Source organism: Labeo rohita, chromosome 2 (genome assembly GCF_022985175.1).
Source record: "Labeo rohita strain BAU-BD-2019 chromosome 2, IGBB_LRoh.1.0, whole genome shotgun sequence".
NCBI lineage: Eukaryota > Metazoa > Chordata > Actinopteri > Cypriniformes > Cyprinidae > Labeo > Labeo rohita.
Genome location: NC_066870.1, coordinates 33,113,409 through 33,257,587, shown reverse-complemented (window position 1 = coordinate 33,257,587; position 144,179 = coordinate 33,113,409). Strand labels below are relative to the sequence as shown.

The following is a 144,179-nucleotide window of genomic DNA, read 5'->3' as shown; positions in this document are numbered from 1 at the left end:
GGCGGGGCTTTGCTAACAGGCTCAAACACACGGAAGCACATTCTGCAGGTGTCCACCTTCCAGATGACCATCCTCATGCTCTTCAACAACAGAGAGAAGTTTACCTTTGAGGTAAAACCTCCTATCCACCTGTTCCTGATCTAAACGCCCTGCTTATTCAATCACTTTAACTTTCACCCATGTCGACCTTTGTTTAACCCTTTAGGAGATCCAGCAGGAGACAGACATCCCCGAACGCGAGCTGGTCCGGGCCCTGCAGTCTCTAGCCTGTGGGAAACCCACCCAGAGAGTTCTCACGAAAGAGCCCAAGAGTAAAGAGATCGAAAGCGGCCATGTGTTTACAGTGAACGACCAGTTTACCTCCAAACTGCACAGAGTCAAAATACAAACAGGTATTGTGTTGCCACAAGGGGGCGCTGTTGATTCAGAATGAATGAGTGAAAAAGCATGATTGTAAGAAATTGGAAGTTATTTGTTAGTTTGAGTTAAACTATATAATAGTTTAGTTCTAAAAGCAGAGAAAATAAAGTATATTTTAGCCCATACATGTGTTTAAATAGATCAAATACATAAATGACTCATCTTAGGGATGTGCCTTTTTCATATATCAGAATTCATTTTAGATAAATTCTGATATAAAAAAGATAGTTAAATCAAGCTTTAATATTGAGATATTGTTCCTGTACTTTTACATTTAAACTGGTCTAAATGTAGTTGTTTCTGATTTTGAAAAGTGCTTTACGAACTCTTTAAATCCGTCTTCTGCAGTTGCTGCTAAGCAAGGCGAGTCGGACCCGGAGCGCAAGGAGACGCGGCAGAAAGTAGACGATGACAGGAAACATGAAATCGAGGCTGCCATTGTACGCATTATGAAGTCCAGGAAGAAGATGCAGCACAACGTACTGGTAGCAGAGGTGAGCGTGTGTTCTTGTTTATGAGTTTCAAAAATTGTATCTGCAGATTTCTAAGGCTCTGTCTGCTTGTGTCCCGTCAGGTGACCCAGCAACTGAGGGCGCGGTTCCTGCCGAGCCCCGTGGTCATTAAAAAGCGCATTGAAGGACTTATAGAAAGAGAATATTTGGCCCGGACGCCGGAGGATCGTAAAGTCTACACGTACGTCGCGTAGTGGATCACATGTCTGCACAAGGAGACGAGCGAGCAACACAAAGACAGGAAAAATAAAAAGATTCTGGACTGCTTTTCGCATGGACTGGGAAGTTCCTTTTAAACGAAAGATGAACTCTGGGTAGCGGACTTCATTTAAAAGAAAAGCAAACCGAGAAATCATAAACCATACAATCGGGGAAAATAATCAGGAGGCAAACTAAGAAATCCATAATTGTGTTGTAGATTATTTTTAATTAGATCACTCCCACTCAGCTATGAATGGATCCAGCTTCAGTCTCTTCACCGTTTTACCCTCGTAGAGATCAAAATGAAAAGAATCCCTTGGGAAAAATGTGAATGCACTGCACATGTTGTTGTTTTTTTGTTTTTCAATACTGTATAAAAGGCAGAATTATTAAAAACCCTAACAAAACAGCCAAAAAATGTGGCTACGGAAATAAGACAAAAAAAATTCAATAAAAAATGTTGATATTGAACCGTTGACCACTTTCTTAAAGAAGCCATTCTGGTTTCTGTCAAGATGACGCGGATGCTGAACATGTCGATGTAATTTCATTCCTGGTTTATTAAACAAATACAAACGTTACCACGCTGTCCCAGGTGACCGTGTCTCCCGAGGCACGTAAAATAAAAAGCAGCCAAATGACTGGAAGAAGTAGACGCTACATCACTATCTCCAATTTCCTGCTATTAAAGCGCTAAAATGCCATTACTGCCAAGCTTGAATTATGTGTGGCCCTGGTCCAAACAGAATCAAATTGTTTTCAGAAATGGGCAGAGCTGATGAGTGCCGCACATGTGCACAGCGGGGAACAGCTCTGAAGAAAGAGTAACAACATCACCGAGACTCCCAGATGAAATAAAGGTTAGCTAAAAATCGAAAGCAGTGGGAAGCAAAATCCACAGCCTTGATTTCCTTTTATCTCAACAGTGATAGACCAGTATGTAGACAAACTGATGATACTGGGTCTTTTTGAGATGATCAGGTAATCGAGATCATTATTTGATTAATAGAAGTGCCAGTTTTATTATCTACCTACATATATATATATATATACATACATATAAGGTGTATAAAGGCCGTATAAGGTCTTTGGAGGAGGCAAGGGAGGCAGTGTTTCCTCAAAATATTGGATGAGAAAAACAAATTGGTAGTACAAAAATAAAAGAACGCCAATATTACAAAATATAAGATTAAAAAGTGTATAAATCACTCGTTTTTCTAAAGAAACATTATCCAATAGCGACACCAGCACGTAAAGTTACAGCGGAAGTCCACTACGTATCTCTGGCGGCCGCCTCCCCGGAGCCCATTGAGTTTTAACAGACCTCCGTCATGATATGATTGGCTATGGCTGGTTATGTCCGGCTGTGATTGGTTCATGCGATAAATCCCGCCTCTTGTGTTTTTGAATCAGTCTGAATGAACAACATAAATGGCATTTATGGGAAGACTAATTTAAAGTAAGTAAACAACTCACACATTTAGATATAACCACTTTGTTACGTCAAACTGAGACTTAAAACATGATCTGTGGGAGTTTTAGTGAGTAATCAGCTTGGTGAATTTTAAAGTAAATCTGTCTGTGAACAATATTTGCTGAGCTTTGATGAATGATGTTTCGAAAAAACGTAAAAAAAATTGGTAAAAGTTAACTATTAAAAAGAATAGCTAAACATATTGTTCACAAATAACACATTTTTTAAATTGCTACTGCCTTGAGTTATTTTAATAAATGAAAGGCTTAGAAACTAACTATATCTCTATATCCACATAGATATATATTTAATATAATATTAATTATATAATATAAATATGATATATTTAGTATATACAATATTGTTTATAATATTAATGTTTTTATTCATGAAGGAAAATTCAGCTTTGCCACACAGGAACAAATTATATTTTAAAATATATTAAAATCTAAAAATAATAATTATTATTATTAAATTGCAACAATAGAGCGTTTTCACGACGCGTCATCAATCAACTATTTTGGCAGCACTAAATGTAAACAATGCCACGAAACTCGCAGATTTTGCTTTTCATTGCTGCTGAAAATGGTCAATTATTGTCATGTTTTGGGCTGTACTAATCTGTTGGACCAGGAAAAGCATTTGGAGTACTATAGACTGCCAAAAGTTATAACAAATCAAGGAGAAGAGTGCAAAAGACTGCCTGAGGAACAAAAGGCGTTTGTGGTTGGCCAAACTGAACCAGGATTCCCAAGGCAAGAATCTTGACAACTGTTTGTTCTTATACTTTCCGGTGAAATATTAGGCTATTATCTCAGTTAATACTGCTCGTACGTATCTTTACCACCTATTAACTTTAGTTTGTCAAAATATTGAGCCCTTTCCTGCTTACTGAGTCCTTCTCTATATGATTTAACAGCTTCCACACGTTTTTAGCAGAACAACGTATTGAGTAGTAGGTTACCTGTGCAATCCATGCTGTTGTTTACATCCGAGTATCGCCAATATGGCCGCGCATCTGGGTAACTGACCAAACCGTGACGTAAGTGCAAACCCTCTATATGTCACAATAATTATATTTCGGTATTACTATTTTTACTGTATTTTGGGTAAAATAAATGCAGCCTTTAAAGTCATTGGTGTAGATATTAAGACAAAACCAAACAATTGCACAAGCACATTTTTCCAGGGTTTTTTTTTTTTTAGGTCTTAAATGCTAAAACAATTTATACACTGTTCAAAATGAAGATTTTGGTCTTTGTGGTTGTTGCACATTGTGTTTGTTCATAGTTAATGTGATAAACTGCACCTGTGTGAACCCGACAGGAACTCACTTCACACATCTGCTAAAAATCACCTTGAGAGCAGCTGATTACAAGTAACTGAAAAATGGTTCACCGCCCTTATTGTGACAGCTTATTCATATTCATTCATGTTTGAGTAGATGTATGAATTCTGAATCCTCTCACCCCAGGAGGAACCGTACATGAAGGTGGACTTTAATCACAGGCTTTGATCTACATGGGTGTGCTTGGGATTTACAGAGACAAACTCGCATGCTCATTAACACAGAGACCTTCTCAGCAAAACACAGCTGTTGTCTTCCTAAACACTCTTACTGTACCAGTCAGATCATCTGTGAAGACAATAGTGCACGTTGCTTTCGGTGCTCGTTTATTCAACTAAGATGATCACATATTATTTTGATGTTTGTGGATGTGGAAGCATCAGATGCGTCATACAGTGAGCGCAATGAATCATTTACCAGTACAGGAAATTAAGGATTTTCATCCGTTTCATCCTGGCACAGAGAAACATACTCGAGAAGAAATGATGACGCAGGTGGATGCTGTTTATTATCAATTTAAGAGGAAGCACCACCGTGTTTATGAGGAGTTTGTTAGTTGTGTTGTGTTAATTTCATTTTTACATAACGTATCTCTCACATATCACGTCACAGGAAGTTTTTTGCGTGACAATGACTGAGAGGGCCAAAAGCCTAATTGTTTTTGCTTTATTATTTATGTGCATTTTAAGAGAGAAGCAGAATGGAAAATGAGGCAGGTTGCAAACATTGTGAGCACCATTTATGTTCATGTTTTAACCCTATAATGTCTAATTTCAGCTTCTAAATGATCAAAACTTGCTAAAGAACCTGTTATACACAATCTGTGCCTTCTGTCATCTAATTAGCAAGTAAAAGGTCTTTTAGTTTAATTCTAAAAATGTTCACCTTCACGTTGTGGTTCACTTGTCATCTTTAATGAGTTAAGTTTTATTAAGTAAACATAAGAATAACTTTCATATTGCTAATAGTATTTCAAGATGAGCATTTATGTAACTGAATCAGCTTTGCTTTTATGAGTTTTTATCGTCCATACATACATTTCTAGAAAAACATGCTTAAAATGTACTAAATATGATCCGTCAGGCCTTTTAAGAGCATTATATGTTTTGTCCCCCCTAATAAAAGCTACAGAGCTTTGATCATAAAACTAAGCATTAAAATGACATCTTCCTAAGACTCATTATTGGGAGATACACTACCAGTCAAAAGTTTTTGAACAGTAAGATTTTTAATGTTTTTAGAGAAGTCTCTTCTGCTCACCAAGCCTGCATTTATTTGATCCAAAGTCCAGCAAAAACAGTACAATTTTGAAATATTTTTACTATTTAAAATAATTTCTATTTGAATATATTTTAAAATGTAATTTATTTTTGTGATTTCAAAGCTGAATTTTTTGCGTCATTACTCCAGTCACATGATCCTTCAGAAATCATTCTAATATTCTGATTTGCTGCTTAAAAACATTTATTATTAAGTTGAAAACAGCTGAGCAGAATTTTTTCAGATTTCTTTGATGAATGGAAAGTTCAGACGAACAGCAATTCTCTGAAATAGAAATCGTTTGTAACATTAGAAATGTCTTTATCATCACTTTTGAACAATTTAAAGCATCCCTGCTAAATAAAAGTATTAATTTCTATAATTTTTCAATGGTATAGTGTATAATGTTACAAAAGCTTTTTATTTCAGATAAATGCTGATCTTTGGATCTTTTTATTAATAAATCCTGAAAAAAACTGTTTATTAACAATAATAATAATAATAATAATAATAATTAAACATTCTTGAACAGCAAAACAGCGTATTAGAATGATTTCTAAAGGATCATGTGACACTGAAAACTGGAGTAACAATGCTGAAAATTTAGCTTTGATCACAGGAATAAATGTTAACAATTTTTAAAATATATTTAAATAGAAAGCAGTTATTTTAAATAGTAAACATATTTCACAATATTACTGCTTTTGCTGTATTTTGTCCAAATAAATGCAGGCTTGGAGAGACTTCTTAAAAACATTAAAAAACTTACGGTTTTGACTGGTAGTGTATAGAGTGACAACTAATATTTATACGCATTTTATGCATATATGCATTTATGTCTGCTATACTGTTATAAGAATCGTACTGCTTTTCATTAAGCGAACAGCACTTTTTGGGCAAATATATCAGAAACTGCACCAAATTGCATATTTTTGCTCAGATGGAGCCTCTGAAGTTTTTTTTTCCTTCTCAGATATAAGCTCCATATTCTTTTGTATCATATTAAAAGCCTTTTTTATATATATATATATATATATATATATATATATATATATATATATATATATATACATATATATATATATATTTGTCTAAAGGTTCAATAAATCGTTCCATTTAAAAAAATGAGGTTTTAGTTAGTTACTTAACATGAAAAGAAACAAAAATTGGCATAACATCAAAACAGAATTTGTTTATTTTTAAATGTTTATTGTTTTTTATTGTGCATAATTCATTAATGCATATTGTTATAAAGACAAAATGGTATGTTTTCAGCATCTTTGATCAAAATTTTTTAATTTCTTCAACCTCTGAAATGACTTTCCTTTTCGGCTGACATCACCTAAACCACTTTCATTCAGGGAAAAATAATAGTTTTCACAATTGACTACAAACTCAACTGTATGAAGACCTTTTTTTTACAGTCCAGTCCATAAAAATCCCGCCTCAGCCTAGTTTTGTATTGTTAAATATCCCATTTCACTCAGAAATACATCATGTTTCATGTTTTTAAGACTACTTTTAGTTTTTGTATGATTATTGTGCAGTTAATTGTTACAGAGAAAAAGCGTCATATTTCATGTCATGATTACTACAAAGTCTCAATGTCTCAGTTATCTGACATGTAAACTTAACATGTATTTTATTATCTCACTCAGAGGGTTTGACAGTCATCGCCAAAGTCTCCAAGCGGCGCATGAACACTTTGACTTCCCGACGAGAGCTGTGCGTCCATGCAAGAGGCAAGTGGGCCGAAACCGGCTTTCGATCTGAAACAAACAACCTGTAAGAGTGCTGTTGGAAAAATCTTAGAGACATGACATCAAATGTCAGCATTTTTAACCAACATGCACACCTTGGAAAAAAAGGCCACTGGGAAACGCAGTGGTGGCGCGGGACACGGCGAGCCAGACGAGCGTATCGGCTCCCTGCTCCGGCGTACGCAGACGATCACGCATCATTTGATAGAACTGAGGCATCGCCTTGGCAACCGCTGTGCACAACCAAACCCAGAGATTACATGTGATGAGATTGAAGGAGAAGCTTGGCAAAAAAAAGTGTTATCCGATTGATTTTCTAATGGATTTCTAAATTGTTATGCAGCATATGTTATTGAATTGGGGACTCTGCAATTTAAGTTTATGTACATTTTTTTTTTTAAGTTTTATTTTAGATAATATTAGATATTTTAGATGTGTGTATTTTCATTAGTTATTTTTAAATTCATTTAAATATATATACTAAATATATACTAAATATACTAAAATAATTTTTATGTATATTTTTATGTTTTACTATATAACCCAAGGGTTATATAGTAAAATATAAAAATATACATTAAAAATTATTTTTGTTGCCAAGGCAAAATGTAAGTTGCATTTAGTTAAAGCTGATGTACTACAATAACTAAAACTGAAATAAAAATTACTTTAAAAAACAATATAGACATTTTAAATAAAATAAAAATAAATAGATAAATAAATATGACAAAAAATATTAAAATATTAATTTATTTTAGGTGAAATAAAAAATTATAAATATAATAATGAAAAAAAATAATGAAATCTATGAGTATATAATAATCACATTTTTATTTTACATTTATATTAGATATTTTATATGTGTGTATTTTCATTTAAGTTATTTTGAAAGTTTATAACAAGTGTGTATGTGGACTTGTTTTTATATCCTTGTGGGGACCTAAACCTGAATACACACAGACTCATGGGGACTATTGTCACCGTGGGGACCTAAATTGAGGTCCCCATGGGTACAAAAGCTTATAAATCATACAGAATGAGTTTTTTTGAGAAAGTAAAAATGCAGAAAGTTTTCTGTAAGGGTTAGGTTTAGGGGTAGGGTTAGGGTAAGGGGATAGGAAATACAGTGTGGAGAGTATAAAAACCATTGCACCTATGGAGAGTCCCCACAAGGATAATAAACCAGACGTGTGTGTGTGTTTGTGTGTATAAACAGGGTTATAAATCACTAAAACTAAAATCATAAAAAAAAATTAAAATATAATATATATATATATATATATATATATATATACATAAAACATTTATTTCAAGTTGACAAATGACAAAAATGTGTCTTTTCATTTAGTTTAAGTTAATGTACTACAATAACTAAAACTGAAATAAAAATTACTTTCAAAAAGCAATATAAACATTTAAAATAAAATAATGAAATAAAACAATTTGACAAAAATTCTAATTTTAGGATAAAAAATATATAGAAATATAATAGAACTATCTAAGTATATAATAATAATTTTTTTATTTTAAATTTATATTAAGTATTTTATGTGTATATTTTCATATTTTCATTAGTATTTTCATTGAAGTTATTTTGAAAGTTATTTTTAATATGTTTTATTTAAATGTATTTAAATTTAAATATATATTTTATTTATGCGTGTATATAGATTTATATATATATATATATATACACACACACACATATATAGTTCACTAAAACTAAAATCTGAAAAAATGTAAAATATAAAATATAAAATATATACATAAAAATGATTTACTGTTGCCAAAGTGAAATTTGTCCTTTTTTATTTAGTTGAGCTGATGTGCTGCAATAACTAAAACTGAAATAAATGCTTCTTTTGAAATACTGTAAAGACATATTTAAAATAAAAAATGATGAAAAAAAAGACAAAATTAATTAAAACATTAACTAACTTTAGGTAAAAAACTATAATCTATATAATAATAAAAGCTATTAGTAAAACCTATGTGTGCAAGTATATAATAATCAAATGTACAGTATATTTTAAATTTATGTTAGATATTTTATATGTGTGTATTGTCATTAGTATATTTCATATATTTCAAGTTATTTTTAAAGTTATTTTTAATATTTAGAATTTAAATGTATTTAAATTTAAATATATATTTTATATCTGAGTGTATATATACTATATAACAAGGTTATATAGTTCACTAAAACTAAAATCATTAAAAAAAATCATAAAAAGTAAACCAAATATGACATAAAAATAATATTTTAGATAGCTGCCAAGGCCAAAATTGTTATTTTCGTTTAGTTTAAGTTGACGTACTGCAATAACTAAAACTGAAATAAAAAATTACTTAAAAAAAAACTACACAGACATATTTTAAATAGATAGATAGTATAATATAATAGTATCTAAATTAAACTCAAATAAAACTGCAAACATATCTAGAGTTGCTCTTTTACAGCTAAAAAGCTTAAAATCAATACTTATGAACAAAAAATTCTATTTAAAAGAGTATGTGAACAGAATCATTATGCCAAACTGGCATAACCATGCTGCCAGTGAACAATTAGCACATTATTTTTCTTGTTGACTTCTAAAAATGAGCAATACCTGGTGTGTCGGCCCACCCAGGGTGCATCACAGAGAAATGAATTTTGGGATTTGCTTTCGCCCAGACCTCTGTCATCACTACCTGCTGCCTCTGTGGACACACACACACACCCACACACACAGACAGACACATAACGAGTGTTTAGTAAAAGGTCATCATCATTACTGCATCAGATATTGTTTAATGGAGATGCCACTGCTGGCACTCTGTGTCACCTGTTGCTTGGCAACAGCTGAGAGAAAGGTAACCCTGCTCATCTCAATTTAATACAAACTGTTCATGACTTTTATTCTCTTTTCATGAATAAAATTAATTAATCCATAATCTTTTTCACATTATCCTTGTAAATTAATTTGATAAGAAAATGTCTGGCAACACTTGACTAAAAAAAGCGTGATGGTTCAGACTCAGATGGTGCTTTGATATATTTCATTGTACTGTTTGATTACCTTATTTATATACCACAATACTGTACAGTACTTCAAAAATATAGTATTAACACCATGGGGAAAAAAACAACCACATGGTAATAACATAGTTTTGAATATTTTGACTACCACAACAGTCAAAGAACCAAACCTAAATTTAAATTGTGCAAATTTAATTTAATTATTAATTATTATTTTAAATGTATACATTTCAATTTTACACCTTCACGTTAAAATTAAAATGAATTTTTACATTACATTAAAAGTTAGGAAAATTTTTACAGTTATGAAAAAGAAAATGTATGATAAAATTTCTAATTTTCCTTTAGTTAAAGATGATGTACTAAAATAAATAAAACTGAAACAAAATGTAGACATTTTAAAAAAAATAATAAAAAATTACATCAAAATTATTAAAACATTAATCTGAATAAATAAATAAATATAAATAAAATCTAATAATAAAAACTATATATAGTTGTATAATATAATAGTAGTTAAATTGTCTTACCAAGAGTATTGTATAAATATATATATATATATATATATATATATACAATATATATAATATATAGTTGCTAAGACAAAATTTAGTGATGTACTACAAAAACTAAAACTGAAATAAAAATCACTTTTAAAAACTATAAATATGTTAAAAAAAAATCAAATAAAGTAATAATAATAAAAAATAATAAATAAATAAAAATGACAAAAATAATTAAAACATTTACTTTAGGTAAAAAATATAATAAACATAACAATAAAAACTATTAATGAAATCTATCTAAACATCTACAGGTTTTTCTACAGCTTTTACAGCTGAAAGGCTTCAAAATCAATACTGGTTAATAGTAATCAAAAGTATTGTTAATAATAAAAATAAGAGTATTAATAACAGTAATTAAATTAAACTAAAATAACATGGCCTATAACATACTGCAAATGTGTGTGCAGTTCCTCTTTTACAGCTGAAAGGCTACAAATCAATACTTGGGGACCAGTTTTAATTTAATTTATATTTGTTTATTATTTATCACTTAAAAATTGCATTTTTAATTTAAAAGTTTTAATAATGATTTTACAGTTTAGAAAATGTAAGTGCTATTTTGTCTGTTGTTAAGGTGCTGCTAACCCTAAAGTCTAAATTAACAAACGTAAATGAAGCAATAAAAATAGCAATGATTCTCTAATAAAACAAAAATAGTACATTAAGAGGCAAAATGCTTTTAATTCTCTTAATATTGCCTCTAAATACCTTGTTTTGTGCATACACCCTGGTACCATCAAACAGAGCTCTCTCAGTCTGCAGGTCGTCTATGTTTAGTTTCTGTACCAGCATTCCTCCCATTGAAACCGTGATCTACCGAAGACATTATTATCATCACAACACATTAAACTACAAAATATGCCACAATATGAGAGAGAAACAGATACCTCTGTGCATGTGTACACATTGCTGTTATTAAAATATAAGCACATCTATCACAGGTTGTGTCAAAAACACAATAACTGTTATGTCTACACATATGCTTTGTGAAAGAATCTAGTCTCAGGCAGAATTGTATTTAATAAATCAAGACATTGAGATCAATATTGTTTTTCACTCACAACTCGGGGGTCCCTGCTCTTCTCCAGCAATGGGATCAGACATTTAGTCAGAACATAAACACCTGCAGAGGACAAGAGTCCATTAAATATTGTTTTTAAATTGATAATAATATCATAAATGTTTATTGAGCAGCAAATCAGCATATTAGAATAATTTCTGAAGGATCGTGTGGCACTGAAGACTGGAGTGATGATGCTGAAAATTCAGCTTTGCATCACAATTACATTTTAAAACATTAAAATAGAAAACAGTTATCCTAAATTGTAATAATATTTCACAATAACATTGTTTTATCACATTTTGATCAAATAGATGCAGACTTAGTAAGCATAAGAGACTTTTTAAAACACTAAATTTGCCTTGTCTTACCAAGAGTATTGGTTGCAAAATTTTTCTCTAGGCCGTCAGAGGTAATTTCCCTCTGGTTCACCATACATCCGGCATTATTGATCTGAGAGGGATTAGCGTGGGAGACGAGATTAGAGAAGAGGATATGTCTTCATCTGTCCTGCACCTGTAACCTTTAGCTGAATGCTGGTATTTTCTTTAATATAGTGAGGAATGATGGGAATCTCCTAAAGGAGCTCTTTGACACTCATACCAAAACATTGAGCGACAGGTGCTCCTTTTTAAAGGCCTCTGCGAACTCCCACACCTTCCTCGTCTCGGAGAGGTCCAACACGTGGACGTAAACCTCCTACGGTAGATGCACATCACATCATGAAAGCAATATGAGCAGTGGAAGAAAAACCTTCAGAAACATTTTATGTCATTAATTACTCACCCACATGTCGTTCCAAACCCGTAAGACCTTCGTTCGTCTTCGAAATACGAATTAAGATATTTTTGATAAAATCCGAGAGCACAGACAGCAACACAACTGACACGTTCAAGGCCCAGAAAGGTAGTAAGGACATTGTTAAAATAGTCCATGTGACGTCCGTAATTTTATAAAGCTACGAAAATACTTTTTGTGCATAAAGAAAACAAAAATAATTTACATAAAAAGATTTTCGAAGCTTCATAAAATTACAGTTTCAGAACCACTAATGCCACGTGGACTATTTTATGTCCTTACTACCTTTCTGGGCCTTGAACGTGGTAGTTGCATTGCTGTCTATGCGGGCTCAGAAAGCCCTAGGATTTCATCAGAAATATCTTAAGTTGTGTTCAGAAGATGAACGAAGGTCTTACGCGTTTGCAACAACATGAGGGTGAGTAATTAATGACAGAATTTTTATTTTTGGATGAACTATCCCTTTAAACATTGAGACACTCACAGTATTTCCACTCGCTGAGATGATTTCTTCTCTAGCTTTCTCAGCTCGCTCTTTGTTTCGGCAGATGATATGAACAGTGCCACCTTGGACAAGAGGAACAAAAAGTACAATGCATTCATATAGGTATCACATTCTAAAATCACATTCTAAATTCTAAAAATTCTATTAAAATTATTTACTCACCCCCTGGTCATCCAAGATGTTCATGTCTTTCTGTCTTCAGTCGTGAAGAAATTATGATTTTTAAGGAAAGCATATCAGGATTTTTCTCTATATAATGGGCATGCCCCCATTTTGAACTTCCAAAATGTAGTTTAAATGCAGCTTCAAAGGGCTCTAAACGATCCCAGCCGAGGAAGAAGGGTCTTATCTAGCGAACCGATCTGTCATTTTTTCCGCAAAAATAAAAATTTGTATATTTTTTAAGCACAAAAAACCTGAGTAGCACAGGCTTTGGGATGCGCGTCCACGCCGCTACGAATCACGTCTAAGCTCATTGTCTGTGTACTCTGGCTCAAACAGGTAGAGAATGGCAAAAAACTCCATCTTCTTTTCTCCTACAACTTCAGAATCGTCCAACATCGTTGTAGCTTTTTGTTTGTAAACAGTGTTTGACTTACTTGCATTTTCTTAGTCTTTGCGCGTTCGCTTTGTAAACACTGGGTCTGTAGTTCCACCTACATTCCGCGTGACCTTTCGGCGTGATTCAACAGTATGTAGCTTTGTGGACGAACATCCCAGAGCCTGTGCTACACAAGCTTTTGTGCTTAAAAAGTATACAAATTTTTATTTTCCGAAAAAAATACCAATCGTTTCGCTAGATAAGATCCCAGCTTCTTCCTCGGCTGGGATTGTTTAGAGCCCTTTGAAGCTGCATTTAAACTACATTTTGGACGTTCAAAATCAGGGCACCAATGAAGTTCATTATATGAAGAAAAATCCTGAAATGCTTTCCTCAGAAAACATAATTTCTTCACAACTGAAGACAGAAAGACATGAACATCTTGGATGACAAGGGGGTGAGTAAATAATTTGTAAATTGTTGTTCTGGAAGTGGAGTTCTCCTTTAAATCAGTATTCTTTACAGTGTTCTTCTACACAATTGGCGATATTTGCATTGCAACACACTAAGAACAAATGCAAATGAATACATTTAGAAAATTTTAGCAACCATACAACACCCTGCATGGATAGCACCATAATAATTGTCTTTATCAAGCATTACAGAAAAACAGAGGAATACAAATGGCTCGACTTGGCAGGGTTTTAAACTATGCAAAGATTACTTAGCAGTGAGCTCAGTGTACACAAGTATATTTACAACTGGACTAAAATGCTTAAACCATGATTAATTGTTAGTTTCATCTTACAAAGTCTTATAAATAAGTTTATTTCTATATATTTTATTATACACTCTTGGGTCAGTAAGATTTAAATGTAAGGAAGGCTTTCAGTAAGGTTTTTAAACACTCACTGATGCACCAAAAGGAAAAACGATGCATTAAGAGCCGGGGGTGTAAACTTTTGAACAGAACGAAGATGTGTACATTTTTCTTATTTTACCTAAATATCATATTTTTTTCATTTAGTACTGCTCTTTAGAAGCTACAGAAGATATTTACCATGAAGAAGATATATAAAGAAGATATGTTTCCTAGAAGACAAAATAAGTGAAATTTACACTGATTACTGAAGTTTTCACCACCGGCTCTTAATGTATCGTTATTTCTTCTGAATGATCAATGAGCGTTTGAACCTTCTGTAATAGTTGCATATGAGTTCCTCAGTTGTCCTCAGTGTGAAAAGATAGATCTTATAATCATTCATCATTGTTGGAAAGAGTTGAAATACACACAAAAAAAATGGAAAAACAAAGAATTTGTGGGACCTGGAGGATTTTTCTGCAGAACAGCGGGCAGTTTAACTGTTCAGGACAAACAAGGGACTCATGAACAACTATCACTAAACAACAAAAATCACAGCTGTGGATTATTCAGGTAACAACACAGTATTAAGAATCAAGTGTGTGTAAACTTTTGATCATTATTTTCTTTAGTGGACTATATTTAAATGTTTTTGATGTGAAATATTCAGGACAGTACTAAATCAAAAATAACATGCATTTTGGTAAAATAATTAACATTTTGCAGATGTAAACTTTTGACTAATCATTCAGCACATTATAATGTGTAAGTATAAGTATAAGTGTTTTTGTGACTTTAAATTAAACCTTTTTTGGCTATGGCCATAGCTGTCGCCTTCCCTATTCCGCTGTTGGCTCCGGTGATCATGAAGGAACGGCCCACCATTGACACATCCAGGTCCTTTGCTACAAACCTCTTAGAAGCATTCTCAAATCCAGCCCTGCTGACAACATCAAACACATGAATCAAATCAGAAACACAACCAGCACGAAACCTCAAGAGCTCCACTGTTATCCATAAGTGTGTTTTTAACACAATTCTTGAATTGTGACCTCTGGGCATCTGAGACAGAGCTCCTAAGACAAGAGCCCTGATCAGGGGCCAAAGAAGCTTCTGTGTGGGATGACAGGGCACTTGAGAGAGCAACAGGGGTCTCAATAGGGCCCATTGTGATGCAATGATGACTGACCTTAAACAGAGGGCTTGGATGAATGCATGTCAGAAGAGATGACTCGGGGAACTACAAAAACAACATTTGTGCAAAAAACCACTGCATCTAATAACATTTGGCTTGTGAGAACACAGTTTATGACTGTTTTTCTAGCAGTTCTGTGCTAAATATACAGTATGCTCAGGCCAAAATAACTTTGTGTAAAACGATTAAATGATCATAGCAATGAAAACCATTTCATTGCAATTAGAAACAATAAAACACTAATTCTATAAGACAGTGTAGCAGACTTTCTCAAAAGTTATCATCAACAAGCAATGACCTCAACAACACAATGAACTGAAGAATGCAGTGAAAATACAAATACAAAATGAAAATAGAAATACAAACAAGACCTTTACCTTGTGTACTCCCTCATTCCCTTGATAAACCACACTATGTTCCTGTAGAGACACATTTGTTGCCCTGTTGTTTCTTCTCAACTGGACTGTAGTGATGTGACAACTGACAGATGCATGTGACTACTGTAGCTCTAGAGGGCTCCCTCTAGTGTCAGATGATAGATAATCAATTACACACCAACATGGTCATGCAAACAAATGTAGTCAGGTGTTTCAAAACTTCAGGCCTATAGATTGTGTTTGCCATTATGTAGGCTTTTATGCACAAAAATTACCTTCCCAATAACCAAAATCCCTTCAAAACCCACTGTAGCTTGTATAAACGTGCAATATTTTGGAAAAAAGTATTTGACCTGTACGATTTTTTTAATATTCTCAACATATTATACATTTAGTAATTGCAAAGTGATTACTTCCCTCCCAAAAAATATCAAGTGTCAACCTACTTTTTAAGTCCCATTTTTTAAAAACACTTTCATGGAGGAATGAAGTGTAAAATAAAGCAATAAGCCCCAAGAAGCTGTGGTTTACATTGAATTTATAACAGTTAAAGGGCGTTGTTAGGCACGACGTGAAGCAGACCCCTTAGCTGTTATAAATTCACTGTAAACCACGGCTTCACGGGGCTTATTGCTTTTATAAAACGGTTATTCCATATACGTAGTAAGGTTTCACCAAATAAAACAGAGCAAATAAAGTGTAATGATATAAATAAAAACAGTATTCGTCCACCAAACAATGTACTTGCTCCCCAGATAGCACATGTATGTCTGCGAGATGTCTGTTAAAGATCTCTTGATCTGGAAAGCATCTGCTGTGTACAAACGTCTGTAAGATGTCAGTTTTGCATACATTCTAAATTATCTTGCAGATGTCTTGCATATGTAAATGCAGACATCAAATGGACGTCTCCGAGATGTACGTGTGCTATCAGGGTCAGAAACAGTTGTGTTTGCAACAAATTGGTTGCCGAACAACACACAAAAGTAAATAAAGGTGTATGCTTGTAGAATGCGGCTCAACCAATCAGAATCAAGGACCAAAACTATCCGTTTTATAATGAAGAATAAAAAATACAGTTATTTAGAGCTGAGAACTTGGACTCAAACTTGGTCTCGGATGGATTCGGTACAGACCCAGATAGCACACGTACGTCTGCAAGATGTCTGTTAAAGATCTCTTGATCTGGAAAGCATCTGCTGTGTACAGACATCTGGCAGACATCTGTAAGATGTCAGTTTTACATACATTGTAAATCATAAACATCTTAAAGACATCTAATAGACGTCTATTTGACATCTGATAGGAAACATCCAATAGACGTAGTGCAGATGAGCAAACTACGTCTTGCAGATGTAAATGCAGACGTCAAATAGACGTCTCTGAGATGTACGTGTGCTATCAGGGAACGAAATCCACGTCATGTGTAATAAAAGATTAAAATGAATATCATAAAAGATTAACAACATAAAATTAAGACAAAAAGACAATAATAAAGGAATTTCTCATCTGGAACCATGTTTTGAGGTTAAGATACTGATATCTTTTGAGCAGCTTAAATCAAAATACAATTTAGACCATAAGGAGTTTGGTACTTGCAATTGCAAGACTTTCTAAGAGTTAAAACCCAACGGAAACTACCTACTTTAACACAAATGGAGCTGTTTGTCTACTCGAGTCGACCGTTATACAAAATAATCTCTAGAATATATAACACTCTTATGATAAATAAACCATTGCCTGAATTAGACAATTCTAAACTGAGATGAGAACATGACTTGGACTTTTAGCATTGAAGGAGAAACATGGGGTGATCTGTTTCAGTTTAACTTCCTTCATCAACTGTATATCACACCATCAAAAATTCATAAAGTTTAATTATAAAAAATTCACCTCTTTGCTTCAGATGTCTTGTGGAGGAGGGAACTTTTTTTTACATTCCACTTTAGTTCAGGCAAAAAAGTATGTAACTTTATCTCTGATATCCATGGAGTCAGTTTTCCAGCAGACCCAGAAGTATGTTTATTGAGTAGTTACACCAACTCCAGTATTATGCGAGATTATGCCATAAGACTCACAGAAAGTTTACTAAATTGATAAGAAGTGCATTGGAATGAAGTTGAAACTTGATATTATTATTCCCATAAGTCTATGGTTATCTGAGGTTATTAACTGTGTACCCTTGGAAAAATGAACATACTTGTTAAGAAACTAAAGTATTTCATAAAATTTGGCAACCCTTTTTCCGTTATATGGAAGAAACATCAATAGACCTGATGGATTATCTTTTTAAATGAGGTTTTACACTGTAATAACTATGAACTGTGTGGTCAACGTCAGCCATAGAGAGCTGCAGCCCTGCAAAGTTTTGCTTTAACCCTAATCAAACACACCTGACAAGGTAATCAAGGTCTGAAGCACTAGTAGGAAGCTGTAGACATGTGAGTTTTTATTAGAGTTGGAGCTGAACTCTGCAGGACTGCGGCTGTCCAGGACTGGAGTTCGCCACCCCTGAACTATGATATCCTATATCATTCCTGTCCAAAAATGAAGACAACGGAGAAAAGTAAAACAAGGTTAATTAAATGATTCCAAAAAGAGCTAAATCACAAGACAGCTGTACATCACACAGACAATACCAGACCAACAAATGGTGAAACAGCAGCAAACTTAAATACAAGACAAATAAGGGCAGTAATGGTGAACACCTGTGATTATTAAATTAATTACCATGACAACTAAAGAGTGGTGGGAAAAGCAAACAAAGGAAGACAGGGAACTTCAGAGAACAAAATAAAAGTCCATTGTAATTAAATTAACTAAACTGAACAGTGACAATCCCATTTTTCTTGTCTTGTGCAACAAGCTGTGTAAGATTTGTGTTTTATATTTTTTATGTTACAGTTCAAAAAAAAAAAAAAAGACATTAATAATGGTCTCCCATTCAAATTCAGTGGATTAAGGACTAGGACTCAGTGGACTGTAATTATTTATCATTAAAGCTAGTTGTTTTTCTGAGGGATAAGATAATAATATTCATAATAGCAAACTGTACTTTAATTATTATTGCTGTATTATTATTATTATTTTTAAATTTATTCTTAATTGTGTTTTAAGTGGGTTACTTAACAACATAGTCATTCATGTAATATCTATATTCATAAATATCAAGGTTGCTTTTTGGGGTTTAAAGGTGAAGTGCAGGAAAATATGTGAAGAGGGTTTCGCCCCGCCTCTTTCGTAGCCAGGTGCAATGCTTCAGCCAATCAGAGCTCGGATAGAGGAATCGAAAACAAAGCCAAGCTTCTGCGCATGCGCAGCTTTTCTCTCCCCACAGTTTGGGAAGGGCAGCGATGACTCCGGCCTTGACCAGCTGGGAAGTGAATAGGAATTTTGTGCATTTCAACATTCCGTCCGTATTTCTTACTTCAAGATGGTAAGTTACACAGAAAATTCTTTTGACTCGCCTAAACGCATTCAGATCACATATGTGTTGAGCGACAGGTAATTTCCTCCACAGGTTGTGCTTGTGCACCTGTCAGGACGTATATAGCGAGTGCACCTGAGGGCTTTAAAACTTCCGTCCTTCGTGAGCTGTTTGTTTAACACGGACTAAAGAAAACAGTGTCGTTTAGAGCTGATGTAATTCACCTAAAGTTGTTTTATTCAAAGTCTGAGCAAATGAATCGGGTGTCATTTAAATGCTGAGGGAGTTAAAGGTATAGTTGTAGTGAAGTTATCTCATCTCATCTGTCTGGATAAACCGGTTGGTTCGCTTCTCTTGATATCGAGCTGTCAGTTTTTAACACTGTTAGTTCATTAGGAACCTTTTGTGTGGCGACAACTTGTATGCAAAGTCCTGGTTTAGCTTACTTGATTTGGCGGCCAGGTAATCTTGTTTATCTGCTGTTCAAACAGGAGTTGACCACTGTGACGTTTAACTGCTGTTGAGTGAGTTTACAAAAGAACTATCTTCCCTTCTGGTTAATGTGTGCAAGAATGAGTAAAGAGTACTTTACAAACCCATCACAGTATTACAAATTAAATAGTAACGTTTAATATTAAGTTATAATAATATTTTATTTGTGTGACCCTAGAGCACAAAACCAGTCATAAGGGTCCATTTTTTGAAACTGAGATTTATACATCAGCTGAAAGCTAATTAAAAAAGCTTTTCATTAATATATGGATAGGATAATATTTGGCTGAGATAATCAAAGTAATCAAAGGGTGCAAAAAAAAAAAAATATTGAGAAAATCACCTTTAAAGTTGTCTAAATGAAGTTCTTAGCAATGCATATTACTAATCAAAAATTAGGTTTTGATATATTTACGGTAGGAAGTTTACAAAATATTGATCTTTACTTAATATTCTAATGATTTTTTTGGCATAAAAGAAAAATTGAAAAGTTTGACCCATACAATGCATTGTTGGCTATCGCTATGAATGTACATTTAACAAATTAATTCATATTATTTAACACTTTATGTGTTTTTTACATATTAATACATTAAAAAATAATACTTTAATACTCAAATGAAAAATATGTTGTAAAAATATCTTATATTATTAAGTGTACTATTAAAATATCAGTCAGTAATCTAATAATAACAACAATAATGTCCTTACATATGCATTTATGATATAAAAAAACTTTCACACAATTTTTAACACAATAATACTGTATATTTTATGAATACAGTATAATTATTGTTATTATATTATTTATAAAAAATACTGAATATAGTTTTACAGGTTAAAATTCATAAAAACGTTTTTGTTTAGCTTTTAGGTTAAGTGTAAGTGTAAGTGTTTGCAAAATTTCTCCAGAGTACTAATACAATACATGCAGGTCCTCTGACAATGCTTGATCTGATATTGTCTGTATGCATCTGAGTAATTACAAGTGATGAAGAAGTGTCTCTTTTAATTTCAAAGAGATAACACTGCAGAATCTCATTTACACCACGGCGAGTGTGTTTGTAAGCATGTTCTCCTGTGTGCTGTAGCCGCTCACAGCTGTGTCGACTTCAACAATAGAAGGAAAATGAAATCAGAGCATCACAGAACTGAAATATAAGCAGGAACAGGCTCAAGAGGAAACGTGGAGCTTCATTTAAACCCTCCCCTGGTGAAACTATGTGTGGGAGAGCAAGGGAGAGGGGTGTGTGTATGTGTGTAAGGAGAGAAAGTGTGGAATGTAGAGAGAAAGATGTATGTAACTTAATAGCTGCAGAACACGGTTTTCTTTCTCTTTTCTTTTCCTGTTGTCGTATGATGGGTGTGCCACGCTGAAGAAATGCTTCAGAGAATCTTTTTCCTCTGGAATCACAATAGTAGAGCCGATGCAGTGCATTCTTCTGTTTCCTTGTTTTTTCCTTGTGTTTTCATCTTTCGTCCCTCATCAGGATTTACTGAGGAAGCAAATAAAATCATTGCCAGCATGTTTTGGTCATAACAATGAAGCAGCTGACGGTTCCATTTGCCCACCTGGTGTTCCTGCATCTGTGTGCATATGTGTTCGTGAGCAAAATGAGTTCTCTCATTAAGCATAACAATTAGCAAAGCTTATGAGTGGTTGAGGGGGTTATCATGTTTTTATACTTGATCCAAAAATGAAAATATGCTGAAAAATGTTCTCACCTTCACGCCATCCACAATATTGATGAGTTTGTCTCTTCATAGGATCAGATTTGGAGAAATTTAGCATTGCATTGCTCACCAGTGCATCCTCTGCAGTGAATCGGTGCCGCCAGAATAAGAGTCCAAACAGCTGATAAAAGCATCACAATAATCCACAAATAATCCACACCGCTCCAGTCCATTAACTAATGTCTTGTAAAGCAAAAAGCTGTTTGTAATAAACAAATTTATTAAATTGAACTTCAAACACAAGTAAAATACAAGTACTCTATCCATAATATTGCTTTCTTTGGTGAAAAGTCATTTCATATGATTTAGGAAAGAAAAACATGCATGTGAAAACAGTTTGAAACAAATATGTTGTTGGATTTTGATGTGAGACAACAGGTGCTGGACTTTTTCACTGAAGGAAGCACTATTATGGATTATAGACTATTATTTTGGCCTAAAGTGACAATGTTAGGGTAATCTAGGTTTCTTACAAGCAGCTTTTCACTTCACAAGATATTTTTTGATGGATTTAGTGTTGTGTCGATTACTTGTGGATTATTGTGATGTTTTTATCAGATGTTTGGACTCTCATTCTGACGGCACCCATTCCCTGCAGAGTGCGAATGTGATGCTAAATTCTCCAAATCTCTTATGATGAAGAGACAACCTCATCTACATCTTGATAGCCTGAGAGTGGGTAAATTAAAATTTATGGGTGTATTGTTCCTTTAACCTCAGGTGTCTCTGGGCGAACTGTACCTGTAATTAAAGTGAAATAGAATTTTTGCATATTGCATGTAATGCAGTTATACTGTGTACTAGCTGCTTTTCTGTAAAACAATAAGCAAAATGCAGTGCAACAATCAATAAGCATTTTGAACAGTATGCTTGTTTAATTCTACAGTTCACGTTCATTCTAACTAGTAGAAATAATTCTAACTTTCGACAACAAACACTACCACTTAAACGTTTTGGACAGGAAGACCAAGCCTGCATTTGTTTGATCCAAAGTACAGCAAAAACAGTACAATTTTGAAATATTTTTACTATTTAAAATAACTCTATAAATTTATAATAAATTATACATTTATAATAATCTATAATAAATTTTCTATTTGAATATATTTTAAAATGTAATTTATTCCTGAGATTTCAAAGCAGAATTTTTAATATCATTACTTCAGTCACATGATCCTTCAGAAATCATTCTAATATTCTGATTTGCTGCTTAAAAAATGTATAATAATAATTATTATTATTATAATGAAAGCCGCTAAGTGTAATTTTTTTCAGGTTTCTTTGATGAATAGAAAGTTCAGAAGAACAGCATTTATCTGAAATAGTAATGTTTTGTAACATTATAAATGTCTTTATCATCACTTTTGATTAATTTAAAGCATTAATTTAAAGCAGTATTAATTTCTATCATTTCTTTCCCAAAGAAAAAAAAATTCTACTTACTCCAAGCTTTTGAATGGTATGATGTCTAATGTAAACAAAAGATTTTTATTTTAGATAAATGCTGATCTTTGGATTTTTCTATTCATCAGAAAATCCTGAATAAATCTATTCAGCTGTTTTAAATATTGATAATAATAAAAAATGTTTCTTGAACAGCAAATCAGCATATTAGAATGATTTCTGAAGGATCATGTGATACTGAAGACTGGAATAATGATGCTGAAAATGTATCTTTGATCACAGGAATAAATTACATTTTAAAATATATTCAAATAGAAAGCAGTTATTTTAATTAGTACAAATATTTCACAACATCACTGCTTTTGCTGTATTTTGGATCAAATAAATGCAGGCTTGGTGAGCAGAAGAGATAAAAAACATTAAAACTTTTACTGTTCAAAAACTGGTAGTGTAATAAATGATTTGGCTATATTTTTAAGTTTTTTTCTGTTTATTAGAATTAACTGCATTGTGGGGTACTATATTCTGCACAGTGATTTATATTGCACATTTTTATATTTCTTTACAACTGTCATTTGAAAAATGTCTCTGTATTGAATACTGTTTTACTGTTGTATTTTAATCTTGTTTCAAAGGTGTGACTCAGGTTTCTGTGTAATAGTTTCTGTTAATAGTCGTCGGTGTGGCCTGTGACCTGATAAGTCCTTGAAAAAAAGCGGCTTATTGGAAGTTTATGTGACTCACAAAATGAGCGTCAAATATTCTCTGCCCATCCGTGACGTACGTCTATGAGAACACAAAGCTTTTTCAAGCATTGCCAGATTTCTGTGCAAATGAGAGGGGGGGGAGGAAAAATTAGGATGAGTTCTGAGAAATTTTGTTCTCAGTTTTGTTGCATTGAGCTGATTAGTTCTCGTGTGGAAAGGATTCATGCAGAGGTCCATCCTGCCTTTGACAGCGGATCTTTGTCTCACGGATATTGAATCTCATATTGATTGGGTTTGTGTGACAGTGAAAAGGTTAGCTTGTCTGTAGTGCAGTTTGTGTCTTTCTTTGTGTTTCCTGTTTCCTAAAATTGTATCTGTGGGCTTTTTCCAACTGTTGTTACAGACACAGTAAGACAAGAGACAGGAAATTGTGTAGGAAACAGAGGACATGGGATCAGAACACAATGCAGGCTAGATTTGAACCTGCGTTTCTCGCAAGAGCACCACAGCTCAACATATCTAAAGCTCTAGATTTGGTTATGATTTAATTGAATATTATTATTTCACTTTTGAGAAATAAATATTTGGAAATAACAAATGCATTTCATCCACAAGTGTTCCTCAGCTCGACTCAGTGTTGTAACATTGCCAAAAAGGTTTTGCATTGATGCTGTGTCTGATTCACTGATTGAACATTTAAAAGTTTAGTAAGCTCTGTTGTCAAAGACTTTAAACCAAACCACAAAGAATCTGATGCAGTCGCTCCATCTTGTTTATTTGTAAACCTGAGATGTGACTACGCTGTTGAAAGGGAGTGTTGTTAAATTGGACAGATGCTGAAATTAAAGACCTTCTCTTAGTTGAAGACTGATGAAATTAGTTGACAGATTGCTGGAAAAAATATAGATTCTTTTAATGTACTGCCATATTTACAGCACAGCTGTTTAAATGCAATTTCCATCTTGGTGCATGTGTGATCTGGTAAATTTAAAGTAAAAATTAATTCAGTTTTATGTTTGAAGATGGTTGATGGGAGGTAAAATGCTAAGAAAATGGGTACACTTTGTAATATTCGCTATATGAAATTACAGAGTAGGCACAAAATAAATCCACCCACTTGAATAATTTTGGCCTTGACTCTAGTGTGAAACCCTTTAGTCCACCTGCAGTGTTGCAGAATTTCTGTCTACCATCTGCCTCCAAGCAGCATCTGCAGAAAAACCTTGCATTAGGAGTATTTATACATAGATTCATGATGTTTTCCTTTTGAATGCATTGCAGCAGTTATATGTTTCTATGAAGCATTGTTTTTTTATTTAATACACATAGAAAACAAATTTTAAAATGAAAAGCAAAAGATTATTCACTCTTAAAGGGATAGTTCACCCAAAAATTAAAATTCTGTCATTAATTACTCTCCTTCATGTCATTCCAAACCCGTAAGGCTTTCTGAGCCTGCATTGACAACAAAGCAACTACAAAAAGTATTCTCGCAGCTTCGTAAAATTAAGGTTGTACCACTGATGTCACATGGACTATTTTAACAATGTCCTTACTACCTTTCTAGGTCTTGAACTTGATTTTTTGCAGCCTATTTGCAGCTCTCGGATTTCATCAGAAATATCTTAATTTGTGTTGTGAACAAAGGACTGGTTTGGAACGACATGAGAGTGGATAATTATTAACAGAATTTTCATTTTTGTGTGAACTATCCCTTTAAATTGGCAGTGGCAGTTATTCAGACTGACTTTGTGTTTTCACTGTCAGCACATTTCTCATGGGTGTGCTCAAAGGCACAGTCTTGGTAACTCATTACCTTTGGGGTCTGAACCTACAACCTTTGGATAGCCAACCTGGATCATTAACCACTAGTACAAACCCACTCCAAAAGATGAAAGAATAAAACCGTCATTAACCGTCCAATTAAAATACATGTTCTCTTTTCAGATGCATTTTCTGCTGCTCTTCAGTCGTCAGGGGAAGTTACGGCTGCAGAAATGGTTCCTGCCCCTCCCGGAAAGAGAGAGGAAGAAGATTGTGAAGGACATGACCACTATGGTTCTGGCACGGAAACCACGTACGTGCAACTTCCTGCACTGGAAGGACCTGAAAATTGTCTATAAGAGGTGAGCGTTCAACCCAGGCCAAAGGAGAATGTCCTGCTCCTTACATATGTATTGTAAAAGCGCATGCTGGTTGTTGGATTCAGCATTAATTAAAAGCCCAGCTGCCAGGCTCTCGTGTTTGTTCATTAGTCATCACAAGGTGTGAGCAGAAACTCTAAAACCGTACAAAGCGGACACCTAGTCAGCAGTCAGATCTTATGTGGCCTAATTAAAATACCACTTGCGTTCTGCGTCCGTTGTTGCCCCGTCCTGTGCTGTTTCTTTTAAACCAGTTCAGTCCAGTTCTCCTGCCATTACTGATGTCATTAGCTTACGACATGCAACTATCTGAGTCCTCCTTGTTTTCCGGCGAAACCTAGTGGCAGCTTCCTACACAATGGCCCCCTATTACCATCAACGGTGCCTGAAAATTGACCCCACACATTTACACTGGGAAATATCAGTGCTTTAATTTAATTCCAGTAAAGAAGCTTGGAAACAGTTTAATGTCACTTCTGAACATGTAGTCTTCAAGTCAATAGAAAATTTAATTTACAATCCATTTTACTAATATGATATTTCAAGTAAAACAGGACAGGGCTTGATTTATATACATATTTAGTATTTTAATTGATTTGATCATAAAAAGTGAGTGTTACATTCCTGAATAGAAACTATACTGTATGACCCTGGACCACAAAACCAGTCATAAAATTGAGATTTATACATCATCTGAAAGCTGAATAAATAAGCTTTGTTAGGATAGGACAATATTTGGCCAAAATACAACTATTTGAAAATCTGGAATCTGAGGGTGCAAAAAAATCTAAATATTGTCCAAATGAAGTTCTTAGCAATGCATATTACTAATCAAAAATTAAGTTTTGATATATTTACGGTAGGAAATTTACAAAATATCTTCATGGAACATGAGCTTTACTTAATATCCTAATGATTTTTTTGCATAAAAGAAAAATCAATGTATTGTCGTATATATAATATATACAACATATGATCAAGAATATTTTTAATCCATAAAGAACCATAAAGTCAACCCTATATAGTAGAAAATGTCATAAAAGGGTATTTTCTGAATATAATATAAATAAACCTTTGTTTTTGAGGTTGTGAATGGAAATGTTTAATTGTGCTTCTAAACTTTAATGCGTCAGAGCAAAGGCTATATTCTTGGTCACAGTTCAGATTTTTATGCTGCATCAGATCCTTCTGTCAGGCTCTGAAACCATGGTGTTTCTGAGAGTGAGTTTTCACACTTGTGTTCCTGAGAGCCTGTTACTTACACTCTTCTGGTTCAGATCTGTATTTCACACCTCTCTTAACCTGTCTCTCTGTTCTTTCCTGTTGTTTTCCCAGTGTGACCTTTATAAATACAGAGATTCGCCATGCCAGCAGTTGCCTTACAGAGACTGCAGGTGGCAATTGTGAGGATTGTGTGTTCTATTTTGAAACTCATTTTTTGTATGAATAAAAATAAATGTTATGTTTTTCCACTTGTTTGTAGGTACGCCAGTCTATATTTCTGCTGTGGTTTGGAGAGCCAGGATAATGAGCTTCTGGCTTTAGAGATTCTGCACCGTTATGTGGAGCTGCTTGACAAATACTTTGGCAATGTAAATACATTCAGTTTCTTAATTTCTCACTTCTGGAGCAAATATGTGACCTTGGACCACAAAACCAGTCATAAGGGTCCGTTTTTTTTTTTAAATTGAGATTTACACATCATCTGAAAGCTGAACAAGCTTTCCATTGATGTATGGTTTGTTAGGATAGGACAATATTTTGGGCCGAGATACAACTATTTGAAAATCTGAAATCTGAGGATGTAAAAAAATTAAAATATTTAGAAAATGCCTTTAAAGTTGTCCAAATTAAGTTCTTAGCTATGCATATTACTAATCAAAAATTAAGTTTTGATATATTTATGGTAGGAAATTTACAAAATATTTTCATGGAACATCATCTTTACTTAATATCCTAATGATTTTTGGCATAATAGAAAAATCGATCATTTTGACCCATACAATGTATTTTTGGCTATTGCTACAAATATACCTGTGCTACTTAAGACAGACTGGTTTTGTTGTCCAGGATCACATATTTGATATATTTGATAAATATATCATACAATATTGGGTACCACTTTATATTAGGTGGCCTTAACTACTGTGTGCTTACATTGTAATGTACAAGTAATAATTTGATACAGTGCACTTATTGTGTATATACATGTTTTTACATTTTACTTATATTTTAAAAATACCTGCATGTAATTACATCTGTAATTGATTTCTGTAATTACAGTTATAATTACACTGTTGTCACATCCCTTACACCTTAACCCACCCTTAAACCTACCCATACCACCTAACCTTACCCATATCCCACCTCAATAGCAGCAAAAGTGTTTTGCAATACGTTATGAATACAAGTACATTGTACTTATTTTTTGATGTAAGTATAGTAGTAGTTAATATTGTTTATATTTCCTGTTTACATAAGTATCTTTTATTAAATGCATCATTTTTTTTTTTTTTTTTGCTATACATTTTTATTTATTTATTTATTTGTTGCATAGACTGAACACAGGTTATTCTTTACTATCTTTTTTTTTTTTTTTTTAAACCAATTTCTGTCTGTGTAATATCTTACAGGTATGTGAGCTGGACATCATCTTTAACTTTGAGAAGGCTTATTTTATCCTGGATGAGTTTCTGATGGGCGGAGAGATTCAGGAAACATCCAAACTGTCTATTGCAAAGTCTGTAGAGGCCTCAGATATGCTGCAAGAGGTGAGACACTAACTTTAAATTGCATTTTTTTTGTTTGAAAAATGAAACTGAAAAATAATCTTTTTTTTTTTAACAGTATTGAAATAGGATTTTAAAAAAGAAAAAAAAGTTTTTTTTTCCTCTTCCATTCCAAATGCTGTTGTTTTGACATTTTTAAAACACAGTGTTATTAATAGTAATTAATAATAATGGGGCACATAGCAACACAATCTCAGTCAGTGTTTCTGAGCCAGACATTTTAGATTAAAAGAACCTGCAGCTGTTTTAATGGTGCTACCCAGTTATAGAGCTCTACTTTGGCCGTCACCTTCATAAAACATTATTGATTCGACAGAGAGAGAGAAATAAACGGATGGCCAGTATGAGAGTGTGGTTTTACAGAACAGCTCTCAGTACCACTAAATGCCAGCTTTCCCAGCACGCCTCAAAAAAATAAGACCACATTAAAAGAATAGTTCACCCAAAAATGAAAATGATGTCATTTACTCACCTTCAAAGCAGCTCTCATAGGAATATAGCATAAGGGGTATAACTGATGGGTTGAATAAATAATGATAGAAATTTCATTTTTGAGTCAACTGTTTTCTTAAAACCCATATAGCATCTAATCATTTGTTGTCCATACATTATTTTAATAAGCAGGGTCCATACATATGAAGGATAGTTCTCCTCTGCACAGCAAGGGAGGCTGAAAATGTCACTTAAAATGATTTCAAAGGGTAATCAGTTATGTTTTCTTCTCTTTAGACGATGGAAGAATACATGAGCAAACCAGCCTTCTGACAGCAGCTGACAAGATTCAATATGACAAAAGGGAACGAAACCTGCCTCCGCAGTGGAGGTTGTGTCCTTCACGCAGGACACAATTTTTCATTGCAAGAAGTTACAGACTTTATTAATGAGGGCTGCAGATTTTTTTCTTATTTATTGTTTTTGTCCTTGTATGAACTTTATCAATTCCACTCAAATTTTAATATAACTGAATCAGGTTCATGTCGTGTTTTTGAATAGATTATGTCTTGTCAATTTAGAAAAATAAATGAGATGGCTCCCATATGCAACCATAGATTTAACTGGTAATTTTGATTTTTATACCAAAACCATTTTATATAGTAATCATATATTTGCAAGAACCTTAAACCTTGGCTTATTTGAAGTGCCTTCTCATGTTTTAAAACATGTCACATGTCTCAGGAGACATTTAGCTCAAGAAAGGAAAAAAAACACTTTTGAATGAATGCTAATGCTGCTTTGAGCACACTTTGTTGATATTGTCATATTAAAGTTGTCTTTTTGATATGATTTACTCTGTGAAGTGTTTGCAGTTTTCTCTAATGAATTTGTATTTTTGTGCAAAGTAATGGATTTGTTTTTTATTAATATCTCTTATTATGAGACTATCCTTGCCACTGTTTCAGGTCCTGTATCATCAAGTGGACATCCTTGGCTTTTTCTAGGTCATCAAATGTAAATATGAATATTTGCTTGATATTTTTCTCTTCTTTTTCAAGATCCAGCCCTGCACAGACTAAATGTCATGCATTATGTTTCTTGTTTTAAGTCATAATATGATTGTTTTTATGTAGAATCATGCATAACTCAGTGTAATAAGGCAGCACAATACAGCGAGAGGAAAAATAATACGTTAATGCTTTATTCATGTTTCTCTTCTCACACTTTAGAACACGTACAAAATGATTTATAAATGAGAATCACATCCATCTTTATTGGTTTGATAATGAAATAGCTTGTAAAGATTGCAGCAAGCGGAGTCCTACGACTACGGGAACATTCTCTTGATACCAACAAAAGGAACAAGAAAACATTTCGAGGACCACCAATTCATAAACGACAGATAAAATACACTTGAACTCCCGCACATTGATATACCATAGATATTTACATCATATAGAATTCCATGAAAACTAAAGCACTTTAAACTGTTTACTTTTTTAAAATAACTTTTGAGGAGATATAGGCATGTCCCACAAGTTAGCAATATTTTTTTTTCTCCCCCGTGCATACTCCGACAAGTCCCTTCTGTGGCAGGATTGGCTAGTAGGAGCTTCTTACAACCGGTTTACAATTTGGGCAGTTCAGAAGTCGTTCGTGTAGCCGTAGCAAACATATCAAAGAGTTAAAAGGACAAGGGGTGGGACTTGTCAGAATAAGAGCAGGGGGAAAAAATACACGCTCAGGCTCTTTACATTCCTGCAACCATTTTCCCATGATACTCTTTACCCTCTTCTGTTCCAGGCACAGGTGGGGTTTGATCTACGGTTTCCTGTGCTGAATCTTGAGCGGGCGGCTTTTGGGGCGCCTCGGGCTCCTCTTTCCCTTGGGTGTCTCTCTTGGTGGTCGTGCTCTTTCCATTGTCAACCTGATCAAAGAAATCCTTCATGGCCTCCTCATACAACTCATAAGGCAACTGTCCGTTCGTGGTGGAATCGATGGCTCTCTTGCGATCGCTCGCGCTGGTGTCGGGGTACTCAGTCAGGAGCTTGGCTGCGAGGAAGGTCGACTCTTCATCCTCATCTACTGCGTCGTCATCATAATCATCTTTTCTTTTGCTTGGAGCTTTGTTTAACTCAGACAAGAACAAGCTTCCTCGTCTTCCGTTTGGGTTGAAGTACTTCGCCATGGCTGTTTTATAGGGCCTTTGCTTTAGCAAAGAAAATTTTGCGTTCTTGTTGGCCAGATTCCCTAACCCGAGGACTTTCAGGATATCCTCAGTTTTGACATCAGGAGGGATATCGCTCACTGTGACCTCTGGCTGTCGTCCATTGTAATACTTAATGACCCGGCTCTTGTACCGAGGTTGGCTAGGCTTCCTAACCAGCTGGGTCTCAGGAAGGCGTTGTTGTTGTTTTCTGGTCTCCTCCATGAAGAGCATTCCAACCAGGTCCTCTGGAGGCACCTGGAGCTTCACAGAAATGGCCGACAGCAGTTGTTTGATTGCCCTGGGGTCCATTAGAGAGGGTTGAGACAGTAGCCTCCTCCTTCCTTCCATTAGGTCTCGTTTTTGTGCCTGGTTTGTCATCTCCAAGACCTTCAACAGGTAGTAGTCCACAAGTTTTGTATCATCGTCTGGGTTCTCGTCGTCCTCTTCAGTAGCTCGTCTTTCAATGGCTTCGCCCTGCTCACCGTTATCTCCCAGCCCTCGTTCGTATTCTTCACGGCTTCCTTTGACGACTTCCTCCGTTTCGAGTTGCTCCTCCAGCGGCACCCATTCTTCCCCTCCGGTCACGTCCTCGTACGCCAGGTTCCTAACCTTGTAGAGGTCATCGTCGTCTTCAGCATCTTCATCCTCTTCTCGCTTCTGGTTCTGTGCGGCAGACAGTTTACCAAGCTCTTCGAATATAGAGCGCATGTTGGCGAGACTCTGAGGGGTGTACTGCTCATCCAAATCCTCAGTCGCCCGCTTGTTGTCTCTGCCGTTCTCCTCGTCTTCGAACATCAGCGGGTACTTCTTGTGCGGCTTCACGAAGCCCCCGTAGTCTCCGACGGGGCTCTCTGCGTCTGCCATCGGGCGTCTGCTCTTGTGAGGACGCCGCTCGTTTCCAGGCGCAGCCTGGCTTTCTGGAGCCTCTCCAGCTTGTTCGAGCATTCGCAGTAGAGATCGAACCCACTGTGGCACCTTGTTATCAGGCCAACGGGTGGCATCCTCACGCGTGGGTGCGTTCTCATCCTGTAGGGAGGCGAGTTGCACTAGAAAGCGGAATTTGTCCACCTCGTCGTAGTCCCCTGTTGGACTCTCTGGTCCGTCGGCTCTCTGCTTCAAGCTTTCGATGTACTCCAGAGCTTTGATCATATCGGAGCTGGGAGCAAGGAAGCCACCCTGGTCTCCGCCTCGCAGGCGATGGTGGCGCACGGAAGCGCCCTGCACGGTTAGTGTTTGGAGGAGGGTAACAAGCAGGACCGCCACCCCTCCGGCGTACAGTTTCGGTAGTGACAGCATCATACCGCCTAGAGATAAAGAACAAAAATAGTTAACCCATGCAGTCTTTTTTTATTTATGGTATTTAAAAACAAAGTAGCTAAAATTCAGTGTAAGTTTAAACTACCTATGCAATTAGTTTTGAGAGCTTTGCGACCCAAATTTGTTCCCCAGACCGAGCAGAAGAGACGCTCCGAGCGCCAGAGCAGCAATGAGATCAGTCAGAACACAACATGTTTTTAAACGACAACAGCACCGGATGAGTCACCGCCTGTTGTCAAGGTAACCTTTCACTTGTGGCTACGGATCTCTAAGAACAGATCTATTGATATTTTCACCTATGCTTATAAGAATAAATCTCGATTTAAAAATCAGGAATCTTGAAATCGAGTAGATAAACAAGAGATGAGATATGCTGCGGAGGAGGTATAGTATCTAATCAAGCAAAGCCAGAAAGAAAACGAACAAAAGCTCTACTCCTCTCCAACCCTCACAAAGCAAACTAGCGCATACCTTAGCTTTTTTCACAGCGTGAATACAACAAAACGAAAATGAGCCGTCGTACCTTTTGTGTAGAGCTCAGAGAATGTGAATGAGCGTGAACAGCATGTCCTCCGTGTTGCCTCAATGCGCTTCGTTTGTGTTTCAGCACCGGACAGCTCCCCGCGCTATATGAGGCGGCACCTGATCAATGCGTCACCGATGCTCACGCAATACCGAGGCTGTGCATGCATCCGTACCGATGGTAACCATTCACAACGTTTACCTCTGAGAAACTGAGCCTCTTACATTAAGCTATGGTCTGTTATAGGTGTATTTTAATCATACAGAAGAGGATAGAGCGTTTTGTGAACGACAGAAAGGTATACCTACTGTACGTGTTCAGGATTTTACCATAGTTTCTGCCTGAATACTGAAACGTTTTTGTAATACAGCTAATGTAATGTCTAATGTAAAATGCAATAAAACCCCTGAATGTTACATATTAGTACATATTAGTAAAAGGTACTGGGCCAGTTACATTTTTTTTTAGAGTGAAAACTATGGTGAATTAAATTGCAAAACATTTCTGTTACAGATAAAATCTTATTTTATTTGTATTAAGTAAGAATCAGGATATCATAGGTGTGCAAAATATGTAAAACTGGTTTGTTCGTTGTGTTTCTATACACAGAGGCGTCACAGGCGAGTTAAATCGTCAGGCGATGAGTCACACACACGCACAAACGCTCTGTGGGACTCACTGGGGAGAGGAAGGCCTCTGATAAATATACATCTGCCGGTTGTGGATCTCTTCCACTGTCCCTAGACGCCTGCAGTCCCAAGCATTTATTAGATCCTGCGGTGGGGCCTGTCAGCAGCTGAATTAGGTGCCCTAGTGACATTAGTGCCAAGATGACACTCATCTGTACTTGATCACTTTTCCTGGAACACAGACAAAAAGTCTCTGCGGAGGAAGCTTTGTCCTTTTGAGGTTTTTTTTTTTTTTTTTTTTTTTTTTCTCAGGCACATCGTGTGAAGTATTTTTAGCTGTAGTTTCCAAAAACGACAAGGAAAGAAAAAAAATTCTATTTTCTTTTTTGCAAAATCACTTTGCTTGGGTCTATTTAAGCTATTTTTGACATTATTTAGCAGTCTTGAAAATGTTTTTTAACTTTTGTGCTATGCTAAAAATTCTCAAAATGACTTGCCTTTTAGAAGGCCTGCTTGTAAATCTCTCATTATGCTATATTATCATCAAATCTTGGATTTAGTTTTTTTGTCAGCTTGTTTCTTTTGATTAGCACAGACTTTGTATTTCTTCTCGGAACTGATTGTTCATAAGCCTTATTGATCTGAGCACCTCAGTTTTTAATGAAAAACATTATTTGTGGATCATTTTGCCAATGTTCGCTCAAAAACTGAGGTGCATTAGCACCTAAGTGAAAGCACATAAGCAGATCAATAAGGCCTAGGATCAATCGGTTCCAAAAATAAACACAGAACCTGTGCTAATTGAAAGAAAACAAGTTGATAAAGAGACCGAATCCAATATTCGGTAATTAAAAAGCATGAAAAGAAACCTTTTTGTAGGCTGGTCATTTTTGACTGGAATGAGTGTAGCAAGTTGGGGGGAAAAATAAAAATAATAATAATTTTTTTGGGGGGGATTTGTTATAACATGTGAAACTCAAAAGTGACTCAAAGCTTTACTCTAATGTGACAATACTAAACTAGGAAGAAGAAAAGAAGAAAATCTCAAAAGGACCAGAGCACATCTTTTAGAAAACCATCCATATTCTGGTGCTTTCAACAACCCAGAAACCAATTTGCTGTAATTTAACATCAAGAACTTTATTAATCTCCGGAGAGCCATATACAGCAAAAAAGGCATGTTAGTCCCTACATCACAGAATCAGAATATATTTCTTCATTAAAAGCACTCTGCGGTTAGTTGGCATGTTGTTTTTTGCACATACTGATTCTGTACTCGTAACCCACAGTCAGCTGACTGCACTCTGGGGAGAGGGGTGAGACGGGCCCTCCTGACGTTAGCAGAGCAGTCACATGGTCAGATGAGTCATACGCCTGAGAGTGTGCGTGCGTGTGTGTGTGTGTGTGTGTGTGTGTGTGTGCATTATGGGATGTTTCCATGGCTGTGAAACCAAACAATCTTTTCTATTTTTGCATCTTGATTCATAAAAAATACATAACTTCTGACTTCCATTAGCAGTCTGGAGGAGTTCTGGGTTTCAGCACAGCTGTTCTCCTGAAAGGTTTTCTAGAACTCCTTCCTGCTTTCTCAATAAGATTAAAAGGAAATCAATCCACAAGCCATTGAATTTCTCAATTTTCTCCCTTTAATGATATTAGAGCATCCCCTCCGTTGCTGCGACGATTGTTCTAGCAGGATAGCGAAAACAACACTGAAGAGATGACTCTGAAACACGTCTTGCTGGCTATAAATAGGCGTTGTGGAGGTGTCAGCAGGAGGTTACAGTCATGTGTGCGTGGACTGTGACGGATGATCTGATAGGCCGAGAGACGTGTAGGAGGCTTGACGAGGGATTCTCTTGGTATAAGCAAGATTCTGCACATTAATTATGTCTAATGAGCAAGTCAAGAATGAATGATTTTATGTTTTCACATGAAGGGGAGCTTTTTTTAGTCTCGCTCTTTACCTGTTACCGGCAGAGTGGCTGAAAAAAGGTCTGTTAAACATCATGCATTTTAAGGCATCAGAGTAAAACAATTTGGCTGATGTTCTAAACATGTTAAAACAAGATAAATTTAGCTGAATTGCGTGCAATTTTAAAGTTTGAGCGTGCAATATTATTTATCTTGTTTTTTATCTGGTTCCATTTTTTAAAGAATAAACCTTAAATTTATTATAATGCCCTGAGTAATATTTGCTGAATGAAATACAGCACTTGTTTTGTAGTACTTTTGCGGTGAAGATACATAATGCTTGTTATGCTTGTCATGTTTTCTCGCAAAATATGATGTGTGTGAAAGCTGATATATATTAAGAAAAATCTTCATATTTTGTTGGGGAAAAAGCTGTACATGATTTTATTGCTAATTTTCAACTCAGCATTATCAAATTATATAATATTAGTTTTTTTTGCAAATCTTTTTTTTTTCCCCCCCAAAATGCAGGGCTTTGTCAGTATTAGGAGTTCAAGCGCATAGCACTTAAACCCTTGAAATTGTTATAATGGCCAAGGATTAGCAATCTCCAAAAACAGATCATGTGGACCAAACCGTAAGTCGTAGAGATTTGAAACTTGGAGGGATGGTAGTACTCATACTGGCAACAACGTCACCAAGGCTCACCCCAATTGGCCTGATGGGGGCGCTACAATGATCAAAAGTACGAAATCGCTCATAACTCCTAAACTGTCAGTCGCAGGCTCAAGTGTCTTATTCGTTGAAATCCTTGGCTCGCACCGGACAAAATGCATGCCAATTATCAAAAAAAGTTGAACTTTCGACTCACTGTCGCAAAGGGACACCAAAATGTTCAAACGAGGCATGGCCACTTTTAGTAAAATCCCTATAACTTATGAACGGAATGAGATATCTTTGCCAAACTCAGAACATCTAAGTAAGAATTCAATCTGAGGTCACAGGACAAAAATAAGAGGGGAAAAAACAAAAACAAAAATGTCTATACCTTTGCAACAATTTGTCCTATCAACATGAGATTGGCTGTGCACAGTCTTGGTCCAAAGTGCCACAAGTATTTATAAGGACATTTTGTGAAAAAACATGGCTGCCATTGGCTGACAAAGTTTGAGCACCTGTTAGACAAGGTTAACTGAGGCCAATTGGAAGGCCACAAAGTTCTGTGAGAAATTTAAAGGAAATCAGTCACTGGGAGTGATATTGCATTTTCAAGGGTGTAAACGATTGTACATTGCACGGTTTTTCACACATGCACGCGATATTTGTATTATATGATAGAACTCCTCATTCTGGACAACTTTGCCTCTATATTTACTGCTGTCAATCAAATTGTTTGTTAAATGATCAAGAAGATATAAAAAACCTACTTTTGCAAACTAGCCATAGGTTTTTCCCTCAATCAGGAAAAGAACACTGCGGTACAATTCTCTGGACTCTTTATGTCAATAATGTTGAAATGTACCCTTTGGGAAGCTATAATGGGCTCGTTTAGAAAAGAAGCCTGTCCAGATTTACCCAAAATCCTATAAAGCCTAAAGGAAAACTCAAAACCTCACGAAATCTGCTGAGCACATTTGACAGGTGATTCTAAACAAGCATGCAAAGTAGACTGGACTACAGCTGGCACTATAACCATCATAAATGTTAAAAACATAGTATTTCTATGGTAAATTACTTGGATTTGCAGAAAAAAATCTTTTTATATTATTGATTTAGGTGGTTACAGGCTTGCTAAGTAATGTCTTTTTTTATGTGCTTAAATGCCTCGAAGTGCTTGAACCCTGATAATCGCTGCATGTTTGCAGCTATATTTATTATTTTATTTGTTTTGTTTTGACTAATCACTTGCTTGTCCAAATTGAAAGAGTTTCTCTCTAGATAAAGCTTGGGTCCCTTCTTTAAGAAGTCGTACTTTTGGTCATTTTATCATTCCAGATATGATATAGGTTAGCCTCTCTTTAACAAGTGTCATATTTTGAGGTATCATGCGCAAAGTTGTTGCTTAGTGTTTGTTCAATTCACTAACCCAAATTTTTATCAGTGCTGTCTTTTATGTACACTAAAACCATTAATTCCATTACTGTAGCTGAACTGAAGCAGTGTGGAGCTTTAAAAATACAGCAGATTTTTGTTGGTTCTGTTTACTGACAGTTTGAGTTGAGATTATACGCTTGGCTTGTTCTGAAGGCTGTTGATTTGATTCGGCTCAATGAAAGCATCAGCTACCCAGAGCTGTGTTGAGTATGCTGGGTTGGGCTGACGGCACGGTGAACGGAAGGAGGGAGGGAGGAGGAGAGGATGAATGTCAATGAGAATAGAAAAGGAGGGCTGCATCATCTCTCGGCTGTCATTCTCATAAATACAATCAAGCAATGAAATCTATCAGTCAATTAATTCCTTTTTACTTTCTGCAACCCTTATGCTGCTCCTCGTCTTCATATCTTTGTCTCTCTCTATTTCTCTCTGTCGTTTTCCATCTCCTCTTTCCTCTGGTTGCTGGGGAGATTGACAGCGGTGTTGTGCGGTTCCTGGAATCTCAATCAAGGGTTGTAATTCCAGAGTCAACAGAAACCAACGGGCACCGCAATGGCCCTCGATACCCAGCAGTCTGTGTGTGTGTGTCATGGAGAGAATATAACAGGTACTAAAGTGTGTGGGAATGACTCATAGATCATAAATGTTTGTTTTTATGCATAAGTGTACCCACACTTGCAGCAGAACAGCCAATTTATATTGCTCAGAGTTTGCTCTTGTATAATTCAGAAGATGTAATGTTTTTTTTTTTTTTTTGTTAAGTCTCATTAAGGCCAGTTCACACCAAAGATGATAACTATAGTGACTATAACTATAAAGTTTTAATCATTTTAATTCTATGAAAACAGGGAAGTCCATTACAACTATCCACGTTTTTCTTCCCGTAAGAGTGGGCATGGCCATTTGTAAATTTTATGTGTCTGGCTTCCCATCTCACCTGTGTCCAGCTATTTTTAGCTGTACAAAACAGCTTGTTTTGCTGCTTGATAATGCTAATTGGAGTCTTGCCATATTATATATTATTATGTAATGTATACACAGAGTTCACGCAGAGCTAGACAAGATGAGCATTTGAGGTTAAAAAGTATATAAATTGTCAATTTTTTTTTTTTTTTTAGAAAATAACCAATCGTTTCGTTAGATAAGACCCTTCTTCCTCGGCTGGGATGTTTAGAGCCTTGTCAAGCTGAATTTAAACTGCATTTTGGTAGTTCAAACTCGCCAGGCACCATAGAAGTCCACTATATGGAGAGAAATCTGCATGTGTCTAGCTGAAGAACATTGTAGCCGGAGCTACTTCTCTCTGTTTGTGTCTATGACCAGTCACGCAGGTACTGGGCTACTCCGCAGCGGTTCCTACCACTCCTAAAATAGTCCCAATATAAAAACTTATTACAGGTGTACTGTAGTGATTCAGGATAATCCAAAAACACGGTTTGGAAAATGAATTCCTGATGTACTCACCTGCGGTATAAATTTTGTAAATTATAAACAGAAAAGTAGCTTTAAATTAGCTTTAAGTGAGTGATGGGCGCTTCGAAACTTTTGTGAATCAGTTGTTTCGAAACAGTGGTTCGAAGCGCGTATCAAACTGCCAATGTCACGTGATATTAAACGAAGCTTCATTACGTCATAACTTCGAATTTTCAACGGTTCGCCGTTGGGGGCGATCTCTCAACCGATGAATCGTCGTGAGTTCATTGAGATCGCCCCCCAGCTGCAAAAATGTAACCAGTGTCTATGGTTTTTACCTGAGCGCTCAGTTTCATCTATTTGTAGACATTTCTAATGAGATATTTGTGTAATTAAAAGGATGAGAAGTAGTTAGTAATCTCTTACTGGTCTCTATATAGAAGCTGTCCATAAATCAATCATATTTTAGCCAGAGTTTTTGTTGCATTTACACACTTTTGACCAGTGTTGGGCACGTACCTTTAAAAAAGTAATTAGTTAAAGTTACTAGTTACTTCTCACAAATAGTAACTGAGTTACATCATTATAAAAGTAACTAATTACCAGGCAAAGTAACTATTGCGTTACTTAAAAAAAACTAGTTTAATATAACTATAAAATAAATATAAAACATTGTACACTAATCTACACTATTTTAATGTTGTTGTGGCCAGTGTTGGGAATGTTACTTTGAAAAATAATTAGTTATAGTTACTAGTTCTCACAAATAGTAACTGAGTTAGTAACAGAGTAACATCATTATAAAAGTAACTAATTACCAGGGAAAGTAACTATTGTGTTGCTTTTTTTTTTTTTTTTTTTAAATGTAAATATATTAAATAACTTGGATGACCCCAATATTAAATATGTTAAATGAATGAAATTTTAATGAAATTAATTACATTTTTAGTTTACTCACCAGACTAATATTAAATATCTGATATAATATTATAATTATAATTAGCATTCAACTTTAGCCATTAGAACTTTAGTAATTAGAATAACCATGTATGAATGCATGTTTGTCATGTTGACTGAACTTAGGACTGGTGGTGATATTGTTTGTAATTTAGTGTTTTTATGAAAGTCTTGTTACTACCACGAATTCTACTATTAATAATATTAAAGTGCCCCTATTATGCGTTTTCAAATATGATCTTTCATGCAGTGTGTCATGTAGCTGTATGTGAACATAAACTATCTGCAAAGTTGTGAAGCCGACAGTGCACCATACATAAAGTTATTGTCTATCAAAAAAAAAGAGTCGACTCACATTTGCCTAAAGGAGTCGTCAGGACTTCAAATCTTTTTCTGTTACGGCCACACGTCACGGAGTAACAGATTTGCATAATGTCCGCCCACGTTCTACGTCGCGAACACCTTGCCCGCCCATAAATTACTGTTGGTTTACGTCACATGGAAATGTACATGTACATTATACGGAAGACGCTGTATCCTACGCTGTGAGTAAAACTGTTTTATATTCACTTCCAAAAGATGATGAATCTACAAAGATTGTGTTTTCTAGCGATCGTTCAAAATACGTAGTTGTTGTATGTTGTGTTGTGTAACAACCCTGCACATGTCTTGCTAACCGGCTAAATCACGCTTCTGTAGTTCTGTTGTTCAGCTGTGGGTCCATTGTAGTGTGACAATTTGTGACTGATGCAGCTTGACTGTCTGTCTGTCTCATTAGTTTAAGTACTGATAAAAGATGGCGCATGAAGCGGCTTTCACACCGAATGCGGAAAGCGCTGTGCTATGAAACCCATTCGTTTTAATTGCTTCCGCCCTGCGAGGACGGCTTGTTTCGGTCTCGACCAAAGCGGACGCCACGGACAAAGTTCAAATCAGTTGTTCAAATGAACTTTTGCCGCTGCTCTGAAGGGCTGAACTGAACCCAGCGGCCAGCGCAGCGCTTTCCGCGTTCGGTGTGAAAGACGTTTAATGCATTATACAATGTTGAAGTTTACAACATAGTGTGCCCGGTTCGGTTATAAAAGCAAACGGTAGCCCGTGCTAACTTGTCGATCAGCCACTTCAGCCGTTTTATCGTCAGACTCTGGCTGGAATTGTTATGGTAAAATCGATGCCATCTTTTCTATGTATTGACAAGTATCCAGGGCTGTCAGTCAGTTATGGCAATGGGCGTTTCGTTCTCCGACACGCTGTACGCGGTAGACCAATCATAAAGGACTGCGCCATCTGACCAATCACAGCAGTGAGGGCTCACGGAAAGGAGGGGTTTAGAGAGATTGATTCTTCCAACTGCTTCGCACGAGTCGTTTAGGAATCATTTAGAAATAGGGTACAATTAAATCTATTTTTGGAGAAAACTAAAATGTTTTTTGACCTTGCATACATGTAAACCTGTTTTGGGAGTCTATTAAAACAATATTAGCAACCTTTAAAATGGCATAATAGGGGCACTTTAAACACACTAAGGTTTAATGGGCTGCTGGGTTCATGAATATTAATCACGTTGTCTGCGTTCGCTCTAACTGATTTGCTGTAATCAAAACAGGGACGACAATAGGTGAGCGCCAGCCAATGAGATTGCTGTTTGCACATTAGTTCCGCCTACTACCGGAGAAACCAGCAGTTCTTAAAAGCTGAAGTATTCCAAAGGAGCTCCGTTGTTTTGAGAGGAAAATACAACAAAGAATATCGTTTATACGTAGCGCGTCAATTCTGCATGGTATAAGACTCTGTCGCTCTGTATCTTTCTTTGGATGTGTGAGACAAAGTGACGGCTAGTCGTGTGCCTTCACACTAGAGTTTACAGCTCGTCAAATACAGGTACGCTGCGCATCCATTCAGATGAACTGAAAAATAAAATTATAATAATATTATAATAAATGATAGTAACGCCGTATTTTATTGGCAGTAATGGTAAAGGCGTTGTAACGTAGGAAACAGTAATTCGTTTGATTACTCGTTACTGAAAAAATAACGCCGTTAGTAACGCCGTTTATTTATAACGCCGTTATTCCCATCACTGCTTTTGACCAACAGGCGTCACTAGCGTGTGGTGTTTCGAGCGCTTCAAAACAGTGAATCATTTTGCGAAGCAATTGGTTCAATTGATTCGAAGCTTCGAAAAGGTTAGTTTCTCCCGTCACTGCTTTTAAACACTTTAAGTACTCGAGCTTTCAAAAAAAAATAGTCTACCTGACGTTTTTTGTATTCGGTCGTGCCCTAAATATCATCGGTAACTATGTGGTGGTTATAGTAAATAGCAAGTAAAGCAAAGTCTATAACACAGGAAGTAGAATTACAGTTATGACGACGATGCTCGGCTTATGTCAAAATGTTTATTAACCGACAGCCGATTTAGGAGTTGCCCGCAGCAGGCCACAAAACTGAAGTGAGCAACGCCGGAGCAAGACGCTGACAGGACATAAAACCTAAAATCTGAAAATGACAGCTGATATTGTGTCTTCATTTCGGTGAGTAACGAAATCACACACGAAAACGCTCAACAGACACTGTTCTCACAGCGAAGTTCGACGAATATTCGGTTGGGAGTTCGGTTACAAAATACGGTTGTTCTCCCCCTTTTAGTTCAGATTATTTTGAATTTGGAAGAGTCCATTGAGAAATGTTTAAAGAGAAATGTATGAGGTTTTTTAAAGTCTTGGCAAATCTGTACACAGTTTGAGACATTGTTGTGAGACACGTGATATTGTTGGGGTCTTTTTCTCTGTGTTTCTATGTTATTTATAATTTTATAGTTTAATCATTTGCTTGCATTATTGTTGTTATTATTAAACATTATTTTATGTATTATTTGGTATTCTATAGATATTATTAGAAATTAAATTAAATTATAAATTAAATTACAATTTAAAATAATAATTTTATATTTTGTATAGTACTTTTATAATTTAAATTCTTATGACATAATAATTTTATAATTTTTAATGAAGTATGGAGTTTATTTATTCTATTTGAAGTCTTATTATTTGCATGTATACATATATATATGTATAATTTGTAGTTGCCATGTTTTTTGGGGGGTTTATTTGTAGTAAAACTGTTAATTTTCGTAAGCGCCGTAATAGCAGTAAATAACAGTGTAATGTACTCAAATACAAGAACATGGCCTTTTAGTTCAGATTATTTTTGAATTTGGAAGAGTCCATTAAGAAATATTTAAAGAGAAATGTTTGAGGTTTTTTAAAGTCTTGGCAAATCTGTACACAGTTTGAGACATTGTTGTGAGACACGTGATATTGTTGGGGTATTTTTCTCTGGAGAAAATACGAATAACCAAAATAACCAAAACTTTCCCTTTGGCTTCTGTTTAATCTCCTTGTCATGTGTTGAAGCAACAGTTGATAGTCCACTCAATTTAATTTTCATAACATGACGTAATTCCAAGTGAAACAAGATAAGACAGATCAGTGCATCAGCACAAATGGAAAATCGTTTCGGAGGTGGAGCACAGTATTACATAAGACCAGGAGGCTATAGGCTATATTAAAAGTAAATAGGGCCAATTTTCATGTTGACTTTAAGGAGATCTCATTTGTGAATTGTTTTTGGGAGCCACTATAATGTCTCTATGCTTATCTAAAGCCCAGTCCCTTAATGTCTCTCCCCCTCCCTCTTTTTTTTTCTATCTTGCTTGACTTCTTGTCTCCATGGTGATCTTCTGCTTTACGTCTTTCACTCATCTCTCTTGTTCACTTGTTCAGTAAGTGCTGAAGTGAGAGGCTGTGTGTGGCAGGTGGGTTGTAATAAGGATGAGAAGACTATCGTTTAGCTGTCAGCTCTTTCTCTTCCTCTCTGTCTCCCGCTTTCTCTTGCTCGCTTAATAAGGCAGATTTAGTGCGTTAAAACTTAGGTTTGGTTTTTAACAACTGTTTTAAAAACAAGCTCCTGCAGAGGAGAAAAGAAAGGGTGACTGATTCAGATGTCTTCTCATTTAAGATAGCAGCTGAATTGAAGGAATAGTTTTTCCTTTAAATTTGCATTAGATTCAATTTGTTGTAAGCTCTTTCATTCCCTAGGAATCAAACCTATGACATAACCCTTGGCATTGTTAGAGCCATATTCATATTAAATGAAGATATTTCGTTAGATGTTTTTGACACAAAATATAGTGACTAGGTGGTGTCAGGTTTTTATCTACAATTCTAGTATTATAAAAATATCATTATATATATTTTTTTTTTATTATTATTTTCTATGTTATTTATAATTTTATAGTTTTATCATATGCATGCATTATTGTTTTATTATTGTTATTATTATTAAACATTATTTTATGTATTATTTGGTATTCTATAAATATTATTAGAAATTAAATTAAATTATAAATTAAATTACAATTTAAAATAATATTTTTTTATTTTGTATAGTACTTTTATAATTTAAATTCTTATGACATAATAATTGTATAATTTTTAATGAAGTATTGAGTTTATTTATTCTATTTATAGTATTATTATTTGCATGTATACAAAATTATAAAAACATTAAACATATTTTTTAAATTATTTTATTTTATCATTTTTGTATTTTATTTATACTTTTTTGCCCTTATTTAATAACAATGTTTATATTTCCATACATTTTATTATTAATAATAAAATTATTAATAATGTTTTAAATAATTTTTATGTATATACAGATTTTTAAATTGATTTATAATTTTATCATATACAGTTGTTGTCCTATTATTCACAACAATAAAAGGAGACCTGGAACCCATTTCTGGGTTGTTACCCACCATTTCAGTTCCACTGTTTTAATATACATGAGGCTCAAGATCCAAAACCATCTCATTTACATTATCTTGTTTATTTTTCTCCAGTTCATCTTTCGTCTTATTATTAGTCCTCTGTCCTTCATTCATTCATTCTCTCCCTCCTCCTTCACCTTACTCTGACTCATGAGTCTGAATGACGTGTTCTCTTACGTGTGTGGAGCCAAGAGTCTTTTCATTTCTCTATCACTAACAATACATCAGTGTCCCTAATGAGAAGAAATGGACATCGACGTCAGCCGCTTTCTCCTAGTCTTTCTCTCTCTTGCAGTCTTAAATCTGTTCTGTCCCCTTCTGAACTCTTTTGAGCATTGAAATGTCCATACGGCCACATGTGATGGTGACCTTGTGCTTTTGTCAAATGACCAGCATCATGTTTATTGGTCAGATGTGTTGGTTAGCTGCCACATTCACCAGCTGTGATAAGCCCAACGCCATCTGCTTCGAAATAGTTCTGGAACAGTTTGTCACCCTTTTTGAGCACTGAAGAACCTTCAGAGCTTTCTGGCAGATGGTATAGTTTTTAAAATAATATCTTCAGATGGTACAGTCTTTAAGCTTCATTGATATAAAGAATACTCTGCTGAAAAGATTAGCATTGCTGGTCCTCAGTGTTTATGCACGTTGTGTTCGATTCTGATGTTTCCACCGGGCTTTTTAAGCATAACTTTGGTCAACCAGCTTCATCAAGGGTGTGCTGGATTTTACTTAAAACATTAATTCAAAATGACTTTAGGACCCTTTAAAGTAATTGTAGAAATGGTATGATACAAACTTGCAAGTTATAAAGTCAGAATTGTGAGATATGTGATCTTAAATCTCGCAGTTCTTTTTCTCGTTAACATCACGCAATTCTGACTTTTTTCTCAGAATTGTATTATATAAACTCGCAGTTGCGAGTTATAAAGTCAGAATTGTAAGATGTGAGTTTAAATCTCGCAATTCTGACGTTTTTTTTCTCGTTAACATCTTGCAATTCTGACTTTTTTCTCAGAATTGCATAATACAAACTTGCAATTCTGACTTTTTCCTCAGAATTGATATAAACTCGCAATTGGAAGTTAAAAAGTCAGAATTGTGAGATATGTTTAAATCTCGCAATTCTGACTTTTTTCTTATAATTGTATGATATAAACTTGCAATTGGAAGTTATAGTCATAACTGTGAGATATGTGAGTTTAAATCTCGCAATTCTAACTTTTTTCTTAGAATTGCATAATTCAAACTCGCAATTCTGACTTTTTCCTCAGAATTATGTGATATAAACTTGCAATTGTAAGTTACAAACTCGCAATTCTGACATTTTTTCTCGTTAAGATCTCGCAATTCTGACTTTTTTAACTTGGAAGTTATAAAGTCATAATTGTGAGATATGTGAGTTTAAATCTTGCAATTCTGACTTTTTTCTTAGAATTGTATGGTATAAACTTGCAGTTGCGAGTTATAAACACATAAACATATCTCACAATTTATATCGATTTTATATTTTATATCGACTTTATAACTTAAAATTGCAAGTTTATATCATATAATTCTGAAAAAAGTAAAATTGCAAGATTTAAACTCAAATATCTCACAATTCTGACTTTTCCAGAATTGTGATATAAACTTGCAATTTTAAGTAATAAAGTTAGAATTGTGAGATATGTGTTCAAATCTCGCAATTCAGAATTTTTCTCAAATTGTATGATATAAACTTGCAATTGCGAGTTATAAAGTCAGAAGTGTGAGATATGTGAGTTTAAATCTCACAGTTTTGACATTTTTTTTTCTCGTTAAGATCTCGCAATTCTGACTTTTTTCTCAGAATTGTATGATATAAACTCGCAGTTGTGAGTTATAAAGTCAGAATTGTGAGATATTTGAGTTTAAATCTTGCAATTCTAACTTTTTTCTTAGAATTGTATGATATAAACTTGCAATTGCGAGTTATAAACACTTAAACGCATATCTCACAATTCTGACTTTATAACTTAAAATTGCAAGTTTATGTCATACAATTCTGAAAAAAGTCAAAATTGCAAGATTTAAAGTTATATCTCACAATTCCGACTATTTTCAGAATTGTATGATATGAACTTGCAATTTTAAGATATAAAGTCAGAATTGTGAGATATTTGAATTTAAATCTTGCAATTCTGACTTTTTCTCATTAACATCTCGCAATTTTGTCTTTTTTTTTTTCCTCAGAATTGCGTAATACTAACTTGTAATTTTGACTTTTTTCCCTCAGAATTGTATGATATAGACTCGCAATTGCGAGTTATAAAGTCAGAATTGTGAGGTCTTTGAGTTTAAATCTCACAATTCATTGTTTTTTTCTCGCAATTGTGAGTTTATATCTCGCAATTCTGAGAGAAAAGTTGTGAGTTTATGTCTCGCGAGTTTATGTCTCGCAATTCTTACTTTATAACTCGCAATTGCGAATTTATGTCACAGTTCTGAGAAAAAAGTCAGAATCGCAAGATGTAAACTTGAAATTGTGAGAAAAAAGTCAGAATTGTGATATAAAGTTACCTTTTTTATTTTTTATTCAGTGGGGAAACAGGCTTTCATAAAAATGTCTTAAATGTTAGTTTAAAATTGAAGTAAGTTTGAGTATAATTTGCACGTGCAAAGATTTGTGGGAAAAATTTCTGAACTGTGAGATTATAAAGTCACAATTACCTTTTTTTTTATTTTTTCTTGCATGTTAGGGAGAAAAACATAATTGTGAGATGTAACCTTGGAATTGCAAGAAAAAACATTTTCTCAGACACTGAATTGATATCAGTTTTTGGAATTGTGAGATAAAAAGTCAGAATCACCATTTTTTTTATTTGTTTATTCCATGGCAGATACAGGCTTTCTTAGAATTGTATTTTTAGGTATGTTTGTTGCGGTAGAAGCAAGTTTTTCCAGTGAGTCTATGTTGACCTTTTTTCATGCTTGGCTAGTCATTTCGTAGGTTAGAGACTGTTAAATTGGATATACTGTATATTTGAGTTTCTTGTGAATCTTTGGCAGAGATGGGCTGTGACTCCCACCAGCCCACGCCAAACCAGCACGAACCCACTGTTGTTATTGTGGCAGATTGTGCGAATTAGATTCCTCATACAGAACATCACAGATATGGTTATAATTATAAACAGTCAAGAAATGAGCCAAGCAACTGCATAAATGTGTGTGCGTGTGTATGTGCGGGGTTTCATAAAAAGGAGCCCAGAAAGTTTTCACACCTTTAATGAATCAGAGTTCTGAGAAAAACACTGAGCACTGAGGAGAAAACACAGGAAAATGACCTTTGCTTGCATATCCGAACGCAGTTGGAGACTCTCTGTTCATTAAAATCATCCAGCTCTACATCTGCACGGATAGAGAGAGAGCCGGAGGAGGCCTGTACATAAGGAAAGGGGTGACAGCCCTGTCACACTGCTAAAAGTGCCAGAGTTTGACCACACAGTGAGATTCTCATTAGATCTTCCCTTCCCACACGTACACAGAGCAGCCCGCTGACACCCTCCCTTCCTCTTTCTACCCCCCTCTCTCTCTCTCTCTCTCTCTCTCTCTCTCTCTCTCTCTTGGTAGAGGGGCTATAAATATATCCCAGGGATGACTCATATACCAGACATATCAATATCTCCAACTGCACACACACACACACTTATTCACTCTAACAGAACACACGCAGTCTTACACCAACTGCTGCTGGAGTTTGAAGTTGTGAAATACTAAAGATTCCATTAATTATATTGTATTAAAGCTTATATTATATATTTAATTGTTATTTTCATAAGTATTAGTGGTGTTTGCATATATTTAGATACTAAGAAATTCCTAACTAGGGATGTACTATGTATTATCTGCCAATATTTTTTTGTGTATCTATCGTTCTGTCAATCCATCCATCCATCCATCCAGATTCTATCGTTGTATTGTTCTGTAAATGTATAGTTTTATCTATCTATCTATCCATCCATCCAGATTTTTATCTGTCAATTGTTCTGTTAATCCATCCATCTATCGTTCTGTCTTATGTTCTGTAAGCTTTATCTATCTATCTATCTATCTATCTATCTGTCTATCTATCTATCGTTCTATTGTTCTACCTATCGATGTATCGTTTTATCTATCATTCTGTCCATCCATCCATCCATCCATCCAGATTCATTCTGTCTATTATTCTGTATATCAGTTAGTCTATCTATCTATCTATCTATCTGTCTATCTATTTCTATCGTTGTATCGTTTTACCTATCGTTCTGTCAATCCATCCATCATCCATCCTTCCATCCATCCATCCATCCATCCATTCATCCATCCATTCATCCATCCATTCATCCATCCAGATTCTATCATTCTATTCTGTACATGATTTTTTGATGCCTAAGATCATGACTGATTTTATTAAGCATATCATAAAAAACATGGAAACTTAGACCAGTAACCTATCAACACTCTAGAGCACTCTAGCAACTACATAGCAACACCCTTGCATTGTGGTGGCAAGATGACAATCATAAATTCTCATCGCTATTCTGTATTGTAATTTCTTTATCCACATCTTAAGCTGACAACACTCTGGCAAACAAATGTACAGTTGTTTGTCATGCCAATAAAAAATGCTAAATTGAATTGACACAGAGAGCAGGAACGGTCGTGCAGCAGTGACTCATGTATTTGTGCACACTCCATTCTGCCCATGGGTGTGTGTTAAGCGTGTGTATACAGTATATGGATGCATTTATGTTGATCTGAGTGTAGGTATCAATCTAAGGTTTTTCTCATCTTCCCCTGATGATTATTTTGTTTATTGCTTTTCATCTGATGTGTCATTCTCCATCTCTCAATGCCTGCGCCACAGATGGAGAACAGCAAACACATCCTGACAGCCATTCTGCTGTCTCTCTCTCTCACACATAAACACACACAATCACACACACACCTTCACATCACTGCAGAGTCTGTCCAAAAACACTCTGTTCTCTAAACTGGTGATACAGTTGTCAATAATGTGTTGTGTAATGTTCGTACATCAGATACTCTGCTGAAAAACATCTGTTTGGTTTTGATTATCATGTCTATCATGCTGATATCATGTGCTTTAAAGCCATATTAGTTTAAACTTCTGATATAGGGTTTCTAATGAGAATCTCACTGGGTGGTCAAACAGCCATTGCCATTGCGTTAGAACTGGTACACTGCTGTCGCTTGTAAAAACAAAATGATGACGCTCTGGGTGGAAATATAGTAATAATATCCCTTTACCCCATCATGGGTGGAGCAAAATCTGACGTGCTCGATTTTCCACATGCTTGCAGAGAAAGGCTTTCCGAAACAAAGTTACTTGGTTGTCCTTTTCACATTTTCTGGAATGGTAGATGCATCGGGGACCCAATTATAGCTCTTAAACATGGAAAAAGACAGATTTTCATAATATGTCACCTTTAAAAAAAAAGAAAGAAAGAAAGAAAGAAAGAAAAAGATACAGTAAACAGGAAATACAAAATATTTAATATTATGCTGCCATTAAAGCAAAAGAGGACAAACCAAATACTAAGCCAGTATTATATTAAATTTACTGCAAATTATCGTGCTACAATTTTTTAAATAATATAAGTTTATATTCATACAGTAAATGTTTTTGTTGACCACCAGTCAAAAGTTTTTGATTTTTAATGTTTTTTAATGTTATTACCAAGCCTGCAAAAACAGTAACATTTTAAAATATTTTTTAAATATTTTATAGTGTTTTCTATTTAACTGTATTTTAAAAATGTAATTTAATCCTGTGATTTTAAAGCTAAAATTACTTACTTAATTACTTAATTTAGCATCCTTACTCCAGTCACATGATCCGTCCAGAATCATTCTAATATTCTCATTTGCTGCTCAAAAGACATTAATAATTAATAATAACAATAATAATAACTGCAAGCTTTTGAATAGTATACAGTATATGAATGGTTTGGCTTTCTATTCATCAAAGAATCCTGAAAAAATGCACTGAACTGTTTTAAATATTGATAATATTAATAATAATAAAAATAATTCTTGAACAGCATATCAGCATATTAGAATGATTTCTGAAGGTTCATGTGACACTGAAGACTGGAGTAATGATGCTGAAAATTTTGCTTTGATCACAGGAATAAATTACACTTTTAAATTATATTCAGATAGAAAACAGTTATTTAAAAGGGGTCATCAGATGCCAATTTTCCACAAGTTGATATGGTTCTTTAGGGTCTTAATGACAAGTCCATAATATACTTTGGTTAAAAAATTCTCAGTGGTTGTGTAAAACAACACCCTTTTTACCTTGTCAAAATGATCTCTGCAAAAATCATCCCATTCTGAGGGATTGTTCCTTTAAATGCAAATGAGCTCTGCTCACCCCATCCCTCTCTTCTCTCTGTGGAGTGAGAAGCCTGTTTACTTTAGCGCGTTTAGCCACAAAACTTGCTAACTAGCACATTATTAGGAAAGGTGATTGCAGAGATTCATAAAAAAAAAAAAACTATACTTCTGCTGTAAGTGAAGCTGGATCACAATGATTTGTGCGAACATAGACGCATTTATGTAGATCGGGAGGCGCATTTCCTTCACAAACAAATGTAATCCACTGCATCTTCAGCGGATCAGATGTCGGGAGTAAATGACGCCAACTATGTCCATTATTACATCCAGCAACACAACACCTCAAAATATATTCTTGCCGGCATCGAAAAAATGGAGGTCGGACTGTTACAGCTGATCTGAGATAAGACGCTCATGTCAATCAACAATCGTGGGAGTGGTGTGACGGCACGTCGACAGGCATCTGAGAATGGCTCGATTTGAAAAAGGGGATATTATTTTTACAGATTAATTAAAAAAACACTGCATGGATTTTTATCATTATAGGGTAGATTTGTACATACACTGCCAACACACATTAATGTTCAAACAACATGAAAAAATGAACTTTGCATCCGATAACCCCTTTAAACAGTAAAAATGTTACTGTTTTTGCTGTACTTTGGATCAAATAAATGCAGGCTTGGTGAGCAGAAGAGACCTCTTTAAAAAACTTTTGACTGGTAGTGTATATATGTGCTTTTATGGCCAGTAATTGACAGTGAACCACACTATCGACTCGCTGTGTTTGATGAGTGTTAATAATAGGGTTTTATTGAACAATAGATAATTTGTGGATACCACAATATTCATTAAGGTCTGATTGGAAGGAAAGGTGCATGTCATAAATACAAAATAATACATGCTGTTCAAGCGAGGGAGAGTGAGAGAGAGGCTTCTGAGAATTAGTCATAAATTGAAACTGGGAGAATCATGATGCATTTGGCAGTGATCCATGTTTACCACAAGCTCCCAGCGGATCCTCTGATAGAAATTCCTTCTCCTGCTCGTCGGCTGATTTGCAGCCAGTGATTCAAGTTAAAGCCTGAAATATACCTAAATATATCCATGCAGGATCTGAAACATGATTTTCATATTTTGCACAACAGTAAATGGAGGATTTTTTTTATCTGTCTATCTATCATCCACATTTTCGCATTGTTTATTGGTGTATGAAATGTGAGGTTTGATGCTGCGTGAACAATGCACAGCTGAGTCATTTTGTAGGAATCTGTTTCTGATCCACAGATGTGTGCAGCGCTTGACTCATTCGTTTTAATTAAAAGGACGATGTTTGATTTGATGTTTCCATCGCATCTTCTATAATGCCATTCACAGACTGTCTTTTCTTTCACAACGCTGCACTGACTTATCAGTCACCAAGTTTCTAAGAATGTCTTTTGTCTCCTTCCTTCTCCACCTCCTGATGATCTCTACAAAAGACAGTCGCTGCCGGCTTGCGGCCTTGGTTTCCATGGACACCGATACTTGTCCTAAGGACTGACTTGGCTTAGCTGACTCTAGTCTTGTACATGCGTGCTTTGAAGCAGCCGAGCATCAAGTGCCACACATCATATACCACACAAAGAGTAAAGATTAATGACGTCAACTGGGTAAGGTCACTGAGACATGCTTTATATAGAAAAATGTATTCAAAATGTATCTTCACTCTTGAGTTTGTGCAATTCAGACGGAAAAAAAATATGTTCAGATTTAGTTGTATTGCTAAGTCAGTGTAAACTGCCTTTTGCAAACCATTTTCGTTTTACATATGTGACCCTGGACCACAAAACCAGTCTTAAGTAGCACGGGTATGTTTGTAGCACTTGCCAACAATACACTGTATGGGTCAAAATGACAGATTTTTCTTTTATGCCAAAAATCAATAGGATATTGAGTAAAGATCATGTTCCATGAAGATATTTTGTAAATTTCCTACCATCAATATATCAAAACTTAATTTTGGATTAGTAATATGCATTGCTAAGAACTTAATTTGAACAACTTTATAGGTGCTTTTCTCAATATTTTTAATTTTTTGCACCCTCAGATCCCAGATTTTCAAATAGTTGTATCTCAGCCAAATGTTGTCCTATCTTAACAAACCATACATCAATTGAAAGTGTATGTATTCAGTTTTACCTTATGAATGGTTTTGTGGTCCAGGGTCACATATTTCTCAATTGAACATAATATTCATTGTGCATCTGGGAATCTGTTTGGAATATGACAAATCTTCAGCAAATATTGCTCGTAAAAATCTTTGAATTAACAAAAAAAATTGAATTTTGAAAATTAAAAAAAACCCAAAAAACTTGAAGTCATCGAGGGCTAGTCTTCCAAGCTGCAATAAGGAACATTCAAGCATATTATTATATTAAAATAATAATAATGATTATTTGATATCACAAGGCTAAAGGTATAGTAGATTTCAGTGATTCTCTCTAGGGTAAATTATCTGATGCTGACATCTACTGGTGAATAACAGTTATGAGATCCACTTTAATATCAAACTAAATTAATATTAAATATATTGAACTCCACATAAATAGACAAAATATATATAAACCATTCTAATAACACTGATCAGTTTTTAAAACTTACAAATTCCCTTTTTAACAAAGCAACGTTTTCTAAAAATAAAGGCACAGATAAATAATCCTCAAAGATCCCCTTGTAATTCACAAAACTTTATTCCGTATAACATAGTTTCAAGGCCAGATTACAAATAAATAAAGGAGTGTTTTGCTTCAACCTGCTTGTCGTAAGACAGTAACCACCTCACACAGAGGAGAAAAGACCCCAAACCTGGTCAGTAACAAAGATTAATCATATTTAAAGGAGATATTACATCTGTACATCTTCTAAATGCACTAACTTTATGAATTTCTGACATAAAATCATATTTACAGAGCGGGTAACAGGAGAGAATGACTCCGCCAAACATCCTCTCAATAGGCCTAGCCAATAGTGTGTAGCCGCTAAGCATTAAGGATTTCAAGAATGTAAAGCAGGATGCAGTTAAACAGACATGTCTAACAGGCTGATTAATTTGGGTTAGCTGTTGCTAAGGGCGTGACTGACAAGTGAACACACCAGTCAGATTACAGTTCGGCTCAATAAGGTGGAGCTCTCTCTAGCCTAACAGCTGATTGGCCAGATGCTTGTGGCTGGACCCAATGATATTGCAGGATGTAAATGAAGCACAATCAAGGTGAGCAGTACAGCAGCTCTAAGAAGGGATGAATCACTCCCTGAATTCAAAGACAGAAATAAATTATCAAAAGTATAAATTCCTATAAACCACTTTTAATTTCCACTGTGTAAAAAAGGCAATCAACATCCTCCATCGAGCACAGGAAAGGCAGACTTGTCTAGTTTAGGAACACCATTTGCCTTCAGTTCCTTTTATGACAAACAAAAAATATAATAAAACAAAAAGTACTTTCAGTAAAGAGCATCATGTTGTGACGGCTAAGCTGGAGTGTTAAAGGAATCAAGAAAACATATAAAAAAAGTTCTGATCTTAAATGTTAAGTGCTAAAAAAAAAAAAATAAAAATCAACATATTTTCACTTAAATAATGAATAAATGTACAGATTTAGAAACATTTGCATTTTTTTTTTTTTTTGCAAATGCCACATTAGTCGATGTCCGCAGTACAACGTTCTTATTTGAAGCTTATTTGTTTGGTTCACATCTCCTGAATCATGCAAAGTCAAATGTGAATCAGTGATCTGCACAGTCTGAAGCAGAATAAATGTGTCTCTTCTGTTACATCGAAGAGGCTGGAAACATTCATGCTCTTGGGGCCGGACTGTGCGTGTCATTTGATGTATCTCAGAATACGTAAGTCTATTGCACATTCAGATTCATACTTTTTAAGTCACTAATCATTTCCTATGTTGACAAAATCACAATAGAATATAAAAATGGCCATTTAAGAAACAAAAAGGTACCCGAACTACTCCACGGCAACACTTGGCTCCCTTGCAAAACATCCATGCAACACACTGTATGATCACATGACATTTTTAGAAAGGAATAAGTTTAAAGGCTTCACAAATTCAGACAAAAAGAAATAAACGCTGTAAATATGGAGTCATACATCCTGTGTGAGTCTTAGACAAACCCTGTGGATGTGGAAGGAACAAGGAATGAATCACTGACATAGAAATGCACAAAATTTGGATAATGTCTGTGAAATTGGATTATTGTTAAAGTTGCCCTGACAAAAAACTCTCTGCAGCATCAGTACAAGCTTCTTGTAGTATTAAAGCACGTCTCTGGTTTAAGACTGCTCTCTGCAACAGCTTTGGCGCAGAATTAAAACCGCTTTGGTCGCTTTAAAACAGACCTCTCGTGTAATACTGGTCTCTCCAGGTCTGGATTGGTAGGTTTTTCTGGTTTCGTTCTAGCTACACAGTCCTCAGTGTGCACTAGCTCCTGAAATACATAGTTAATTTCACACAGGGCAACAGTAACAGCCTTTGGATACAGGTAAACAACAGAAGCCGAAGTTCAAAGTAACAAAATGTCAAGTACAAACGCCAAAGTTCTAGAAAAAGTAACATTGTAACACACACAGTTAAAGAAGCATTCCGTACATATTCAAATCTCGCAGCTGATTCATACCAGAACAAGTCTTTGAAAAATAAAAGAGATAAGCAACAAAAAATACAGCCAAATTACAAAACGATTCCCTGCATAGACTCTCGATGAGAATTCAGTGTGACCGCTTCGCAGTAGGGTGGAATCATCAAGCGCATCTGCCTGCAGAACAATGTGAGGGCAGGGTGAGGGGGCGAGAGCCAATGAGCGAGAAGCAAGAGGAGTGGGCGGGGACCAAAAGTCTCACAGTTTGTTGGTTGTGTTGTGTGTCTCTTTCAGGAGTCACTCTCGTGAATCGTCTGAGAAAGTGCGTTTTTTAGGACCTGCTTCAGCAGGTGGCGTATGCTGTCACTCCCTTCCCTCTCATCAAATCATAAGTGAACGAAAATTCAAGTGTGTCCCTGTTTTGATCGCAGAGCATCACAGGGAGCAGGAAGGCAGAGGATTGTGGGTTGTTTTTTTCGTATATATAGGCATTGTGGTATGGTGTGTCCTAAACCCCCCTTCCCTCCCTTCCTCCCTCCCCATCACATCACACCGCCTGGCTTCATTCACTTGCCGCCGTACATCCTCTCGATATCGTCCTGATAGTGCGTTTTTAGTTCCTTGCGTTTGAGTTTGAAGGCGTCAGTAACCAGCCCCGTCTCAGGCGTCCAGGGTTCGGCGCTCAGACGGATTTTCTTTGGGATCTCGAAGCGTTCCAGTTTACCTGTGAATCAGAATAGAGATTTTATTTAACATGGTGTTGGAAACTATAGCTTGGTAAGCTGTATATACACACTACTAGTAAAAGTTTTTAAACAGTAAGATTTTTAAAGTTTTTTAATGTTCTCATGAAGCCTGCATTTATCTGATCCAAAATACAGTTTTTTGTATTTAAAATAACTGCTTTCTATTTGAATATTTTTATACTTTTTGAATATTTTAAAATGTTATTTATTCCTGTGATTTCAAAGCTGAATCTGCTGATGTGCTTTTTTTTTTTTTTTGAGGAAAAAAAAATTTAGAAATTAAATACTTGTATTTAGCTAGGATGCTTTAAATTGATCAAAAGTGATGATAAAGACGTTTATAATGTTACAAAAGATTTCTATTTCAGATAAATGCTGTTCTTCTGAACTTTCTACTCATCAAAGAAAGCTGAAAAAAATCTACTCTCCTTTTTCAGCATAAAAATAATAATACATGTTTTTGAGCAGCAAATCAGAATATTAGAATGATTTCTGAAGGATCGTGTGACTGGAGTGATGATGCTATAAATACAGCTTTGAAATCACAGGAATAAATTACATTTTAAAATATATTCATATAGAAAGCGGTTATTTTAAACAGTAAAAATATTTCAAAATTGTACAGTTTTGCTGTACTTTGGATCACAGAGACTTCTTTAAAAAAAAAATAAATAAAAATCTTTATAAAAAACTTTTGACTGGTAGTCAGCGAGATGCTTAAAACGCTTAGATAAAATGTGTGTGGTCTTTTGCCAAAGGTCTTGATTGACATTTTAAGTGAATTAATTTTTATTGGAACTGGGTCAGTGAAATGAATTGCCTAAACAAGCAACAAGCCAATTCATTAAAATGAATTAGAATTCCCAACACTACCCAAGAAAGATAGGACTGTCTTAAGAGTAAGTCTCTCATGCTCACCAAGACTGCATTTATTTGATTAAAAATACAGTAAAAACAGTAATATTGTGAAATATTTGTACACCTTAAAGTAACAGTTTTCTATTGTGATATATTTTAAAGTGTAATTTATTCCTGTGATGCAAATCTGAATTTTCAGCTTCAATACTCCAATTATTCAATTTAAATTTCAGTGGAGACAACTCTTATTTTGCCCTCTGTTGCCAGACCTGTGATAGCTGCGTCTGTGATGATACGTAGAACCTCTTTCTCCATCTCTCCATGGTTGCAGATCTCTTCCCATGGTCCTCTAATGCCCTTCTGCTCAGCTAGTGCAGTTAACTGTTTCTGATTGGGCACCACAAACCCAATCACATAAGACTCATCGCTGTGTAAAGAGAAGGAAAGATTTATACCACTCAGACCTCGGCTAAGACACTATACAACATATACAAATGCATGTTTCTTGTGTGCACTCACCTGTTGGCATAAGCACAGATGTTGTCAATGAGCGGGCAGTTTTTGAGCACAGCCTCCACTTTGCCCAAAGACACATATTCACCAGCTTGCAACTTCACCAGGTCCTTCTTACGATCTACACACACATGCCACAAACAGTTAGAAGAACATACATAGAAATGACTATGATAACACTTACAGGGATAGTGCACCCAAATGATTTCATCACCATCAAGTAGTTCCACACCTGATGGTAGCCAATGACTTCCATAGAATGGAAAAAATACTTTGGAAGTCAATGGCTACCATCAACTTTTTGGTTACAGACATTATTCAAAATATCTTCTTTTGTGTTTAACAGAATAAAGAAACTCATACAGTGCAACCATTTAAGTCGCATTTGCGACTAAAAACTACTGCGTGCGACTATGAAAAAATATTTAGGAGCACAAGTGCGACTGACCTGTCAGCATATTTGTGGTTGTGCTGAGGGGAGCTTCGAAGGTTTCTATGTGTTTTTGCAACATTGACTAATGTATCACAGACATACCTCACGAATCCTTTCATAAACAAAGTGTAGACAGTGTAAATAAGAGATTCATTGTGCGGTGTAGAGAGCTACGTTAATTATATTGGATTTCTCTGTGAGATTGCGATGAACTAAGATGAGTGACAGCTCTTAATGATTTTTAAGGGAGTTTGTAAATGTGATATTGATTTAATACAACAGTTAAATAAACAAGAAGTTAATATTAAGTGGCTTACATTGTCTGACTATAACACTGTTGCCTGATTTTGCTCTATTTCGTCATCAAAAATAGTTTGAAACACATCACAACTGAGCCGCTGCGCATCTCTATTCAAACACAGCAGTGTTTCATATATGAATAAACATGTTTTTAAATGAATCTAGTGAGTCAATGATTCAATTTCCCATTCATAAAGACAGTCACTTGCTCTATTCTTGAATGAATCCGCCGTTCGAACGAATCAGATAAATAAATGATTCAGTAATTAAATGTGGCAGTGACTTGCTGCCACCTACTGGCAGTTTTAGTTTCATTTTTAAAGTATCTTTTCAGTTTTTAAATCATTTAATATTTCAATATTCAAAATTTTATATTTAAAACATTAATCTCAACATGAATTTATGAATTTGCTTGCACTCATGGCACATCTGAGCCTCATTAAACATATGCCAATACACCTACAAGCCACTTTTGTGTTCTTCTGTGCCACTGATTTAGTTTGATTGGTAACTTATTCTTATTCTACTTGTTCTTATTCTGTTTTAAATAGGAATTTTAAATAGCTTACAAAATATAATTATATAAAAATTTGACATGAAAGATGACCTCATATGACTATAAAAATGCCATTACAAAGGTAAAATTCCCCTGTAAATCACTTTAAGGAGTCAAATATCACCTCGTAAATGGGAAGGCTAATTTTTGATCAGATTTTTTGATTATTGATTAGAAGGTGCTCCTGAAATTTTGACTGTGCTCCTAAATTTAAGTTAGGAGCACAAGTGCTCCCAAAAAGAAACGTAAGCATAGAGCCCTGTCATACAGGTTTGAAACAAATAAAGAGTAAATAATGAGAGAATTTTCATTTTTGGGTGAACTGTCCCTTTAAATAGCTCTGATATTTTGTGAACATTTGTGTGTCTCTCCATACCGATAATCTTGAGGCAGCCGTCAGGGTGAAACTCTCCGATGTCTCCGGTGCAAAACCAGCGCTGGCTGTTCGCATCCACAAAGAAGTCCTCTCGGTTCTTCTGCTCGTTTTTATAGTAACCCATGGTGACGTTGGGACCGCCAATCAGAATCTCTCCTCGTGGGTTTGGTTTATCTGTACTGAAATAACCACCTATGGCCGGAAACGCAGAGAAAATATTGAAATGGGCGTTATTTAATAACATTTAAATTCTTATCATACTTTATTTAAGATAAAGATGTAACTTCTTAAAACGTGTTGGTACCAAAAAAAACCCCTTAAAAAGCAGCAAGAGTAAAGTGTTAATAGTAAAAAGCAGAACTTGCCTTCCTCCCAGTCCTTTAGCATGATCTCTGAACACACCAGAGGAGCTCCAACTCGTCCAGTGCTGTAATCAGACACTAGACAAACATACACAGTATTACACCACACTTACGCAATCGAACACATTCATTTATTCAGAAGCATTCATTTAATGTCACTGGATTTGAAGGTGTGGTTTCTATAATTTTCTTTCAAGTCTAACTGTATTTTCCATTCCCTTTACTAATCACATGAGTAGTTGGATTAACCCAGCATATTAACCCAGGTTTTAACCCAGGAGTTGACCTGGTTAACATTTCTACCTGCTGACCCATAAATTCCCATGACTTTTTCCTTTTTTTTGGTCATTGCTGGATAAGGATTTAAAAAAATCATTTTAAAGAGACTACACTCACAAAGCCATTTTAGCCAATTAAATATTTAAAAGCAGAACACAATAATGACATTTAAGTATTAAATAAACTCCCATGCCTTTACTACAATTTCTCCTAATATTATGTTGTCCATGTCTGTGATAACACTGTAAGCAGTGTTAATTCTATGTAATTATTTTAATAATAGAATATACACCCTCACCTTTTAATTCTTTAATTAGTTTTAATTTTAGTAATTTAGTTAATTTTACTAATTTAGTTTTAAGTTTAATTTGAGCTTTATTTCAGTTACTGAAAAGATAGTTTTGATAGTAAAAGATAGTAATAATGTAAAATATTTTTACAATTTAAAATAACAATTTTCTATTTTAATATATGTGACCCTGGACCACAAAACCAGTCATAAGTTGCATAGGTATATTTGTAACAATAGCCAAAAATACACTGTCAAAATGATTGATTTTTCTTTTATGTCAAAAATCATTAGGATATTAAGTAAAGATCATGTTCCATGAAGATATTTTGTAAATTTCCTACCATAAATATATCAAAACTTAATTTCTGATTAGTAATATGCATTGCTGAGAACTTCATTTGGACAACTTTAAAGGTGATTTTCTCAGTATTTAGATTTTTTTTTTTTTTTGCACCCTCAGATTCCAGATTTTCAAATAGTTGTATCTCGGCTAAATATTGTCCTGTTCTAACAAATTATTCAGCTTTCAGATGATGTACAAATCTCAATTTCAAAAAATTGAGCTTTAGGACTGGCTTTGTGGTCCAGGGTCACATATTTTAAAAAGTAGTTTATTTCTGTGATGTAAAGCTAAATTTTCAACAGCCATTACTCTAGTCTTCAGTGTCACATAATTCTTCAGAAATCATTCTTGTTGAAAACAGTTGCGCTGCTTAATATTTTTTAATTTCTTTCAAAAATCTAAACGAAAGAAAAACCTGGTGTACATAACTATAAAGTCAGGGTCATGGATAAATTAACTTGAAAATGCTAATTTATTATTCAATCATAAAATCTGCAAGCACTGCTAATAAAGCAATGAAGATAATTGAAGATTAGCTATTTAATAGACAGATTTATTTAGTTGTAGCTTTAGTTTATAAGCTCGGTGGATCTCATGCTTACACTCGCTGATGGTCCCGGCTCCGCAGGTCTCGGTTAGGCCGTAGCCCTGTCCCACAGGACAGCAGAAACAGATGTTCATAAACCGCTGAGTAGCTGCAGATAAAGGAGCTCCGCCAGACAACAGCACGCGCGTGTTACCGCCCAGCAACGAGCGAACCTTCTTGAACACAAGCCTGCAGAACAAGATGCAAATCAACATTTTAGAAAGCAGAACTGCTTCTGAACAAACCCAGTGATTTTTGGATGAAATCTGTTATTATATGCAGCACTGCATTCTACCTGTCACAAAGTGGTGTGCTGTATCCTTTGGAGATCTGCTCCATCTTGTAGTTGTATGCCAGAACAAAGAGAGTTTTCTGCACACTGCTCATCTCTTCAACTTTGGTCATCACATTTTTATAGATACGGTCCATAATCTCCTACAGACGGAGAAAAAAAAAATTCACATTTATGCTACCAAGATTTTTAAATGTTTTTTTAAAGAATTCTCTTCTGCTCACCAAGCCTGCATTTATTTGATCCAAAGTACAGCAAAAACAGTAAAATTTTGAAATATTTTTCTCTATTTAAAATAACCGTTTTCCATTTGAATATGTTTTAAAATGTAATTTATTCCTGTGATTTCAAAGCTGAATTTTTAGCCTCATTACTCCAGTCACATGATCCTTTAGAAATCATTCTAATATTCTGATTTGCTGCTCAAAAACATTTATTATTATGTTGAAAACAGCTAAGTAGAATTTTCAGGTGTTTTTGATGAATAGAAAATAATATATATACATAATATTACTGCTTTTGCTGTATTTTGGATCAAATTAATGCAGACTTGGTGAGCAGAAGAGAATTCTTTTAAAAACATTAAACATTTTCTGACTGGAAGTTTACATCAAACTCATATAACCACCACTGTGTGTGTGTGTGTGTGTTTGTGTGAACATGAGGTTTCTTACAGGTACGGCTGCCATTAATGTTGGCCTGAGCATACTGGTGTCTCCTTTACTGCCCTTCTTAATTTTAGACGACTGTGGGAGAAAGAACAAAATATTGGCATTTCTTTTATTTCAAATCAGCAGAAATGTTTCTTCAAGATGCAAGGCTGTGTTATCAATGTCTGTAGTTGTGATGCAAATGCTTTGGCAGTCTGAAATATTCTGAGACATGGTGATGATGACACAATAGCATGACTCATGTGTGCGTGTGTGTGCGTTTGTACCTGGTCAGCGAGAGTCTGAGGTGACGAATATCCAATCCGGCAGCCATGTGACACACACACCAGCTCAGCGCTGAGCTCCAGGACATGAGCAAGCGGCAGGTAGCCGATGTACGTGTCATTCTCACTGCCACAATAAACAAAAACAGCATTAACAGAAAATCCTTTGCCAACATCTAAACAAGCCACTACAGAAAATCTCACTTTAGGTTAGGAATGCGTTCAGCCATGCCGGTGATTCCAGCGATGATGTTGCTATGAGAGATCATGACTCCTTTGGGAATGCCTGTAGAGCCGCTGGTGTACATGATCACTGCGATATCAGACGGGACAGGCTGCCTGCGGGACACCATTACTGCACACAGAGAAACAGAGAAAACACATCCCTGCATTAGTGGCGGGCAGCCATGTTGTTGTGGTATTCCAGACAGAAGCGCTCTACAATAGCTACTTTGACAGAGGAAAAACTTTTTTTTTAATGTGCAACTTTGCTGCCTAGACTGTTTTGCACTGCATGAATCTCTCAGTCCAAAACAAATGTCATAAATCTGCCCAAGTTAATGTAAATTAAACCGCCAGCATGAGTACGTGCTTTCGTTTAATAAACAAAAAGCTGTGAAATCCTTCATCTCTGTCGAACTATTAAAAACTTTGTTTAAAAACATATTCATTAAAATAAACAGACATTAATATAAAATATTAATATTAACAATTAATATTTAAAAGTAAAATACAGATTATTTATTTCTTTTATATAAATGTTCACCAAGGCTGCATTTATTCGCTCAAACAAAAAAACAAAACAGCAATATTGTGTAATATTTCAATTTAAAATGACTGTTTTCTATTCTAACATTTTTAATTGGAATTTTTATAAATGTTATTAAATATAAGCTAATTCTTTGTCACATGTATCACCTGATCCTTCAGAAATCATTCTAATATGCTGATTTGCTCAAGAAAAATGTCTTATTAATGTCAAAAATAGTTGTGCTGCTTAATATTTTTCTGAAAATTGAGATACATTTTTTCAGAATTCTTTGATGAATTTATTTGAAGCAGAAATTGTTTGTAAATGTCACTTTAAGGTCAATTTTGATCAATTTAACGTATCCTTGCTGATCAAATGTAATGTTAATGTTAATTTCTTTAAAAAAAGTAAGATTTTTAATGTTTTTTTTTTTAAGAAGTCTCTTCTGCTCACCAAGTCTGCATTTTATTTGATCCAAAATACAGCGAAAACAGTAACATTTTGAAATATTTTTACTATTTAAAATAACTCTTTTCTAATTGAATACGTTTTAAAATGTAATTTATTCCTGTGATTTCAAAGCTGAATTTTTAGCATCATTGCTCCAGTCACATGATCCTTCAGAAATAATAAAAAAAAAAAAAAAAAAAAAAAAATTATTATTATTGTTAAAAACAGCAGAGTAGATTTTTTCAGGTTTTTTAGATGAATAGAAAGTTCAGAAAAACAGTATTTGTCTGAAATAGAAATCATTTGTAAGATAATAAATGTCTTTATCATCACTTTTGATCAATTTAAAAAGCATCCTTGCTAATAAAAGTATTAATTTCTATAAATTCTTTCCCAAACAAATTAGCTGACTCCAAGTTTTAAATGGTATAGTGTATAATATTACAAAAGCTTTTTATTTCAGATAAATGCTGATCTTTGAATCTTTCTATTCATCAAAGAATCCTGATAAAATGTACTTAACTGTTTTAAATATTGACAATAATAATAATAATAATAATAATAATAATAATAATCAAAAATGTTTCTTGACCAGCAAATCAGCATTTTTTAAATGACCATGTGAAATTTAGCTTTGATCACACAAATAAATTACATTTTAAAATATATTCAAATCAAAAGCAGTTATTTTAAACAGAAAAATATTTAACAGTATTACTGCTTTTGCTGTATTTTGGATCAAATAAATGCAGGCTTGGTGAGCAGAACAGCAGTTTTTAAAAAACATTAAAAATCTTACTGTTCAAAAACTTTTGACTGGTAGTGCATATACATTTTGTGAGGCAAATTTTGAAGTTGTGTGTTGAACTGATGTTAAATTGCATAAACGGCAATAACCATGACACATGTGACTTAGAAAACTGATTTTAAAGTGCCTTCCAAACCACTGTTATTTTCAGTTCCTACCAGAAAGCTCTCACTGTGGAGGGTGAAGCCTTCCGACAGAATGAGACATAGACATGATCATGTTTAATTGAACTCATCTAGTACCATTCATCCTGCTGTCTCATATGTGGGAGTGCTAGACAGGCAACACATAAAAAACAAAGGTCTAATGCTCCATTGAAACGCCTACACCTTTTATCTCAGCCTTTTTGAACCGAGAAAACCTGCTCTAATAATGATAACATCTCTCTCTCTTATCTCCGGAGGGCTTTTCTAAACACTCGCTCTTATCTGACACAAAGACTGAGCGTGTGGGCTCTCAACACTTGTCCGCATTGCCCTCAAAAGTCTTCTTTTCATCTGACAGGAAGATCCTGCTGTCTTTCTTCCCTAACAATCTATGTTTACAGCTCTTTTGGTCCTTACTGTGTTAGTATACTTCAGAACATAACAAAAGATGCTGTTTTGGGACTGTCTAGTGTAAAGTTGTATGTGAAACAATATGCATCATGCAAATATAATAGTATGCTTAGAAACATTTAAAAAAAAGTCCTATGAGACATACTATTTTCAGATTTGGACCCCAGTTCCTGCACAGCAGCCATGCTGTGGACCATGATGCCTCTGGGGAGGTCAGGCCAACTGGTGGGCTTCTTATCAACCACGATAATGTGCTTCAGTCTGGGGACGTCCATCAGAATGGCCTGAGAGAGAGAACAAATGATTCAGAGCGTGATTGACAGCAGCTTTTGATAGTGGATGAGTCCACTGGTGTGTCGGGAGTCTGATACATAGTGTGTGTGATGTTTTCACCTTGAGGCGGCTTTGCAGCAGGTCTTTGCTGGTGATGATGTGTGTGACCTCAGTCTCATTTAGACCATGAGCTATAGCTGCTCCTCCCAATGTGGAGTATAGAGTCACCACTGAGACCAAGAGAAAGAAAATCAGTTAGATTTGGAACTGTGCCTTTAAATATGAAAGAGTGGGAGAGAAGAGGAGGCAAATCATTTCATACTTCTACAAAAACTTCTTCAGTAATAAAGGTCAAGTCTGAATTTACAGTATAAGAGTATTCATATAATGAATAACAGCTTAATAATAATAATGATAATAATAATTATTATTATTATTATTTTATTATTTACATCATAAAAATTAAATCAATACAGATTTATAGTACTATTTAAATTCAATTGTGCTGTAAAATAAAAAGCTTTAAAAAAAGCATAAAAATATGTATGAATAAATATTTTACTTAAAAACATAAATTACATTTTACTAAAAATACTGTAAAATAAAAAGCTGAGTATTTAATAGTAAAATAGTAATAATAATAATTATTATTATTAAACATTTTTAATTTTATTATTTACATTTTATTTACAAAAATGAAATCAATAGATTGTACTGTAAAACAAAAAGCTAAATTATTATTATTAATAAAATAACATTTTTTTTATTATTTACATGTTCAAATTAAATCAATACAGATTTAGTGTTATTTCAATTAAATTGTACTATAAAAAAGCTGAATATTTATTAATGATAATTAGTTATTATAAATATTTTACTTATTAAAATAAAAAACAAATTACATTTCAATAAAATACTGTAAAATAAAAGTATTTATTTAAGAGTATTTATTATTATTATTATTATTAATAATAATAATAATAATAATATTATTATTATATTTTTTATTATTTACATTTACAACATGAATAATAATAATAATATTTAATAAATAAATGAATAAATAAAATAGTTTGAATATGTAGTAAGAGAGTATTCATTTAATATGACTGTACAATAATAATAATAATAATAATAATAAAACTGAATAATATTTCATTATGTAAATGTACAAATTAAAATAAATAAAAAAATAAATCAAGAAATAAATATATTACAATTTTTATTCTTTTTTAAAAGGTACTGTAAAGGCCAAGTATTTGATAATAACAATAATAATTATTTTATTTTCAGAAACAGTAAAATTACTGTTGTACTTCTCTTCTGTAGTGCCCAAGAGGGTCTGTGGGTAATATTACTCTTAAAAAGCATGCATAGATGGATAATAATAAAAAAATAAAAAAATTATCCAGATAAATTTACCATACTATCTTCAGCATTATAGTGCATCTAGAAAATACATTAAAAATCTTACTGTTCAAAAACTTTTGACTGGTAATGTATGTGTTTAGAAATATGTGTTTAAACCATTTTTGGGGGTTTAAAAAAGGGTCTTTGTAAACACTAAAAATTTGTTTTTAAGCATACACTACTGTTTTTTAATAATAATAAATTATTATTTTTATTCATTAAGGACATATTAAATTGGTCAAAAGTGACAATAAAAAATAAAAAAAACTATCCAGATAAATTTACCATACTATCTTCAGCATTATAGTGCATCTATGATTTGAGACGCACTAAATCAAATCTTGCATACTTTCGCATGTTTAGTATGGTTAACGTGAATTGTGATGAAACTAAAGACTTTGTGCATCAGATTTCCTGCAGAATGCATGTAGGTGTGCTTGAATTGTGGAAAACAGTTTTGATTTCAGTGTGATGTGGTCTTTTATCTAGTACTACAGCAGTGCTGCTATTTTGGGCCTGATATTCTCTCTAGTCAGCATAATGCAGCAGACAACACTGTGTGCGTGTGATTTAATTGCTCACAGGGGAAGTTGTACATGAAGCAAGCCTGCGCCGCTATGATCCATTCTGCACGAGTCTCGCAGAAAACGGCGATGTTACATAGAGGCTTCTGACCCAGTGCAGCCAGCCCGCTACCAAACCTCTGCGACAGATGGAAAGTGTCTTCATACGACAACCAGTTATAATCACCCAAAATCACCTAGAGACAAAGAGAGAGATGAGTCACAGTTGCATTGTATTAGAGTTCCCAGCGGCTTTCACAGCAGCATGTGACTCCTTTGCAGTTTCATGTAAACAGTTCTGAACAACAACAGGCCAGAGATAAAAACAGTTTACACAGAGAGACAGCCACTGAACTTCTTCCTTTAGAGTTCAAGAGAGTTTCTGGCAAGTTCTCTTGAGATCTGGCCTTTTAACCTTAGACAGACTATATATACTTGAATATCGTGCAAGTACACCACAATTCAAAAGTTTTTGAACAGTTAGATTTTTAATGTTTTTAAAAGACATCTCTTCTCCTTACCAAGCCTGCATTTATTTGATCCAAAGTACAGCAAAAGCAGTAATATTGTGAAATATTTTAGCTATTTAAAATAACTGTTTTCTATTTGAATACATTTTAAAATGTAATTTATTCCTGTGATCAAAGCTAAATTTTCAGCATCATTATTCCAGTCTTCAATGTCACATGATCCTTCAGAAATCATTCTAATATGCTATTATATATATTTAAAACAGTTGAGTAAATTTTTTTAGGATTATTTGATGAATAGTAAGATCCAAAGATCAGCATTTATCTGAAATAAAGCTTTTGTAACATTATACACTATACCACTCAATAGCTTGAAGTATGTATAATTTTTTTTTAAAGAAATTATAGAAATTAATACTTTTATTTAGCAAGGATGCTTTAAATTGATCAAAAGTGATTAAGACATTTATAATATTACAAAACATTTCCATTTCAGATAAATGCTGTTCTTCTGAACTTTATGTCCGTCAAAGAAACCTGAAAAAAATTATACTGTTTTCAACATGATAATAATAAATGTTTTTAAGCAGCAAATCAGAATATTAGAATGATTTTTGAAGGATCATACGGCACTAAAGACTGGAGTAATGATCAGCTTTGAAATCACAGGAATAAATTACACTTTAAAATTGTAAATTGTAAATTTTTACATTTTACTGTTTTTGCTGCACTTTGGATCAAATAAATGCAGGCTTGGTAAGCAAAAGAGATTTCCTTAAAAAAATACATTAAAAATCTTACGGTTCAAAAACTTTTGACTGGTAGTGTATGTGTTTAGAAATATATGTTTAAACCATTTTTGAGGGTTTAAAAAAGGGTCTTTGTAAACACTAAAAATTTGTTTTTAAGCATACACTACTGTTTTTTAATAATAATAAATTATTATTTTAATTCATTAAGGACATATTAAATTGGTCAAAAGTGACAGTAAATACATTTATAATTTAAAAGAAAGAATCTTGAAGAAAAAAAAAAAAGCAGCACAAGCATTTCCAGCACTGATAATGATAAAAAATGTTTCTTGTGCAGCAATTTAGCATATTAGAATGATTTCTGAAGGATTGTGTGACACTGAAGACTGGAGTAATGATGCTGAAAATTCAGCTTTAATATCACAGAAATAAATTATATTTTGAAATATATTAAAATAGAAAACAGCTACTTTAAACTGATTATTATTTAAACTCATTCTTATTGATTTTACAGTATTTTGATCAAAAAAATGCAGCCTTGCTAGCAAAAACATTTAAAAAATCTTTTTTACATTTAGGACACGTTTTGAAATTTTTGAAATCGTCTTATGCACCTCATCAAAAATGCCACGACATGAACAAATGCAAACTGTTTAATTTTCCTTCCTCTGTTTTCCATACTGACAGCTTGCTATTTTGTCATTAGCAGTAGTTCACTTCCAGAGCAAAAATTTAGAGATAATGTTCTCATCCCATTGTTATCCAAGATGTTTGTGTCTTTCTTTCTTCAGTCGTAAAGAAATTAAGTTTTTTGAGGAAAACATTTCAGGAATGATCTCCATATAGTGGACTTCTATGGTGCCCTCGAGTTTGAACTTCCAAAATGCAGTTTAAATGCGGTTTCAAAAGGCTCTAAATGATCCCAGCCGAGGATTCAAAAAAAAAAATTTAAATTTACATACTTTTTAACCTCAAATGCTTGTCTTGTTCATGTCTTTGTGTACTCTGTGTAATCCAAGTCAGTATAGTTAGGGTATGTTGAAAAACTCCCATCCTACAAAGTAAACATCCACAGAAGGTCAAACGGCCTTTATAAAAAACAACAACAACAACAAAAAAGATAAAACAGCAATGTAGGACGATTTTGAAGTTGGAGCAGAAAATGGAATGGGAGTTTTTCCACATACCCTGACTGTATTGACCCGGATTACACAGAGTACGCATGTGCATCACAGAGCTAGACAAGACGAGCATTTGAGGTTAAAAAGAATATAATTTTTTTTTTCTTTGAAGTTGAATTTAAACTGCATTTTGGACGTTTCAACTCACGGGCACCATAGAAGTGCACTATATGGAGATGATTCCTAAAATACTTTCCTCAATAAACGTAATTTCTTTACGACTAAAGTACGAAACATATAAACATTTTAGATGACAACGGGTGGAGTACATTATCTGTAAATTTTTGTTCTGAAAGTTACCTACTCTTTTAAGAAGAAAGTCTCCTGACATTGTCTTTTGACATTGGTTACATCATAACATAGCAACTAAAGCGAATATATTGCAATTTGAATAAGTTGATTAGATTTGCAGACTGGGTTCAATTAACCAAAATCAATCACTCGCAGTGCAAACAAAGTTCCAAAGCCCTTGAGAGTATGTGACAGTAGTCGATGTGTGTGTGTGTGTGTGTTTGTGTCTGTCTCACCTTTTTAAAGACCTTGCCGTTAGGCTGTATCTCATCTTCCTCGCTCAGCAGCTCTCTAGTGCCGAGGCAGTCTCTTTGAGGGAAGTGTACTACAGCGTATTCAAACACTTTATCCAAAGTATCCACACCCTCATGCAGCAAGGACACCAACTTCTGCTGGCTGTTCACGGCCCGGTACGGTCCTGCCGGATTCCCGCTTACCTGATGGGATAGGAAATCAGAATGAGTTCATGGGGAAAGATCAGGACATGTACAACAAGCACAAATTAACAAAGTGTGTCAACACTGTTGAAAGATGGGGAAAAATGACAAAATCCAAACCCACTTGTGGCCTGATTCATCATTTGTTTTATTTATTTTTTTAACCAGCAATTTCATTAAGTGTTTTTGATCAGTAATGAAAGTGACTCAAATCCTTTCCGTTAATCTAAGATAAACTGCAATAATCTCTGCGATAATTATGTGTTGAAGTACACTACTATTCAAAAGTTAGATTTTTTTTTTCTCCAATTAAAATATTACTTCTATATTTAGCAACTGCATTAAGAAAATTTATGTTACAAGACATTTTCTATTCAAAGAATCCTGAAAATCAGCTTTCCACAAAAACATTAAGCGCCACAACTGTTTTCAACATTGATGAGAAAAAAATGTTTCTTGAGCAGCCAATCAGCATATCAGACTGATTTCTAAAGGATCATGTGACACTGAAGACTGGAGTAATGATTCTGAAAATTCAGCTTTGCATTACAGAAATAAATTATATTTAAAAAAAATTCAGAATACAAAATAGTTATTTTACATTTTAATAATATTTCATAGGGCTGGGTGATATGGGCAAAAATTATGACGATATTTTTTTTATATCAGTCGAAATCGATAATTATCACAATAAATGTCAATTTTTTTTTATTTTTTTTTTTTACTTTTAAGTTTAAAGGCAGATTTTTGCTACAGTGTGAAAGCTGTAAAACCAGACGATTAAATGTGGCTTTAAAATATTCTTTATGATCAGAACATGACAAACACTTAATGTTTTTGGAATTCGTCACACTTTTTCCAATAATTTTTTCTTAAAATAAATATCTTAATAGAAGAAGTTTTGCATGTTTTAATGAGTAATATTGTTTCAAATTAAGAAACAGGTTTGTGTTACCTGCTAATATTAATAATAATATAACATTTCTGTCTCTTAGAAATACACATTTAATAGTAGCTTGAGTTACGATGCAGATGTGAATTTATGTTCATTATCAAAACCAGTAATATCTATGAAAATTGAAGCATCCTCATTTTTTATGGTGAAATTTAATTATTCTGACTGTTTGAAATTTTTTTTTAATTAACCATTGGTTTTTCATAGTATCATCCATAGATCATGATAATAACAGTTAAAACCACAAATATAGTACCTCAATACCATGGTAAAAATGTAATATGTTTCCTAGGTATTTGTATGAAAAAAGTAGTCTAAATACATTTAGTATAAATGCATAAACGCTATAGCTTAATCACAAAATTATAAATTGTAATTATATTCCATTACTCCTCTAATATATTTAATACATGTATAAATTAATAATATAATAAACTTTGACACAAATACCCACATTTTTGACACAATTCAATGGTGCAGTAAGATAAACGGTCCGAGTGGCACGCTTTGACTAGCGCTCTTTTGTTCCGCCTTGGCTGCATAAACATATCGAACATTTAGCAAACTCTTATTGTTTATCGAGGAAATTCATGTTGTGCAATAATTCGCGTTATTGTTTTATTGCCCAGCCCTAATATTTGACAATATTATTTTATTTTTGATCGAATAAATGCAGTCTTGTTGAACATAAGAAACTAAAAAAAAAAATTGTACTGACCCAAAGCATTTGAACGTTAGTGTACATCATGCCCAGTTTTTTAATAAATCTGTTACGAATGTATGTTTTGGGCCTAATAATCCTACTGTCATACTCACTGAGCGCGCTTTGACCCGTTTAGCCTGGTTCCTGCTGGCTCCGGAGAGCAGGTACCAGGGCAGGAATGTGATGACGGAATAAACCCAGACGACCGATCGAAAGACCTGCAGCAGGAGAGGAGACATGTCCTCCTTCAACTTCATCCTGAGAGGAACGAGAGATCAGAAGAAAAAGAAGTTAGTGATTTACTGCCTTCAGTACAACATTAGCTTTATCTTTTTTGTCCTCCACTCACTTTGTGTCGTTCTTTACTTTCCTCCAACTACGTGATAGTATTCCTCTTCTTCTGAAGGTCTGGCTTCTTCTGTGTTATTGAAGAGCTTATGGGTATAGATGATACTTGTTGGCCTTATTACTGCCTTTTCTCAAACCTGCTTGCTAAGAGGGCAACTTCCCATTCCATTTCCTTTTCCCACTTTTGTTTTCTGCTCTGACGGGGTGCAAAGCCTCTTAGGAATATGGATGAGCTTTCCCTGTAGAGAAACAACAAGCAGAGTGTTAAAGCCATTCACAGTGGATGTTCTCTAGTACGATTTGCTTGTTTCAGTTCCCTCATTGGTGGAAAAGTTTTTGCAGAATCATGGGTAATGTAGTTTTTTATTAGTAATTTTAAACAAGTTTTGGAAATTATGCTATCTAGACTCAAACTTACGCCACCCGTACAAGCATGTGTGTTAACCACAATGTCACGGCTCTGACAGGATCATTGTGCGGCTGGCAGACAGCGAACGCCATGAGCTCAGACGACAAACAAGACAGGCTTTGTCGCTCTGGAAGGATGAAGCTCACACTAAAACAGTGCTCTGTTTAAGAGGAGGATGTGTTTATGAATGCGTGTGTGTGAGTTGAGGGGCAGAAATGGGGGGCGGACGAGCATATCCAGAACATGAAATACAAACCAAGATATCTGACCAATTTCTGACATCCCAAAATAAAGATTGACCTGCTAAACCAGCGGCCTATATGATTACAAATTACATTCGAAATAGGTCAATAATTCTCAAGTGCAAAAAATCCCTATGGGAAGAACACAAGACTCTTGTACAACAGCAAACAGCCTCTTTCCCATTTTCTGCTGGGAAAAATACAAGCTGCAGCCGCTTTTCTTTGGTTTTGATGCTTCAGAGGAAGGTCAAAAAGACAACTCAGGACAGAGATGTTCTCAAATTTCATCTACCCAGCAAAAATGCGTTCTTTCCTTCAATCGTGGGCTCCATCACAACAGAGGTTTGGAGGCAATTATAGGGTTGTGGACTCTGTATGCATGTCTAGAGAGCATATAAGACCCTGAAAATGAACATTTACTCAAGATTCACCTATAAGGTTTTTCAAAAATGAGCACAAAAAATGATATTTTGAAGAATGTTGGGAACCCAACAACATATGAGCCTACTGACTTCTATTGTATGGACAAAAAAAAGAAAAGCAAAATATCTTGTTTTATGTTCTTTTATGTCTGTAACAACATGATGGTGAGTAAATGACTTTTGGGGATCTCTAAAAGACCCTCGAAATCCCAATATTGCAACATGTACTCATCAACATTCTTCTATGTGAGGAACAGACTTCTGAAACTACTTGTGGATTGCAAGCAGAATGTTGCAGTGATACACATCATATGGTAAAGTCGTTGTCCTCGAGCTGTGTGAGAGGGTTGAATATGGAGCAGCAATAACACATAGCACATTCCCTGACTCCCATGAAATCCCAGACATATTCGCCTGGAGACCACTAGCACATGGACGTCAAAATCTTTTCTGTTCAGAGGAATGTCGCAGGCTGGAGATACGTGTATTATGTAGACATAACTCTAGCGTTCACAACTCTCTCTAGTCTATGCAGACCATTTATAGAAATTAAGCTGCAAAAATTAGGTCGTTCAGAAATCAGCTGTGCCAAAATCATTAGCACATTAACATATGAAGAGTTTGACAAAGGCCTATTCGCTTATTAACACATATTCTGATAAACAACAGTGTGAAATATGCAGAATGAGGTTTGTCGATCATGAAAAAGTAAGGAAAATCGTAATTTCCAACAGAAATAAATGTATTTAAAAAGATTTTATATACACTACTGCTTAAACGTTTAGTATCAGGAAGATATTTTTAAGTGTTTTTAAAAAGGAGTTGCATTTATTTAATCGAAAATACAATAAAAACAGTAATATTGTTAAATATTACAATTTAAAGTTTAAAAACTTTTGATTTTAAAACATTTTAAAATGTAATTTATTCCTGTGATGCAAAGCTGCATTTTCAGCATCATTACTCCAGACTTCAATGTCATATTATCCTTCAGAAATCATTTTAATAGGCTGATTTGGTCCTTGAGAAACATTTCTTATTATTATCAATGCTAAAACACTTTTATAATATTTTATAAAACGTTTATAATATTTTTTATGATAACTGTGCTACTTTTTTTTTTTTATTCATTGATGAACAGAAACAGTATTTACTTATTATGTATATGTATATACATACAAACACACTCATGTATACATTTAAGTATATGTATTATAATTTTTATATAATTTATATTGTATATAAACAAAAATATGTTGTACATAAATAACATTTCTCTTAAATATATACATTAATTTGTGTGGGTATATATATACATTATAATTACACACAGCACACACACATATTAGGCAAACTCAAACTTTTATTTTGGATGCGATTAATCACGATTAATTGTTTGACAGCCCTATACGTGAAAATATTTTCAAAATATATACTGTATGCGTGTGTATTTATATATACATAATAAATAAACACAATACACCCACAAATATAAACAAAATTTTTATTCTGGATGCTATTAATCACATTTAATCGCCCAGCACTAATTGAATGCGTCCTTGTTGAATAAAAGTATGAATTTCTTTAAAAACATTACTGACCCCAAACTTTTGACCAGTACTGTTATGAAATGACAAAATTATGATTTTTACCTGGTAGGTCAAAAACGTAAATATAACAAAACATAACATTTTCACTATGACTCATCAGTCAGTAGTTAAATATATAAAAATAACAACAACAAAAACATATCTATCAACTCACAAAAACAATATTTCTAAACAAAAGTGGCTGAAGAAAGCCTCCTGAACGTTAAAAATAGCAAACGGGCGTCTATTAACTTAAAGCCTCTAGCTGTAGTTGTTTATTATTATAATTGCTTACTATAATGGAAGGGATTTCACTTTGTCAGGCTGTGACTTGCCGCACCAGACATATCTAGTATAGACAGCAAAACTATCATTAAAAAACAAACATGGGTGCAACATGTAGAATATGGCATATTTTTTTCCCAAAAAGATCCCAAAAATTTGGACAGTGGACAACATGACCTCTTATAGACATCTAGAAATTCTGATATGTATTTTTATGCATCAATAATATGTACCATATCTCCGCATTTACAATTCAAAAATGCTGGGTAGGCATAACCAGGTGATGCCAAACCACGTTTACCATTAAAATATGATTAACAAATGAGCAATCATCCCCAATACGCCCAATACTGATAACACACGCATCTAAATGCGACTGACTATTGCATCTAAATGAGGTACAGTAGTTAGTTATTAGATCATCTGTCATCTGAGAAGCGGTCAGAGTGGTGAAGATCTTCAGTAAAACTTGCATATCAAATACCATCTGTCCTAAGCAACCTGATCCAAACTTACCTGTACTGCAACAACACATAGCTGAAAGAAAGAGTGTGTTGCTCAAGGGCACAATGCTAGATCACTTGTATTAATATCTGTAACATTAATGCTTTAATGCTTTAAAAATTAAATTAGTCATGCTTGCTTAAGTAATATAGTAATAACTGAACAGGTGAAAGAAACAAAATTTGACTGACTTGCATTGAATGATGGACCGAGGAACATTAACCAGCCAGAACATGCTAGAAACAAGTGCAAATACTGCTCAGAACACCAAAGCAACCAAATAGCAACGCCCTGGTGACCACTCAACACCCTAGCATTGTGATTGTGAGTTTTGCACAGACAAGAACCAACATGGTTTGTGTGTGAATAACTGAGCACACTAAAGCCCGGTGACAAATGTTTCATCCTTAACTTGGAGAGGAAGAACCGGTAAAAAGGTTTTGCTTGACTGACTACTAACAAGAGAGACAAACTAAAAACAAAACAAAAATTTGGGAAAGTGTTCTCTTCCCTTTCCTCTTTCGATCCAACTCCCCCACACATAAAACGCAGACAGCGGTTGCAGAAGTGAAGGAACAGGCGAGTCTTTCTAGACACACCTACCAGGATATCTAATCAGAGGCCCATCATTCATTTTCCATAATCCCTATTATACGCCACTAGAAGAGGTGGATGCGATCGGACCTGTTCGGCTGGTTCATCACCTCGTGCTCAGGGTGAGAGAAGAGACGACATTAGTCATACGCTCCTGTACTGGGACAATCATAGGGAAGGCACAAATCAATTCACACTTAAGAACTGCTGAACACTCAATACTACACGACTGTGTCAAAATCTATGGTGCATTTAAAGTGTGGAAATCATGTTTGCAGTGGTGGCAGAGAATAAACCATCACTGCGTACTAAACCAGAGACAGAATACTGAAATGTCTGTATGTGAGCATGCTTGGTGCATCTTTCCCTTCTTGTAATGTGTTTTTGAAATAAATGTCATTAAATATGCCTCAAAGCGCTGATCGCTCTGTAAAAGATGGGGCAGCTTGCTTATGACTATTTATAGCATTAAAGGGATAGTTTACCAAAAAATGAAACCCTCGTCTTGCTACATATCCTTGAGACTTAATATTCAAACACACAACTTAAATTTTTTAATTAAATCTGAGAGTGTTCTTTCCCTCTATTGATAGTCCATGTATTAAAAATTTAGGAGAGCCAGAAAAATGAGCTTTTATGAAATGCGATGTGTGCTATGTATGTGTGTCAATCATCGTTTAGATGTAAATAAAAGCCTAAATTCAATCTGTTTATCATACAAAGCAATTGTATCTCTTCCCAAGACTTGGATTAAACTGCTCAGTTCATATGGATTCATTTTATGATGCTTTTATAACCTTTTTCTAAGTTTTAATGCCTTGATTTTCCATTGAGGAACAGAAACCTCTTAGGTTTCATTAAAAATATCTTAATTAGCCAAAATTGTATGGGTTCAGGGTCAGTAAATGACAGAATTGTCATATTTGTGACCCTGGACCACAAAAGCAAATACACTGTATGGGTGAAAATGATTTATTTTTCTTTTATGCCAAAAATCATTAGGATATTAAGTAAAGATCATGTTCCATGAAGATATTTTGTAATTTCCTACTGTAAATATATCACAACTTAGTAATATGCATTGCTAAGAACTTAATTTGGACAACTTTAAAGGCGATGTTCTCAATATTTTGATTTATTTGCACCATCAGATTCCAGATTTTAAAATAGTTGCACCTTGGCCAAATATTATCCTATCCTAACAAACCATATATCAATGGAAAGCTTATTTATATTATCTCAAAAATTATTATCTCAAAAATCGACCCTTACGAGTGGTTTTGTGGTCCAGGATCACATTTGTGGATGAACTATTCCTTTATTCCTTTATTCCTTCATTCATAAACATTTCACTGTGTATTTGAGTAGTTTGACAACCAGTGTTTACTTACTGACTAATATTAATATTAAACAGTAGCATTTACATTACTGGTTGAAGCATCCTTATAAATTGTGGCAATATTGTGGGTTATGAGCTGTTATTAAGCACTAGTTTGTTTTGGACTTCATTAGAACGTCAAGACGCAGAAGAACACAATTAAACGCATGTTTAAACTTAGTAAAATAAAGATTTGACATACCTACAAGAAACCATGGAAGTTACTCATTAAGAAATGACAATGATTAGTAAGTTTATGACATAATATGCTTTGCATATGGATGAAAAATAGTTTTTAATCTTAATTTTGACATTTTTACACCAGGCATATATATATATATTGAATCGATTTAAAATATTGGTTATCGGTAATAATCAGTATTGGCATCAGCCCTGAAAAACATTTATCGACCCCTAACATGTATGTTTTAATTCAGTACTCCTATTGACATGCATACATATATAAATCCTATATGCCTTATTATACAAAACCTTCTCATTATCAAACAATTTCAAGTTCAAGTCCAGTCGTGGTCACCATTCAAACACGCTGCATTTGTGCATACTTATTCTTAGTGCTGGCCTTCAACTAATAGCACATAATCCACCAGGATTATCTCAAACCATGTCAACTCACTATCTTCCCAATCACCCACAACAAACTGCAGTCCCATGCCACCACCACACTCATCTGTGACCTCATTTACATCTTCCTAATAAAATATGCTCGTCTGCCTTTCCATCACACATAGGAATCTGATGGGATGTGAAATCTGTAAATGTCACGCTTGTCGATGTGTGATCGTGTTTGCGTGTGTGCTAACGTGTTTAGTGTGCATGCAGGTGTATAGAGCATGCGATATGTGTATGATCATGGCTAAAAAGCACAAAATATTTTGTATATGTATACATGTATATGTGTCATTGCAGGCTGGGAGAAGAAGAGGCCTGAGAGATGATCAGTATCAACACAGGAATGCGATGCCATCCATATCCTACATTCTTCCGGTTGAGAGGTGTTCAGAGCATGCACACCCTCTTCAAACCCGAGTATCAATAACACGCACGATTACTATATGCAGGCGAGCTTTTAATATGTAAATGAACATTCTCGGCGCGCAACTGCACCACACTAGCCGTACAGACAATAAACACTCACCTTATTCTTCCACGCTGACGCCGCTGATTCAGTCAGACTCGCAGCCTCCCATTTAAAATGCTGAAAATGTATTATAAAAGACCTAGACGGGAGAAATACACGGCGATGACTGTTGTTTTTTTCTGGGTCGGTGTATATTGCGGTCGCTGACTCGCGCCGGCCGTCGTTCTCAGCCCGGAAGTGATGGAAGCGTTGTCATGACAGAGGGCCGGTTTCTTTGCGCTCCCATTGGCTGACGCCGGGTGGCGCGTGTTGAAGGCTGTCGTGTCATCACGCTCGGGTTACCAGCGGTCATTTTCGATTTGATTGATTTATTAGTGAATTGGCGTTGATATTTGTTTTATGTACTTGTGTTTTGCGTCCCATCGAGTCTTTGTGAAGTAAATTTAGCGGCTGAATTTAGGTGATGTGTAAAAGTGAATAGAGCCGTTGATTCTTTTGTTGACTCGATGAGAGCAGTGCTGCAGCGCCCCGAACAGCTGGCAGGCAGCTAGTGAAGAGAAGTTTGAATCATTTCCGCGAATCGATTCTTTCGAACGGTTCATTTCAAAGAACAGGTTCAAAAAGTGATTCGGTTTTTCATTACGTCACTTGCATGGCATGCTCTAAATGTTCCTTTAATGAAGTTTCACTAATATTAATTTATAATATTATAATAATGGCTAAATAATATATCGCTTTGCCCTAACGAGACGATTTTCCTTTTATGGAAAACACACGTTAGTGTGTTTACTTGAGAGCTTATTCAGTCCGACTCGTGAATGAATTTTCCAGATTTTGTGAATCAGTTCAATCCACGATTGAAAGGTGTAGCTCAAAAGAATGAGTCATTCACAAAAGAGATGTCACTAACGTTTCCGGTTCTGGGAATGTCAGGTTCAAATATTATGTGAATAGAAAAAATATTCTAAATAATGGCACGAAGGTGCAAGGATTTGGAATGATATTTCATTACGTTTCATGCAGGCTAACTTGGGAAGGGTGGGATTTTCCCCTTTTTCACACAGGCGCCGCTGGTGTAGTGGTATCATGCAAGATTCCCATTCTTGCGACCCGGGTTCGATTCCCGGGCGGCGCACTGCTTTTTGAAGTAGAGTAGTTGGCAAATTATATAGCGACAAAAGAAATTTGTGTCTGCATTAGCATGCACTAGTATGAAAAATTACATTTGTGGAAGTGCAAATATACCATGTCTCGATTACCTTGAAATCATAGTAACCGTCATAATAATGAGTATTAGACGGTATTACATGGTGTATAGCACATTGCACCAAAATATGTAATGTCAATAAAAATGATTTCATGTCAGCTACTGTATGCTCATGCAGAATCAGAAGTATAGTCAAAGTTTTATTTTTCAAATTATGCAAAAACAAACAGCAATACTGTCGATGACAAATAAATATGGATACAGTTTATAGGTGTACAAATATGTGTGGAATTATGATGCTGTGGGTGTCAGAAACAAGCACTGAATTAAATAAGAAATGTAAAATAAAAAATACAAATTAAAATTGAATTACATATAAAAACTTTTATACAAATTTCGGAGTATTGCCAGTATACAATACACAGTAAACACATGTACTAAAATGTTTATTTTGCATGGGGTCAAAAAGTCTGATCTATTGCATATTGATCTTATATTGCATTTTTGTGGTTATAATTTTCATTAGTTCATGTTTTAAAATTCTAAACCATATTTTGTCTTTATTTCTAGTTTTAAATCACAGATTTTCAGTGTGGTCTCAGACTTTTGGTCTCCATTGTTACCATAAAAGAGGTGCGGATTCATGTTTACAAAAGGCATTTGATGCCCCTGTCCTCTCCCTGTCAAATAACATTACAAAATCATAAACATTCCTCATGTGAGAAATCAAAAAGGCATTTGTATGCTGAACAGTGTTACTTCATCAACCAGTTTCCTTACTCTCTTGTAATTTTGCTAAGGATCAACATTAATTGTGAAATGTCACCCTGGACCACAAAACCAGTGTTAAGTCGTGGGGTATATTTGTAGCAATAGCCAAAAATACATTTTATGGGTCAAAATTATTGATTTTTTTGTTTTATGCCAAAACTCATTAGGATACTAAGTAAAGATCATGTTCCATTAAGATATTTTGTAAAATTCCTACTGTTAATATATCAAAACTTAATAACTTTTTTGCATCCTCAGATTCCAGATTTTCAAATAGTTGTATCTCGGCCAAATATTGCCCTTTCCTAACAAACAATACATCAATGGAAAGATTATTTATTCAGCTTCAGATGATGTATTAATCTCAATTAGGAAAAAATTGACCCTTATGACTGGTTTTGTTGTCCACGGTCACAAATGTGAAATAGTTTTGGATACAACCCAGATCACAAATGGCAGCAACATGTAGCTTGTTTTGGACCAAAAATGTGAGTCATCATTTGTAGTTATTTGTATGTATGTGTTTATTTTTAGTGAAGTATTAACAGTAGTAGATAATTGTATTGTCTCTTTATTTGGTCCTCTAGGTGGCACACAGCACCATTATTTGGACAAATTTTTAGATGGGAGGCCATACTGCTGTAGGATGTATGGATTGAGGCCAGTAGAGGTCGCTCACTTTCTAATCATGTGGTTAGGAAATGCACCTGCTGGCGCGCATGATGCCCAAACCAAAGGTGTGTTTGTTTACATTTATTCACCTACATTTACTGCATATTGTGAAATAATTGTGAGGTAGGCTTATATATAATTGTTTACTTAACCTAAACATAATAAATCTACACCACGTCTGTGCAAAAGCCATAGTAGTATATTTTACTGCAGTTGTTAAAGTGAGTTTGCAGTATGCTATGATTTAAATATAAGAAGATAAAACTACCATGTACAAGAAAATGATGGCAGGAAAACACGCCTGCCTGTTGAGTTGTTTTCACCAGTTATGCAGAAAAACAAACGCACAGCAAGACAGTGTAGTCGGACTCACCTGCTCTAATTAGTGATTCATTTTTATGACAGATTAATGAGCAAGTAATGTAAATTAATCGTTCAGAAAGACTAATGAACAATGTAGTTACTAACTGGAGTAAGTCGATAATCCTTCACTGAATGAACTCAAAGCGGTTACTGAATCAATCACTGCAGTTAAATGAAGGAAGTGTGTACTTAAGGTTCGTGTTTTTTGACAAAGTTTGGTATTTCGTTTGTATATGTTGTTCAAGCTGTTTCAGGTATGTTTTTATTAAAATAAAGTATTATATTTAAACGTAAATGCTTAGTAAGCATTGTAAGCTTAAAATATGCCTTGTTCTATGATCAGAATTCATGCAAGATCAGAAAAAGTATTTGTTTTATGCATAAGAAGAGCAGAAAATGTAGTTTTAATGCGTTTTTTCTATGCTATAATTGATTTGTATGGCCTTATGCACTAGAACAATGACTAGAGGAAGCACAAACTACAGAGAGGCAGGTGATCATGTGCTGTGATTTGTTTAATTTAAGAGCAACAAAATCTATAGAACACACTATAGGTGTGTATGTTGGTGTGTGTGTGTTTATTCTGAGCCACTTCACCTTTCATGGCCACTTAACCTTCAGTGCTCTTTCCGTATGTTCAGTGGTGTCTGTTTACACAAACTCAAGCCTGAACACATGTAAGTGACCTGTCAGCTTTGTACATGCCATTTATTTTGTCTGCCTGTGGCTCCATATGATTGTCAACTATATATGATAGCCAGTAGGGTGATTCAATAAATTTGTGACTGCAAAAAGTTTGAAAAAGAAAAAAAAAAAAAAAAAAAAAAAAAAAAAAAAAAAAAAAAAAATATATATATATATATATATATATATAGGTATATTAAATATATACATATGTATAGTAAATTATACATTGATCTGTTGTATGCATTAAATAGATCAAAAGTGACAAAGACATTAATAATGCTGGTTTTCTTTAGTAATTAAAGAATGCTGAAAAAAAAAAAGAATCATGCAAAGATATGAAACGTTTTTTAAAATGTTAAGATAATGAAGTGTTTTCTACGTTGATAATAATAAGAAATGTTTCTTGAGCAGCAAATCAGCATATTTGAATGATTTGTTAAGGATCATGTGACACTGAAGACTGGAGTAATGATGCTGAAAATTCAGCTTTATGTCACAGGAATATATTACATTTTTTACATATATGAAAATGGAAAACAGTCATTTTAAATCGTTAAAACATATTTCCCAATATTTCTGTTCTAATGTTTGTATTTTTGATCAAATAAATGCAGTCTTAGAAGTCTTGTTAACCCCCTTAGCTGTTAGAAATTCAGTGTAAATCATGGCTTCACAAGGCTTATTGCTTTTATAAATCTGTTATTCTATATACATAGTATGGTTTCACAAAATAAAACGGAGCAAATAAAGTGTAACGATATAAATAAAAACAGTATTCTTCCACCAAACAATGTAGTTTCACAGAAACAGTTGTACACTGTTGTAAAGAACAGTGGTTGCAACAAAGTGGTTTCCAAGCAACACACAAAAGTAAACAAAGGTGTATGTTTGTAGAGTAATTTACAACAGCTTCAAATGTGGCTCAACCAATCAGAATCAAGGATCGGAACGATCCATTTTATAAATTTCTTTTAAATTTCTTTTCAGTCTTAAAGACCCCAAATGTCTGAACAGTAGTGAGTGCAACACATATATTGCATAATTTTTCTCTTCGAGGTCATAGAGTGAGAAGGTCAGTGTGTGTGATGCCAGAGGGCAGATGAAATCTTTGTAAAAACTCTTTCATCTTTTGTGTCATGTCATGTGTGTGTCAAATGTGCCAATTATTGGCTGGGCGACACAAGGGAACAAACCTTCTGTTCTCCACTAGTGTCCTGAAGCTGTGTTTGTGTGATTATGGCTAGTCATGTGCATATTCTTACATAATTAGACATCCTTTTAGTGATGGGCAAAAGTGATTGTGCATGTATGTTTTTATTTTAGTCAGATATATGCAAAAGTTTGGACACAATGAGTGAATTTATGCATGTGATGATAAAAACCTTTTATTCTAAGACTTCTGCTTGAATGCTTAAAAATCTTGTTCACATAGTCTTTGGATATGAATTTATTTTATTTTATTTTTATTTGGATAGTAAATGATAGTAAAGGAAAAACAGCCAAGTGTCCAGCATACATACAATGTCCAGTATTACACCCCCGGCTATTAATGCATCGTTTTCCTTCTAAAGCATCAGTGAGTGTTTGAACCTTCTGTAATAGTTGCATATGAGTTCCTCAGTTGTCCTCAGTGTGAAAAGAAGGATCTCAAAATCATACAGTCATTGTTGGAAAGGGTTCAAATACACAAAAATGCTGAAAAACCTAAAATAATTACCATTTTGCAGATTTTGCAAGGTGTATGTAAACTTTTGACCTCTATAGTGAGGTAACTCTTGTTATAGTTTATTGAGGAAATTCATGTAACACGATAATTATCTTTATCGTTTTATCACCCAGCCCGCCGAATGCATCATTTGCATTTTAAACATCTCAGAAAAATTGTAAAACAGAACTATTGTCTTGATTAATCAATAGGGGAGGTGAGGTGATATCTGTTCAAATTTCAGCTTATTCACCTGTGGTGTTTTGCCTTAATAACATGTTCTTTATTGTCTGAGGTAACCTGCAGTGAAAGTCAAGCGTACTGACGTCCAACTTGTGAGGAACTGTGAACTTTGTAACCGAACAAGCGGTTTGAGACGCACGAGGGCAGATTCCTCAGCGTTTGGGACGAGCGGGTGGGGAAGAATGGCTCCATTGAGACCCCGAGCTTCAGCACAGCCTCTCTTTGAGGTCCAGTTGGGCTTAAAATGTTTAAGACCAGAGAAGGATTAGAGAACAAAAAGATCCTTCTCTGTCATCAAAGAGGATCTTCTCCGGGACTCATCTAACTGCTCTCCACGCCTGCCCGCAGGTCTGAGCGATGGCGAGAGAGAGGAGCGGAGTTATAGGGAGAGAGGAGGGGTGCAAATTTCAAAGGTAATCTTTAACTCTAAGCCTGGCAGACTGGCTGAAACAAACTCCCTCCTCCCAGTCTGAGCCAGCATGTTGTCCATCCCTCCCAGTGGGTTCGCCGCTCCCCCAGTCGCCTGCATTCTTCCTGCCCTTTTGTTCCGAGGGCACTGAAGTGGCTGTATTCATGGCCGGGCCGAGCCGAGGAGAGAGGAGGATTTTGCATGACCTCGAAAGGGGGTGACTTTAACTCGAGACCTCTAAGTCTCTTCCTAAAACAACACTCTCTTGAAACAAATACCTGCTTTGTTCCGGCATCTCTTTCAGGGCCGCGGCGGGCAGGCTATTAACACAAAAAGAGGGCCGTCCAGGAGAGAGCGGCCGCTGTGGTCAACCGACATGATCCCAAAACAGATATGGCTTGTGTTGGCATATGTAGATGACCTTCTCTGAAAGTCCACGCATAAGGAGCACACTTTGTTTGATTAAACTCCCCTCGGATGACATGGGACAATGTCTTTTGAAGCCTGGATTGTTGATCATTAGCTTTTGTAAAAGATTCAGAGGCATTACCAAGGGTTTTATGGTTTTGTTTAGTTTAGCGCATACATGAGAATAGCCTGTTATGTTTGATTGATTCAGTGATCTGTGCTGGACTAAACAACTGTTTGTACATGTATAGACAGGACATTTATTTTTGCATTTAAAAGGACACTTACAGTGAAACTTACAGTACTTTTATTTGATCAACTAGTAACACCAAGGTTATGGGTTTGATTCCCAGGGAGTATACATAATATTAAAATCTACTTTTTTTTTTTTTTTTTTTTTTAATTTTTTGCCTTTTGATATATACATATATTACCGTTTAAAAGTTTAGGATTTTTATGCTTAGTAAGGCCGCATTCATTTGAACAAAAAATAGTTTTCTATTTTATTATATTTTAAAATGTAATTTATTGCTGTGACGCAAAGCTGAATTTTCAGCATCATTACACCAGTCTTCACTGTCATATGATCCTCAGAAATCATTCTAATATGCTAATTTGCTGCTCAAAAAAAAATTCTCATATCTCATATCATTATCAGTGTTGAAAACAGTTGTGCTGCTTAATATTTTTGTGAAAACCTAAATTTCTTTTTTTCAGGATTCTTTGATAAATAAAAGTTCAAAAGAACAGCATTTATTTGAAATAGAAGTCTTTAGTAACATTATAAAAGCCTTTGCTGTGACTTCTGCGATTTTTGATAACTTATTTGCTGATGACAACGATCTCTTTAATTCATGTTTTTCTCCCTTAAGAATTTTTCTGTTTGAAGCACAAATTTCTCATCAGATCCTTCACCTGAAGTTTTGGCTCTTTACATGTTAAAGCTGACTTCTAATGCATTGTATCCTCCTTTACATGATAGAAACCTACATGAGCTGTCATCAGTTTTGTTTGCCATGCAATAAAAACAACTGTTATCTGGATATGCCATAGTGAAACAGTTGTTGTGGCACTGCAGCCAACTCTCTGGGCTTGTAGCTGGATGGTTGCTGGTCACGGGCCATCAACACTGTGCCCTTGAGCAAGTCAATTAACCTCAGGATGCTCCATGGGGATTGTATCTATATAGTACTGATCTGCTTTGAAGAAAAGCTTCTGCTAAGTGGCTACTTGCTTAAACATCTTTGTACATTTTGATGTGTACAGTTCAAAGAAAAACTTTTATTTTATTTTATTTTCAATGTTAAGCACATGCTGTTCTTAAAGGGGATAAAATTCTGTTATTTACCCATCCGTCCATCCATCCATCCATCTATCAAAATGAAAGTAAGTAGGAACTAAAACTGTTTGGTTACCAACATACTTCAAGCTGGAGGTCAATGAGAACCGACACTGGTTACCAGTTTTCTTTAAAATGGAAATCAGAGGGAACCAATACTGTTTGGTTAACAGATTTCTTCAAAATGGAAGTCAATAGATACGGGAAGTATTTGGTTACCTTCTTTCTTCAAAATTGAAGTCAATGAGAACTGAAAGTGTTTGGTTTCAAGCAAACTTCAAAACGAAAGTAAATGGGAACCGACATTTTGGTTACCAACTTTCTTCAAAATTGAAATTATTAAAAACTGAAAGTGTTTGGTTACCAATAAACTTCGAAATGGAAGTTAATGGGAATCAACACTTTTGTTGCCAACTTTCTTCAAAATAGAAGTCAATGGCAACGGACACTTTGGTTGCCAATTTTCTTTAAAATGTAAATCAGTACTGTTTGGTTACCAGCTTTCTTCCAAATTGGAGTCAGTAGAGACTAAAAATATTTGGTTACCAAATTTCTTCAAAACAGAAGTCAGTGGGAACGGACACTATTTGGTTACCAACTTTCTTTAAAATGGAAATCAATGAGAACCAATACTGTTTGGTTACCAGCTTTCTTCTAAATGGAAGTCAATAGGGACTGAAAGTGTTTGGTTACCATCTTCCTTTAAAATTGAAGTCAATGACAACTGAAAGTGTTTGGTTACAAAGAAACTTCTATATGGAAGTCATTGAGGACTGACATTTTGGTTACCAACTTTCTTCAAAATGGAAATCAGTGGGAACTAAATCTGTTTGGTTACCAACATACTTCAAGCTGGAGGTCAATGGAAACCAACACTGTTTGGTTACCAACTTCTTTAAAAGTGATATCAATGGGAACCAGTACTGTTTGGTTATCAGCTTTCTTCAAAATGGAAGTTAATGGGGACTGGAAGTATTTACCAACTTTATTCAAATGATAACTGAAAGTGTTTCGTTACCAACTTTCTTCAAAATGGAAGTCAGTGGGAACTAAATCTGTTTGGTTACCAACATACTTCAAGCTGGAGGTCAATGGAAAGCAACACTGTTACCAACTTTCTTCAAAATAGAAGTCAATAGGGACTGACACTGTTTGGTTACCAACTTTCTTTAAAATGGAAATCAATGGAAACCAGTACTGTTTGGTTATCGGCTTTCTTCAAAATGGAAGTCAGTGGGATCTGTTTGGTTACCAACATACTTCAAGCTGGAGGTCAGTGGAAACCAACACTATTTGGTTACCAACTTTCTTACCAGATTTTCTTCATTTTTGAAGTCAATGAGAACTAAAAGTGGGAATCGTCACTTTGGTTACCAGCTTTCTTCAAAATAGACGTCAACGGGGACTGAAAGTGTTTACCAACGTTTTCAAAACTAAAGTCAGTGAGAACTGAAAATGTTTGGTTACCAACATACTTCAAAGTGGTAGTCACTAGGAATCGGCACTTTGTTTACCAACTTTCTTTAAAATAGACGTCAGTGGGAACTGACACTGTTTGGTTACCAACGTTCTTCTAAATAGAAGTCAGTGGGAACCGACACTGTTTGGTTACCAACTATCTTTAAAATTAAAGTCAATGAGAACTGAAAATGTTTGGTTACCAACATACTTCAAAGTGGTAGTCACTAGGAATCGGCACTTTGTTTACCAACTTTCTTTAAAATAGACGTCAGTGAGAACCGACACTGTTTGGTTACCAACAAACTTCAAAGTAGTAAGTCAATGGGAATCAACACTTTGGTTACCAATGTTCTTCAAAATGGAAATCAGTGGAAACCAACACTGTCTGGTTAACAACTTTCTTCAAAATGGGAAGCAAAACTATTTGGTCTCCAACATTTTACAAATTATGTTCTTTTGTTTTCTCAACAAGTGAAGTCAAATCAAGCCATACAGGTTTGGAAAAACATGTACGATTAAATGATGACAAAATTTTCATTTTTGTGTGAACTATCCCTTTAAAACAGACTAATGGTTGATGCGGAAATTACTTGAATGCATTATCACTAAAAACTGATTTCATGCCTAAGTGCTCTACATCCCCATGCAAAAGTTGAGCCTAAATCAATAAAATCCATTAGACAGTTGAAAAACACACCACAACTTGTGATATTGACAGGAACTGCTCTCCTCACGTTGACCTTGTGAAAATCTCAATAGCTTCTTAATGGACTCTGTATGTGTGTGTGTGTGAGTGTGTGTTTGTATGTAGAAACCCAGCTGACAGCATGTTCAGTAAAGATCACAACTCTTGTTTTTGTAATATGCATGTCAAATTTGCTGGCAGAGGAACAAGAACTTGACATGCATTTTGTTCTGTATCATATTGAAGCTATAGTTCCAGTCTGAGAATGATCTTTTAACCTCTGGCAAAGTTGTATGGCACAGTAGCCTCAGTTAGGTTTACTATTAACTGTGATGTGTGTCAGGAATATATCTAGATGTGAAAAGACAAGCATTGTTTAGGGGTGTGTAAGATGTTTGCAGTGAGAGATCATCTAAGCCTGAGGCTTTCTATAAAACACAGTTTGTCCCAAACAACGCCTTTTTCTGCCCTTGCGAAGGAGCGTTGCAGGGGTAAAGCACAGGACACAGAGATTCACAATCTAATATGATCCAGATATCAAGACACTAAACTGATGCATTTATGCCTTTGTCCAATAGAGGGGAATGTTGACTGGAATATTTTGATCTGGAAAAAACAAATGTATTCAGACAGTCTTTTTTTCATTGGAATGTCATTTGGAAGTTAAGTAAAGACTTAACATGAACATTTATTGGCCAGTTATCCTGTAACTGATTGAGAACACACACTCACACACAAACAACAGGTTATACAAATAAGGGAAAAGCTAAGATTTTTGTTTATTTATTTATTTAGATCTTATTAAGATCTAGGACATTGTATAGTTTTAGTTGAAGTCAATCAAGAAATCAAAGTTTTATAAAGGAACAATGTATTAAATTGATGACAATAAAGACTTTTACATTGTTGCATAAATTGCATTTAATAAATTACATACACAATGGCCCGGTTTCAGAGATGGTGCTTAGTTAAAGCCAGGACTAGGCCTTAGTTAAATTAAGATATTTAGGCAGCTTAGAAGAAAACATTACATCTTAAAACAGAACAATAGCTGATGTATTTTAAAATATGTCAGAGTAATATATTTTCAGATGAGACTGCTTAAAAATATATAACAATATTTTATTTGATTTTGTTTTGTTTTATTTTAGATCGTATAAAAAGTGGCAACATACTTGTTACATTTTTAGACCTCAAGGTGGCGTTGTTGACTTTTTCTGTGCTGTTAACGAAGAGTTCTAAAAAACTGCTTTCGGGTATGTTGGCAGCGTTAGATAATAGTTTAGTATATTGTTACTGTTAGATCTTATAATTCCTTGTAAATTTACACTGTTTGACTTTAAATACAATACAAAATGAATAGAATACATCTGTTGAACTTTTAAGACTATATTCTGATTAAATTAATGGAAAGGCAGAGAAAAATATTGGCGGTCTTGTCGGTCACGTGATCGTAGGGTGGCAGTCAGGAGGTGTGAATCTCCCGTGTTGAGCGCGCAGGAGCTGTCCGACAGCAGAGGTGCTGAAATCAAACACAGGTCGCTAATTATCTCCATTCACAAATCCTAAAACACTGGCGCTTAACTCAACATAGTTATTGCATGCATGCATGCAATAAATAATAGTAATAACCAGCTATTGTCAGTGCACTTCTTTACTAAAAACTTATATATGCGTGTGTGTGTTTATGAATGTATGCTGTTCATCTCAGGTAGGTATTGGTTAACTTTGCATTCTTTGTTGATGTTGAATTTGTTGTTGAGAGAAAGTTATAAAGAACTAAAGACTTAAAAATTATAATAATAGTAAAATCATCCCATAATATAACTAATGATGTCAATGCATTGGAACCAATGTTATTATAATTAATTAAAACTAAAACCATTAAAAACCCGTATTTGAACGTTACGTTACTTAAACGCTAACTGGTATAAAATGAAATATAAAAAATAAACTTTTTACCCATAAACGTTTTTGTATGCGGCCTTTCTTATTAACTTGAAGCCTTCAGTTTATTATTGTGCTTTAATGCATAAACAAATGAATACATATGTCGAAATAAAAATGACTAAAAATTATATATACATGGCAATAAAAGCATACTGCCACTTGATGTTTTGTTACTGACTGCAAAGACATTCATACAGTGAAATGCTTTTTGTCCACTTTTTCTTGTATTACTTTTGCCCTCTGGTGGACAGAAGTATATTACACATAAACCACCTTTGAGAGCGCTTGAATCTTCATATCTCTCAGGCTTACCACCTGTTGAGACGAGCGCTACTGGTTGCCGTGATCACCTGAGAGCGATAATGCCGGAGCACTGGCCCCGGGGCCAAGGTTCACCGCGGGGGCAATAAACTCCCTGTCCCCCTGCCATCATGTAAAGACATTACCGTGCCCCGCGGCCCTCACTACAAACGCTTCATTTCCAAAGGCTTTCTGCCTCTTACTGAGTCACTTTATTTACCCTGTGTCATGCAAAATTCTTAATTTCCTTTGAATCTCAGCGCTACTGTATTGCCTTGAGATACTTACATTCATTACCACCATTTAATTAGTACCATCAAACACTTCACGGCTTACAGTAGCTCAATGTGACATTAGTCGAGACTGTTAAACTCATTAGCAAATACTGATAAGGGGTAAAGGTGAGATAGGTGGCATTTTCAACTGTCAGAAATCGATAGGCCTACAAAGAGCCGGTATGTATGTTTTTGTTTTTTTATGTTTAATGTTTTTTTTAATTATTTTATTTCATTTGTAATAATAATAATACATTTGAATTAAACAATATCCATGCTGTTGTTGTTATTTGTTATTATTATTATTTTAATTAATGAATATGGCCGTTTACTTTAAGAACTATTTTTAGTCTTGTAGTGTAGTGACATGCTTAAATGAGCATTTTAGCTCTCTAAAATAATAATAGTAAATTAATGCATCAAAAAATAAATAAATAATTAAATCTAACAAACAAACCGATATTTGATCCCAAAATTGTTGGCAATTCTTGTTAGTGTTGCTGTGAGCTGAACTCTTCCAGAGCAAACGCGTTTAACATGAGAAGGAAACTGCTAACAACCATCGCTTTATAGTTATTCTAATGAGCCGGGGGAGTAAATAAAGTCATCACAACAGCAAGACTCCATTGTGAAGAGAAGTATTATTGAGTAGTTTGTCACTTTACTGTAAGAGCGATGTGTTTCCCACAGCAGCTCGAGCGGTAAATATTTACTTAGGCATTAGACAGTGAGGTGGGATGTTACATGAGTTAAATACATAGTTCGAACTGTTTCCATAATTGTTTGTTATTTCATGTAATTTTATATATAATTTGTTACACAAAAATGGCTTTTGAAGATGTTGATTTTATATTAAAATGTATAGAAAATCCTTATGTAAATATGTATTTTTGGGCGGATTGTTAGGTGAACTGTTTTCGACTATTTTGATCACTTTGCATTGCATTTAAATAGTTTTAGTGAAGCGACAAATGAAATCAAAACATATCCATACTCTCTCAATCGCGTAATAATTGTATTTTAAGGGAGTTTTACATTAGTATCACACTGTTCACCCGCCTGCTGTAATTGTAGCTGTGGGTTTTATGTATCCTTGTGACTCTACAGTCTTTTCTTTTACCCATTTAATATAATTATGTGTTATGACGTTTGTAATTTCAGCTCGATTTTAAAAAGCGGCACTGCAAAGAGTGCAGGGAACTTTGGTTTTACTTCAGTTTTTAATACATTATTAATAGAGCTTTAAACTTTATATATATATATATATATATATAAAAAATGCAGCAGTGTAAAGTTATATTTACAAATATTTTTGAGAAAACCTGTGTGACCCTTTTCAGAGGCCCATTTACATGTGAAGTTTGAAAACGAAAGAGAGTTATAAATTCTAAAGTTATAAATTATGAGCAGAAATGACCTACTGCTGAGAGTGAACATCAAACCATCTCTTCAGTCACTTCGCTTCTGTCTCAATCTATCAGTGCGTTTCGCAGTCAGTCTCTCCTCAGAGCTGAAACATTGTTCTTGAGTTTAATCATAATGGCATTTTTTCCAGAGTTCTATGAAACACATCCCGGGGTTATTTGGTTTTAGAGTCTAAACTAAACCAGGGGCGCTTACGTTTCTCCAGTGTGGCGTTTGCCTCTTTATTTATGATGTCTTTTCTTCCACCGATGTAGAAAATTTCTGACTTGGATTTTTCACTCCGAAATTGATTTGACACGGATATCCAGTATCCCTTTAAAGATAATCAAACTGAGTCTCTCCCCATTCCGCATATATCCCCACTCACTTTATGACCATATCGAGTTACCACGAGCCTGTTGTGAGCAATAGACATTCTTCAATCTGAAAACATTATTATAGTGTTTATTGCACTGTAAGCGAGGGAAAAGAGCTCATGTTCGTCCGAAACATTTGTTCATAGCAGGAGTTTCTGAGATATGCAATGCAAAAAATTAATTAAAGTTCGTTGTGCCAATGCTATAAGATCCATCACCTCCCTCTCTCTCTCTCTCACTCTAACACACACACACACACACACACACACACACACAATGCACTAGCAACCAGGCCACAATACAAAGAAGCAATTAGTAAGCGGTCAGTTACGCCAAAAGTGGCCTACCAATATGGGCACGAATACTTAAAAAATCATAAAAGTAATCAGGATGGTTTACTTAAACTGGAGTCTTAAAATACCCATACAAATACTTTTTTTCAGCACACGCTAAGATAATCTCAACCTTATGCGCAAAACTGGTTGTGTTAATACAAACATGCTAAATAATTTTGTGAGGAAACTGAGAATATGCTTTACGGAAACTTTTAAATAAGTCATTATTATGACTTATAACTTTTAATCGACCTGACTACTTCAGGCTGCATCAACGAAATAGTTTTAAGGGTTTGGTCACTTAGAAATATATATATATATATAGGGTAGCACCTTTACTTTTTCACTTATATATTTGTGCATGCATTTAATAGCCTTATAACCGCGGTAACTTTTTCGTCAGTTGTCTTTTCTTTAAACAGATTTCAGGGCATTAGTTAAACGACTCAACACAACAGGAAAAAACCCAGAGATTGTCCATTTATTACATTTTATTACATGACTTAAGTGAACTTACCTTAAAACCTAGTTGTAAAAAAATAGTGAAATATTATTAGTACACATTTCTTGAATTAACGTAATTTCCCAAATGGGGGTTACGTGTTCTCTAGTCTATAATAGCAACAACGAAAACAACAGTAATAACAATAATGGAAACACTTTACAATTCATTAGTTAACATTAGTTAACTACACTAGTTAACATGAACTAAGAATGAACAGTACTACAGCATTTATTAATCTTTAACATTAACAAAGATTAATAAATAGTGTAATAATAAAAGTATTGTTCATTGTTTGTTCATGTTAGTTTATACATTAATGTTAACAAATGACACATTGCAATTATTATTTTTGCTGTTGTTGTTATTGCTGAGGCTCATTTGTTTAGACAATTAAGAAAAACAAAGATGCGAGTCATTTTTGTGGTGTTTTCCCATTTATTTTTTAGTTTACAAATGAATGCATACTGTTTACACATAGTGCTAAATCAGCGACAAACAGCAAACGTTTTATTGCTCTTTTTCATGTTGTTAGTAAAAACAATTACATGCTTAAATATAATACAAAAATAAAAATATATGATTATTATATTATTTCAATATGAATATAAAAATTGTGATTATAATCGTCTTCTGGATTTTATGGGGTTTTCGATAGATAGATAGATAGATAGATAGATAGATAGGTGGAAATGGTATGAATCTCACGTGGGAAATGTCCAATAATAGCAATAATATCACTTTTGATGTTTTGTCCCTCAGGCCAATCCGGCAGAAGCGGTCAGATGTCAATTAAAGTCAGGATGGGCGGCTGTGGCGCAGCTCTTGTTCTGAGGGCAGCCTGGCCTGTGGCGTGCGGGCTCCGCTCTCCACGCCGCTGCGCTAATCCGTTTATGGAGCACCTGGGACCGTGGACGGCAATAACATGCGCTTATCCGTCGCCGCCGCGAAACATGCTCATGTGAGCACAGCAATGCGATAATGCCCACATCCCAGAAGACCAGAGGGCCACTTTACCCCTTGATTGAACTGTCGACGTCTCTGGTTTGATAGCTCTAAAATGACAGCCAGCGTATTTGTCACATTAGCCTGATGGAGATTAGATTCGTGTGTGTCAGACTTTTTCAGTCTGTTTTAGCAACAAATGTATATTTTTTAGAACTCATTTTATATGTTCAGAGTGTGTTCTTCCGTTTGAACAGTTGAAAAGTGTGATCGTTTTTTTCTGTTTGATTGATCAGGGTTCTCTCTGAATGAACGGGGGCCGTTTGACTGACGTGAGTTTCTCAATGAGCTCCTGCAAAGAAAAGGAACTTCAGTGACTGCGGGGAACAGAGGAGGAGCATCTGAATGCGAGATGCAGAGAGTGAGTGTGTGTGAGAGAAAAATGCGGAGTAATGCAAGAGAATGAGTGGGATGGATGACTATATTGAATGTCTTTGCGTTATAAATAACGCTTCTTCACAATTGTGTTCGTCTCCACAGACAGCTTTTACGGCACTCTCGGCGTCATACCCTGCTGAGACCCCTGCAAGCTGCTCCTTTCATTCTGCAGAGACTCTACTGTCCACATGCATACAATAAATACCTCTGTGCTGTGCAGCTTTTGCGTTTTTCCTTGAAACTTAGGCTTTGCAGAGGATTCATGGTCAATACCAAAAGACTTTTGAAAGCGAAATGAAGCAACTCGGGAGTGTTTCCCAACTTTGTTCCTGGAAGCTTCCCAACTCGTTTTTATCTGACACTTCCATATCAGGTCTTAGAGCCTCTATTAACCATTTATGAGTTTAATAATGTGCATTTGATAAGCAAGACATCCAGACTGTCTACTTTTGAAGGGCTTCCGGGAACAGAGTCAAAAACCACGTCTCCAAACCAACTGAAATGGTTTCAATTACTAGGAGAACGCGTCAGTATTATCTTCCAGATTGTTCTCAGCATCACCGTTATGTCTGAGGGTTTTATCGGTGACACATCCCCTTGAACTCCCGAGGTCACGGCACAAGAAAGTTGAAGGATTTGGACCAATCAGAAGGCCTTCCCAAGTCTTTAGACCCTCCCTCCTTGACCAATCACAGTCGTCGATGGGTAGAAGGAGCCAACAACTCAACAACTGATAAAATGTTTCGCCACTGATCACCGTTCCAATTCTCAACAACAAGTGTGTCAACAACAACTGAACGAAGCTCTGAGAGTTTTATCTTCCAAACTGCGTTGAGATAAACAGCGTTTGAAAACTTGGATATCCGTTATTAACTTCCGAGGATTGGCAGCGACGTTTTGACTTTTGAAGTTGACTTTTCTTTTTCAGCTGAAGACGTGATACTTCAGCAATCCATTGACACTTGACGATCAGCGCTTCTCCTTTGGATAACTTCAGTTTTTTTCTATCAAGTGCTCCGTGCACCCGTTTCTTTCTTGTAGAGGAAATATGACCGCATTAGCGGGGGGCATTTCCAGGATGATGCGCCCCACGCCACCCCAAAACTACCCGAGAGGAGGCTATTCCTTGGAGGGTAAGGTGTTAGCTTCTGTGGTTACGACAGAACAGCCTTAGATGTTATTCACAAAGTTGATTCTTTATGTGACAGATTTCTGATGCTTGGCAATATTCTAATTGGAGAAAGAAGTGACATTACCAATATTTAAATTATAATGTAAAAAATTAGCTTACTAACAGTGAAAACTTTAGGTTGTTGTTTTGTGATTTGAAAAATAACAGCTTCCAGTCATATGGAATGACTCTTCTATTTCAAGCTGAAACAAAATAAAACTAAAAAACATAATGATGAACGTATTTTTTTTAACCGTGAAATCTTTTGTGTAGTCTAATGTAGTGAAGCTCATTTAATGCTAAGCTAACATTCTGTACAGAAAACTTTTGTTCTTGCTTATATGTTAGTTTATATATAAAATTTTACAAACTTGACTGCTTTTATGCACTTTTTAAATATACAAATATATAATATAAAAACTGTTCTGTCAACAATTAACATCTTTGCAAATTATAATTATTAGATTTTAGTATTAGTAATAGTATTTATATATTGTTTATTATTTAGTATTAGTTTTGTTGTTGTTGTGTTAGTTGTTTTTGTATTATAAGCGAAGAACATACAGCTGTCATGTTTTTTTGGTTTATTTTCACTTTTAACGAAGCATTAAAGCAAACGCACAACTTCTAGTGATGCAAGTTAGAAAGTTAGACTTTGTAATGAAATATATAACTGCACACTTACATAAATTCTTTCTTTACGAAATATATTTTCAGTTTAGCACAAGGAAATTGTTGTATAAACTGTTAGCATTGACACAACCTTTTTCCTCTTCTTGCTGCAGTCTCAACGCCGTTAGGTCAGGGCCGAGTGAACCAGCTCGGTGGAGTCTTTATAAACGGACGCCCTCTGCCAAATCACATCCGCCACAAGATAGTAGAGATGGCCCATCACGGGATACGGCCGTGCGTCATCTCCCGACAGCTGCGGGTGTCGCACGGATGCGTGTCCAAAATTCTATGCAGGTACCAGGAAACCGGATCCATTCGGCCCGGTGCTATTGGTGGCAGCAAACCCAAGGTAGGACATCACCGAGGCCATTTCATGCTATAGGACAGAAGTGTATTATAGAATTTATTAGAAAGTTCATCCCAATTTTACATTTAAATATGGAGTTTTGCAAATAAAGTTTGGTGTTTGACTTGACTAACATATGGTTGGTATTTATTCGTTGCTGTGTCCATTGTTTTTTTGTTTTGTTTTGTTTTTAATGAGTGTACACAATACAGGCTATGTTATTGCACCTTATGCTCAGCAAATAATTTCCACAATAAACAGTTTTCACTGTATAGAGTAATTTTGTCTTGTTCTTATTATCCTAAAAGTTCTTATATTCGTCAGGTCAGTTCGTTTGTGTCCAAAGTACCAATGGACAGATGCTTTTTAAAGAATCACAGAATAAAGTCTGTAAAGCCCTTTTTTTTAAGAGCAGTGCAAATGTAAGACTTTTTTGCCTTGTTAAATGTACCTTTTGAACCCAAACAATAAAATAAACACCCTATTCTGTAATAGTAACCCAGTATTAATTAACTGTTCAGTATTTCGTAACTAAATTGGAACCGAATCTGTACAGTCTTGTTTTAATTGTTTATAGATATTTGAATAGTTCACAGAAAAATGTATAAAGATATAAGAATTTAACAAGTTATTTTACCATTGTAATGAAAGCAGAGCACAACTCCCGATGTGGAAAAGAAAATCGAAGAATACAAGAGAGAGAATCCAGGGATGTTCAGCTGGGAGATTCGGGATAAACTTCTGAAAGATGGAATCTGCGATCGAAATAACGTGCCCTCAGGTACTGAACTTTATCAGGCAATCTGTGCAGTTTAGTTTATGTTTTTAAGATGTTGCTTCCCACACCTGTTGCTTGGGGGATAAACAGATGGATTTAAAGTAACGCTATATTTTTTGTGGGCTTTTTTATGTCATAAGCTATAAGATGCCTCGAAATTTTATACCTGCACATTTTCAATCGTTTAAACATTCAGCAAGTGCAATTCTGTGATGACACTTTCCATGTCTGTCCGCAGTGAGTTCCATCAGCCGCATGCTGCGCTGTAAATTTGGTGGAAACGGAGATGAAGATGAGGATGATGATGAAGTGGAAAAAAGGGAGATCGAGGAAAACGAAAGAAGAGCCAAACACAGCATCGACGGAATTCTTGGCGACAGATGTAAGTTCTGACGAGCTTTATCTTCTTTTTTTTTACGCGGAATTGAGATAAGCACAGTGAGTTTACAGGTATCTTCAAAAGTTTTATTACAGATAGAACATTTTTAGGCCTAGCCTATGTGTAGGTTATAAATGTATTCTTTTTCTTCTACTTAATAATAATAATAATAATAAATTATTATTATTTTATTATTATTGAATGCTAACTTGTGTTCTGTTTTTTTTAATATTTGAAAAAAAGTAGTGTATATGTTTGAAATTGCGTGAATATCATAAGCACATTTACGCTTAATTTTTCCGAGCGAGTGAATCTTGCTTTTAATTTTTCACTTTGAGGCTTTTGCCACCAAATGCTAAATAGATTGATGGGAAAAATGGACCTTGTCTTTAGTATATATTTTTTTTTAGCGTTTTTTGTGTCTTTCCTTAAACTCATTGAAACTGAATTGAGGAGCATCAGAGATTAACCTCCTAAAACGAGACGTTCCCGGAGTGAAACTGGCCGAATCAGTAAATCAAACATTTGTCCAAGAATAGCGTTCACTAAAAGACGCTCCTGCGGTGCACAATCGGACACTTGAGGATGAACTTGGGAAACAAAAGCGAAAGAGTCCATGAGACTCACGCTTCAGTTTCCCCAGGACAAAGCTCGGCCTAGCAGTAGCTTGGTCCTGACAAAAGACTCCAAGCTTTTCAAAATTTGGAAAGAAAGGAAGAAAAAACGGTCGAACAAAAGGCGCAGAGAGGACGTTATGGACGGGCAATGAGAGATGAATTATTCACGAATGACCGTAGTCCCGGCTCAGAAGTGTTTTATAGACTTCGAGGCCTGAATAATGTGTCCATTTTTAGGTAGATCATGTCTTGGAATTTTCCCTTTCGCCCCCCAAAACGACGTTAACAGCACTTGGAGGTAATATTTAATTTGAAGGTGTTTTAATGATTACGTTTGAAGCAAAAAATTAACACCTGTTGATTAGAGTATATATTAATTTTCACATCGAGACCATTAGAAATAAAGATTCTCATTTAAATATTTGGATTAATGAAATTGCTTGATTGATGATTTCACGTAAAACGCATAATATGCCTACTTTTTGGATTTTTAATAAATAAATATAAAAATGCATTATAGCGTACATTTTCGTTAACATTATTCATAATTACGAACCTTTCAAAAGAAAATCAAAACATAAAACTTGATGTCTCTCTTTTTTTTTTTTTTTTTTTTTGCATATACCGTTTAAACGTTTCAGTCGCTATGCTAGCTCACTAGAGACTCGTTTACCTGTGGCGGTAACCACAGCAACAGTTTCCCGCTCTAGCGCGAATACCGCGAAAGTCGCCTACTCTCGGATCACTGTTAAAAATGTACAAATCACAGGTGTTTTATAATTTTTTGTTGTTTAATTTTTGCTTGTTTATAAGCATTATGTTAACATGGTTAACATTGCTAATATTAGTATCGCGAGAGATGATTACGCCGCTTAAATCGCTAAATAATTCATAAGTTAGATAGGCCTAGTTAGCGAATGAAATAAGTGAATTTTTCAGCGAAATTTAATTAGTGACATCCACATGTCAAAACAACGTGTCAAAATATCAGGAAAATCTTTAACATCCACACAGCGGATAGCCTCGAGGCAATACCCATTTCCCCAGTCGCAGAAGAAATTGTATGTATTAACTTGGAAATTGATACAGGCAGCGCGTTTTTCTAACCCCCACCGGCCTGAAATTCTTGCGCAGAGGAGTTTGTTCTGGATGTCAAGTGGAGAGAGAAACTCTGAGCCGTGAGCGCGCTAGCCGGATCACCCCGCGTCATGGGCCGCGCTACAATTGGCGCACATTATACTCAGTCATTGCAATGAAAACCTTTTCTAGTAGATTAAATCGAGCCCTTTATTCGTCCCCACTTTCATCTCAGGACAAAAACCCGCCCCCTTCCTCTCCGCCCGGGGCGCGCATTCATTCCTCACTGCCCTTTTCCTTCTCTCTTTTCCAGCACCGCCATCGCGAATACAGATCAGTTGGTAATTAGTTTAACAAACGACTGTCGATATGTTGTTGTTTGGAGATGGCTGATTGATATGAACTTTTGAAACGCACAACATTGCAAAAAGCTTGTTGCGTTAAACAAACAAACAAAAAACTTTGAGTTGTCATTAGTTAAGCTCCATATTGTAGAGTAGCTCTAAATCGATTTCTATTTGCTTTTAAACTTCTAAATATATATTAAACAACATTCACTCCATATACATGTGTTCTGCTTTGTTGTGCAGCTTACTTTTTTGACTTACATGAACTTCAGCATGGCATTCTATCAGGAATATGGGACTTTTTAAATCACAGATTCATATTGAGCAATCTTGATATTTTGTCCAGGGTTTGTTGCAAGCTCCTAACATGCATTACAGGCTGATTGCATTATAGTGTTACAATATGTTCTGCTATTTGACTCTTGTAGTGCTGTTTTGCTGCCATTGTTGGTTATTTGTTGTGATGATAATCTTGAATGAGTTTTTAAGTAAGTGCAAACAAATTAGGTAAACAAAGGAGTTTTACTACTAGCACATATTGAGACAATTCATTGTGGCTTATTTTTCATTTAATGAAAATGAAGTTTATAGTTATTCCTGAAGGATAATTTGAAACCAGATTATTGGCCCACTTTGACATCAACAGGATAAGTTATAATTTATAGTGTTAAGTTCATTACACTATGAAAATATTTTTTATTTTCTTGACCGAAATTGTGAGTCCAACGGACTGAAACAAATTATTATAACTTATTAAAGAGTTCTTTTTTTTAACAGTGTCGCCCAAATATTTTCCATCTCTTTTTTTTTTTTAAGGCTGAAGCATTAGGTGGTTTGTATTTGCGTACATTTAAACCTGGACTTGCAACAGAGATACTTAGATGTCTATATCTGCATTGAAAAAAGAAAGAAAGAACAAAACAGTGAATGAAAGAAAGGAAGCGCAAGGAGAAAGGAAAACAGCCTTTTCAAAGCCCGGTTAATGTTTTTGTTTTCCTAGAAGGATCAATCACCTCTGGCTTTTATTCACATGTAGATGTGTCTACATCATAAAACTCAATGAGTCCTGATCTCCATTGACACACTGTAAACTTCTCCTCTCTCCATTCACTCTCGTCCGTTTGTTTGCAGTGGGCTGATTCTGCGCTGGCTGTATTTCACTCTCTCCTCCCTGCTTGTGGGAGTTGTTGTTTTTTCCTATTCGGTGCTCAGTTAAAATCTCAAAAGGGTGTTTTCAGAATCAAGAGGGTGTTCTCTAGCCAAATATTGATTAAGTACGTGTTTGCTGAGTCTATAGTTGTCGGGTAAGAGGGGTGTGTTGGCTCTGGGCCCCTGCTCCTTCAAAACCTATTGTTGGGCCCCTTAAAGGCTTGAGATCAAAGCAAAGGCCCCTTCAGATTTATTTGTCTGGGAAAAGCTAGTGTAGAGGACCATTGCTTACTAATACCGGACTGAGCAAACACCTCAAAAAGATGTTTCTCGAAAATTGTTTAGATTTGTTACAAGTTTTTAAATTATTTAAAAAATGTAGATGTTGTTTGTACTCCTGTTAAAAGTGATAAAAAGTGATTTTTGTTGGTGTAAATTAATGTATATAACACATATTTTTGCACAAATCCAATTTTTTGATATAACGTTATTAGACAATGTTTATATAAAAAACAACTTAAACTGACTTAAACCGATGAATTGAAAGCTAAAACTTTTTTTTTAAGTTTTAAGAACTGCCAAGGATCCTTCTAGTGCCTCGAATCGTTCTAAGTGAATCGATAAAACTTATCCCACAATGGTGTGTTTGCCTGAGCGCATCCCCTCCTTTTTCCTATACCATTAACTTTGGGAAAACTGACAATCCTCGAGCCTCATTTAGCTAATTAAAAGTAACTAAAGTCATCAAAGAGCCACGGCCCCTCTCTCACAGATTCTCATTCACGGCAGGCGAAAAAGAAAACTCAGAAATACAAACAGTCAAAGGGATCAAGTTTTTTTGAAAGGGAGTCCCGTGGAGGCCAATTGAATGAGCTTAGTGCTTTCAGACGTGCCATGGTGAACGCAGTCAACATGTAATAATTAGTTTCATTGAGCTGCATTCCAACAATCTGCTGCTTTTCTCCTGGGCTCATTGTCTCCCAGCAGGCCAATAGCCAGGAGGACAGAGAGAATCAAGCAATGACAACACATGAAAGATTCAGCTGCCTTTGTCCGAGAGAGTAAGGAGGACTTTGTTTGTGTAAATAAAATAGGGCTTTTGCCTGCTTTGCTGACTGGATGCTTGCTCAATAGAAAACGGGGGAAAGGGAGAGCAAAAGATGCGCCGCAAATACAGACAGCTGTGTCGCACAATAATAAACAGATATTTTTGGGACGATTTATTTTCTTCTGCGACCACAAATGTACTCTGAGCAGTAAAGCCAGATGCATTCATCCAAAATTAGACCACAGCTATAGCCATATATGACTCATGGGGGTCTAGTTTTATACAGTTTATGAGGTCTGTCTCTCTGATCAATAAACAAGGGCTCTTCTCTCTGCTGGAATGTTCCTCAGTCATGATTCCGGAGCCCTGAGGGAATAGAGATGAGCAATCATCTGCCTTTTATTCAGCTGTTCCTCGAAACCTAACAATCTACGTCCTTTCTTTTTAGTTTATCAAGGTTACGGATCGTGCGAGTTATCCGAACATCAGTCAAGGTTTTTAGGCCGTAATAGATTAAACGACTTTTGGCGAAAACCATTGTGTGGCGCCGTCGTTGTCGCGTTTGCGCAGCGTTCTCAGAAACGGCCCAGGCCGTGCATCATTTCCACATGATGTCATTCCATTCGATTTCAAAGTGGCACGCAAAGGAAGAAAACACGCATGCACGCGGTCGCACCGAGCTTATCTCCAAGTGAATGCCGCTTGTATGCTTCATTAGGTCGGCTTTATACGCTGGCACCAGCATTGTGATCCTCAAATATTAATTCAAAGAACAATTAATGAATGCAAACCATCTTTGAAGTGGGGGGTGCGGGGTCAAACCCGGACCAGCCCCTAGCGACTGATGGACTCCTCTTCCACTCCTCTCTTCTCAAAGACGGTTTGAAGTGTCCAAAAGAAAAAGTGAGCAATAGAAGGTCAATGAGAATAGGGGCTCCTCGCCGAATAGAGCGCTCTGTTTTCTTGCAAGTGTTTGAGTGAGTGAAACTCTGGCAAAGGAGCCATGAAAAGGAGGGGAAAGGAGAGGTCGAGGGTTTCAGGGGCCTTGCCATAAAGACTCACAATGAGGCAGTTAATTGAGAAGAGCTAGACGCCGTTGTCAATCACTTAACTTGAGGAACTTCACTTCTTAACTGCTGCTGAGAGAGGGAGAGAGAGAGCATGGAGAGTGGAAATCTAAGAAATTACAGCAGAATCATGACTGAAAGCTTGATGGAGCTGTAGTCTATCTAGTTGTTCTGGAGGTTTTGGTGACTGGAACTCCAGCCTCATGACTCCCAGATTCTACAGTAGACCATTGTTAGCTCGCTTGCTCTGCTGCATGTAACTTAGACGAGTAGAAATCATCATTTCCAACTCAAACGTGCAATTTCTGATTTGTTTCAGACAGAATTCATTTGGTTTTGGAAAATTCACAGAAGACTTTCTGTTGGAGTCAATTGGAATTTCAAACGCCTTCCAACTGTTGTCTTCGCCTGTTTGCTGAGTAAAATCTGCAAGGAAACGCTGTCGTTTTTCAATACTACATCTAAAAGATGCTTTACTAAGTGCTTTTTATCCATTACACGCTTAGGTTTGTGAACTTTGTGTTTTACGTTTCACCATTAATGCTTCAAAGCTTTTGAACTTTAAAAATGAGCGTTCTTCGGTGTTTTTCTTCTTCAGTGTTTCTTTAGCTTTAACAAAAAACTGTATTCATATTAAGAAAGAGGTGAAGTTGACTCAGTGGTATTTTGGTGGTTAAAGAAAACAGTAAGTAGTTATGAAATGTAAAATACTATTTTGGCATTAGGCTGTAAAACCCCCTTTTAACAATGTGGTGCAGTGTTTCCTGCTGTTTTATGAAATGCAAAATGTTTTACCTACTTAGTGTGGTTTCCAGGTCCTTGTTGACTCCAAATGTATGTGTGTATCTGAGTCAGAGCTGCAGGGCTTTGCACAGGGCTGTCAGAGTTTTATTCGTACCCCAGAGAGGGTAAGATGTGGCTGGGCAGGGTCAAGGGGGAGTCCTGGGTCAGTGGCTGTGCAAACTCCCTCTCTGTTGGAAGTGCGGGTTAAGATAATGTGTTTGTTCAGTGTGACAGGTAACAGACTCTCTATGATGGTCAATAAATGCTTTCAAACTAAAGAAGACAAAGGAGAACTGATTTTGAATGGTTGCATTATAAGTTTCAGGTGTTTTATAAACTTTAGATGTGCTGTTTAGTGCATGTAGTGCTATTCTTTTTTCATTGAAAAATATATTATTTAGAAACATAATTTGGAAAAGAAATGTCCTAATCAGTATATTTGTTTTTTTAATCCCTAAAACAAGATCAATTTATATGAGAAGGAAAATATAATATTAAATATTTTTAAATATTATTATTTTATTTTAAACAAACGTATTTTAATTAATTTTATTTCTAAATTTAATTTTATTTCTGTACATTTTATTTCTAATGCAGTGTAGTGAGGTTTAGTGCTTTAGGGTTAGAAGTAACTATCAAAGATAGTGTTTTTTATTGAATAATAAGAGTTAAAGTCTGTATTTTGACCATCTTATGGATCATGGATTTGTATTTTATCAGCTTAGCATGTGACCCACCTGTCCCAGTCCTAGCTTTCCCCCCGATGTGCATGTTTGGAACAAAAGCACGAGTCGACATAAATATAATGTGATGTCAATGTAATGAGCGCTCATATATTTAGGAGCATGTGGTGTGTGTTCCCGCGGCGCGATCGCTGCGTGGGTGCTGCGTTTTGGCTTTGTCCCGTTGTTAGGAGCGATTCCATGCTGCAACAGGCACCTCTGTACTGTTCAGGCATCATAATGAGCAAAGCATGCAGGGAACCCATAATGCCTCAGCATCCCTCCTTTATGGTCCTCGTGTCGGTCTCTAAAAATGGATCTTAACGTATTTCTTTTTAATGCACAGAACGACAGTTATGAACTCAGTGGCCTCTTTTAAGAGCCTGAATTTTGATTTCAAACCAGCATTCAGATCGTTGTATTATTTATTTTATATATGTGTATATTACACTACTGTTTTGGGTCAGTACGATTTTTTTTTAATGAAATTAATACTTTTATTCAGCAAGGACACATTAAATTGCACAACTGTTTTCAACACTGATAATAAGAAATGTTTCTTGATCAGCAAATCATCATATTAAAATGATTTCTGAAGGATCATGTGACACTTGACTGGAGTAATGATGCTGAAAATTCAGCTTTGCATCACAGAAATAAATTTCAGTTTAAATTATGTTAAAATAGAAAACAAAAAATTTTTTTAACTGTAATAATATTTCAGATTTTGAGTGTTTTTACTGTATTTTTGATTAAATAAATGCAGCTTTGGTGAGCATGAGAGTTATTTTAACATGTATTAATATAAAACGTATTAACTTCAAACGGTAGTGTTGGATCACAAAACCAGTCATAAATAGCACTGGTATATTTGTAGCAAATGATCAATTTTTCTTTTATGCCAAAAAACATTAGGAAATTAAGTACAGATCATGTTCCATGAAGATATTCTGTAAATTTCCTACAATAAATATATAAAAACTTAATTTTTGATTAGTAATATGCATTGTTATGAACTTCATTTGGACAACTTTAAGTGATTTTCTCAATGTGTTGATCAGATTCCAGATTTTGAAATAGTTGTATCTCGTCCAAATATTGTCCTATCCTGACAAACCGTACATTAATGGAAAGCTTATTTATTCAGCTTTGTATTATTTATTCAGATGATGTATGAATCTCAATTTCAAAAAATGGACCCTTATGGCTGGTTTTGGGGTGCAGGGTCACATATTGACTTGTCATAACAATGATCTGTGCAATTTAATGCCATTTTAATGTAGATATTTTATTACTTTTGGAGTGTGCATGTAGACCATTTGCACCCAGACAGGCAGCACACAAAGAGAAAGCTCTTCCCCTGATACCCCAATACTATATTTCAGTACCATGGTAAGAGGTTAATCTCACTTAGCAGTTAGTTAGGCATGTCCAGAGAGTATCTTAAGGAAGATACTGTCCAAAATCGCATGTTAGTCCACCTGCAAGGTTAAAAATGATCTTTCGAATGCGTTTGTCTCCCTCTTTCTCCGTCTACCACTTTTTCTCTCTCGCTTGGTTTCTCTCGGGGCAGCTGCTGGGGTCGTGGCTCTTTAGCGAGTTGAGTGACTCCCTGCTCCTCCCTCTTAACAAAATGCCAACCCCAGATGGAGTCGTGATCGTTCCGTTAACCATTCTTCTCCCTACATCTGCTGGGATTCTATATACTCCTTAATTCACTCACCAGTGGCTGGCTGGGGCGCGGGCTGAAAGGGCCAGCACTCCTCCACGCTGCAAATAAATGCTTCATTTGTCTCTTCTCTCTTTTGTTTTGTTTGGGGAACACATGTCACGAGCTCAATTACCCAACCATTTAACAGCCCCTGAGGAGGAGAAGACTCTCCCCTACCAGGAGCTATAAACTGCCCAGATGGTCGTCTGTGGACTCTGGTGCTCTCGCTCCAAACATCCCTGTGTTTACTTTCACTTTATCTGCTCTCTTTGTTTTGCCGGCTTTGTTGGCGTGTCAAAGTGTGTGTTGCATTAGAGTCGCCAACCTGACTTTCCTGAAGAAAAATCACAAAGGATCTCTTTAGAATCTCAGTGGCTTCTGCAAATGAAGGTTCCAGGTCCTCAGATGTTTAACTCTCAAGTGATCTTGCAGAAGGGACCTAAACGTCTCAGAATGTGCTGAGATTTGATGAGATACCAAGCAAAAAATTCAGCTGCTGTCATTACTCACCCTCAGGTTGTTTCACACCTGTTTGGATTTCTTCTGTGGAACATATAAGAAGATATTTGGAGATTTTGTCCATGGAAATCAATGAGCTCCAATGTTGTTTGGTTCCCAGCGTTCTTCAAAATGTCTTATTTCGTGTTCCGCAGAAGAAAGTAAGTTCGTAATGACATGAGGGCGAGTAAATGATGTCAGAATGTTGATATTTGGGTGGAGTATCCATTTAGATGAAACGTTACTGAGAGCTCAATCGAGTCTTTTGAGCTATGAAATTAGCAAGCTTTGAGCAATAGCTTTCCTCTGGCTTTCCAAATTCATCATTTTAAAGTCAACAAACTCTCTCTCTGAGTTTTGCACAAAGCTGCATTTGCTTTGCGTCATTTTGGCTTCTGTTTTTCAGCCTTCTCTTGTTTCTCTGTGATTATGCCTGGAATTCACCACAACCCCTTTAACGTCCATCCAAATGCTATGGAGTTCATTCAGCAGAGAGCTCATCTCTCTCTCTCTCTCTCTCTCTCTCTCTCTCTCTCTCTCTCTCTCTCTCTTTTCTGGAGTGCACTGATAAATGCTGTGTGTAGCTGGCAGGCTGCAGGTTTGTGGGGTTTGTCCTGCGTGTGAGAGGAATATAAATCTGATGTGTGAGCGAGAGGCACCATGCGCTGGTATCGTGAATTAACGCTCACTAAATAACAATAGGCCCACTGGTGACTCTTCCTGTGGTTAGAGGCTTCAAAAATGCAACACGTCCTCCTGCTAATGGCATATTTAAACAATTACTAAATTAATGACTTTTTACTATTATATGTAAATATTGTGAAGTTGATTAAAGATTTAATTTTCTTTATTTTAATGAATACAATAAAACCCAATGTGTTACAGTGTTCAATTATATTTAATAAATAAATATAATTTTATACCTATTTGCAGTTGTAGAATTCCCTCATATCCAGATCCTCAATCAACATATGAAAGTAGATTGTCTCTTCAGTTACATTTTGCATATTTTTGCACACTTTGCTTAACCAAATCATGACAGTAATTTCAGGTTTTATAACATTTAATCATTTATTTTGTCAGAGCAAATGTTTTCACCCCTTTGTTGTTTCATACTTGTTAATTCATTTTGATTGTTAGTGTTATGCAGATGAAGTGGTCCACGTTACCTGTCTTGCATCCTTAGTCCTAATTGTCATTCTGCTTTCTTGGTGCATCATATCATTCATTGTAACTAGACTTTCCGTCGTCTGTTTTCATTACAATTTTGCTGATGAAAGACAAAACCTCTGTCAAATGTCAAAGAGATGCAGAGTAGATGAAAGTGAGGGAGAGAAGATAGATGGGTTAAGCGGTTGGTGGTGTATTGGGACAGGTATGCTGTGGGAAGTGGCCACAGTATGAGTTTCCTGTCCTGCTGAAATTCTGATGGACAGCAACTCTTCGAATCTTTTGGGGAGCCTCTCAGTCTCGCCGTTTAGCGTTATGACATGTTTTCAGTTTTTTTGCTAGAATACCCCTGATTGATTCAGAAGTTAAAACATAATTGAAAAAGTGTTTTTGCACAGTTCCAGGCTATATATATTTTTTAACTTACTGATCTCTCTATTGGACATTTCAGCTTTTATTTATCTTTAATTATGTTTCACACAATTCCAGGCTGATTTTTTTTTTTTTTTAATTTACTGAACTCTCTATTGGACATTTGAATTTCTTGGTTATTTGTGGATAATTCTATGCATTTTTAGGCTTTTCAAAAATTTAATTCAAAATTCAAAACTTGACTGAAGACTCTTTTCACACAATTCCAGGCTGTTTTTTTTATTATATATATACACATTATTTTATTTTATTACTTTTTTCTGATTTCTTTATTGGACATTTGAAGTTTTTGGTTATTTTTGGAAAATTCTATGCATTTTTAGGCTTTCAAATTCTCATTCAGAATTCAAAACTTCTCAGTGACATTTTCAATCATTAGAAAAGTGTTTTCACACAATTCCCAATTCCTAACTATATTTATTTTTTATTTATTCATTCATTTATTTATTTTTACATTTATTGCTTTCCCTAAGACTTTAGCTTTTTGATTATTTATGGAAATTTCTTTCTCTGACATGCTTTCCCCCCAGTTTTTTAGCGCTTTGATATATTTAAGATATTAAAATCCTGATTTTTTATGGGAAATATGGGAGCAATTTCTGTCTGTGTTGATCTGATTCTCTGGGTAAATCTGGTTCATGATGTTAAACTAATCTGTAGTCCAGTGTAATGCTGTTTGTTGGCATCCCATGTCAGTGAAATCCCAGGAAAATCACGTAATGATAAATTTAAAAGAGAAGTGCCTGTTTAGCGTACGTCAATGCTGTAAATGCACATGATGGACGAGACCGGGACTGACAATCATCCTAAACTAGAATCGCTATTCCCACACACCCCTCACTAGTCACTAAACTAGTCCCCCAGGTGCCATTGAGCGATCTGCCCCCTCTTCTTCTTTTTTTTTTTCTCTTCATATCGCTCTTTGCCCGTCACCCCCCTCCACCTCCACCTCTGTAACCCCCTGGCCGCGGAGGAGGAAGGGTTCGGGGGCGGCCCCCCGCTGTTCCCCTGCGGAGCCCCCATTGCCCTGCGTCCAGCCCTCATTGTGCCCACCTCCCCCCCGCCCCCTGCCAGGCAGGTGACAGGGGCCTCAATGCTGCCCGGACCGAGCTCATGGAACCTACAGATGGAGCGTGGAAATCAGACTCCAAAGAGCTCAGTCACCATTCTCACTAAACAGGCCAACAAAAGACTGCCAAATAACTCCCCAAAAGAGATGGAGTGAGAGAGAAAGGGAGCGCGAGAGAGAGAGAAAGAGCCAAATGCAACAGTGTCATTTACAGATTACAGTCTGTAGCGTTTGACTTTTTTGGAGCAGTAATGATAGAAACTACAAGCAGTTATGGAAGACTTATTTTATTATCTTATCTTATCTTATTTTATGTTTGGCTTTTTTGCAGCAAATTACAGGGTTTTTTTAATTTATTTATTTATTCACTTGTTTTCTATATTATTTAAGCTGTTTTTACATTATTTGTTTTTATATTTTTTGTTAACCTTTATTTTATTTTATTTGTATTATTTAACTTTTTAGCAGTGGTAATGATAAAAACAGGAAACATATGGCACTGACTTTTTATTTAGTTTTTTTTTTAAATTTTATTCTATTTTATTTTTTATATTTTATTTGACTTTTTTGCAGCAGTAATGACAGAAACCATGAACAGATATGGGAAAAAATGACTTACTTATATACTTATTTTTGTTTAATTTTATCTACTTTTCATTTAATTTAATTTATTTTATGTTTGGCTTTTTACAGACAAATGATACATGAGATTTTTTTAAATATTTATTTATTTATTTGTTTTTTTTTTATATTATTAAAGTTATTTTTACATATATGTTTAATATTTTAATTTACTTTTATTTTATTTTATTTTATTTGTATTATTTGACTTTTTAACAGTGGTAATGATAAAAAAAGGAAAATTATGGGAAGACTGTTTTTTTTTTATTTACTTTTTTTTATTTCCTATTATTTTTTTATATTTTATTTGACCTTTTTGCAGCAGTAATGATAGAAACTACAAGCAGTTATGGGAAAGACTGACTTTTTATTTTATTATTTTATTTTATTTTATGTTTGGCTTTTTTGCAGCTAAATGATACATGAGGGTTTTTTTTATTTAATTGTTCTTTATATTATATTTAATTTATTTTTACATTATTTGTTTTTATATTTTATTTTTTTTAATATTTTATTGTATTTTATTTGTATTATTTGACTTTTGCAGTTGTATTAATAGAAACTTAAGGAAACTTAAGGCTGATTTATTTTAATTAATTAATTTAATGATAAAACCCCTCTTTTATTAACCTATTTATGTTTTTATTACTTTTTATTTTATTTGCTTTTATTTTATTTTATTTGTATCATTTGACTTTTGCAGTGACATGATAGGAACTCTGACTTTTTTACTTATTTTCTATTTTTAAATTTGATTTACTTATTTTTAAATTTTATTCTATTTTATTTGTAATATTTTATTACTTTTTTGCCACCATAATGACAGAAGCTCAAGGGAATTATGAGAAGAAAAAAACGAAAAGTGAGATGTTTTACTTGTACCCAATTCATAAAACGATTTGGAAACTCTCGTGCCTTCTCTTTTTCTTGCCGGATTTGATTTGACGGTTTGATTTCTGGATGTTAGTTTTGGGATAATAACATGTTTTTATGTGCTTACTTTAATTTGCGAGTGAGTTCTCTGAGGGCTTTCTTTATGAAGAAAATGATGGATGCCATTTCCTCAGTAACTGCCTGTTCATTCCAGGTGCTGTCTACTGAAATAGTCCAGACTTCTGGGGAAAATGGCATGAAAAGAGACTTTTCTGTAGCGTTAGAGAGTGGAAAAGTGGTGAAGGACAGTCATCCCTCCCTCGTGAGATACACGATGGCACCGGGCAGCAGCATTTCCTGTGTGGCTCCAGGGTGGAGAACGAAGAGTTTGCTTCGCGTGATTCTTCACTTTTAATTAAACCGCAAAACCTCTCTTTCTTCCTCACTTTTCTCTTGTTTGCACTCTTTCTCTGCAGGAGAAGTACACCTGCATATTTGTTTGGAAGAAATTGGAAGCATCTGAAAAGTAAATTTAATAGACAGTTTTGATCACATGAATCTTTGGATGCGGTTTCGCTTGGCGAAGTCGGGCGTCTTTTTACGTTTTGTGTTTTCAACCATATGGGGGTGAAAATCGAAGAGAGAGCGAACAAGAGAAAGGAGATGGCTAGTGTCAGACGAAGCAGATGTGGCGTTGGCGAGTTCTGGATGGGGGCTTTCGAGGCGTATTACTGGACAATAGCTGGCTGTCACGCTAGTTTGAGGAGCCTAATCATTTGATAGGGCCCCCCTCCTCTGGGTACAGATTCCCTGAGCTTTAGTCCACTCACACTAACATTCTCTTCTGCTGAATTAGCTACGAAAGAACCTCTCACCCGCTCCAACTTCACCACAAATAATACCTGCATATGAGCGAGTGCTGATGTGTGTGTTTGTGTGTAAACACAGAGCGCTGGGTTGAGAGCAAGTGTTAGACATACTGGCCTTCTAACAATATTGTGGTCAATTCATTTGGCCAAATATAGCAAGATTAAAGTTTTAAACATCATTTCTCAGATTTTATTTTGCATATAGTTATTAGAATTATTTAGACAAGTCATACTTTATTGTAACATGAATATTTGGTTACATTTTGTATATTTGTATATTCAGTATGTAGAATTTGCGTCGCTTGTACATTGAGTCATGGAGCCCAGAATAATTTCCACAGCATTGCTGTTTAAAAACCATTTCTAACAGTTTAAAGGAACCTATCTACCTATCTATTCATACATTCAAAAGTCTTTGTTTAATTTGTTTTATGAATTTAATTCAGTTAGCTTTAATTAATTAGCTTATTGTATTTTGTTTATTTATTTTAAATCTTTATTTTATTTATTTTACATCTTTAAGTTGTTTTAGTATTATTTATTTATTTATTAATGTAAAGTTCTTATTTAATTTGTTTTATGAATTTATTTAATTTGCTTTAGTATTTTTATTTTATTTTAAAATATTTATTTAAACATTCAAAAGTCTTTGTTTTATGAATTTAATTAATTTTAGTATTATTTATTCATTTTAAATCTTTATTTTATTTATTTACTTTGCATCCTTATTTTATGAAATAATTTGCTTTAGTATTACTTATGTATTAATTTGTTTTAAATTTATTTAATTTGCTTTAGTATTTTATTTTTTATTTTATAGTATTTGTATTTTTTTATTAATTAATTTATTATTTATTTATTTTATTTAAACATTCAAAAGTCTGTTTAATTTGTTTTATAAATTTATTGAAGTAGCATCTTTTTTATTTATTTCAAATCTTTAAGTTGTTTAATGAAATAATTAATTAGTTTTAATATTATTTATTGATTTATTTATTTTAGATCTTTTTTAATGTTGTTGTTTTATGAAATAACTTGCTTTAGTATTATTTATTATTTATTATTATATTATTTATATATATTTATTATTTAGTAGTATCTGTATTTATTTATTATTTAAATTTTTATTTAATTTGTTTTTACATTAATATATATATATATATATATATATATATATATAATTTTATTTTATTTTATTTTATTTATTTTTGTTTTTTAAATATGCTACTTTATTTAGTCCGTGGAATACAATTTTTTGAAGAATTTTTATACAATGAATGTCACTGAGGACTGAAGCTGTCAAAAGCACCATAAAAGTATCATAAAACGTTGTCTGTATGACTTGTGAACTATATTCCAACTCTTCTGAAGCCACACAATAGCTTTGTGCAAGAAACTGTCCCAAATTCAAGTCATGAACTATTCATTTAAAGTTTGTGCTCTGCTGAAACAAATGAAAATCTCTCACAGATGGTAACAGAGTTCTGGACTGAATTTTTATTTAATAATAATCTCATTTTCATGTTTTATTTACAGCAAGCCACTCAGACGAGGGCTCAGATGTGGACTCAGAACCGGGTTTGCCATTAAAGAGGAAACAGCGGCGCAGTCGGACCACGTTCACGGCCGAGCAGCTGGAGGAGCTGGAGAGAGCTTTCGAACGCACCCATTACCCTGATATTTACACCAGAGAAGAGCTCGCTCAGAGAGCTAAACTCACCGAGGCACGAGTACAGGTACATAAACGCACACACCTTTGATATCCAACTCTGTGACTTCCTGTAAAAGCTGTATCTTCGCGGAAATGATCACTCTACACACACTTTCTCGTAAGTCACTTTGCTGGTTTGCTGTAAAAAAAAATTAAAATGTGGTGGTTTACACTGGGAGACTAAATTTACCAGCATTTCGCCCTGCACCCTTCGCCCCGAAGTCACATGACACACCCGCATAAACACAGGCTTCTTTGTGCCACGTCTGACCTCTTGTTTTTACCCTGGCGTTCTGTCGCAGAAAACCTCAAAACAGAATCTTTTAATAAACTCTATTATTGAGTCCTTCTAACCCAATTAAACTAGAACTCGTGACATGATGTCACCGCTTTTTAATGAGCACAGATGTTGCGATCGCAATCAGACCAAACAAGCTTTCGGCTACTGAACACACAAAGAGCTCCTGTGTACGCTCAGATACATCACACACACAAACACATTCTTATAGGAATAACACGGTCCCATATCTGATTCCCGAATAAAGGGGGGGTGTTATGGGAAGCCCATGCTGAAGTGTGTCATGTTTTATATTTGGCACTGTTTTGTGTATAAAAACAGTCTATGAGTGTATGAGTGTTAAATCTAAGTATATTGTTTGTCGTTTGCCTGTCCTGCAGGTATGGTTTAGTAATAGAAGAGCTCGCTGGAGGAAGCAGGCAGGAGCCAATCAGCTCATGGCGTTTAATCACCTGATACCTGGTGGTTTCCCGCCCTCTGCGATGTCGAGTCTTCAGCCTTATCAGCTGGCGGATAGTCCTTACCCTCCCTCATCGATCTCACAAGGTACTGTAAAGCCAAGAAAAATGCTATCATTCAAAATCCAAAATAATAAATTGATCAAAAGTGAGAGTAAAGACATTTAGAATGTTTCAATTTCAAATAAATGTTGTTCTTTTAAACTTTATATTCATCAAAGAATTTTGTATCTTGTCAATAATAAAAACGTATCACATCTTCCTAAAAAATATTAACCAGCACAACTGTTTTTAACATTGATTGTAATGAAAAATGCTATTTGAGCACCAAATCAGCATAACAGAATGATTTCTGAAGGATCATGTGACACTTAAGGCTAGGGATGTAACATATTCTCAATATTGTGGTATGGTGATAGCAAAACTGTCTTGATATTATCATGGTCATATGACGATATGAAACCATAGGTCTTCCGGGCAAAAAGTGTAGTTTTTGAAGTAAGAAATAACTGACGTTACATTTAACGTATATTTAACGTTGCGAGCTTCTGTTTACAGTAGCAAGTTGGCATGACAACTGCTTTATTTGATGGCAACATGGCGGAAGAGGTGTCCGGATGCCTTGAATTATATAACATTTCTTCAAGCGACAACTTGTTCCTTTAAAAAAAGAGCTTGGAGAGAAATATTTCTGTCACTGAATATTGCGCATCTCGGGACCCTCGCGTTCTATGCTGTGCTTTAAAAAAAAAATTCCTAAGCGCTGCGTCTTGCATTTTTAGACGCAAAGACGTGTTCTGTGTAAATGGCCCCTAAATCGTCAGAGCAGCGCTAGCAACATTAGCGCGTGTGTTAACGTGTGCAAACTGTAAGTGTGTCCGTCTGTAAGGGAGAGAGAGTGGGAGAAATAGAGTATGTGTTTTCCGTACATAATAAAATGTAATTTTGTGGCAAAAACAGAAATAATCTGTCGATTTTATCCTATTGTTTACTAAATTTGTTTGGCCAGTGTCCTGAGTTTATTTGTTGTTGTTGTTTTGTTGTTTTAGGCTGTAAGGACCTTTGAAATAAATTCAATCTTGTGGCGAAGTGATATAGACGTAATGCGGTCAAGAACTGCCTGGAACTACATTCACTGCACGTTTCCCTGAAAATAATGCATATCTTCAGATTCAAGCCAATCAGATTCAAGCATTCAGAGGCCCAGTAGTATAAACATATTTAAACTTCTTGTTCTTACATAAAAAGTCTTTAAAAATGTGTTTTGGCACAGTATCTGTCAAACGGACTAAAACCAAAAGCACAACATGGCTTAATCCTGTCTGTTTTTGCTGGGCACTTCAAAGCGAAGCGCACACTTCCTTCAGGCAATCAGCTCATGATCCAGTGTTTTCCACACATCAGAACGGCTCAGTTAACAGTGAATGCAGTGAACTCGTTTATTGCATGTGCTGTGAGTTTAGTGCGTGTTTGGAAATGCAACGGCCACCAGTTATGCTTTATTTTTGTGGCGGATGATTACAGCATTTTACTAGATCTGTAGTGAGATGCATTTTTGTAAGCCTGTTTTCACTGAAGCTTTCCGTCAAAACAAAAGCTCTACTGACGTTTCTGTCAAAAGCTTAAAAGAGCAGTATGAATTGCTGACAGTTAGCGGTTTAAATGGGTAACGTTACTGCAGTCCAAATTCAAAATGTTGTGTTGTTGTTGTTGTTATTATTATATTCTAATTTGTTTGGCTTCCTAAAACACCAGTGTGAATGTAATTTAGACTGAGGCAGTATACCACAAATAAAAAGAGGGGTTGAGTCCCCTTTAAAGTTCAGGTCCAAGTCAGTTCACTGACTTTTTCTGACTTAAGTTTTCTTAGTTAAGAACATGGGTTGGAGCTCTTAATTTTGAATTCTCAAAGTGCATTAAATAGAAAAAATTAACTTTAAAATGTACAAAATTTTCACTTTTTCCAAGTCTTCATTTGTCTTTTTTTTATTATTATTTAATATCGCAATAATATCATATTGTGGATCATATCATGAGATTTTCATATTGTTACATCCCTAATACTCTTTTTTTGTCTCTTTCTCTTTCTCTTTCTGCAGTGTCGGAGCAGCCCAGCACCGTGCACAGGCCTCAGCCTCTTCCCCCCACCTCAGTGCATCAGACTGGGCTTGGCAGCGGACCGGGGGCCCAGGAGGGGAGTTCGGCCTACTGCCTCTCCTCTGGACGTCATGGCTTCTCTGGTTACTCGGACGGCTATGTGGCCGCGCCAGGCCATGCAAACCCAGTGAACCCCACCATTAGCAACGGCCTCCCATCACAGGTCAGTATCATTTCACATCACATACAGTTTGAGCATACAGTATAAGGCTGCATATATTGACAGGTTGCCAGAGGTTTCCACCAAACAATCTGTTATGGTTGGTTGGGACGTTGTTACTCAATTTGCATGCAAAGAGCTTAGACAATCATACAGGGTTATATGGAAAAAGGGTTATAAGGAAATCTTGAAGTTCTAGTCACATGAGACTTTTGATTCAAGACTTAGAAAATTGTTGTGTAAAATGAAATTATAACAGTGTAGTTAACGTTTGGGGTTGGTTTTTTTAGTGTTTTTTATGCTCAACAAGGCCGCATTTATTTGATCAAAATACTGTAAAAAAAATGTTATTACAATTTAAACAAACTTTTTCCCAGATTAATATATTTTAAAGTATAATTTATTCCTGTGATGAAAAGCTGAATTTTCAGTGGCTATTACTTCAGTCTTCAGTGTCACATGATCCTTCAGAAATCATTCTTGGTGCTAAGAAACTTTTTTTTTACAGTGTTGCACAATCTTTTTGTGTAAACAATTTTTTTTTGGTTTGCAATCATGTGAGTATATTGAACTTGTATTTACTGTCACTTTTGATCAATTTAATGCATTCTTGCTGAATAAAAGCACAGATTTCTTTCAAAACGCAAAATCTGACCCCAGACTTTTGAACAGTAGTGTATACACGCTTAGAGAAAGTCTTGAGTGTTTGTACCGACCAGTGGCTTGGCAGTGTGAGTGAATGTGAGGATAAAGGTGTGAAGAGGGGTAGGACACGACTGAAAAGGATGATGATGATGATGGAAACGAGAAGTGAAAGACAATTATTTGTGATTACACACTCATCAGCTGTTATCTGTCGGCTCGCCTGCTGCGCACAACGTGCTAACAACCAGAAAATGAGCTCCTAACTGCCTCAAAGCATTCGGTAGTTAGACATGAGCGGCATTCTGGGTGCTGTCCTCAAACTCAAACCGCTCGGAGTGCTGCGTGATTCAGATAAATGGAATGAAAGAGATGGACAGAGAGAGAATGAAATGGAAGCGGGGAAAAAATAGAATGACTGAGATAGAAAGCGGCCCTGGGGCTATAAGACAGAAGATGGTTTTGAGAAAGAGGTTCTTTCTCAAAACGCACAAAAAAAGCATGAAGGCCAGTAAGATTACCAGTAAGATTTATGGAAAACACTGCAGTCTAAACATAAACCCCATTGATCAGATATGTTATGGTACAATAACGTTTTTGTTAAAGGGACAGTTGACCCAAAAAAGGAAAATTCTGTCATTGTTTACTCACACTCATTTTGTTTTAAACTTGTATGACCTTCTGGTATAAAGAGAATATTTTGGGGAACTGCTACAGCTTTTGTGATAAAACAGCCGTTCACTGCATGGTTATATATTTATATATTTGGGTCAGTAGCTTATTTAAATGTATATAAACTACCAGTCAGAAGTTTTTGAACAGTAATATTTTTAATGTTTTTTAAAGAAGTCTCTTCTGCTCACCAAGCCTGCATTTATTTGATCCAAAGTACAGCAAACAGTAAAATTGTAAAATATTTTTATTATTTAAAATAGCTGTTGAAAATGTAATTTATTCCTGTGATTTCAAAGCTGATTTTTAGCATCATTACTCCAGTCACATGATCCTTCAGAAATCATTCTAATATTCTGATTTGCTGCTCAAAAACATTCATTATTATTATTATTATTATTATTTTAAAAGCACGGTATACTTTTTTTAAAGTTTCTTTGATGAATAGAAAGTTCAGAAGAAAAGCATTTATCTAAAATAAAATTCTTTAGTAACATTATAAATGTCTGTATCATGATCGATTTTTAAAGCATCCTTGCTAAATGAAAGTATTAATTTCATCATTTCTTTCCCAAAAACAACAATAACAAAAAATTATACTAACTCCGAGCTTTTGAATGGTAAAGTGTATAATATTACAAAAGCTTTTTATTCCAGATAAATGCTGATCTTTGGATCTTTCTATTCATCAAAGAGTCTTGAAAAAATGTTCTCAACTATTTTAAATATTGATGATAATAATTATAATAATAATAAATGTTTCTTGAACAGCAAGTCAGCATATTAGAATGATTTCTGAAGGATCAGGATTGAAGACTGAAAATTCAGCTTTGATCACAGGAATAAATTACATTTTAAAACATATTTAAATAGAAAGCAGTTACTTTAAATAGTACAAATATTTCACAATATTACTGCTTTTGCTGTATTTTGGATCAAATGAATGCAGGCTTGGTGAGCAGAGAATTCTTTAAAAAAACATTAAAAATCTTTCTGTTCAAAAACTTTTGACTGGTACTGTATGCATGACTCCACACGACCACTTTTATGATAAATTTTTTTTTCTGTTCAAGGGTTAAGCGACTTGTTTCCTAAGAAATGTTATTACGTTAAAAAAAGCTGTGACATTTCTTTAAAAAATGCCTTTTGTTTAGTGAAAAAAATAGCATACAGGTTTGAAACGGTGGAAGGAGGAGTAAAAAATGACAGAATGTTAACATGAAAATGCTGGTAACATTACATAAAGTTTCATTTCATTCATTTCAACAATAAAAAATACTTCTAAATCATTTATTAATCTGAGTTATTGTTAATTTCAATATTTAACAATACATTATTAAAATAAAAGGGTAAATAATATTATTTAATAGACTAACATGAGCAAAAATAATAATAAGTGCTGTAACTAATGTATTGCACATTATTAGTTAATGTTAAATAAAAACCAAACCTTAGGAAATAAAGAATCCTCTGTGTGCATTTGGACTCTCGCCTCGTGTACAGTAATTGAACTGCACAAAGTTATTTAACATGACGTATTAATTGAAGTGTGTCTAATTGCAGCGCCCCCAGCAGCAGGGTTTGTAATCAGAACCAATTCCTAGTCATTAAGGCAGCATTCCTGCGTCAGGACTGACTTAGAGGTCAGGTAGCTCTCACACTCACACTCACACTCGGGTCTGTTATTGCCATTAGTGTGTGTGTGTGTGTGTGTGTGTGTGTGTTTGTAACCTGGCATAGGGTCGGCTAGTGCTGTTGTGTTGTTGTTGAAGGGCAGGGATTCTCGTCGTCATGACGATGCTGGAACTCTCAGCGTCTGGGATTCTAATTATGGGATGCTCCGGACTCTTAATTGATTGGAATGGGAGAATTTACCCTCCGTAATGCGCTGTGTAATTTATGCAAATGAGCCACTTTGTTGGCTAATTGTTTGAATTATGTATTTATCTGTGGTTTAATGTATGCTGAAATAAGCTTGGGATTCTGGGTGCGTTGAAGAGGCTTGTCTTTGCAGATTGGTTTGTAATTTATTAGCAAATGAAACTGATTATTTAAAATTACATATCATTTAAATTTTTTTTTATCTATTAATTACAAAAAATGAGATATACAGTGATGGACATGCCATAAAACTTTGATAAATACCAAATCAACAGAAAGGATTCTTTATTTCATAAGGTTTATACTTAAAATAGACGTTTTGGTAACACTTTACAATAAAGTCCCAGTAGTTAACATTAGTTATGCATCAACTAACAATGAGCAATACTTTTGTTGTAGCATTTAGTAATTTTGGTCCAAAAGAAAAAAAAAAAAAGCATGGTTTTGTTGCTAAACATTACTTGTACAAGAACAATAATTGACCTATATATCAATTCAAGTCAGTCTCACGTGGTTTTCTGATCCAGATCACTCTTTTTAATCACGTAATTTCCTGTTCAATGTCTCAAATGAATGTTTTTAGTTAAAAAAAAAGATCAGAAAGTGATAAGTTGCAGCTCCAGCCTGTTTTCCTTTTTAATAAAAAGTGCTAAAAATGCACTCAGTAGCATGTAATTGCAGTGGTTTGTGAGTTTAAATGAAATAAATAGTCCAAGTTAAAATTAAGAAATAATCACAAAAATTGCTTAATGTATTTAATCTGAAACAGTCCATCAAAATAACATTTTATATTGAGTTGGGAGCATTGCACGTTTGCTCTTTGAGCTCTGGCGAATGTGGGCTGCTTCATCCCTCAGGTTCCTCCGGACAGCTGCGTACATGCATCGTCCTGGCTGGGAAAAAGTTTTATGAGGAAGCTTTTTGTCAACATCTCCTGTCTGTGGTCTCGACATGGAAGGAACATTTTAGCTTTCACCTCACATGTAGCCGGGCCCGGGCCCCCCATGGGGAGGTGAACGAGAGAGTTTAACCTCCATGTGCTTTTCATTTGTTAAGCATCACACATCAGCGTGTGACTCACACATGCGCCGCTGTACATGATATACGCTGTCAGCTCGTGTGATCCTTGAGTTATCTGCAAGGTGGGGAAAGCACCTGAAAATCTGTGAGCGCTTAGAGCCCTCGGTCCATTTCTCTTCCGAAACAGCTGTTGAAGATGAACCCCAAAAGGAATTTCGTGACCCTTCACACTGCTTGTAAAAGCGTTAACCACACAAACCACACATGGTTTCCTTGCTAAATGAGGAAATACCATAGGCGCCTATTGTTTTATGTTACACGGAATATTCCAGGTTCGATACAGGTTATGGTTATTTTATAGCATTTGTGGAATAATGTTCGTTGCCACAAAATAATTTTGTCTAGTCTCATGTTTTCCTTAAAAAAAAAAACAAGAAAAATGGAAGTGAATAAGGACCAAATGTTTAAATGCTTAAAATAAATGCTTTTAATTTTTAAAACAATTCTCATCAACTTTTCTATTAGAACTTGTGTATAATTTTATACACATTTGACATACAAAATATTGTTCAGAAATATATTAAAAAAAGTATATAATTACATAAAAACAGTTTTTGTGTTATTTCATTATAATTCGTTTTTATAGTCATTTTAGAGTTTTAAATGTTGAATTTTAAATCGAATATAACCTCAAAAGGCTATATATTATAATGTATATGTTATAAAATATGTCTGTGTAGTTTTTAAGTTTTAGTTTTCAGTTTTAGTTTATTTAGTCTTCGCTGTTTTAGGAACTCAGACAAAACAAAATGATAAATATTAAAATAAAAATGAAAAATGAGAAATAAAAAAAGGGTTTTTAAAAAAGTTTAAATAAACATAAATAAATAAATAAATAAATAAATATGCAGGCATATTTAAACATAGTTATGAAAATATTTTTTCTTTATATTTTTAGTTTTAGTTATCAATAATAACCCTCGTTTATCATATGAAACTGATTTTTTAGGTGTTGAATACTTAACCTTACACCGAAAAGTAATTTTGTTGTATTATTATTGTTTTTGAATTTTTATTATTATTATTATTATTATTTTTTTTTTAATATGTCTGTCTAGTTGTTATTAAGTTTTATTTTTTAGTTTAGTTTAGCTTAGCTATTTTAGTACTTAAAAAAATGATAAACATTAAAATAAAAATAAAAATGAAAAATGAGAAATAAAACAAGGAGAAAAAAAGGATATATATATATATATATATATATATATATATATATATATATAAATGATTATTTAAACATTGTAAGGAAAAATTTGTATTTTACATATTTTTATATATTTTTATGTTTTTAGGTGTTGAAAAAATTAAGCATTTTTCCATGCTAAAGTCATGTTAATACACTGGTTTTGTTTTGTAGCTATACTGTTAAAACAGCAGTTTAATTATTTAAGACTAGCAACCTTCATTTCCATCGTAGGTGCATTGCTGTAACTGAGATTTTTTTGCTTAAAAGCTAAACTAAATAAAAATATTATTTATGAATTGTTTTTCTAATTGAGGACCTCTCCAGATGACCCCACAGGGAGTTTTTGTCAGATTGAATTCATGTCTGAGGACAAATTTGCCCCTAAAGAATATCTAAGCAAACCCACCCACGTATTTTACGTGCAATACTTTCTCTGCAACTGATATTCCCCCTCTCTGCGCATATGGCGCACTTATTCCATGTTTTGTTTGTTCAATTGGTTTTTTACATCAAATCTTAATAGAAAACTCCATAAACCCATTTTTTTCCTTCTTTGTTTTCTTACTCTCATTTTTCTTTTTTTCATCTGGCTGTGCTCTCTTCTCAAACACACACAACTCTGCACTCAGAATTGTTTTCAGGAAAATGTTAACTGGGCAAAGAAATACAGCCCTTCTCGACCGACTCCACCCCCTCTTTGGTTGCACCGGGTAACGGTTTAAAAGGAACCATGTGTCCAGCAGGATGGGGAATAATTTGACTCTGGACGGAGTAAGTGGGCCGGCCGGTTGTTCGGTCGATCGGTGCGCAGGAGATTTTTTTTTTTTTTTTTCCTGGGCCGGCCTGGTTTTGATTAATGATTAGCAGAAGGAGGGAACTGATCTGTGTTTGGCCCATCAAGCAGCGTCCGAGAGCTCACAGACACTGATGGCACACTCGACTCGCGTCTCGCTTCCATCTGTCCGTCACTGGTGTGAATTAGACACGGGCGGCCAGAGGCACTGTGTGAGAGCTGGAGAGATCCTGACTCGCTGTCAACAAATCATTTCAGATGCGTGTTACACACACTGGTGTTTGATAAAAAGGAGGGTTTTTTCTGAACGGAATGAATTAAAAACATTAACGTTGCCATTATGTCAAGTTAGCTATGTTGAATTCATTTCACATCACAGAGTTTAAAACAAAAGCAAATTTTCATTGTTTTATTTGGTGAAGATGAAGAATTCGGAAAGATCTGAGAACTTAAGTTAATCCAGGCGTATTAAAAATGTATTTTTTAAATTCCAAAAAGTAACTTTGACCAGTTCTGAGTACTAATAGACTGTGCTGCCATTTAAATGCAAGTCTATGGGATTTTTTACTATTTTGTCATCTGTCTGATCATTTGGGAAAGTATATACCTCAGATTGTTATCTGAGCATCACTGATATACTAGTTTAGATTTAAATTTGAGTTCAAGTTTTAGTAATTTGGTTGTATGTTTTTGTCTTTGTATTATTTTTTTAAACATGTTAAACTATTTGAGTACTAATTTAGAGTAAACTATTTAAATCATTTAAAAAATCATTTAAAATAAATGTATTTTTTTAATTTTTATTATATTATAATTATTTTAATTAATGCTTATTTAAACATAGTAGTGAAAATATTTCAGAAATTGTTTTTTCTTTTTCATTATAGTTTTAGTTAACAATAATAACCCTGGTCGTCATATAAAACTGATTTGTAAGCATGCAAATGATTATATGTGGTTTTCTGAACTCACTTGGTAACCAGCATAAACCAGCTTGAACAGCAACAGCATTGGAATTCATTGGTCTTGGCTAGTGTTTTTCAGTAATTTTCTTGTTTAAAAAAAAGTATCTTAGCATAGTTATACTAAAGTGATGTGTTGTTTTTTCCACAGGTGATGGGACTGTTGAATCCAGGTGGAGTGCCGCACCAGCCGCAGAGTGATTTCGCCCTCTCTCCGTTGACGGGCGGTTTGGAGCCCAGCACAGGCATGGCTCCCAGCTGCCACTCCTCTCAGAGACTGGAGGCTCTGCCAGGTCTTCCCAGCATGCCAGCTCTGCCCAGCTCCCAGTCCTACTGCCCCTCCAGCTACAGTTCACCAGGGTACAGCGTGGACCACGTGGCATCTTACCAGTACAGCCAGTATGGACAGAGTAAGGTGAATACCAGCACTGTTTGTATTGTAGTGAGAGAGAAAGCTACACGTTTGTGTTCTAAAAACTTTTAATTTTCAGTTTGAAAAGTTCTATTTTGGAATTTATGCGTCACTTTGTTACTTTATCGATACTTTTACAGTATCTATTCATTTTGAATTGTTTTGTTTTATTATTTTCTGTTTTCAATTTAACTTCAGTTAAAGTTTCAGTAAATTTGTGTTTTTGTCAATTTGTAAAAAAAATATTTCGTCTTTATTAACTTTTTAATTGAGTTTTTTTTTAGTTTTAATCATCAAATAAAAATAAATTAAAATAAGAAATGTTGCCTTTGCAGCTAGCTGAAATAAAATATGTATTTTTTTATATACACTGCCACTCAAAAGTTTTTGAACAGTAGGATTTTTAATGTTTTTTTTTTAAAGAAGTTTCTTCTGCTCACCAAGCCTGAATTTATTTGATCTAAATTACAGCACGACCAGTAATATTTTGAAATATTTTCACTATTTAAAATAACAGTTTTCTATCTGAATATATTTTAAAATTTTATTTATTCCTGTGATTTCAAAGCTGAATTTTTAGCATCAATAGTCCAGTCACGTGATCCTTCAGAAATCATTCTAATATTCTGATTTGCTGCTCAAAAAACATTTAATATTGTTATTATGTTGAAAACAGGTTTTCAGGTTTCTTTGATGAATAGAAAGTTCAGAAAAACAGCATTTAATAGAAATAGAAATCTTTCGTAACATTATAAACATCTTTATTAGCACTTTTGACCAATTTAAAGCATCCTTGCTAATTAAAAGTATCAATTTTTATAAAAGTTTGATATATATTCCGAAGGATCATGTAACACTAAAAAACTGGAGTAATGATACTGAAAATTTAAACTGGATCACAGGAATAAATTATACTTTAAAATATATTCAAAGAGAAAAGCTTTTTTTTTTTTTTACATAATAAAAATATTTTACAATATTACTGCTTTTGTATTTTGGATCAAATAAAAGCATGGTGAGCAGAAAAGAATTCTTTAAAAAAACTTTTTAAAACTTTTGACTGGTAGTGTATTATTTTGCGGATTAATCTGTTAGTTCATCGGTTTTTGATCGGAGGCAAATGTAAATGCAGTTGATTGTAAAAAAGGGGCAGGATTTATGCAGACAAAATTGGAGAAGTACTAAATAAAATAAAAGTTAAAAAAATAAGTAAATAAAATGTTAAAAAAAATATATATGCATGGATGAATCGTTCACAATTAGATCAATAACATGCATTTCATTTCATGACTTTGTCATCTTTTTTAGAGCAGTTCATTTTAATGAATGTTTTGTTTGTGCAAATTTTCAAACAACAGTTCAAAAGTGCATTAACAGTTGTTTAATCTTACTTTTACTTCTAATTACATTGATTCCTTTTTCATATAACTACATTTTTACACTTTTTGACACTTTTACTGATCCATGCCATACGATTTTGATGAACTGCATCACCACATCTCAACATTTTTTTTTTATAACCGCGCTAACCGCTACAGTGCAGCCAGGAAATTTTTTTTAAAAAATCCAGTGATTCTGTAGAGAAACACGATCGTCGAAACGTCAACTGAGATTATTTTCAGTAAAGCATTCGTCTTTTAATCTGAGCCGTAATCACGGGTTTACATTAGTTAGTTGTAATCCGCCGGGCAGGTAAACGCCGCCGTGGTTTACGATGCTTAACCCATGACCTTTCACGACCCTGTGAGATGAGCTATATCTCATCAGCTCCAGGCATCCGTCAGCCAGCCATGTAATGAGCTTCGAGTAACAAAGATATCGTTCATGATCCACTCAAACACGCAGTGAAATGAGAGGAGCAGCCGTCTCAGAACATGTTAGACAGAAGCCGAGGAGGGGGAGAGAGACTTACACACCAGGCCTGCATGTCGAGTGCCCAATCCAGAACTGCATCTTGATATCATTAATTTGCTGGGGTCCGCACCCTGTAAGCACAGAGCTGGGGGTCCGTGGAGGAGTTAGCGGGGGTCTCGTGTAGGAGTAGAATGGCCCGTGGCAGGCAGATATTAGAACCATGTGTTTCAGACGGGTCAGATCCGTAGTTGCTGTTGATCATTGACTCGGATCCATACTGAACTGAATATAGGACCGCTCTCTTTTCATTTTCCCCCCTCTCAATCTCTCTTACTTTCTTTCTCTGTCTGTCTGTTTAGTGGACTTGGCACACACTGGCTCGTTCAATCATGAACTGTGTTTTGTTGGATCCTTCGCTTTTGCGTATTTCTTTTTCTTTCTCTTGGCAAAGGCTGTGTCAATATAATCATATATATTGATATCACTGGTTCTCAGCCATCTCAGCCATTGTCCCAGAGCCCACTAGGAGGCATCAGTAGACTTCTAAGACCTAATGTAATGTTATTTTATATATATATAAAATTTTGTTATTCCCCTAAACAACTATTGCTAACAGTTACTAGTTGTTTTATTTTATATTATTTTATTTATTCTTTAGAGATAATTACTCATGTTAAATTTTTCTACAGTAACAAAATAATCTAAAATAGTGTAGAAACGTCGTATAAATAGTCTAACATTGACATTTATTAATTTCTATGAAATTCTATACATTTTATATATATATATTAAATGTTGTACATTTTTTAAAACACACAAAACCTTTAGTCAAATTTTAGTTATTCTCCTAAACAACTATTGTTGTCAGTTACTATTCATTGTATTTAATTTAATTTAATTTAATTTAATTTAATTTAATTTAATTATTTTATTTTATTCTTTAGAGATATTTACTCATGTTAAATTTTTCCACAGTAACAAAATAATCTAAAATACTGTAGAAACATGTCATATAAATAAAGTCTAACATCGACATTTATTAATTTCTATACAAATCTATACATTTATACATATTAAATGTTGTAAAAAAAAAAAATTAAACACACAAAACTTTGTCAAATTTGAGTTATTCCCCTTAACAACTATTGTTATCAATTACTAAACATTGTGATTTATTTTATTTTATTCTTTAGAGATATTTACTCATGTTAAATTTCTCCACAGTAACAAAATTATCTAAAATAGTGTAGAATCATGTCATCAATAAAGTCTAACACTGACATTTATTTATTTATGTGCAATTGTATACACTTAACATGCATTTTATTTATTTATTAAAAAAAAGCATTTTCTTCATTTTTAAAACACATTTACATTTAAATTTATATATTCAAAAAAATCTTTTTTGTCTCTGTACATTAAAGAATGGTTTTAATAATGTTAATATACTATAATAATATAGTTTTTGTTAATATTTTTAATGTTATTTTTATGTTTTCTTTCGATTTTAAGCTTTTGTAATGGTCTGTGGGTTTTTTGTTGTTTTTATTAGTATTTATTTTTTAATATGTATATATGGGTTAAACTAAATGAAAATGAGAAATGTTGATTTGGCACCTAACTGAAATAAAACGTGTTTATTTTATTTCAAGTCTCAGTTTTTTCATGCTGACCTTAAATTAATATCTCTCTCTGTCTCTTTCAGGTGCCTTTCATTATCTGAAACCCAGCATCGACTGAATGAAGACAGACAGGAGATGAGGAGATGAAGAGATCTATGGATGGTCTGACCGTAAACTCTTGCACTTGAGCTCTCCTTCACCTCTTGAATGTTTGACCAAAATGACCATCCATCCTCAAACTCCCGCTCGAGGAGGTCTGCGGAGAAGCCAGCGGTGTTGGCGGTCCTCTCTAACGCCTGTGGGTCCAAAGTGCAACTGAGTTGTTTTTACGAGGGTGATATTGTGGGTAGGGATGGGTGGGAAACAGCCTCTCCGTATTTCCATCTCATTTTGGAGCAGGCAACAGCATCGCACGTTCTGACGACACTTACCACCTCCTTCCTAAAGAGCGACAAGCCATGGAACACGAGGAGGACAAAGGGAAAGGACAAAAAAGGACAAATAAACAACTCAAAGACCGAGACTGTGCTTATAAACAGCATGGAATGGCAGGGAAGAGTGTGGCGCCATACTCTGATATCAGCTGTCCACTGACGGACGCACTTTAGTGGCTGGTTTATGACACGAGTCGACTCTTTAGTTGAGACACATTTTGTTGATATATTTAGGAAATAAGGGCTTGGAAAAGACTGATGTGCCAACTTTCCTTATTTCTCATTTTTAAATAAGCGAATAAATACACAAGAACTTTTTGGCTCACGTTCGGCACGACGCTCTCAGGTCCTCTTCACAGCGAGAAAGAGGGTGACCTAAACGGAATGCACTCAAGTGTCCGATGGCATTTCACAGACTCAGTAGTGCAGATAGACTATGTGACACAGACCCCTTTATTACCAGTCATCTGAGCACACACAAAATACCTTTTTATGAGACAGAAGTGATGTTCAGAATGGAATACTATTGTACTGCTTATTGCATACTGTATCTTACAGTAAATGAAAAATATTTCAAAGTAGTATGCTACCTTGCAAATGCTGTTGCATTTAGTGTAAAAACATCTTTGATGTGGCAGATGACGTGTCAAGTATACAGTGGAATGGGAAAGTCACGTCAAATGCATTGCAATGTGGTATATAATATTGAGTAGAAGGATAGTGTAGTTAGTTTTGCATGCAGAAAAATTGCACAGGATATACATAGTGCATACTTAAACATTAGTAGTATGATAGTATGCTATTCTGAACATTCAGAGAGACCCCCGCCACAAAACGAACCCAAGGAAAGTGCAATACACACTCAATACCTCATAAACACTCATCTGTTCTTACTCGCTCACGAATATCATCTGTTCTTAAACTCTGATTGTTTTCCATGCAAAGAAAAGATTCCAGATGATGCAGCGTTTCATAACATGGATGGATGTCACCTTTGTTTTTACTCTGCAGTTTGGAGAAGATCTTTGTTCTCTGTAACACAATGTTCATGTCTTATTTTTTACCTTGTTGTTTTTTATATTTTTTTTTTTTGGTTCTCGACTGCATATAATTGTTGAAGGATAATGTGTAAAATGCAGCACTATTTACTATTTATAATGAAAAATAAATAAATTGCATTCAAGCTTATTGTTGTGTAATTATTTGTGAACCTGAACCACAAAACCAGTGTTAAAGGAGTGGTTCACTTCCAGAACAAACATTTACAGATAATGTACTCACCCCCTTGTCATCCAATATGTTCATGTCTTTCTTCCATGTAATGGACTTCTATGGTGCCCCCAAATTTAAACTTCCGAAATGCAGTTTAAATGCAGCTTCAAAAGGCTCTTTATTTATTTTTTTTAATGACAATTTATATTTTTTTAACCTTAAATGCTCATCTTGTCTAGCTCTGTGTGAACTTCATTTTTTTTCTGTCATGACAGTTAGGGTATGTCTAAAAACTCCCATCTCATTTTCTCCTCCAACTTTAAAATTGTCCTACATCGCTGCAGAAATGCCAACCCAGAGTTTAAGTGAACATACAAAGAAGATCAAACACCCTTTACAAAAAAAGGTAAAACAGCGATGTAGGACATTTTGAAGTTGGAGGAGAAAATGAGATGGGAATTTTTAGACGTACCCTAACTGTCATGACCGGAAAAAAACACACAGAGTTCACACAGACCTAGACAAGACGAGCGCTTGAAGTTAAAAAGTATATAAATTGTAAATTTTTTTTTGGAAAATAACCAATCGTTTCACTAGATAAGACCCTTCTTCCTCGGCTGGAATCCCTTAGAGCCCTCTGAAGCTGCATTTAAACTGCATTTTGGAAATTCAAATTTGGGGGCACCATAGAAGTCCAATAAACTGAGAGAAATTCTGAAATGTTTTCCTCAAATAAACATAATTTCTTTACGACTGAAGAAAGAAAGACATGAACATCTTGAATGACAAGGGAGTGAGTACATTAACTGTACATTTTTATTCTGGAAGTGAACTACTCCTTTAAGTAGAATGGGTATATTTGTAGCAATAGCCAAAAATACATTGTATGGGTCAAAATTACTGATTTTTCTTTTATGCCAAAAATCAATAGGATAATAAATAAAGATCATGTTTCATGAAGATATTATGTAAACTTCCTACTGTAAATATGTAAAAACTTAATTTTTGATTAGTAATATGCATTGCTAAAAACTTCATTTGGACAATTCAATATTTAGATTTTTTTGCATCCTCAGATAGCAGATTTTCAAATAGTTGTATCTCAGCCAGATATTGTCCTATCCTAACAAACCATGCATCAATGGAAAGCTTATTTATTCAGCTTTAATGTGTATAAATTATCCTGTATAAATCTCAGTTTAAAAAACTGATCCTTATGACTGGTTTTATGGTCAAGGGTCACATTTTTTTTACCTTTAAAGAAAAAAAAAAAAAAAAAAAAAAAACATTGGAGTCTTCTTGCTCAATCTATTCTTTTGTTTCCACTCTCTCTCTTTTTCTTTTTTATTATAATCTTGCATTTGCTTGTGGGAATAAACAACAAATTGCATTATTTTCCTGGATCATGTTTTAACATTTTTAGAAAGTATTCTGCACCTGTATAAAATAATAAGCCATGTATAAAATGCTGTTTTAGGGAAATTAGCATGACGGTTCACAATGACTATCAGATTTATTCAGCCTTTAGCTTCTTTTATTAATTTAGAAATATATTCAGTTTCATGAAAACACTCTTTCATGACAAAGTCCTTCTCTCCAGGGAGCTCTTAACAGGGTTAATGACTAAAGCAGAGGGCTGTAAACCATCCAAACACAACAGAGAATGAGAACAAAGTCATTTCTTTCTTTCTTTCTTTCTTTTTCTCTCATAAACGCATCATGTGTCTTCAGCTGGTATTTTTTCTTCTGTATTGTGTGCAATTGAGAGTTTTGACAAGTATAGATTCATGTTTAATATAGGAAAATATAGTGCAATTTAAAAAGTCCCAAATGTGTTTCTTAACCCTTTTTGCATTGTGTACCAGGCTTAAGTGTGAAAACAGATCAGAATGTGATCCTTAAAGCCCGTTCACACCAAGAACGATAACTATAAAGATAACTACCGTATATTAACGTCCACACCAGCGGATGATATCGTGTGTTTATTAGGCGTCTGCCACTTTAAATTTTCGAACTCGTGATAGCAAAATTCATTCTGACCGGCTGCCGATGTTTTTAATGTTCATCAGCTGGAAAAGAAATCGTTCTAAAAATGATTCCAACGATATCGTTTCCCTGTGCCTTTATTGGGACTTTTCTATTCTTCAGTAATTTTAAGAACTATGTCTTTAACGTTATCTTTATAAATTTTGTCCTTGCTGTGAACATGCTATTGGAAATCTGTCATCCACATAAGCTGACAAAATGTACACATTTTGTTTTTTTCCTTAAAAGGTGACTGAATGTTTTAAGCATCAATTTAAAAAAAGATTAATTATTTAATTATTTATTGATTTCATCAAATGTATTTTTAATTTCTATTTTCCTTACATTTTTTAATGTTAATGTCATCATTTTTGTTTTATAGACTTTGTCAAAGCAGTTAAAATCTTTCCAAGTACCCCCTGGAGCCTGCTTAAAGATCCCCCCGGGGTAGTGAATTGCTGGTTTAAACCATCTTTTGGACATTAAATTTAATGTAGCACACCTTTATGTCTTTGCATTTGTTTTTCACATCCACAAAATTTGTCTGTCTGTGAAAGTGTCCCTCTCTTTTGCTCGCTTTTCCAGCATGGAGCCTGGTGTCAGACACAATAACATATACTGGAGACAACTTAACCTCTGACCCCTCGCACTCTTTGAAATCAGTAGACAATCACAGCATAGCTGACAGGGCAAGAGTTACTCCCCACTCCCCCACCTCATTCTGAGACAGACGGCTGAAAGAGGAGAGAAACGCTGGCAAAAAACAACAGGGAGAAAAACTTGAAAGACACGAGACTGTTTCTCGCAGTAACGAATGACATGGAAGTTGGTTAGGTGAACCTCACGGCTCATACGCAAACATGCAGGAAAGGATGGGCGAGAAAATCATTCAGGAGTTCAACTTTTTGAAGATGTTTTGCCACTGTCCTGAACTAGTCATCAATCGAACCGGCGGATTGTGACGCAAAATGGGTCGCGGGTCCGTTCTGATGGTTCACAGACAATGGGGGAAAAGACAAAGTTAAATACAAATAAGAATATGCAACTAACCATGCACTTGTATCAGCTCAGTAACTACAGGGAGGAGAAAACACACTTATTCAAACTCTACAGTGTTATGGTATACTGTATCTGCCACTTGGAAGAGACTACAGCCAAAATCAGACAGATGCCAGTGTGGATCTTTGCGTGACGTGTCCTCATGTTCAAATACCATAAAGTGTGCAAAGTAAAAGAAAAAAATTACACAGATTTAATTAAATGCATGTTTACTTGCAATGCCGACCACAAAGTGTTTTGTGCTGTCAATTGTTCATAGTAATAATAACATATGTGACAATGGACCACAAAACCAGTCGTAAGGGTCAATTTTCTGAAATTGAGATTTGTACATCATCTGAAAGCTAAATAAATAAGCTTTCCACTGATGGATTGTTAGTTAGGACAATGTTTGGCCGGGATACAATTATTCAAAATTCTGGAATCTGAGGGTGCAAAAAAATCACTTAGAAAATCACCTTAAAAGTTGTCAAAATTAAGTTATATTACTAATCAAAAATTAAGTTTTGATATATTTATGGTAGGAAATTTACAAAATATCTTCTTGGAACATGATCTTTAATATCTTAATGATTTTTGGCATAAAAGAAAAATTGATCATTTTGACTCGTTCAGGGTCACAAATGCAATATTAACACTGTACAGTTTATGAAATGATAGTCAGAACAATCATTTTTTTGAAATGGAACAGTTTATTGCACCTTCAGAGAGGATCTAAAAAAGTTTTGAAAAAGTTTGCATGTCTGTTTTTTGCATGTTTATAATATTTGATATATTAGGCTTTTATGGCTCATTTGGTGTGATATATTAAGAATATATTCTGAGTTCGGTGCTCATATTTATTTGACCAAAAATTTAAGATGAAATTCTGATAACTTGTAATGTAAATCTGTGGTATATATAACGTAAATCTGTAGTAATTGTTTGTTTAGAAATTAACGATAAAAAAGTTATTTTAATTCTGTGCAATAACGGTTCAGTTCATGTTTGTTTGTATAGCACATTTCCTGATTTCTGATTTCCTGGTCTTTGCAAAGCAGCTTCACAGAAAAAGGTTTTACATTTCATTAGGAGTAAATGTAATGTAAAAACTTTCCTGAAGCACAACCAGAACGTCTGATTTACAGTGTCAGGAACATTAATTGAAATTGCTTTGTGTGATGGATTACATTTTATGTAGATGGTTTATCTCAGGCTATTTACTTTGCATTGCAGGTGCATTTTATTTAAATAAATTTACATTTGCTTATTATGTTAGGCTCTTTATATTTTGTAGAAAGTTACTTTTACCTTTGCATCATTATTTTTCTTACAATCCAGCGTTGTTGTTAAAGTTTTTTTTTTTTTTTGGAATTGTTCAGTATCTTTACTATAGAGTAAGTAAAATTTCACATAACAGTAAGTAAATTTCACCTAAACTGCTGTTGTCAGCTTTAGGAGAGCATTAAGGATCCCAGCAGTGGTGTTCAGTGGCAGTGCAGGGTTTATCACAGCATAAATGATAAAGAGTGTTTATCACGGGAGTGCATGTCGGGCAGCATTCCTTTCCGAAAGCGTCTTGCCTGCTATCATTTCTCTCTCTCTCTTTCTTTGGTCAGGCTACATGTTGGTCATGAAACAGACAGAAACCCTCATAATCATCAGAGCAAGTCCAACTCACCACTGCAGTGGAAGAACTTCAGCAAAATCCTCTTGAAGTCTCTCTGACATGCGGTTTAAGGAGCAAAACAAGCTGCATTTGATAACTGGCTGACTCCAAGACTGAAGCTTCAACGTTTGAACATTAAAGTTAAGTTGAGTGACAAAAGAAATCAGAAGCCTTCTTACGGAAGAAAAAGAACTTCTGTCACACACTGACATTCTGGAATAAACGGCTCCATCAGAGAATGACTTCTAAACGGCACGGATAATCTGTTCCAGCAGCTCCGTATCTGCCTGTTACATCAGTATCAGCAAGTCTTTGTGAAAATATCAGTGATGTTCATGGACAAAAAGGTATGCTCTGAACTCTGAACTATTTATCACAGCTCAGGGTGAAGGAATTGTCTTTCTGACCTTGTGGAATACTACTAACAGATGAAATTTGCTGAAGTTACAGCATCTGTTTTCTCTTGAGAGATTGAAACCTTGAATCTGACCTTAGTAGTAGTATCAACATGCCTCTAGGTGGCGCTACAACGAACCAAACAGTGCTTCTCGCTCTGCTGGACAGGTGCCGACAGGCTATTCTGAAGGAAATCGAGACTAACTATCAGGACTCTCAAGATAACATGACCACAACAGCCCCGACGTCGACGGCTGTCGCCACAACAAGCAGGCGAACCTACGACAATGCCTACTGCTACATCCTGTTTGTGATGTTCTTCTACTCCTTCCTGGCTCTGACTCTGTTTAAAGGTTTTGTTCAATATGATGAGGGCAAGAAAGAGCCGTACGAAGAGTTTATGACCCCCGCTGACTCTTCAAAGCAGAAATGCAACACAGGCCCAACTGCTGACAAAATCGACTTTGAAGAGGAAAACAGCATCTGAGACAAGAAACACATCAGTGTATTCAACACTACCAGAGAATTTTCATGCATCATTAAATGAGATTTTACACAAAACAGATTTAAACAAAGCATCTAAGAACCATCTAAGAACATAGGGGATTATTGTGAGTTTGGTGTGAGAAAGTTTTCTTTTCTTTTTTTTTTTTTTGAAAGAAATGAATTAAATTGAATTCAATTAACTTTTATTCTGCAAGGGTGCAGTAAAGTCTTTTACACTATATATTAACTATAGAGAGTTTTCCCTCAATAAAATTAAGTTAGTAAGGTTTTTGTTAAGTTTAGGTATGAGGTTGTTAATATGTTGATTTATTATGTGCTTTATAAGTACTAATAAACAGTCAACATGCTAGAAATATGTAAGCAAGTTATTAGTGAGAGTTGGTCTCTAAACTAAAGTGTTACCAGTAGTGTTAATGATGCTCTTAATTTGCATTTTTGCACTGTTGTAACATTAAATAAATGTTTTGTTTTGAGACATCTGTTTACTGTTTCATTACACTATTGTATATAAGAATTTATATAAGAATTTAGATTAAGAATTTAGAAATATTTAAATACAGATTGAATACATCTTTAAAATACAAAAATATGGCTTATCTTATGAACTTAAAACTATATTCTGTAAACTGAAAAAACTGAGTTGCCATTACTTAAGAGTTCAAGTTGGAAACATATTAAATCTAATAGAACAAACAAGAATAAAATAAGTTCAAAATACGTAAAAGGCTGATGCAAACATATGCCTCAATTTTATTGAGTAAAATGGGCACAGCATTTTTTACAGTGTACAAAACGTTCTCTTTCAGATAATGTTTTCATGAAAATGTATCATGTTTTCCAAAAATTTTAAGCAGTACAACCATTAATAGCCAGATTTTCTTTTGAGTAGTAACTCAGCATATTAGACGGATTTCTGAAGAATCATGTGACACTGAAGACTGGAGTAATGACTACTAAAAATTCAGTACTGCATCACAGAAAAAAAAATCTTTTAAAAAATAACAATAGAAAATAGCTGTTTGAAATTGTAATAGTATTTAACTATATTATACATCTGAGCATATTATATTGTACATAAAGTGATCTGTAATAAAGTAAATAAAAAGTCTATATCAGACTGTCCAAAATCTCTCTGTTGACATAAAAAAAGATATCCACCTTATTCTTCAATGCGGAAGTAAGCCTATGGACAAGAAAATAACGAGAAGAATAACAACGTTTAGTAAATGGTAAAACCGCACCACAAACCAATGTGTTCATAATTAAGATAATACATTAAAACGATATGGTGAGACACACCATTTTGCAATATCAAGCAGAAAAACGAGTTGTTTTGTACAGCTAAAAATAGCTGGAAGCAGATGTGACCAGAAGCTGCGCCCACAAAATTTACAAATCATACAGGAAAGATGATTGGTAGTAAAATTCTTAGGTGTTATTGAAAATGTAAACAGTACAGAAATGTATTTGAATGCATAATAAAAATATAAATTGTTAAAGTGAACTTCCAATAGTTTCCATTCCAAATGTTGTGTTGGCGACCATTTTAATAGCAAGACCAACAGTTTGTCTCTCAGTGACCCCTGTGCGAAAAGTTACCAGCAATTGCAAGGTGAATTTACAAATTAACAAACGCAGCCCTATAATTACATTTGTTTTGACAAAATCAGTATTAGGAAGTAAGGTTATACGATGTGTGCTCGAAGGTTTTTTGATGTGGAGAGGTTAGATTTAATCAAGCAGAAGGCAGGGACGCAGTGCAGGGGACGGCCGTGTACGGGATTTGATCCGTGCAGAAAGCGGCGAAAAATGCGCACGGAGAGCGCTCGTCTAATTTCAACCTCCCGCTGACCCCGTGTGATCTTACATCTTCGACCCAGAGCGGCGAGGACGCATGGAACCTTAGACTTTATCGGTTCTGTGAATTAACGTCAATTGCATCTAGCAAGGATGGCGGGGGATGCCTTTAATGAGAACATACGCTTTTCATTTTGACGACATTCTGCCGGCCAGATCATGAAAGCCAGACTGAGAGAGAAAGAGAGAAAGAGAGAGAGAGAACGCGTGTGTAATCTTAACGCACCATAAACTTGCTATTTGCACCCCTCCCTATATGAAGTTTTGAGTTTCCTTGAGTTCCAGAATCAAATCAAGCGCTCATCGTATGATGGTGGCCGGGAGAAGCCAATGGAGATGGATATGTCGAAGGGAGCTGATCGAGCGTCAAACTGCACCTGGAACGGGCACTGTGCTGTGAGGCCCTGAGGTTTGATGCTTAGTACAAAAAATGAGAAATTACATCACAGTTATTAGAAATAAAGTGTATTACAGGTCGTTGTAAAAGAGATGCTGCACCACTGTACGTGATTAAAGCTGCTAGGCAGTGTTCAGATGGCGCTGTTAGCTTTGTGGAGGAATATTTCTCTATTTCACATTGTGGCAGATGTCACTGATGCTGTTTGTCTGCCTGTATCAGTTGTACATCTGCAGCGGGTTTGTTTTCAGGTGTTAAAAGAGTTTGAGGCCTCAAGGCACTGGCTCATTTGCTCTGGTTTATAACTTATTATAATCCAGCATCACCATCATATTATATGTGCCTCTACACAATACAGAATGCAACCCATTAAAACTAAAATTTTAAGATTAATTGCTGCCTTCAATTTTAAAGTAAAGTCAAAGTTATTCTGAACTATTTCATAAGCTCTTTGCAACCATGATAAATGATAAAATTTAAAAACTCTGAGGTTATTGTGAGAAGTTTTATACTGTACCTATTGACATTAAAACATTATTTTCCCCCTACAATGCAGCTTCCTTTCTTCCAGCAAAGGTATTTGCACAGCAAGCACAGAAAGTAAGTCTTCTGCGTATTTGAGTGTTGTTAACTCAAAGGAGGTCTGATTGGCCTCAAAATAAACCTGTGTTTGATTCGCAAGAAAATGAGAGATAAATGATTTATTTATTGGGATTATCTTGTCACTGTGTAGAATTACAACACACACCATGTCTTCATGACGTTACCAATTGAAAATAATGAGTACATTAATTTATATAATAATAATAACATGAATTAATAAAGTAAAATTCTACATAATGAATAGTTGTTATTAGATTAAAATCAGCTTGAAAAAGTTTAATCCACCTTAAAATAGTTTGCTGGTTTTAGAGGGGGTTTTGGCATTTTACTGATAGTTTAACCTGCTTTTTTTCTGAAGAGAAATACAGTATGCTGTTTACTATTAACTGTAAAAAATAGTAAATAAAATCATTGTAAACTGCAATAAAAAAACAAAAAAACTCCAACAGCTTTATGATTAAATACAAGTCAAGTCACATTATAAACATTGTTTAAAGCAGCTTCACAATGAAATATTGCCTTTATTTTGGAATATTTTAATGCATTAGTAATAATAATAAATCATTATTATTCTCTCTCATACATACATTTGAAGAGTTCATTTGCAAAAACAGATAATGTTCAAAAATCATGTTTTTTTATTCTGCATTCCAAGTAATATCAGTCAAACTGCAGTTGGGTTGTTTTGATTAAATAATAATAACAAAAAAAGTACATCTAACTAACACAATAAAACACAATAAAAACATGATTTATGAAAATGAATGAAAACAGAGTTATTTGTTTTTGCAAATGAGCTCTTCATTTTATAAAATTGAGAACAAATAAAATCACTGCTGTTTTATTGTTATATGACAGTAATTTAATCTGTAGAGGCAAACACATCCAACAACGTCAGTTCTTTGGGATATCAGTGGCTGACCAGGAATCAGAAATTGTTTCTCTGAGGGCAGCTGCGTATCCTGGGTCAGGAGAGGAGCATCCTGACCCGAGGAAGAGCCTGACCTGTCTTAATTTAATCTATCCGCCCGCTGTCTTTGAAGACATGTTGAAGCCCGGGGGCAGAGCTGAGCTGACCACCTCGCTTCTTTGACCTGATCATACCTCCACAACTTCAGAGAAGGGGCCAAGGCAAGCTAACAAAACAAGAAATGTTTTGAGTTGACAAAAAAGTGTTTATTAACTGCCATACTAAATTCCACAAAGAGATTATTTTACCAATAGTGAGCATTTAATGTAATGTCCTCAAGATTGAAAATAATACTAAATATTTTGATTTTTAGAGTTTATGTTATGTACTTTATATTACACATAATGCTTTAAAAAAATAACGAATAATGTAGAAACCAATTAAGAAACATTGCATGGAAGAGCAAAATAAAACAGAAATATCAAACAATTGTACACATTTATTGGGGCATGTTCTTTTCTTGATGAAAGGGGACTTTTTAAAGTTTTAAACATACATATTCACTTAAGATTTTGTGGAATTTGGATTTAAGTAGCCTAGGTTTACATCTTACCCAAGAATATGCTGTAAATAACGGATGCACATGTTTAAGCAGCCACACAAACATAACACTACAATTTGTATTTTGCACAAAAGCATATTAAAGGGCGCGACATAGCCTTTTAGTTTTTTCAAACATCAACCAAAAACAAATGAAGTTTTTATTATATGCTAATTACATACTAGATCGATTGCTATTAGTTATAATAACCTCAAAGACATACAAAAACTTAATAATAAATTTGCATATAACACTAAAACATTTTACCTAGAGAAAATGATTTACGTAGTGACGCATATCATATCAGTTTCTTTACAGGTTTGGTCCTCCAATGCCATCTAGTGACAGCAGTTACACACCGCGAGTATGAATCAAACGTGGAGGTAGAACAAATGCTGAATCGTCAGGTAAAAATAATCAGCTACTTATTCTCACAGATGTTCTGCTGCTCTAATGTAGTAAATATGATTTGATCTTATGGTAAGTGATGTTTCTTAGCACTCGTAGACAGCAGTCTTCACATCTGAATTAAGTTTAGGCTAAAATTGCAATGCATTTTTGTTTATGGAAATATTCTGCATGTGTCTTTTTAGGCACGGTTGAGCTGATTGTACGATAGGGTGTATATTTTGTCTTATGTTGAATGCATGTTTGAATGTAGTGAGGACAGCAGACAGACTTGAAGAATTTATCACAAAAACATTCCTGCCAGCACAGCAGCAGCAGAGCATTTTTGGATAGCCTGTTGAACAGAGGGCTGAAAGATACCTGAACACACAGAAAGCTCTGTTCTTTTGTAAAATTACAGATATGACACAATACAGCTACATTCCTCCGTCTAGACATGTCAAGGTGTCATATGTTTTTTGTTTTGTTGTCTGATGTTACTTTGGATGTGGTAATGTGTCATATGACACTGAACACACGCCTGGATAGATTTGCACCTTGATTGTGTTTAAAAGGGCAACTATTTACTGGAATTTAAACAATTTCTGCGGACACAAAGCAATATTTGCATTGTGTGATCGAGTAATGCACATTTTTATTAACTTAATTAACTTATTTAACTTATTGCATTAAGATTTAGAAATGACACCAGCTGAGTAATGTACTTGGTGGTCTGGGTGTTTTCTTTTCTTTTTCTTTTTCTTTTTCTTTTTGTAAACACATTAGTGAAACACACCCACTGGCAAATTTATTTATTTTTTTTTATTTATTTTTTACATTTCCTCATGTTTTGAAGGTGTATCTTTTTAATTTTATCTTGTCATTCAGGTTCATATTACAGTGAGGAATTTAACATTTAACAGTACTTCCTGTTTGTCTGAAACATTTTTAACTTCCCAAATATGAGTAGAAAGCAGAGCCATTAAAATCATTTGTGACACCGGACCACAAGTAGCACAGGTATTTTTATAGCAAAAGCCAAAAATGCATTATATTGGTCAAAATGATCGATTTTTCTTTTGTGTCAAAAATCGTTAGGAATTAAGTAAAGATCATGCTCCATAAAGATATTTTGTAAATTTCCTACTGTAAATATATAAAAATTTAATGTTTGATTAGTAATATGCATCGCTAAGAACTTCATTTGTACAAATTTAAAGGTGATTTTCTCAATATTTAGATTTTTTTGCACCCTCAGATTCCAGATTTTCAAATAGTTGTATCTTAGACAAATATTGTCCTAACAAACCATACATCAATTGAAAGTTTTTTATATTCGGCTTTCAGATGATCTATAAATCTCAATTTTGAAAAAGTGACCCTTATGACTGATTTTGTGGTCCATGGTCACATTTGAATCATGTATATGTTTGTAAGCTGCTTTTAAAAACATTTGACAACAACACTCCGCTTTAAATTAAAAAAGGCCTATAACAATATAAGCAGGCTATTCTTAAGACTAATTAAGGTTAGACAGTGATTAGAAAACCTCTGATTTCTGTTACAGGTTCGGTCCTCTACTGCCATCTAGTGACGCCATTTACACACAGTGGGGTATTAAACAAATGTGGAGGTCAGGTAATAATGATTAACTACTGAAAAACAGTATATTCTCACACAGATTTGACTGCTCTGAAGTAAACATGAGTTGATGTTATGATCAGTGATGTTTCTCACTGATGTTTAGAACTCGTAGACTGCAGTCTTGACATTGCTGTCTCCTCATCAAGCCCTCGAGGTGGAGAACGAACTAAAGCCAGAATAGAAAACAGAAAAGAAAAGAGAAAATACTCATAGTGTATAATACTTTTATCATGTGAGTGTGCCGATTATCATTTCTCAAAATAAGATCTTACCAAGTCCTTTACCAAAATGTACAAGTAACAGCCAAACAATTGCTACGGTTAAACTTAAACATTTTAAAATTTAATTCAGATTGCTAACCTTGTGGTATGTGAGGGGAATTGTGCTTTTTGTTTTACATTTTTTAAAATGATTTTCTTTTATTTTAACATGCTGTACAGTTTTAGCTACAGAAATAACTGTTTTGATGCTTACTGTAAGTGTTAACAGATAAACCCACTTAGATTAGTGGAAAACCGTGGTATAAACAAATGCAAACATGCATTAACACAATTAATGTGGAGATTTAAAGGGCCACAGTAGGACAGTTACTGTACATCATATGCTATTCAAATATATTTAAAAAAATACACGTTTTATATAATCTAAAAGACTGAGTTGTAATTTATAAGCTATTTTTAGTCATGTAATGTATTGCAAATAGTAATACTCTGTAGCATCTTTTTTGGAAGACATTTGTGACCCTGGACCACAAAACCAGTCATAAGTGTCAATTTTTCCGAACTGAGATTTATGCATCACCTGAAAGCTGAATAAATAAGCTTTCCATTGATGTATGGTTTGAGACACAACTATTTGAAAACTGAGAGAAAATCGCCTTTAAAGTTGTCCAAATGAAATTCTTAGCAGTGCATATTACTAATCAAAAATTAAGCTTTGATATATTTCCAGTAGGAAATTTACAAAATATCTTCATGGAACATGATCTTTACTTAATATCCTATGATTTTTGACATAAAAGAAAAATCGATAATTTTGACCCATACAATGTATTGTTGGCTATTGCTACAAATATACCTGTGCTACTTAAGACTGGTTCTGTGGTCCCGAGTCACATTTACCCAGCACTGGTGACAAATTACCCAGTGATGCTCTAATGAAAATTATTTTTAAAAATCACTTACATCTTGCATAGCCTTCAGCTTTGCCTCCTCATTGGCTCCTGAGCGAACATGCATATGGAAGACTAGGATTGCACTGTTTTCTGAAAATGATTATTGAAAATGACTGAAAATCACCATTTACTTACTCCATGAAAGTCTAAAGATGACTTTACATGTTATCATGTACATTATTTTTTTTCTATTCTATTCTATTCTGTTATAATGAACCGAAATTACTGAATGAAAATATATGCAGTATCTATGCAAACAATATTTGCATTAATAATATTTGCATTTTTGCATTTTTAATAGCT

At 34.8% G+C, this 144,179-nt stretch overlaps 6 protein-coding genes and 1 non-coding gene across 8 annotated transcripts in view; 4 read left to right on the top strand and 3 right to left on the bottom strand.

The window, feature by feature from the left end:
* Positions 1 to 1,714, top strand: part of cul3a (cullin 3a) — a 14,657-nt gene extending 12,943 nt beyond the window's left edge. The window contains exons 13-16 of the mRNA XM_051135131.1: positions 1 to 111; positions 206 to 392; positions 769 to 914; positions 995 to 1,714. The exon at positions 1 to 111 is cut by the window's left edge and continues 24 nt beyond it. Of these exons, the coding sequence (XP_050991088.1) occupies positions 1 to 111; positions 206 to 392; positions 769 to 914; positions 995 to 1,126 (576 nt within the window). The 3' untranslated portion in view covers positions 1,127 to 1,714. The remainder of the gene's footprint in view (positions 112 to 205; positions 393 to 768; positions 915 to 994) is intronic.
* A 4,689-nt stretch (positions 1,715 to 6,403) lies between these two features.
* On the bottom strand, positions 6,404 to 16,016 carry dhrs12lb (dehydrogenase/reductase (SDR family) member 12-like b). The gene is made up of 10 exons (XM_051125614.1): positions 15,899 to 16,016; positions 15,133 to 15,266; positions 12,903 to 12,985; positions 12,224 to 12,319; positions 11,992 to 12,073; positions 11,622 to 11,683; positions 11,269 to 11,373; positions 9,585 to 9,675; positions 7,071 to 7,208; positions 6,404 to 6,984 (listed from the first exon to the last, which is right to left on the bottom strand). The coding sequence occupies exons 1-10, from the start codon at positions 15,952 to 15,954 to the stop codon at positions 6,866 to 6,868; spliced, it is 966 nt and encodes a 321-aa protein (XP_050981571.1). The 5' UTR covers positions 15,955 to 16,016; the 3' UTR covers positions 6,404 to 6,865.
* A 3,178-nt stretch (positions 16,017 to 19,194) lies between these two features.
* ap1s3b (adaptor related protein complex 1 subunit sigma 3b) lies at positions 19,195 to 30,167 on the top strand. The gene is made up of 5 exons (XM_051138863.1): positions 19,195 to 19,334; positions 25,610 to 25,788; positions 27,290 to 27,398; positions 28,440 to 28,577; positions 29,325 to 30,167. Exons 1-5 carry the CDS (start codon positions 19,332 to 19,334, stop codon positions 29,358 to 29,360), a joined length of 465 nt encoding a protein of 154 aa, XP_050994820.1. The 5' UTR covers positions 19,195 to 19,331; the 3' UTR covers positions 29,361 to 30,167.
* A 42-nt stretch (positions 30,168 to 30,209) lies between these two features.
* scg2b (secretogranin II b) lies at positions 30,210 to 33,227 on the bottom strand. 2 transcript variants are annotated; one of them, XM_051138844.1, is made up of 2 exons: positions 33,080 to 33,227; positions 30,210 to 32,543 (listed from the first exon to the last, which is right to left on the bottom strand). In XM_051138844.1, the coding sequence occupies exon 2, from the start codon at positions 32,536 to 32,538 to the stop codon at positions 30,781 to 30,783; it is 1,758 nt and encodes a 585-aa protein (XP_050994801.1). In that variant the 5' UTR covers positions 32,539 to 32,543; positions 33,080 to 33,227; the 3' UTR covers positions 30,210 to 30,780. The 2 variants fall into 2 exon arrangements, with proteins under 2 accessions (XP_050994801.1, XP_050994809.1); XM_051138852.1 differs by lacking the exon at positions 33,080 to 33,227 and adding an exon at positions 32,642 to 32,757.
* Positions 33,228 to 53,988: 20,761 nt separating this feature from the next.
* Positions 53,989 to 79,506, bottom strand: acsl3b (acyl-CoA synthetase long chain family member 3b). Its single transcript, XM_051136471.1, has 17 exons — positions 79,317 to 79,506; positions 72,736 to 72,973; positions 72,500 to 72,644; positions 70,528 to 70,728; positions 67,617 to 67,794; positions 65,745 to 65,854; positions 65,497 to 65,635; positions 62,990 to 63,140; positions 62,789 to 62,912; positions 62,526 to 62,597; positions 61,855 to 61,994; positions 61,576 to 61,748; positions 60,063 to 60,137; positions 59,698 to 59,889; positions 58,039 to 58,153; positions 57,789 to 57,946; positions 53,989 to 56,639 (listed from the first exon to the last, which is right to left on the bottom strand). The coding sequence occupies exons 3-17, from the start codon at positions 72,641 to 72,643 to the stop codon at positions 56,482 to 56,484; spliced, it is 2,130 nt and encodes a 709-aa protein (XP_050992428.1). The 5' UTR covers position 72,644; positions 72,736 to 72,973; positions 79,317 to 79,506; the 3' UTR covers positions 53,989 to 56,481.
* Positions 79,507 to 80,323: 817 nt separating this feature from the next.
* On the top strand, positions 80,324 to 80,394 carry trnag-ccc (transfer RNA glycine (anticodon CCC)). Its single transcript has one exon. It is a non-coding gene; the product is annotated as a tRNA-Gly (tRNA).
* Positions 80,395 to 96,506: 16,112 nt separating this feature from the next.
* On the top strand, positions 96,507 to 130,589 carry pax3a (paired box 3a). Its single transcript, XM_051122189.1, has 9 exons — positions 96,507 to 96,868; positions 97,692 to 97,927; positions 98,576 to 98,705; positions 98,941 to 99,084; positions 114,671 to 114,870; positions 115,524 to 115,689; positions 117,701 to 117,921; positions 125,286 to 125,549; positions 129,106 to 130,589. The coding sequence occupies exons 1-9, from the start codon at positions 96,784 to 96,786 to the stop codon at positions 129,121 to 129,123; spliced, it is 1,464 nt and encodes a 487-aa protein (XP_050978146.1). The 5' UTR covers positions 96,507 to 96,783; the 3' UTR covers positions 129,124 to 130,589.
* The last annotated feature ends 13,590 nt before the right edge of the window (positions 130,590 to 144,179 follow it).

What these genes read in the sequence shown, in the direction of transcription:
- dhrs12lb (XM_051125614.1), bottom strand. Translation starts at nt 15,954, where the DNA reads ATGTGTCTCTACAGGAACATAGTGTGGTTTATCAAGGGAATGAGGGAG. An exon ending in ACCTGTCGCTCAATGTTTTG is followed by an intron (nt 12,074 to 12,223) that starts GTATGAGTGTCA and finishes AATCCCTCTCAG; the next exon opens with ATCAATAATGCCGGATGTAT. An exon ending in GGGTGTATGCACAAAACAAG is followed by an intron (nt 9,676 to 11,268) that starts GTATTTAGAGGC and finishes GTGTGTCCACAG; the next exon opens with AGGCAGCAGGTAGTGATGAC.
- ap1s3b (XM_051138863.1), top strand. An exon ending in CTGAAAATTGTCTATAAGAG is followed by an intron (nt 25,789 to 27,289) that starts GTGAGCGTTCAA and finishes ACTTGTTTGTAG; the next exon opens with GTACGCCAGTCTATATTTCT. An exon ending in CCTCAGATATGCTGCAAGAG is followed by an intron (nt 28,578 to 29,324) that starts GTGAGACACTAA and finishes TCTTCTCTTTAG; the next exon opens with ACGATGGAAGAATACATGAG.
- scg2b (XM_051138844.1), bottom strand. Translation starts at nt 32,538, where the DNA reads ATGATGCTGTCACTACCGAAACTGTACGCCGGAGGGGTGGCGGTCCTG.
- acsl3b (XM_051136471.1), bottom strand. Translation starts at nt 72,643, where the DNA reads ATGAAGTTGAAGGAGGACATGTCTCCTCTCCTGCTGCAGGTCTTTCGA. An exon ending in CATTAATGGCAGCCGTACCT is followed by an intron (nt 61,995 to 62,525) that starts GTAAGAAACCTC and finishes CTCCGTCTGTAG; the next exon opens with GAGATTATGGACCGTATCTA. An exon ending in AGCACACCACTTTGTGACAG is followed by an intron (nt 61,749 to 61,854) that starts GTAGAATGCAGT and finishes CTTGTTCTGCAG; the next exon opens with GCTTGTGTTCAAGAAGGTTC.
- pax3a (XM_051122189.1), top strand. Translation starts at nt 96,784, where the DNA reads ATGACCGCATTAGCGGGGGGCATTTCCAGGATGATGCGCCCCACGCCA. An exon ending in TCGAAATAACGTGCCCTCAG is followed by an intron (nt 98,706 to 98,940) that starts GTACTGAACTTT and finishes GTCTGTCCGCAG; the next exon opens with TGAGTTCCATCAGCCGCATG. An exon ending in TCCCTCATCGATCTCACAAG is followed by an intron (nt 115,690 to 117,700) that starts GTACTGTAAAGC and finishes CTCTTTCTGCAG; the next exon opens with TGTCGGAGCAGCCCAGCACC.